The sequence below is a fragment of the Xenopus laevis genome, chromosome 4L (assembly GCF_017654675.1).
Source record: "Xenopus laevis strain J_2021 chromosome 4L, Xenopus_laevis_v10.1, whole genome shotgun sequence".
Taxonomy (NCBI): domain Eukaryota; kingdom Metazoa; phylum Chordata; class Amphibia; order Anura; family Pipidae; genus Xenopus; species Xenopus laevis.
Window position 1 is genome coordinate 82,304,508 of NC_054377.1, and position 144,179 is coordinate 82,448,686.

General features: G+C 37.5%; 3 protein-coding genes and 1 long non-coding RNA gene across 5 annotated transcripts; 2 read left to right on the top strand and 2 right to left on the bottom strand.

Annotated features, from left to right (window-relative positions):
* Positions 1–347: 347 nt before the first annotated feature.
* LOC108714249 (5'-AMP-activated protein kinase catalytic subunit alpha-2) lies at positions 348–22,311 on the bottom strand. The gene is made up of 9 exons (XM_018258287.2): positions 22,111–22,311; positions 18,907–19,048; positions 14,198–14,291; positions 10,268–10,412; positions 9,216–9,303; positions 7,400–7,624; positions 5,734–6,238; positions 1,609–1,735; positions 348–898 (listed from the first exon to the last, which is right to left on the bottom strand). The coding sequence occupies exons 1-9, from the start codon at positions 22,202–22,204 to the stop codon at positions 663–665; spliced, it is 1,656 nt and encodes a 551-aa protein (XP_018113776.1). The 5' UTR covers positions 22,205–22,311; the 3' UTR covers positions 348–662.
* A 29,672-nt stretch (positions 22,312–51,983) lies between these two features.
* Positions 51,984–91,684, top strand: plpp3.L (phospholipid phosphatase 3 L homeolog). 2 transcript variants are annotated; one of them, XM_041589347.1, is made up of 6 exons: positions 51,984–52,684; positions 72,215–72,369; positions 75,980–76,260; positions 77,656–77,713; positions 83,693–83,869; positions 90,086–91,684. In XM_041589347.1, the coding sequence occupies exons 1-6, from the start codon at positions 52,546–52,548 to the stop codon at positions 90,194–90,196; spliced, it is 921 nt and encodes a 306-aa protein (XP_041445281.1). In that variant the 5' UTR covers positions 51,984–52,545; the 3' UTR covers positions 90,197–91,684. The 2 variants fall into 2 exon arrangements, with proteins under 2 accessions (XP_041445281.1, NP_001087391.1); NM_001093922.1 differs by lacking the exon at positions 72,215–72,369 and adding an exon at positions 72,704–72,861 and having other exon boundaries at positions 52,221–52,684; positions 90,086–91,178.
* A 49,022-nt stretch (positions 91,685–140,706) lies between these two features.
* Positions 140,707–141,249, bottom strand: LOC121402851. The gene is made up of 2 exons (XR_005966820.1): positions 141,198–141,249; positions 140,707–141,040 (listed from the first exon to the last, which is right to left on the bottom strand). It is a non-coding gene; the product is annotated as an uncharacterized LOC121402851 (long non-coding RNA).
* A 130-nt stretch (positions 141,250–141,379) lies between these two features.
* Positions 141,380–143,264, top strand: LOC121403153. Its single transcript, XM_041591047.1, has 2 exons — positions 141,380–142,773; positions 142,931–143,264. The coding sequence occupies exon 1, from the start codon at positions 141,380–141,382 to the stop codon at positions 142,622–142,624; it is 1,245 nt and encodes a 414-aa protein (XP_041446981.1). The 3' UTR covers positions 142,625–142,773; positions 142,931–143,264.
* The last annotated feature ends 915 nt before the right edge of the window (positions 143,265–144,179 follow it).

Below are 144,179 nucleotides of genomic sequence, written 5' to 3' on the forward strand. Positions count from 1 at the left end.
CAAATAATCCATATTTTTAAAAATGATTTTTCTCTGTAGTAATAAAACAGTAGCTTGTACTTGATCCCAACTAAGATATAATTAATCCTTATTGGAGGCAAAACCAGCCTACTGGGTTTATTTAATGTTTAGATTAATTTCTAGTAGACTTAAGGTATGAAGACCCAAATTACGGAAAGATCCGTTATCCGGAAAACCCCAGGTCCCGAGCATTCTGGATAACGGGTCCCATACCTGTACAACATTCCTAGCCTACTTCAATTGTTAAGCTTTAGTTCTCATTTAAACCTCTGTTATTTGCATAACAGATACTATTCAGTAAAATTGAAGAGGCAATTTCATCAGTGTAAAATGAGAGTAATATTTATATAAAAATAAAAGCTGCTTTCATAACTCTACTACCATAATATCAAAATAAATACATGTCCTTTTCACTAATAAGTTAGCAAACTGAATAGTAATTAAGTAGTTGTTTAGTATAATTATCCTGGATGTCACTTCCCATTGTGTAGTTTAATTCTAATTATAAGGTACGTTAAACAGCAGCTCTTTTAGGGTTTGTGGGGTCTAGGTGCTAAAAAGCTTGCACTGTACACAATGCATGAGGCAATAAATATCATCAATAAAATATTCTATCCTACTGTGCAAATTCTCAAAGCTTGTTAACGAGCCAGCGTTGTAATCAGACTGGCACACATTTCAAAGAAATCCATGGTATGGCTGCCCAAGCGAGAGTTAACTAAACTAAAACTGCTTGAGAAAGAGCCAAAGAGAGGTCCACTTGGCGCTGAATAGTCTGATGTGGTTGAGTCAATACTCAGGCGTGGTCTGTGCAGGCCAGCTGCAGAGCAAGAACGCTGAGGGGTTGAAGAACCTGACTTTTGTTCCATGACTTCATCTGGAATACAAAGTTGAAAAACCATTAAATCAGTTTACTCTGTATATTACATTGGGAAGTTTTCAGATCAGTTGTTGCGTCCCCAAACTGTGTAATGTGAAGAGATTAGCTCCACTTGCAGCCGAATGAAGTAAATGGCAGGTTTTAATTACAATACACACTGTGTTCCCCATGGTTCTAACTGCTTCTATTTGTTTCTTTTCTCACCTGATACTGTCTTGACTAATGGCCTGTTCCTGCGACTTGGCCACCAGCCCTGACCTTTGACTGTCCTTGACATTTCATTTGTTACCCTTTTGTAGGTATTTAGCTTTTTATCTTCCTCAGTCAGTCCCTGTCTATCTGTCTGTCACCTTGTGCCCCTGTCTGTGGGTTCTTTTTGCCCATGTGTCTCCCTGTGCTTCAGCTCCTGCTCCAGTCTGTATTTAGTCCATGCTCTTGGAGTACATATAATACAATTTATGTTACTGGAATCTCTTTATAAAACACAAATGGTGCATGCTTAATATAGTATTAAAAGGCAAGAGAGCCTTATTAGACCTAGCAGCACCCTTATGTTAGATGGCATCTCTGTTGAGGCATTTACTACTACATTTTCAATGATGTGAAAACAGTAGTACTCTAGTTGCTCTTGAACTACAAATCCCAGGACTACTGAATGCTAAAAAGGTGATCTAGAATCTCTAGACCTACATGAGATTTCTACTTACCATCAATACTTTTAAAGTCCAGAAGGTAACTGCGATTATCGACCTGGTAGAGCTGCAGACTCATTTTCACATAAGTACCAGTCACTGGATTCTTTCTTCTCACACGGAGATGATATGGATTAACTACCTATGGTACCAAAGATTCTGTTAGACTACAACTCTCACAGCTAACAACATTCATTTGCCAAATGATGATACTTCTAATGAATTACCCACAGAAGAGTAGGGAAGAATATTGAAATCTGTAGATAAGTTCTAAAAACAAAAGAAAAAAGCAATAATTTATGCCAATGTGCCTTGAACTGGTAGAAATTCTGGTGTCTTGGTTGTGTCAATAGCAGCAAATGACTTGCAGCAAATGAATTTAATGCATATGCTGTTGTTTATTCTCCCCTGATGGCCCTTAGGGTGGTCAGAGATTAAAATTTGCCACTTGAGAGGGTAGAAGGTGGAAAAGATAAATAAGACATATGTGCAGAATGTTTGTTGTTTTTTGTACATATATGGTAAAGACAGAGGTCTTTCCATTTACACACATCATTGGCCAAAGACTTTAAGGATCTCTATATCTTACGTAGTGCATACATTTAAACCTTAATGGTCGAATAGTCAAGCGATTTTTAGTTCGAATCATTCGATTCGAAGTTGTAGGTCGAAGTAGCCAATTCGATGGTCGAAGTAGCCAAAAAAACCACTTTGAAATTCAAAGTTTTTTTCCTTCTAATCCTTCACTCAAGTAAATGTGCCCCTAAATAAACCCAAAAGGATTGGTTTGCCTCCAAGAAGGATTTGTTATATCTTTGTTGGGAACTAGTACAATATACAACATTATTTTATATATATACTATATTTTAATATTACAGAAAAAATACTTTTTAAAAATGTAAATTACTTGCTTAAAATCTATGGGTGATGGCCTTCCGTTAAGTTGGAGCTTTCTGGATAATGGGTTTCCATGTAACGGATCCCATCACTAGGAAAAAACAACTAAAAAAAGTTAAATTACTTTACATAACTCTGGAGCAGGAATTTTTAGGCAAAAAAAAGTAAACTGCTTTCGTAAATTGCAGGACAAATTCATATTCATTGCTGAATAACTTATTACAGTTTTGCCATAGGTTATATTAGTTTTTGCCAAAAGCAAAGGATATTGAAAATACTTTAGTAATAACAGAACAAAGCTCCAAACTCAACTTTACTGTAAAAAAAAACACATTTGCACTTAAATAATTCCAAAATTCCCAAATAATTCCAAATATAAGTAAATCATTCCTACCGTGTTTGTCTAATGGATATATATTAAAGAGGAACTGTCACTACACAGAAAAAATCCACCAAACTGTAGGGGAGGTTTAATAAATCAATTTCACAACCAACACCGTGAATGATGTGTCTGCAGAGAAACATATTTGGTTGAGACTAACAAACTATTTATTGCTCAGAGACGGTAATAAAAATAATAAAACCTGTTCGGCAAACAGATTTATTGAAAGGCCCTACAGTCTGGGTGCACATTTATAGCTGGGACACTTCACTGTTAAGAGAATATGTGTAATGTCTTTCTTGCTGCAGGACTGTTCTTAGTAACTGCTGGATGGGTTGGGGGGGGGGGGTGTAACGTAAGCACCGGAGACGTGCTCCCAACTGTGATGAAAGACAGAAGACATGGGGAGGGCTGAAAAAAGCAAAAACTGTTTATAGTCTGTACAGGGACAGAAGTTAAGATAAATGCATAATATAAGCCACAGTACTAGACACAACAACAACAAAAAGTATTGTAAATCACTTTTAAATATCAGAAACCAGAAGAAGGTCTTTTGCTGGTAGACTTTTACCTCTGTACTTAGATTACAGTTATAGTATAGTCTTATACCAAATAATTTGCTAAAAATAAACCTACGACTGATAATTTTCAAGAAGAGCGAATTGCAAGGATTTTATAAATGGCTGCTGATGGTGAGGCCAGATTTTAAGTATTTAAACAATGTGAAAACAAGCTAAAGTCATGTCAAGGGTTGCATAAGCCAGGGGGAATTACAAGATGGATCTTTAAGTCAGTAGCCAGGGCCCTGGGGAGAAGAGATGTTAGAGACCTGCTAGTCAGTGGCCAGGGGCTGCAGAGACTGATAATCTAAATGCATACCTTTTAATAGCAGCTGGAACCCTTCCACCCAGATACTGCTGCCAACTGATACATAGGGAGTTATTTACTAAAACTCAAATTTATCTCATCTTTTTGTTTAACTAAGCTTGGGCAAACTTCCATACACGATTCTATCTTATTTATTAATAAAATAACTAAAAAAGTCAGGTCGGGGAAAAGACTCGATAAAATTGAGCACACGATTTTTTCAGGTTATCTCCCGAAAACCCCAAATTTTTCGGATTATCGGACGAAACCCAGTGCAGATCACGATATTCTTAAACTGTAAAAGGGACATCTGACTCCTACCTCAGGTTTGAGATGTCGGATTGTCAGATTCTGATTTTTAGCAGCTTTTGGATATAATAAATCTCGAAAAATGTTAGGTTTTTTTCCTCCAAGTTTTTGCCCTAGAAAAAAATTGAGGTTTATTAAATAACCCCCGTAGTGTTGGTACAGGGTATGGAATGGCTGGCCTGCTTCCATAATGCTCTTAAATATCTACTAGTGATTAACAGGTTCCCATAAGCGAAGGGTTCTAATAGCAAGTTAACATAAAATAAGAGTGCTCATTTCCAAAGCACAACTGCAGTTGCACTTGATCATAGGTGCCCGCAGTCGTCGTGAGAAATAATTAGAAGGCACTTTGTTGCACAGCTTTTCCTTGCACCTCCACATAGATGCACGCAGCACCAGGGGATCTGTTCTGCCTCCTCTTCTAACACATACAATGCTACTACTGACATTGGGGAAACCTGGAGTCACAGTGGTCTGTGTCAATAGGTGCAGGGTATTTGCACCTAAATAATTGGGCACAGATGTAATTTTGCAAAATGAGTTTTGTGAAGGAACTGCTCCTTTAAATACCTAGCAATCCATATTAGTAAAACTCGCACACCAGCATCATAACCGCACACTACTGGAAAAATTCTAATAACCTTTCTGTTTCAAAGATATATTCTATCATAAAATACTCTTTTTAGGACAGAAATACAAATTGGAGCAGTCTCCAGAAATTCAACTGCCAGGCAGAGAAAAGTTAGCAATCAAAAAAACAGGTACGGGACCTGTTATCCTGAATGCTCAGGACCTGGAGTTTTCTAGATAAGGGATCTTTCCATAATTTGGATATCTATACCTTAAGTCTGCTAAGAATCATTAAAACATTAATTAAACCAAATAAGACTGCTTTGCCTCCAAAAAGGATTCATTACATTTTAGTTGGAAACAAGTACAAAGTACTGTTTTATTATTACAGAGAAAAAGGAAATACTTTTTAAAAAAAAGTGAATTATTTAATTAAATGGGAGTTTATAGGAGTACTGGGCACACCTCTCATCACAGAATAAGGGTTTTTATAGTGGAATCAATTTGATTCTGTGATCACTACCAGGATATTACTTCATGAACATATTCATTCAGTTCAGATTAAATGTATTAGTGATCCCGTGTTTATATAAAATAAAATAGCATTCCCAGTATGTGCATCTTTTACAATAAACTTTGCTTAAAGCTCACTGACATTTCTTGTAGAATGTTCATGATATAATTACCAGGAGTATTATAATCTATTTCAGATATGGCATTCACTGTTTTCTTTGAATTATTGAAACAGAAACCCATTAAAAAAAAATAACCTCACTAAACAACACATTGCATTCGTGCTTAACATAATACATTCTATGCTATAAGTGTCTGAGGGATTCTGCATCTGCATAGAAGAGGATTCGTGCTATGTGGATTGCACAGAATTAGGGTGTATTGCCTTTTGAAGAGGCAATAATAATAGTTCCCTTCTTTGTAAATATTACTACTTGAAGTGACATTTCTCACACATGCACAATGCCCACAACCTGTAGAGATATTAACACACAGAAAGAAGAACATAATTGGAGCTACAGTTCTATAGGATGTCAGTAGTTCTAATTTCAGATGGATTACAGTTCTAGATGTGCAATTTCCTATTTAGGAGGACCACTCACCTTCCATTCAAAATCAAGTTGCTTCATAGCTCTGTAAACTTCAGCCATAATATCATACGGTTTACTTTGACTGCGGATCCCCAAGTGCCACTTGGCTTTTTTCACAGCTAGGGGTTTAGGCTTTGTGGTGTTCAAAGCATCTAGAGGACATCTTGGTTTGGGATTATCTGCTATTAGGGGTGGCATTCTTTCTGGGTGTGGCTTCACCCCAGACGGGATGTGCAAAGAGCTTTCATCTATGAATGAGCCAGTTGGCGGACTAGAGGCGAGGTAGAATTCACTGGCCTGGTTCATTATTCTTCGATTGTCTATTATAAGGTGGTAGGCAACAGCAAGCTGGTCTTGCGGGTCACCGCTGTATAAACTGTTCATGACTTCGGATTCCGTACATTCAAATTTCTCACACACTTCCTTCACAGCCTCATCATCAATTACATTGGCATCGTATGATGGGTCTTCTGGAAACAAGTAACTGGGTAAATCCTGTTTAAACCATTCATGTTCTCTGAGGAAAGAAATGCCCTTTTTTAGGAATAGTACTGAAGCATGAAACCAAAACATTACTGCAATAAAACCACCTTCACCTACTAATCCATCATCTCCTCTGTACAACACAAAGTCATCAACATATATATGTAATAACATTGTATTTCCAAATATATCCATAGCTACTTTATGAAGACAATTAGAGAACATAGACTGTAGACAGGGTCTCATATGGTATAGAAGTAAATAATTATAACTCCTGAACTGCACAGATCTAGTTACTGAAAACTACAGCCTTTTTCCTTAAAAAAAACCCACTTAAGATTTGGGTAAAACAAATAAATGGAGGGAAGTGCATAAAATAGTTTTTGACAACAAATCAAGCACAGAATCCTTTGCAAAAGGGAAAAGGTCACTCAACAGATCGCAGCTGAAAGTCTAAAAAGTGAACAAGTGTTCCTTAATGTTACTGGCATCCACTTCAGGATGTGTGAAATTATCCATAATCCACATTTCATGCTCTGATATGCATTACCATGGTTACTGGCTCTGCATAGCATAACAGAGCTCCAAATTACACTCCTCCATTTATCACTCAAAATCAAGACTAAACCACATTTTGCTCATTGACTGGGGTCAGATCAGGGACACATTTAGTCCTGCTAAAACTTTTTAAGCATTCTTTTTAATAAAGGCCAAGAGCCAGAGCAGCAATATGTGTCATCCACCTGCTTTTTAACTGCAACTCCCAGAACCCTCATACAAATGTCAGCAGTCAGTCTGATTCTGGGTGTGGTGGTTTTACATCTCTGAGCTTGAGGTAGTGTGAATTATCTAGAGTGCTTGGAACCTGGGGGTTTCCACATTTCCAGAAAGGAGCTTTCGCTTATTTTGATCACTATACCTTAAAGCTACTAAAACATTAAAAAACACAATAGGATTGTTTGCCACTAATATGGATTCATGCACCTTAGCTAGAGTCAAGTACCTTAAAATGGACTTCATTGAGAAGGCCTTTCCTTAATTCTGAGCTTTTAGGATACTACGCTCTCAGATAAAAGATCACATACCTGTACTAAGGATTGGTCATAATCTTCATTGAGCTTTTTCTGTACTTCATGTCAGCATATATAAAACTATTTTGCATTTACATTGTTTGTTACATAACAGGCACCGTTACCTTATGTCTTTGATGGTGGCACGCTTGAGAGGGTCAACTTGTAGCATATGCATTAACAATGTAGCAGCAGAGCGGTTAAGGTACTCAGGGATGTAAAATACTCCTCCTCTTATCTTCTTAAAAAGTGTTGGCACATGCTCATCATCAAATGGTAGAGTTCCACAGAGCAGAGCATAGAGTATAACTCCACAGCTCCAGATATCCACCTCAGGACCTGCATACAATCTACACAGAAAGGAACAAACTTTAATATTAAAAAATAATAATTTAATTATAATTATAGAATTATTTAGCATTAATATTATTTCTAAAAATCCTGCTCCCCCACTCTATATCATATCAGTACCTAGAAAGGCCCGGATTTGTGGAAAGGCCACCACGGCCCGGGCCTAGGGCGGCAGGATTTTAGGGGGCGGCATACTGCCCATCCCACACTGGTTCAGAAACACTGGGGATGTGCAAGAGATACGATAGTTTTTTAAATTTCTCGTACACAAATCCCCATTGCTCTGGTCGATGAAGGGCAGTGGGCCTAGGGGCGACTGCTATGTAAATCTGTCCCTGTACCTAGAAAAGTGTATTTGTATACCAACTACAACATGGAGCTGGCCACTGCATATAACTATAACAAACAAGGGAAAGCTGTGCTCACCACTGATTGCAATGAGGCTGTGACCACAAAATTTAGTTCAAAGGGTAAGGCATATTTAGTAGCTTGATGCACAAAATGTCTGAATGTCCTCAATATATTGATAATGGGTTAAGTGCAGATGACTTTCTATATAAATGTTGTGGTCACAGCCTCATTGCACCCCGCATACTGGTTTAAAAATCAGTTGTGAGGACAACTTTCCCTTGTTTGTATGAGAAACAGAACAGGAGCCCTCAATAAATTAATCTTGGATTTCCTGCAGCCTTTGTTCCCCTATGAAACCTTTTCATAACAACAAGCAGTGAAATAGCATGTTTTTGCTCATTTTGTCCTACTAAATATAAACTGAAACAATGGTATCAGTAGATGCCCCCCTTCCTCTCTGGAGCTAGGGTAGCAGGCAGCTTTGATGTTTTTAGTGACTTTGCAATGTAGGTGTGGAAGCAAGCAGAATCTTTTAATGGCCCTAAAGGCACAAGTTCTGCTCACTGCTACAGTCACACTGAAATCCACATGAAAGTCAAGCTTCTATTAGTAGGGCCATCACTGCACAAAATTGTAGGTAAAAATGAATGAAAACAAGCAAACAATGAAAATTAAATTATGTGCATTAATTATCTAGTATAGGTAAATCTAAAACAACTGCACTTGCTGAGTAATCAATGAAGACATTTCACTACTCATCCGAGCACGTCAGAAACGTCTTCATTGATTACTCAGCAAGTCCAGTTGCATTTAGATTTACCTATACTAGATATACCATGACCTGGATGAATGAAAATCTTCATAGTCATTATTTACCTTAATTGTTTAGTTTATGCTGGTATGTGCTGCTGACATTTATAAAATGCAGTCAGAATACAGTTAATAGTGAATCATGCATCAGAGATAAATTATAGGATTCTGAGCTCTATTGAGAATGCACAAGAGTGCAAAACGTGTAGAAGTTTTTTCCAGATGAGACCCACCGAACAAAGGAATGTAGAGATGCAGGACACCAAGGAAGGCACAAAGTGGAGTCTCAGTTGACAGGAAAAGGTTGAAGCTCCTAGCACACACTTTTCCCATAGAGAATTATGTACTGTTAGCACGACATGATGACTTGATTAAGCTACTTTAAGAGGCTGTATTTATTATTTATGGCTTTTGTGTATTATACAATACCTTCCTGATATGACTTCCGGTGCTGCATAGTTCGGAGAGCCGCAACTGGTACGCAGAAATTCCCCATCTGACATCATGTTAGATAATCCTATGAATAACAATTTAAAACACAAGATACAGAAGTAAGATCACTTGCCTTACATTATAAAACATTTGCATTTTTTGGAAGTGCAGAAGAGAAAGTGCACTAAACAGAAACATCAATAAGTGAAAATATTACAAACTTTAATAGCAAACTTTGAATACTTGCAATGAACATGTGCTAATATTTATTTGCTATAGGTGTATTTGAAAGTTTTCCCTACAATTTGCCTGTTTATATTTACACACACAGACACCCATAGAGCACTAGCCATAACAATTCTAGTGCAAGGTCATATAAGAGATTCCAGCAAAATAGGCACAACTAGTTATGCTGGCTAACAACAGACACACTTTGATAACTGTGCAGCTTCAGGAATGGTTATCTTTATTAGAGCTCTTACAGACGAGCGTTTTTCCCTGCTCTCCCCTGCGTTCCGTTTTTCTGCGTTCATCCGCAGGGGAGCGCAGGAATAGACGCATTACATTTTTTCCAATGGGGCTGTACTCACACAGGCGCGTGTAGGCTCCGAACGCAGGTTGAGACGCAACATGCTGCATTTTTCCTGCGTTCGGTGCCTACACGCGCCTGTGTGAGTACAGCCCCATTGGAAAAAAATGTAATGCGTCTATTCCTGCGCTCCCCTGCGGCTGAACGCAGAAAAACGGAAAGCAGGGGAGCGCAGGTAAAAACGCTCGTCAGTAAGAGCCCTTACAAGGGGATGTTTAATGCCTAATTGCTTTCCTGTGTTCCTACAGTAAATGTATGCTCTACATGGCTAGACTACAAAACACAATAATAACATATTTTCCCTTTCACAATGGGCAGTTTTTCAAGCTAACAACAACAGAATATTAATTGAAATTGTAGAGTTCTGCATCCCTGCACAACTAATGACTGTATACTGACAACCTTCAACAAATGACCTGTTTGCTGGATACATTCCTAGAATATTTGGGAAGTCACATACCAAAATCAGCTATCTTGGCATTCATGTGTGCATCAAGCAGCACATTCTCTGGTTTCAGATCACGGTGAACCACCATATGTCTGTGACAGTAATCTACAGCAGAAATGATCTGTTGAAAAAGGCGTCGTGCCTCTGCTTCTTCAACCTACGAGATATAAAGCCAATTAATTATGCACTTGATTTCCTAACAAAGTTGTTAGTTATGCTTTATTTGCTTCATGTTTACAGATATGTTGGTTTTAAAATGCTTTTCTGTCATCTTAATCGTTATACCAATGAAAAGTTAATACATAAGCATTATACATCTTATAGCCAGGTATCAGCAGTTTGCCACTGTTATATTATTTCCACCGTGCTTTCTCACTCATCACGACACACACAATTTAGTTGTCTGACATCTGGATTCCTTAGGTTTGGTATTACATTTTCCAAACCACACAAAACTGATACTGTGCTATGACAGTCCTCTGAGAAAAATGCATTTCCAAGGGAAGATAAATGAGAGCATGGCACACAGATCTACTATGTTTTTTTTTTGTTTAACTAGGAAAAATTTGAACACATCAGAATTTTTAATAGCTTGAGAAAACTGGGTGCATTTATCAGAATCTGTCATCGTCTATCCTAATAAAACATACACTTCTAGTATGCGCTTATTTTTGTTCGTAACATTGTAAAGAAGCTTATTTTTTTAAGTGAAGTCTTGGATCTCTTTGAGAAGAAACGCTCGCTTTGATTATGTGTTGGAGTGCAAGATCCAAAAATAGGCTCAGTTCTCCATTTTTAACCACAATACAATATTCTTACCAAAGGATTAAACCCACTAAAATCAGGCAAAAAATTTGCTCTGGATAGAAGAGGTAAAATAATTAAATTGCAAATGGGTTAAACTTTGGAGGTAAGGAGCAGCACAAGATGTGACTTGGGCACAGGTTCTGGCTGGGCCAGTAGGAGACAGGGAAAAAACCTTGTGGGCCCCGCCGACAAAGACCTGCTCCCTGATGAGACCCTGGGTGCTGCTCCATTACTTCCTCCACTGCATCAGCAAAAACAAAAATCAATGTATGCACTGGGTGGGGGCTGGTGGAGGCGGTGTTAGGAAACCGGGGAGGGGGGTTGCAGCTGGGGATGGGGGCCGGGGGGGTTGTCGCTGGTGGCCGGTAGGGGTGCCAGCGCTCCTGATGCGACCCGGACCCCCAGTCCAACACTGTATGGGCATGCACTTCAGTTGCGTCACCATAAGATGCAACAGGCCAGATGCAAGAAACCTGTATTTACTGGTTGGTTAGGCAGATTTTATATTTAAGGCTCCCTTGTGGACACTCCATTTCAACTTGTGTTTTATGTAGCAACAAAGTGGTGCACAGTTCTAGAACAACCAAGCGTAAGTAGGAGCAATCTCTTTGTGTACGCTGTTTTATAAAGTGCAGTTCTGTACCCATTTATATTCCTAACAATGGTAATTGTGCCTTTATAATCTGATTTGTACTTCCTAAATGAAAATATCACGCAAGATACCCACATAAATTATTCATGAACCATTGAGGACAGGTGTAGTGTTGCACAGAAAGCTAAAAAAAGGTACAATAATATATTTTTTAAATATTTCTATTCATCAATATTTCCATATCAGTCATGCTTCTTAGAACTGGATTATTAACAGTTTTGACAGTTTTGATACATTTACAGATTTAAACGGCCATGTAGGCTTTTCCTTTCATTTAAGTTTGTGTGGGTTTCCTCTGGGTTCTTGGTTTCCCACTACAATCCAAAACATAGTGGTAGGGACACTGGTCTCTTATTAAGTTGGTCATGGTATGTGTTTTTGTGTCTGTGGTAAGAAAATTATATTGTAAGATTCACTTGGGCAAGCACTTGTGTAAGTGATTAACCATTCTCTGTAAAGCACTGCCTATATGTTGGTGCCATATAAAGGTTATTTAAAGCAGAAATAATTTGTCTTGCTTAGTAAGGGTTCACATTCTGCATATATACAATGAGTTTTAGGCCCCAGACCACCGTGGTCTTAATCCTGTTCTATAAAGATAGATCCGCTCAGTCATGAAATCATGAAAGAACTGCTGTTTTTTTGAAACACAGCAAGGCCAAGGAGACTTCTGTTTGATTTTGTTTATAAGCAAAGCTTAAAGAAAAAAGAGGAAATTAACGTTTCCTTAAAGTGCATCTATTTTCAGCCTTTGTACTGTGTGTTTTATATATATATATATATATATATATATATATATATATATATATATATATATATATATAGATATATAGATATATAGATATATAGATATATATATATATATATATATATATCCCATACAACTGAACTGGTGCACTCTAATGTCCTCAAATGCCTGGGTGCCGGTCAACACATTAGTATAACAAAAAACAAACAAACCGCACTCCAAGGACTTCGTGTCTCAAAAGCCAAGTGAAGGTTTATTCTTGATCAACGTTTCGGCGCTCCAACTGAGGCCTCTGATCAAGAATAAACCTTCACTTGGCTTTTGAGACACAAAGTCCTTGGAGTGCGGTTTGTTTGTTTTTTTTATATATATATATATATATATATATATATATATAGGATACGAAATGATGGCACTCACAGGATTTTCCTTGACAAAGGTTCCTGTGTGGAACCGGAACGTTGGATAAATAAACCTTTTCTTTTTTTACTCCTTTGTTTGCTTTTTGTCGAAAATCCTGTGAGTGCCATCATTTCGTATCCTGCATTTACACTTCAAGCTTGAGCACCCAGGTAGTGATTTGACTTAGGGTGTGCGGCTCATACCCACCAGTTTCTATATATATATATATATATATATATATATATATATATATATATATATATATATATATATATCCCATACAACTGAACTGGTACACTCTAATGTCCTCAAATGCCTGGGTGCCGGTCAACACATCAGTATAACAAAAAACAAACAAACCGCACTCCAAGGACTTCGTGTCTCAAAAGCCAAGTGAAGGTTTATTCTTGCTCAACTTTTCGGCGCTCCAACTGAGGCCTCAGTTGGAGCACCGAAACGTTGATCAAGAATAAACCTTCACTTGGCTTTTGAGACACGAAGTCCTTGGAGTGCGGTTTGTTTGTTTTTTGTTTTTTTTTTATATATATATAGATATATATATATATATAGGATACGAAATGATGGCACTCACAGGATTTTCCTTGACAAAGGTTCCTGTGTGGAACCGAAACGTTGGATAAATAAACCTTTTCTTTTTTTACTCCTTTGTTTGCTTTTTGTCGAAAATCCTGTGAGTGCCATCATTTCGTATCCTGCATTTACACTTCAAGCTTGAGCACCCAGGTAGTGATTTGACTTAGGGTGTGCGGCTCATACCCACCAGTTTCTATATATATATATATATATATATATATATAGACACACAAGAGCCCTATATATCCTGTATATTATATCCTGCAAATGATATCCTTATAAACGGTACTTAATCATGTCATCAATTATAATCGGTGCTTAGTGATGTATTTTCTTTCATGGCTCACTGAAACTTGTGTATTATATTATATAATGTACCCCTGTTGTAAAAATGATGAGGATACTAGAAGTCACCTCAGAGTTCCATGACCTGTATACCAGTATCTTCCTTTATGGTCATAGAACTCTGTATAATATTATTCACTATAAAACAGTACATAGTGTTGTATTTTACTTCAAGGGATTACACTGGGATTACACTGTTAGCAACTGAATAGTGGAAGACAAGGTACTTACCAAAGACATGCAAAGAAAACTCTGAGCCTTAAGGTGTTAAGGACCTATGGGTTGTTCAAATAGGAAGTTCTACAACAGATCAAGTGTTTATAGTGTGCCTCTGTTATATATAAACTTGTTCTGTGATAAAACTGCCACAAAAGAGGCTATTTGCTCAACTTACCCTTCCATGTTTGCAGATATAGTCAAACAATTCTCCCCCAGAGACATACTCCATGACCATGAAAAAATCCGTTGGAGTGCTAATGACTTGGTATCTTGAAAAGAAAATTGTCTATAGTCAATAGTCTGTATGCATTACATACATACATTTTGTCTTTCACTGGCCCATTATGTTCATAACTCGGCATCAGGGGAAAAATAACTTTTAATTGAGGGGTGTGTGTATGGATGCTGGGTTTTCATTTGGAGGGGTTGAACTTGATGGACTTTGTCTTTTTTCAACCCAATTTAACTATGTAACTATGTAACTATTACATTAAGTCTATGTCATATGACCCTAGCTAGCATGTGTGTGTGTGTTTTATGGGCCTTTAGAAGTAGGAGATAGGTGCGCCACTCTAATGTTTAGAATCAGAAGTATTTAGTTACTGGAAAATATTCTCTTTTTAAACATAGAGGATATAGAGAGAGTATATCTTCAGTTTATTTGGATACATACACAATAAATCAGGTGCACAGCTTATTCTATCCACAAAATATTGAATCCTATCTAGAAAGACATTCTCTTTAGTAGAACAGTAAAATCTTTTTATGGTTTCTTCTACTTGTTTATATATAATTATAATAATTGTGCATCTTAATGACATTTTCCACTTCTGTTTAGGATATGTTTGTTCTCATACCAACAACGGCAACTTGTATATTTTAGTCTACTGTGAATACATAACCTAGGGCTACCTTACTTGGTTGATCTGTAAATAGAATTAAATGTTCTCATAAACAATAAAGATAAATTCATTACTGGAGAGCTGTCCCAAAAAGCATTCTATATTTATAATATTGAACTTTCTTTTTCTCTTTATTTAAGATACTGATGTACTCCCCAGTGAGATGAGCCCCCAGGAGGACAGGACTGACAACATTTCTGAAGCAGCTCAAATAATCATTTACAATGTCAGGTCCAGAAAAACGTCTATTTACACAGAAACAATATTTTTTTACATTGAAAGAGAAGCTCATTATTTTTTAAAAAGTGCCAACACATTCTGGGGTGCTGTACAGTTAATGGGTAAATAAATCAAACATACAACTTACAGACTGATACAAGAGGTATAGAGGGCCCTGCCCACTGGAGATTACAGTGCAGAGCCTGCAGAATGTGAACTTAGGATCAGCTAAATACAAATTTACACCACTGATTGGAAAGTTGTATAGAATTATGTATTCCTCCATTATGCAAAACCTGAGCGTAGATCCCCTTTAAGGTCAGATGAAATACAAATGGACAATATGACAGTAGTCACATGGCTGAAATAGTTAGTTGCACCAGTAGTTTGGGTTTTTACTGCTCTGTTTTGCGTAAAGCAGAAAGCCCTAAACTTCTCTTACATATGACAAATCTGGAGACATGTTTATTCCTGGGAATGAGGATTTCCACCAGCTGCTGCTTCCATACACCAAGTTCTAGACTTTATACAGGATGGGTTCCTACTGATCCTAAAAGCACACATATCCACCACAGGCTCTGGGCCATTACAACAAGCCACAAAATCTTGCCTCAAATGTCAAACGTTATCAGGCCTCCAACCCTTTACATGATAGTGGACTGTTGTCTCCTTAGAGCACATTCTCTGTGTTCCCTCTGAGTGTATATAGAGAGAGGGGAGTCCAGGAGGAAGGTGTTACTTACATGCCACAGGCTCCTAAATTAATTAACGTGTAATAATAATGTGTGTTCCAGAGAATCACTTTTGATCAAGAAAGAGTCTTGCACATACAAGAAAGAGGATAGAACTGGAACACTGTGCATATAACAGAGGCATCAGCGAATGAGAATATGTTGTTACTCTCCACTCAAAACAAACGTGCAAAGATGACTATTAGGAAAGAAGCTGTGACTGAAAAGGTTCAATCACAGACAGGTCTGGACTGGAATTCAAAATAGACCCTGGAGTTTAAAGTACACAGAGGCGCAAACAGCCCCCACCAGCTCAATAAATAGTGACTGTCTATTGCATCTTACAGCAGCACCTCTGGAATTTGCTAGAACCCACAGATTGACTCCTTCTGAAGGGATTAAACCCCAATCTACCAAAGAAGATATGCAGAGCTTCTACTTCATGATTTCAAACCTTGTGTGCCATTATAGAACAATTCTTCCATCTAAGAAAGCATTCAGGCAAAATGTCTTCTAAGCTTTGCAACTTAACCAACTCATTTGTTTGTAAGAAGAAGTAAGGGACTCTACTTGCCTCATTTTTGAGGCACCACCCAGATTTCCATCCATAGCTTTTATAGTTTCAGCTGGCTTTAGCCTTGCCTACCTGGAGGAGTGGAAACGGTCTCCTCATAGGTAACTATTTGTGTCTCCAGTAAGCAAAATCCTTTATTTTGGCTATAAGACAAATTAGAGATGAGATTGCTCACAGACACTCATGTGGGAGATCAACATTATAAAGGATAAGTGAGCTTTGAAAGTGATCACTTCCTCTGAGTATGTGTGGGTGTTCAGTCTGTGAACCCAAATATCTGATCCAACTGGTGATGAGCAAATCTGACCTGTTTCGCTTTGCCGAAAATTAGCAAAAAAACAAAAAAGTCGGCAAGCGCATTGAAGTTAATGGCCGTTTGTTTCATGGTAAATTTTTCAAACTGCACAAAATCTATAGGCGTAATTGTGTGGCAAAATATTTAGCTCGTCCCTAGATCTGATTGGTCAAGTCATGCAGTTGCACACTATTTTGACAGCAAAGAAAATATTTGGTTGCACTATAAATTCCATCTGACTCACTCTGATTCAAGTGTAAAAATGAATGGACTTGAATTAAAAATACTTGAATCAGCGAGTTCTGGGTTAACAACCCAAAAACTCGAATTGATTGAGTGTTCGGCGAAAAAAAACTTGAATCACTCGAGTATTTGTTCAAACCCCACTGAAAAAAATTGAAACATCATGAAGGCTACAAACATCTTCAAATTATTCAAGGGACCCCTGCCATTGACTTCTACATGAGCTCGACAGGTTTTTTCGGATTCAAGCTATTTCCAAGGTCGGTGTATATAAATCTGGAAAAATTTTAGTTTTTTTAACCTGAAAAATTTACTTTTGACTAAAAATTACCCTCGAAAACTTGATCTTTAATAAATCTGCCCCTAAATCTACTAAAAAATCATGAAAACATAAATAAATCTATTGGGATTGTTTTGCCTCCAATGAGGATTCATTTTATATAGTTTGGATCAAGTACAAGCTACTGTTTTAGTACTACAGAGAAAAAGGAAATCATTTTTAAAAATTATAAAATATTTGGATAAAATGGAGTCTATGAGAAATGCCCTTCCTGTAATTCAGAGCTTTACGGATAACGGGTTTCCGGATAATAGATCCCATACCTGTATGGCTAACTCAATTTGCAGCCTATCGGGGGAATGTAATAAAAATCGCTAATGGAAAAACTATTCGCAATGCGAAGAGTTATGCCTTTGCGCGAACAAATTTTGCTTTGTGCGAATTTAATATAGCTTTTGCGAGCCCGGAAACTGTTTAGCGACCACTTCCGACAGTGAAAGACTGTTTGCGAATTTTATAGTTTGCGCCAATGCGCAGTCAATGTAATAAAACTTCTTACTGAAAAAGTCGTTATGTTTGCTCCAAAAGATTACGACACCTTCAAGCACTTCTTATGAGTGCGTAATTAAAATTCGCAATGCGCAATTAAAATTCACAATGCAATAACAGTTTAAGGAACAATATTTACATTGCGAGATGTGGATTTTTAGTCTTATTGGTGCAAATTGTTTTGCTCTTTGCGACTTTTATTACATTCCCCTGTATGAGTTCTAAAGCCACACTATTATGCTAGCAATAAATTGTTTATTGTGGTCTGTCTATCAACAGCCAACTGAAATGTGAGTGCCAGAACACAAGCAGTGGCTTACTTTGCGGATCGCCTTGCACAACAATGCTGCTTAGCCTCAAGCCACACTGTAGACAAGTTTCTCATTGCTCATGTGAAACAAACCTTACATTCCTTTAATCCTGATCAAGAGATTACTATTTTGTAAAGCACAACAGTTCTTTTGCATTTTTTGTATTTTTGCAATATTGCCTTTTCTATAAGAACTTTATGGGGCAGATTTACATAGGGTCGAATATCGAGGGTTAATTAACCCTCGATATTCGACTGTCGAAGTTAAATCCTTCGACTTCGAATATCGAAGTCCAAGGATTTAGCGTTATTCGTTCGAACGAACGATTTGAAGGATTTAATCCATTGATCGAACAAAATTCCTTCGATCAAAAAAAGCTTAGAAAGCCTATGGGGACCTTCCCCATAGGCTAACATTGACTTCGGTAGCTTTTAGGTGGCGAACTAGGGGGTCGAACTTTTTTCTTAAAGAGAATGGTCGAATAGTTGAACGATTTTTAGTTCGAATCGTTCGATTCGAAGTCGAAGGTAGAAGTCGAAGTAGCCCATTCGATGGTCAAAATAGCCAAAAAAACATTAGAAATTCGAAGTTTTTTTTCTCTATTCCTTCACTCGAGCTAAGTAAATGGGCCCCTAATTGTATAAAAATTTTTTACCAATATTACTTAACATTTTCTATGAAATCAAGCATAATAAACTTTGTTAAGAAATCAGTTGCCTTTCCTCTGCATGAGTTTTTAAAATATGAGATAAACCATTGGAATGAAATAGAAATACTTACAATTTAATTATGTGAGGGTGCCGAAAAAGCTTTAGATTTTGTATCTCTCTCTTTATTTTGCCAACAACATCCAGGTTACGAATTTTTTGTCTGTTTAATATTTTCACTGCAACCTTGTGCCCTGTCAGCTGATGTTCACCCACTGAAAGAGAGTCAGATGGTATATAGGTTATCAGACATTTTAGTACATAAGTATATTAGTATATAATTGTCACGACACCTGAGCATATAGGCAAATAACAAAAAAATATATGATTCCCCAGCTTGGGAAACTACAGACATATTTTTCACTCATATTCATCTAAAAACACTTTTAGTAAATATATTCAAATTAGAGGTTTGGGCCTTTAGTGTGCCACAAACAGTATTACATATATAGTTTGCCAATTCACTTGTTTTGAGATAATAAGGCTGTTTTACAAACAACTGTACAAGAGCAGTTGCCAAGAGCAACTATTAAGCTATCCATTATCAAAAGTCCACTACAAGGTAATTGAAATGAAATCAAACTCCTATTAACTCCGGTGCATCATTCATCAGAAAATCCTGCAGCAGCAGATGCAAGGGTATCCACAAAGATAGAAGAAAGGTGTCATCTTAATATGTTCAAAAAAATGTTCAGAACCATTCACTCAAAAGGGGTTTTACCCCTTTACCAAGAGCTTTGAAACAGGTTTGAATCAAGTGCATCAATCCCCATAAGCAGCAGCTGCTCGCCTGTAGCATAATGCTCCGTTAGGGCAACGGAGATAGCACTCACGAATACAGTATGACTGCTAAAGTGGAGTTTTATTGCAGACTAAAATACATGACATGTTGAGAAAGTGCACCAGGAGGCTTGAAACGTGTCTGAGAGCAGAGAGGCCCCCTCCCTCATTAATACGCTGTTTCCTAACGCAAACGCAACAGTACAAAAAAAAAACATGGTTGCTTAAAGATGAACTAAACCCTAAAAATGAATATGAACCATAACTTCAAACTTGTCACAGGGGGTCACCATCTTGGAAAGTGTCTATGACACTCACATGCTCAGTGGGCGATAAGCGAAGCTTAGGGGTTGTCGCATATTATGAAGCAGAAAATTAGGTTTGCCTGTAAGTTTATGCAACAGGGCTGATTGTTAACATTCTGCTAATTGCACTGGTTTCCGAGCTGACATGTTGTAATTATCTAATCAGCCTTATATTGTGACATTTATATTTTATGTGTACTGTATATTTAGAGTTTGTTCCTAAGTTCAGCATCTGAAAGCAGCTCAGAGCATGTGCAGTAGGGTTGCCACCTTTTTGCCGGGTGTAATCCGGGCAAGGGCGGGGCTAAGAAGCAGTGATTGGCGATTGGCTGGTCACCACGTGAATCATAGGAAATCCTGCCCAGTTTTCCTGATTTATAAAATGGGGCAGACAGTTTTGACTTGGGCAGCCCTTCAAAAAAACCTGGCTATCCGGGTCAAAACTGGGCAGGTGGCAACCCTAATGTGCAGTGAATCAGCAGAAAAGAAGATGAGGAGCTACTGGGACATCTTCGGAGGCAAAGATATTCCTTGCTATAGGGCTGTGGTTGGACTTGTACTTGGACTGGTACAAAAAATAATGTACATTTCTAGCCTACTACTTTAGTAAAGCTTTAGTTCTCTTTTAAGCCTAGTTTCTGCAATGCATGATATTCTGAACTTTGTAAATAAGCCCCATTGTACTATTAAACCCTTCCTTATGTTGTTCATTCAGTTTAATGATCTTCTACCTTCCCTTGGGGTAGTGGCACACACGAAGATAAGAAGCCCTTGATAAATCTTCTCTGCTATAGACAGCTAAACTCCTGCAAATGCTAATATCTGACGCTTCGGTATTTCCAAAGTCTCCTAAAGTTTTCTGCAACCTTGTGCAACCTTTTGTGAAAAAACATAATTGCCGGTGGCAACGCATCTGCAGGAGATTAGATACCTGCAATAGCGAAGATTTATCGCAGACGACTAATCTTTTGTGCCAGTACTCATAGGCTTCTAGTATTCATGAGATAACACATGAAATAATTAAACTAAAGGTGGCCAAAAAAACCTGAAAGGTTTTCTTATTTGAAGAAATAAACTGAAGCTGAAAGCCCTACATTTCCGATGCCTTTAAAAAGCAGGTTTCAAATGTGTTGTGGTGGGTGCTCCTGACCTTCTGTTGTAAAGCAACTTGGCACTAAAATGGGGTTTTCTTATAGATTACAGCAGATTTCTCTGATATAGCAGACAGTGTTTTTAAGGACCTGCTTGACTTTAAAGGCAACATTACTATATAGTAGTATAAAAAAGCTACATCTTTGCTATTGAATAGAAATCTACTGCAAATCCACGACTGATTGCCCAGCTAATACATGGCAATAGGTCAATAGGTATAATAGTGCTTTGTATGTGCCCTAATAAAATTACAGATAAATTAGCTGTGAAGAAGTGATTTGTCCGGTTTTCACCCTGTCTATCTATACTTACCATGACAACTAACAATTCCTTCATCCTGAGATCAACAGGAACAAATTCAATTCATTATAAGCTGTAAAACAGTCTCTAATTGAAAATTGAAGAAATCATTTTCTGTCCAGTCCATGAGAATGTAAAAAAAGCTCTAGTTTTTTTTCTCCTCTGGCACATTGCCACCCAGCAGCAGTTATTAAATCCATAGCACCACAGAGCTTGTGGGAGTGTACAGCAGCTCACGCACATACTAAGGCACACGCTGGCAGTCACGCATAGCTGATATGTTACTGGAACCCTATTTACACTGCTTACTGTTTATAATGCTGAATGAAAACAAAGACACTGCCTCTGCCCTTTCCCTGCCCTCAATGTCACCTTAACTCCCACAGCAGCAGGGCTTCAGAGGTTAAAGGAACCCCTTCAGCATCCCTTTAGAAGCACCCAGCTAAAAGCTGAACAAATAACAAACTGCAAAGGATCACTGAACGCACACTGTGACTTTTTTTCCCCTGAAAAACAAGCAAAGATGCTGAGCATGTGAGTAGTGTAATGTGACAGTGCAGCCTGTGTGCTTCCACTCGTATAAAGTGCCGGCATGATCCATTGTGCGCAAGGGAGGTTCCATGCACCTGAATCACTTCACCTCCCCCGCTACTCAAGGAGCATCCCGTTCTGCTCTGCATTAAGGGGTGCCGTTAAAAGTATATGTAATATGCAGCAAAGCTCCGGGGAATATACTCAGCTTTTCACTTTTCCGAAGGTGCCAACTCCTAGCGTGTCCCCCAAGATGTAGTGTCCTATTTTAACCCGTCCATCGTGCTTCTGCTTCTCAGCCATCTTTGCATCCTATTCGACTGTGTACCCACAATGCAGCTGGCACAGGCAATGACAGGTGCGTGCCAAAGGCTGGATCCTAACAGAGTCTGTATCTGGGCGGCCTAAGGGGCGTGTCCACATGCTGTGCACGAGCGGGCGGCCCTGCAAGGTCCTAGATCGCAGGAGCAATGACCAGTTGCTGCCCAGGGTACTGAAATACATCCATTGGTTACGTATTGTTTCCTTCTGCGAGTGTTTTTTTTTAGCTGCTTGTTTATATAGCATTTAATTCTAGTTTACTCTTTCTTTGCAAACTTCATTCATTCACTTCAGTTATTTAATTGGTGCTTGAGGCAGGGGGTCATCATTGTGTCCTTCCAGCCTGTAACGAATCCCAGGCTTTGTCCATTGTATGGAAAGTGTTTGCTTCCATTGCTTTAAAGAGACGGTTCACCTTGAAGTTTAGTATGTTATAGAGCGGCTAGTTCTAAGCATCTTTTCAATCGGTCTTAGTTTTTTTAATTATTTATAGTTTTTGAGTTATTTGCCTCCTTGTGACCCCATCTATAAAACAAATGCTCTGTAAGGCAACACATTTAGGGGCCCATTTACTTAGCTCGAGTGAAGGAATAGAAGAAAAAAAACGTTGAATTTTGAATGTTTTTTTTGGCTACTTCAACCTTCGACTTTGAATCGAAATTTGTTCGACTATTCGAACATTAGATAGCCAAAGTACTGTCTCTTTAAGAAAAAACTTCAACCCCCTAATTCGCCACCTAAAAGCTACCGAAGTCAATGTTAGCCTATGGGGAAGGTCCCCATAGGCTTAGCAATCTTTTTTTGGGCGAGCAAAAATCGTTCGATCGATAGATTAAAATCCTTCTAATCAAACAATTCGAAGGATTTAATCGTTCTTTTTCATTCGATCGAACGAATATCGCTAAATCCTTCGACTTCGATATTCGAAGGATTTAACTTCGACAGTTGAATATCGAGGGTTAATTAACCCTCGATATTCGACCCTATGTAAATCTGCCCCTTATTGTTATTACTACTTTTTAATACTCATCCTTTTATTTCAGACCCTCTCCTATTCATATTATTCAAACCAATGCATGGTTGCTAGGGTAATTTAGATCCTAGCAACCAGATTGCCGCAATCTCCAACTGAAGAGCTGCTGAAGAAAAAGCTAAATAAGTCAGAAAATGCAAATGATTCATGAAGCATATTACAGTCATTGGCCATTTTTTCGTTGTGTTCTTTTCACTCCCAGTGGATTGAAGTCTTTAGGCGCATTGAATTCAGTGGCCATTTTCACAGTGGGTTTTTTTTAACATGAAATGCAACAAGGTTTTTGCTGTTTTACAGAAAAACTGTAACGCGGTTTTGTATAAAAAATTGTGGATGGTGAAACACAGAATTTTGCCACAGTGAATTAGCGTGGTCCTGGCGAATCTACTCCTGGCGAAGTGTTGCGATGTGAGCAAATCGGACGGTAGCGCAAATTCAGCGCTTAGTGAATCTACCTCTAAAGGTTATAATGGGTATGTTTAAATTAACCATGAGAAGTGACAGAAGAATTATTTCTCTTCTGTATATGTAAAGGAGAGGTTCTGTTTATTAAATTTTATATTGGTATTTCTGTGACCGTAGAGGACCCATTCAAGTGAAACATACAATTGCTTTTGGAGTATTCTACCAACTATGGGGTCAATTTATCAAAGAGTGAAGTTCCGCCACTAGAGTGAAATTCTGCAGCTCTCCATTCATTTCTATGGGATTTTGAAAGGCATTTTTATCAATGGGTGAAAGTGAAAGTTCACCCTTTGATAAATACACCTATAAAAATCCCATAGAAATGAATGGAGAGTGGCGGAATTTCACTCTAGTGGCGGAACTTCACTATTAACTTCACTCTTTGATAAATATACCCCTATGCTTCCCTTGTGAACTCTGGGCCATGCTGGATATATATAGTTACAGGGCTTCTGTTTGAATTTATACAGTCTTATCAATTAGTTGAAATGAAATACATAGCAACTGACTCAAGACTGTGCAACTATCTCTGTATATAGTATGCACAATATATAAACACTCCTATGCATACACATAGTTTGCCAGGACTGGCATTTGTCAGCACAACAGCTGAGCTGAGGACTAGATAGCAATACTAAGCGTGGGACACAAATAGAACAAGTGATAGGAACGTAGCAGGTGCTGCAAATCCTTCTGACTTTCAGGACTGATTTTAAAGTCTCCAGCCAAATCCTGAATTGCCTGATTATTGATCATTGATCAATGTATTGTAGAATCAGAACTTCTCGCACATGTTGGACATGACGGAGTTTATTGGAAAACAATGTAGATCACAGAAAAAGAAAAACGTAGGATAAGAAAAATCCTGTGCTCCAGAACTACTGTATCTGTGAATTAGAGCTTTCAAAAACCAATGGACATCCTAAAATCTATGTGACTTAGGCCAATTAGGGGAAGCAACAAATACTGTTCCTGAGTGAGGCTTGTGATTAGCACAAAAAGGCCACTCCCTTCCTACATGTAATAAGCAAATAGGCAGTAATTCTGGCATACTTCCCTGTTCTCTATCCTGTAAACATGCATCATCCTGCATATGCCTTTAATGTGGTCCAACCAACTACACAGATTATTTTGTAGTGAGTGTACAGTGCAGTAGGTGCTTGCATGCCAATGAAATTCACTTTCAAAGTTTGGAAAATAAAGGCTGTTTGCTGTAGATTAAAGGGGACCGTCACCCAAAAAAATATTCAAAATCATATTTTATCACATTAGTCAAGTGAAATGAACTTTAATTACACTATAAAAAATATTTGAATTTATATTGAATTATTTTCTTGTTTCCAGTCAAAATTAATTAATTCAAAATTACAGAAAGCAGGCAGGAGCCATTTAGTGGACACTGTTATTAAGGCAAGCCTTGCATCATCTCAAAATCTTGTTTGTGCAGCAGAATGCGGGACCTGATGTCCATCCCCATGCCCTGGCTACACAATTAAATGGTGAAGAGACAGGGGGAATATATGGAGAGCAGTGACATGTAGCAAGTGCTGAATGGAAAGTGAAAGTAATTGTCTGCCCCTCCTCTATGCCTAAGGTTTGAGCTCAAATAAACACATTCGCTAATTGATTCCATTATATTCTGTCTGGTTGCATTTTATTGCGTTTATTTAGATGCAGCATGTTGCATTTTCTTGCACTTGACGTGCTTAGCTAGCAACAGAACAGAGAGTGTTTGGAAGAGAAAAAAAGTGCACTTCGTTTTGTAAAAAAAAATGTGGTTAAATGCAATATATCTGTTTTTTTGCACTCAGCATGCATTTAAAAAATGCCCGTGTGTAAGAGCCCTTAATCTGAGTTTCCACCTCACAACTTTAATTCTCTTCCTGCCAACAATGTAGAAGTGACACAGTCTGCAATAGTTAACAGACTGCTGACAACATAGAAAAGTTCCTTGAGCCCTCATGAAGGGGAAAGGGTTAACACCACCCATATGAAACCCAAACACTGAATTGCCAATTAGCAGTTAGTTTTTGGGTGCCTGCTGCATGACTGCACTAAAACAAGAGTTTTCGGTATTGACTAAAATTTGCTAATTCATTAGCGTATATATTATATATATTTTATTAAGTTGTTTCATAGAGTAGGTTTACATGGTTATGATGGCAATCTAACAATGATTCTTGCAATACTGTGTTGTAACTAAGATTACCTTCTACATACATTTTCATGTGGAAAAATATGGGACAGAATTGCCAGGGATTATCCCATCAATTGGGCAGAATATTAACTGTATCATGTGGCAAGTATATAAACAGTAAAATTGTATATTCCATGGAATCTTTTGGGGCTGCTTGATTAAAACAGCAATTACAAAATCTAAAGAGTGGCAAAACAGTATAATGTGCCAGGCTATAAAAGCAGGTTGTATTGTTTAAACTGTAAGTTAATGAAACCTCTGTTAGGTACCAGTCAGATGACTTAAAGGGCATTTATTGCTAACAGCGTGCTTGATAATTACACTTTATAAAAAGGCAATGTGAAACATTTATGAAAGTGTTGTTTATGCTTAAAGGGTCAACCCCAACTCTTTCCTATGCCAAGAACACTTTATTAAGTGGCAAGCTTGACTCTCAGGTCAGTTTGCTCCTGATACTTGCTATTTTTAGAACCTTAGGCCCATTAGTGACATTCATCACTGAAGCAGTCAGTAATCCCTGCTATCGCCTGCTGGTACGTAGTGTTTATCAAGCATCTGTAGTTACTTTGCAAAACACCTCTGGATTTCTGTATAATCCGCAAATATCAGAGTATTCAAACCACTGACAACTGATAAAAGCCCAGCAGTTTTTAAGTGTGGTGAGATCAAGCATAAACCTGAATAACAACATAGTTTTTTTTCCAGTGTGTTTTGGAATTGTTATATCTGAATTTTCAACACAATATTTGATATCCCTATATACTAATGCATAAACATAAATCATTTACAGTATGCCAGTGTTAAATGCTCTCAAAGAAACTTCCAGAACTGAGTTGGAACAGGGAAAATAGTGCTGGCAAAATGATAGTAATGGCAAATTTTCTGAAGTGACAAGGACTAAAAGCACAAGGACTATGTAATATACTAGGGGTTATTTACTTTAACCGGGGGCAAAAGATCTAGAAAAATTTGTCACCAGAACTATAGTGCAGCATCAGGAGGCACAGCTAGCCCTAACCTTGGGGGAGTGACAGGCCAAGGTTTGGGGTTTCATAGATTTTAACACAATGATTCCTGCAGTAGTTGTTTGCTACTTTTTACTTAATGACATTTGGCCAGGAGTGCCCACATTTTTATACATACAGTTAAAGAAACAGTTCAGTGTGTAAAAATGAAACTAGCTCAATAGATAGGCTGTGCAAAATAAAAATGTTTTCGGTATAGTTAGCCAAAAAAGTCATCTATAAAGGCTGGAGGGACCGGATGTCTAACACAATAGCCAGAACAAAACACTCTAAGATCTTAGTTAGTAAGTGACTTGAGGGGGGGGGGCACATGGGGAATAACTTTTCAGTTAGTTTGCTTTTTGATCCAGTTTTACAAAACCTACAGTGTATCGTATTACAATATGTCCTACACCAGGCCCTCTCTGAGCATGCTTCTGGAAGTACACAATTTTGTCAGACCGGAAAAGGGTTTATAAATAATACAGAGGCACTGCATTAGTGATATGGAGATAGGCCTGAAACCCACAGAATATTAGGATTGCCCAGGTACAGACGGGCCAGTCACTGCTTTTTCTGGGTCACATCATCAGTATGCACTTCTTACTCCTGTACCGGAAGCCGTTGTTCATATATATACCCTGTGCGTGTCAGGAGGGAGGGTTAGGGTCAGGTCGCACATCTGCACCTCTGACTTAGAATAATTTTGTATATTACTCTCACCGTAAAGTCGATTTCTCAGAAGTCGAAATAAAAATGTTATTCAGTCTCAAGCAAAAAATTATTTCGTTCCATTGATCTATTTTTATTTTATTTATCATTTATTTTGTGCTTTATTGCTGGCCTCACATACTCAGTTGAGGATTCTGAATTTGCTTGCGCATTAAAGGGCATTTTCATACTGGAAATATCCAAGCAATGAATGATAAATACCCGAATATTCGTTTGGTGTTCAAGTGTTAAATATATTTAAGTGCTACTTGCTTTGGTACGAAATCAAAAATCTAGTTCTAAACTGATGAGAAGTTAACACATAAAAAAAAAAATTCTATCTGTATGTGAGCAACCTAAAGCTTTGTTATAAAAATAAGTATGATATACAAATTGGTGCTGTCACAAATGTATACTTTTAAATGCAGTTAAAGAGTTACCCAGCTTCTACATGTTTTTTAACTGGTTTTCCCATCTTCCAGAATCCACAATGTGCCTGCATAGCCATCTCTTAGGAAGTTGTGATGATTTTTCTACAGCTTTTCATCAGAATACAGCAAACTGTTATAAATATACTGGCAGATATCCCTTGTGGTGCACTATGACCTCTAACACCCAAATGTAATAAAAGGCACAATGTTTGCCCAGGAGCAGTAATCCATAGCCACCATTAAGATGTTTGTTTTTAAACAGGTGACCAGTAAATTCTACCTGCTGATTGGTTGCTATGGCTTACTTAGTGGCTTTTATTACATAACACCCAAAGTGTTTTGGCAATGAACACCACACACTTGGAGGTGGGCAGGTACTGGGTATTTTGTAAAAAGAGAGCCCAGCATGGGGCAAACAGGGTCATCTTTGACACTTTTTGTGCCTGCCAATTTCTTTTACATACCGCCATATACATACATTTGAACAGTTTGCAAGTAAAAAGCTCAATTCAGTTAATTTTTTAACAAATTTTTTTTTTGTTTTAATTTTTTTAAATTTCATGAAGGCCCCACACAGATGTAGTGTCATACCAGTTTTTCCAGTCTCTCATAATACAATAGAGTCATAGGTGTATCTGTCTCCAACAGGTAGGTACCATGAGTTATTTACTGTATGTTACACTAAGGGGCCGATTCACTAAGCTCGAGTGAAGGATTCGAATGAAAAATACTTCGAATTTCGAAGTATTTTTTGGGTACTTCGACCATCGAATGGGCTACTTCGACCTTCGACTACGACCTTCGACTTCGACTTCGATTCGAACGAAAAATCGTTCGACTATTCGACCATTCGATAGTCGAAGTACTTTCCCTTTAAAAAAAACTTCGACCCCCTACTTCGGCAGATAAAACCTACCGAAGTCAATGTTAGCCTATGGGGAAGGTCCCCATAGGCTTGCTAAACTTTTTTTGATCGAAGGATTTTCCTTCGATCGTTGGATTAAAATCCTTCGAATCGTTCGATTCGAAGGATTTAATCGTTCGATCGAACGAAAAATCCTTCGATCGATCGAACGAACGTTTAGCGCTAAATCCTTCGACTTCGATATTCGAAGTCGAAGGATTTCAATTCGAGGGTCGAATTTCGAAGTATTTTTTACTTCGAAATTCGACCCTTAGTGAATCTGCCCCTAAATATACCACAGATAATAGATCTGGTGTTTCAGCATTTATTTAAATACATATGTATTTAAAACCACCCAACAAAATAATAAAAACTGTGGTATTCCACACTTTATAGAAACAAATGTTTTGTCCCATGCCCTACCTTTTTGGATTAGAGGGGAAATGCAAATTATTTGTTTGGTTTTTAACAAAAATAAAACTCATTTAATATATATATATATGTTTCCTATAGGTAGAAGAGGGGTGAGATAACCGAAAAATCAAGCCCTCTATTTTGGCTGTGTCCCAGATCTGCTTGAGCATCGACCCTGTCTGTGCAGCTACAACCAAATCAGGAGGATCAGCAGGATTCTGGACTAGTATATAGTATATATATATATATATATATATATATATATATATAGTATATAAGGGCACACGTTGAAATACAGCAAAATTTAAATATGTTGTAATATGTTGTAATATGAATTGCACATTGGCATTTTTTTTAAAAAATATATACAAAAAATATATATTGTACTAACTTTTCTCTTTTTATTCTTTAAATATTTTTAATTGCTTACAAGATTAAAGTTGTAATGTATTGGAGACTTCATAACATTAAAGGGATTCTGTCATGATTTTTATGGTATAGTTTTTATTACTAAATTACACTGTTTGTGCAAATAATTAATTCTACCATTTTACACATACAATTTTATTCTTTAACCAATAAATGTATTTTTTTAGTTGTAATTTTGGTGTGTAGGCAGTCATCTCAGATCATTGTGCCTGATCCTGTGCTTTCAGAAAGAGCAAGCACTACACAATATAGCACACAAAAAGATTCCATCTTCTTTGCACCAACACAAAAATTGTTTTAATAAAAGGCAATTGTTATTAGAAAAAATTAGCTTGCCGAAAAACAAGGTTAGTTAAAACTAATTTAAAATCACGTGGCACTTCCTCCCACTGCTACCAATTATAACCTAACATCCCACAGCACTGAGCAACTAAATAGCACTCATGCTGAATACCAGGTTGTACATGCCAACCATATACAGAGACCCCCTAAAAGGCAAATCACTGCTCTATACACAGTTGTAATAAAAAGACAATTGCCATCATTACAATGCAAGTGAATGGGGGTATACTTATCACACTACAATAACGCAGCACTCATATCGCCTTCTCAAAAGTTGTCAGGAGTAATTTGCATAATCGCACACTGTACCTAAATAGCGAAAAGAAGATGGGTTTGTGTCCAATAATCCAATACGAATGAAGCGAAAGTGTGCGCATGCAATTTCGTCCTCAAATATCCAACAAATGTCCTCAAATATCCAACATTCATTGAATCTTCATTAAAGCCCAATGGGGAGAGGCTATTCAGTTGGAAGACCTATCTTGTAAGATCAATTTTTTTAGCATCACCACCCCTTGGACTCATTGTTATTTTTTCCAATCCCTTAATGTTAGTACCTTCAGGACAACCATTCTGTTCAATAAGAAAATGTGTCACTACCGGGGTTAATGCATGTCCCACTTATCCCTTTCTGCATTGCATATAAGGGAAAAATGTTTTTGTATGCGCATTTTAAGGGGTTATGTGGTCTTGTTCACATGAGAAAATAGACAACTGCTTTAGTTTGGCATTTGATAAACTGCCTCAATTGGAACTCAGTCTTATGTAATGTATCCCAAACACTCTTGGTTCATACCCCTTATTTTACAATCTTAGACATTTTTCATGGGGCCCCTATAGTGGCTCCTCATTAAAAAACATCCCAAATCGTTTTTTGCCTTCTTGGCCACTAATAGGGGTTTAGAGGGGAGCACTGCTTTGAGGACTGTATTGTGTTGCAAAATCTGCCAATGCTTTGCCAACTTCCCGTGTAATAAAGCCCTTTCATCACAAAAAGTCATGGTGAGAACAAAATTGCGTGTATGTTGGTGTAAGGGGCACAAAGGCTCAGACAGGAGTAGCGGACCTAGGAGGAAGCACCAGTCCAACAGTTCGAGGTACAGGCAAGGATTTAGAATGAGATTGGTCAAGTTCAGGCAATATGGTCGGTTCAGGCAGCAAGGGTTCAGTAAACAGGAACAGGAAAGGATCAATACACAGAATCAAGATTATAACACTAGAAGCGCACCCAGGAACTCACAAGGAAGAACCTATTGTAGGGCAAGGTGAGCAGTGTCTCAGCGTCTTTCATAGGCCTCATTTGGAGCCAAAATTAGACGCAGTGATGTCATGACGCTGGCGTCCTCACGCATGCGTTTTCGACTTTGACGTCCATTCTGACACTGACGATTCGGCGCCGGCGGCCAATCCAGATCTGCGACCAGGAGGAACCAAATGGAAGACACTGCCATCTTGGGACACGCCATCTTGGGACGCCAAGTAAGATTTCCTTACAGTTGGCACTACACAATGGAACTGCTTTCAGATGAACTATTGTTTCACCTGCTTATTTGTGGTGTCACTACATGGCTTGTCTCCTTTTTCTCCTGCTTGTGTGCTATGCTCATATATAGCACACTGTGGGGCATGAGAGCATTTTTAGAAAATTAAATAAATCAAAATGAGTTCATTTTGATTTATACAATGTTTAATCCTTCTCCAATCTTTCACAGTATTTGGGGCTAAAGTTCCCATTTCCTCTCATTGTATTTAATGTATTTAAGGGTGTTACTTCCCTCTGCCTCTCACTATATAATGTATTTAGGTTCTTCAGTCATTGTTCTCTGTAGTCACTGTAACATTATTTACAAGTGCTTTTAATTTTGCATTTTGTTAGAATGATCTACACTCTGCAGCTTCATAGAGAAGCATATAGGAGTGGATCCACTTCTCTCTGCCTACCTACAAAATGCAGGCTGAGAGAAGTGGGCTGTACACCCAGTGTGCACTTACCCATAAGGAGCAAGTCATAGGTATTTGTAGGTACTCTGTTACCGGTAGGGAGCAAGATATCTCAGGGGTGACAATCTGCCATTGTATTTAAGGGTTAGTGCACACTGGGAGATTTGTCACTCTTGGGAAATATGTGCTACTTTTACTTTGAAGCAGCAGAAGACAATATTTGGCGGATTATGTAATTCATGTTTTAGTACTGGAGATTCCTACCGACACCAATGCAAAAGTATTTTCAGGACGTTTGTTGCCTGCGGTAAAGCAGATTTCCATGGGCATCTAATCCCTATGTGCCAAAATCCTAAAGAGAAATTACACTTTTTTTACAGGAGGGTTTCTCAATCAGCAGTGCTATTAGCTCAAAGCAGAGCATGAGCAGCAACATAGAAACATGGAGGTGCTTTCAGTTCAGACAACTGAATCTATCAGCAGAGGTATCACGGAGCTGTTATCTTGTTACCTGCACATTGTTCTGTTAATAGGATGGGGAGGGTGTCCCCAAACTTTTATACATGTGAGCCACATTCAAATGCAATAAGAATTCGTGAACAGTGTAAGCATGAAAATTCTTCCTGGGGGTGCCAAATAAGGGATGTGATTGGCTATTTGGTAGCCCCAGTGTGGACTGATAGCCAAAACTTGTTCGGTTTGACAGTACACCTGGATTTTATGCAACCAAAACTTGCCATCTATGAGGCCACTGGGAGCAACATCCAATTGATTGGTGAGCAACATATTGCTCAGAAGCCACTGCTTTGGGATCACTGGGCTAAGGTGAACGGGGGATTTGACATCACTCCAACTTGCAGTGCAGCAATAAAGAGAGGCTGAAGTTTATCAGAGCACAAGTCACATGGTTGAGGACACTTTGGAAAGTAAGAAAATGTCTAGCCTCACATATCATTTCAAAATTAAACAAAAAAAAATCTGTATGCTCTTATGAAAATGGGATTTCAGTACAGGACCTTGATAGTGGAGTGCTATTAGCTAATATTTGGAAAAAAAACACACTTGAAAAAAACATGTTTTCCAATGACATAATCCCTGTAAAGAAAAAATGCATGCAGGTCCCTTTGAATATTCAAACAAGTAAATACAAAGAAGAAGATGGAAATAAAATGTACACTTACAGCTGAAATTCTGTATACAACCTAAAAGTGAGCACATTTCATAACCTACTTTATCATAGCAGGAAACATTTCTAAATTTTTGGCAATCAGGCGGAATATTTCCTTAGTGCTCCTATTGCAGGGAATGATTTAAGTCTAATACACGTGCAGAGTGTAAGAACTTAATGTACCATTCCTATTTGTAGGTCTGTCAATGAAGGCACGGCAATAAATATATCAAGTTTTTGCATGGGGGTAGAATAATTTATGATAAACACAAGCACCACCTCATAAAGTCTTTTTATGTCATTGAACAAGTTTCACATGGATTTGCACTAAATGGAAAGCAAGACCGCACACAAACATTCATCAAAATGGAAAAAGAAGTAACCTAAGTGGTGGAGGTGCTGGACTATAAAAGTACAGGCTGATTTAAATACTAGGAGTCGTTCACAGGGAAAATTAAAGCAAAACACCCAGAGGAAATGTAAGCTACATGGCAAGACCTACTATGCTCAAGCAAAAGAGAAATGCACTGGAAATATTGATGGAGATTCAACAATTTCCATGTAAAATAAAACTAGTTTTTATGGTTTAGGGTTTAACTTAAACGTTTTTCACACATGAACATTTGCCGTTGTCAAACTTTTCTCAGAATGAATTTGATGACAAAATTGACCCATTACAAGCAGAAGCATCTGTAGGCTAGGTGCAAAAAAGAGCTGCAATTGGACATTTTGTTGCACTTTGCCCATTGCAGGGGGCATTGTTCAAATAATTGTAGGCTTCTGTGCTCTGTTTTGGAGTGTAAATGGGTTGAGGCATGTTGGCGTCCTCCCCTCTTGTCTCCTACCTACCCGTGCATCATTCTGAGATGTAAGGTAGGAGAGACAGGATGGAGCTCAATGTAGAGCACAACATGCAGGGGCCTTTCTGAATGAGGGGGTTTACACTTGTTCTTTTATGTGTAAAGCAGAATGATTTTTATGCGGGCCCTATTATTTACTAAATGGGAAACTTAAGAATAGGCTTAACATGAATTTGCATGAACATGGTTACTTAATATTGCAGGAGATAATCTAGTTAAGTGTATTATTCATTTATTATTTGCTTTCCTAATGGTTTCTCTCTGCCGTTATATAAAATATTAAAGTTTAATGCTTCTGATATGAGGATGCAATGTTGGCGGTTTCAACCAAGTCACAAGAAGCTGGCCTGAAATATTAGATGACAGTCTGTTAATTCAGTCACAGACAGCATGTCTCCTCTTCTCCTCCTCTGTGTATTGCTTACAATGCTGTCATCTTGCTAGTTCTGATTTCTGCTCATTTTACCATGCCACTGAGCAGGCATATTTATTTCCATAATCATTATTAAGTATTATTTGTCATCTGGAATAAAAAATATATAAAACAGTTGTATTCACAATGCATTGTGCTTGATGGAGCAGCAATATCACTAGCATTGAGAGAGTTTGGGTATTATTTACTAAAACCCTAATTTATCTCATATATCTCAGAAAAATTCATGCAAAAACCTGAATAGCTCACATTTTTTCTGGCATTTTCCTGAATTGTTCTAATTTTTCTAGCTTTTTCTCTCAAATTGCTAAATTTTTCGAGTTTTTTCCCAAAAACCCTAAAAAGTCGGATTTTTGGGCTAAACCCAGTGTAGACCACATAAAGTTCAAATTGAGAAGGTGCCTCTCCCTCTCAGGCTTTTTACAGCATCGGGTATAATAATTCTCAAAAACGTTGAGGTTTTTTTCTTACATAAAAGTTCTGCTAGTGAATTTTTTAAGATTTTAAAGGGGTTGTTCATTTTTGGGTTAACTTTTAGTATGATGTATAATGAGTAATATTCTGAGACAATTTGCTCTCATTTTTTATTATTTGTGGTTTTAGAGTTATTTAGCTTTTTATTCAGCTGCTCTCCAGTTTGCAATTTCAGCACTCTGTTTGCTAGGGTCAAAATTACCCTAGCAACTAGTGATGTGCTGGCAGACCCGATACCCGCGGGAGCCGTGGGTTTACCTGCGGGTCGGGCGGGTTCGGGTCGACCTCGCAGTGCTATTCATGTTTGACGGGCACCTCCAAATGCTGGCATCTGACTTCCGTGTTCTGGTTTTATAGTGTCGCTTCTGCTCATCCCGCCCCTTTTGTGATGTCATTGTGATATCATCGGTGGGGCGGGTCTATAAAAGGACCCCCGGAAGCGGGTGCGGATGGGCGCGGGTATTAGCAGGGCGGGTTAGAGTCACATCACTACTAGCAACCATGCACTGATTTGAATAAGAGATTGGAATATGAATAGGAGAGGGGCTGAATAGAAAGATGAGTAATAACAAGTAGCAATAACAATACACCTGTAGCCTTACAGAGCATTTGCATTTGTTTTTAGATGGGGTCAGTGACCCCCTTTTGAAAGTTGGAAAGAGTCAGAAGGAAAAGGCAAATAATTGAAAAACTATAAAAAATAATGAAGACCAATTGAAAAGTTGCTTAGAATTGGTCATTCTATAACACACTAAATGTTAATTCAAAGGTGAATCATCCCTTTAACATTCAGATTTTAACAAATAACGAATAAAGCAAGTTTCCAGATTTAATCCCTATGCGTTTTTAGAACAAGGTTTAATCAAACAGAACGGCATTTTCCACATTTAAGCACTATTCATTTTTAAAGCAAAGTTGATGGTATTGGGAAGTTTAAAGAGATTATAACCCCCAAAATAAAAATGTTGCCTTTGAAAGAAAGCCAAAACCACCTCCATCCAAGGCTCCAATTACCACAAATGCTTCTGGTGTTATGTTTTGTTAATAGTCAAAAACCAGCAGTGCATAGAGTAGCAAGAGACAGACAGACACTGATTTTCAATAGCAAATATATTTACAAATAACCTACACAATACATGTATATTAGAACCTTGCTTAGAATTCTATTTCATTTAACTGGGTTTACATTCTCTTCATCAAATAAATATACAGTATATAATGATAAGGCATGTCTACAGATAATGGCAGGAAATGACCACAATGAAAAGCATGCAGTCACTTTGGTGACTAGGGATGTAGCGAACTGCCGATTTGGTGTTCGCGAACGCCGTTCGCGAACACCGGCAAAAAATGCGAACGTTCGCGGACAGTTCGCGAACTTCGAACACCCGATAAAATCGTTCGTTTCGAACGATCGAAGGATTTTAATCATTCGATCGAAGGATTTTCATTCGAATCGAACGATCGAAGCCATTCGATCGAATGCTTTTCATTCGATCGAATGCTTACAATCGTTCGAACGAATGGAAATCGTTCGATTTTTAGCAGTCGAAGGAATTCGAATGGTCGAATGGTCGAATGACTTGTATTCGCAAAATGCGAACGCTCCCAAACGTTCGCGAACATTCGGCGGACGCGAACGGTCGAAGTTCGCGCGAACTAGTTCGCAGCAGAACAGTTCGCTACATCCCTATTGGTGACCACTTTGATGGCAGGGTAGAAGCCTACAGTCATATCATCAATACAGCTATAGAGGAGCAGTATGATTTAGCAAGAACAAATCTACAAGGGTCAGATGCGAGAACCCTCAAATTATATTTGCTGATTTCTTGGAATGTATCCTCATTAAAATCATCTGGAAATCAATTGTTTTATAATCTAAAAAGGAAGCGCAAACAACAGCTAATAGTGCAACACTGTAGTGCTACAAGGGCCACTGCCCAAATAACATCAAAGTGCTTATGCAACTACCACTCACTTTTGCCATGATGATCAGTGAGAGGTGCAAGCATGGTCATTTTAAAGTCACTTGCACTTTTCAATCAGTGGTTATCCTTGCTTATAAATATTCTAGGTGGCATCATGTGTGATGTGGATTGATATATAGAGAAAAAATGTAGTAGAGTGTAATCCCATTTTATTAATACAACTGTATTAAAATAAGGCAAGCCCACAAGTGGATACAATTTTGTCTGTTGGATACAGCATATAAATAAGCTCTTATTCCCAAGAACAATCCAACCTCCTCAGTGGTACCCATATAATAATCCATAAAACTGTTAAAAAATATTAAACTTTAAATAGTGATAATAAAGGAGCTAACAAAATGACCTCTTAACCTTATGTGTTTTGTGGGCTTTTGAACCAGCTACCTCAAGAGGCATCACCTCTCTTCACAAAGCCCTCAAAATGCACGTGTCCATATTAAATGTCACTAAAAGCTATAAAATCAGAACACAACATGCTCTCTACAGAAATAACATGGTGGACCTAGAAATAGCAGTGTGGCTAATGGAAAGATATGAACCATTGGAAATGCTTAAGTATAAGGGAAGAGCAGCCTGAAATAATTACTAAAGTTAAAGGCATTCTGTCATGATTTTTTATTCCTAAATTACACTGCAAATAATTCACTCTACCATGTAAAATTTCATTCCTAATCCTAGTCTTTTTTTAAATTGTAATATTGGTGTGTAGGACAGGCTATTGTTTCTCCTACTCAATGTAACTGAATGGGGTTGCAGTGGGACATGGGTTTTTACTAATGAGTTCTGTTCTTATATGCACAAGGTAGCTGTTATATGGTTACCTTCCCATTGTTCTGCTGATGGGATGCTGCGGGGGGTGATATCACTCCAACTTGCAGTGCAGCAGTAAAGAGTGACTGAAGTTTATCAGAGCAAAAGTCACATGACTGGGGGCACCTGGAAAACTGACAATATGTCTAGCCCCATGTCAGCTTTCAAAATTAAATAGATACAAATCTTTTGAAAAATGGATTTCAGTGCAGAAGTCTGCTGAAGAAGCACTATTAACTGCCCCACGACAGTATCCCTTTAAAGAAATGTCAACCAAAAAAGAATAATTACCCCAAATTTTCAATTAGAAGAAATGTGTGAGCTAATCATATGGAAAGGCCCTAGAAGAAGGAAGGCAGTGCTAAAAATTATAGCAAACTTTTCTCTGATAGGCAAAGTACTAAAGTAGTTACTAGGCTGCTTATTAAGTCTTTCTTAAGGTATTGTATATGTGTAACTGCTTCATCTTTGATTCTTAAAAGCATTTTGTGATTAATTTTAGTAAAAATACTAGCATCACAGAACAGAGGAAACACAGGGACATCAGAATGCAAAGGAATTATAGGAGCATGTGATGACAGAGGGCTAGAGAGGCAGGAGAGAATTGCTCACATTAGAAGACATGCATCCATAAAATATGAGGGTAGAGAATGCCCCTGTTTCTGCATGCCTAGGCATAATTGTGGACAAAATATGGAAAGGCAAGCAGCTGTTCCAATCAGAAAGTAGGTTGCATATTTTGGAAAATTTGAGAAGTAAATTTTTTTTGCATTTGTGTGCACTGCATAAAAAGGTTTAAGGGAAAAATATTTCTGCTATGGAGATGCTGTATTCTGGCATATGAGATATCCTGATCATGATATTGTGGTAAGGCAGGCATAGCAAATCTGTGAACCACATATTACAATGGTAAATTTACTGTTTGTTAAAGATTAGGAGATATAATTAATTAAATAACCATGGGCAGATTTTATTTGAACATATTTTTCATTAATATCTAATCCTAATAAAAGGGTTATCAGAAATTTCCTTTACAATGGTCGGTACTGCATTATGGGTTGTTACCCACAATTAAAATTAAAGTTATAATATCACATGTGGAGGCAATTTCCTTCTAAAGCAATAATAACACAAAAAAGTTGAGTGAACAGGCCTATCTCAGAGAATACCTCACAATTCTACACACTAAACAAGTGGTGATTGATATTGCTATTTAGTAAATGTTGGGCTTTGTAATGCATTGACACATAAAGAATACTTATTACTGTATGTATTACTCCACCTAGTATTGTTCCCTAGGTAAATGCTGGCATGAATTGTTGAGTATCCCCCCCCCACCCCAAGCCAATGGAGAAAAAGCACCCCTATGGTAATATGTTGCTGTCCTGCAGCTAATGAAACCCTTAAGTGCTGATTTGGCAATTGGACTATAAGTAATTACTGCAACTTTGACACATGAACTATTACATGGTATATGGTGTACTGTAACACACTGCAATATATTATTTATCACTTTGAAATATGAACCTCCATTTGATATTCACTGTGTCATCTAGAAATGATTACTGCTCTAAAGTATTAGAAGCTATATACACACTGCAACTGGTTTATTTAAGTTATAATGGAATAACTATACATTACTTAAAGGGATTCTATCATCATTTTTATGGTGTAGTATTTATTTCCAATTTACACAGTTTACACTGCAAATAATTCACTATATCATATAAAATGTTATTCTGGAACCAACAAGTGTATCTTTTTTTTAGTAATATTGGTGTGTAGGCAGCCATTTTAGGTTATTCTGCCTGGTCAGGTGCTTTCAGAAAGAGCCAGCACTTCACAATGAAACTGCTTTCAGATAAGCTAGTATTTCTCCTACTCAATGTAACTGGAGGAGTCGTAGTGGTACTTGGATTTTTACTATTGAGTGCTGTTCTTATATCTGCACCTAGCTTCTGACAGCAACATGTTTGTCAGCTATTTTTCTATTTGTTTACTTTATATATAATTTCATTCATGCACAATGGGTTTTTATGTTTTATGTCATGTAGGTGGGTATCTCTGGTGTATTGTCATCACTGTGGGACAGGTTTTTTTCTTGATACTGTGCTATTTAGTATTGTTTTTGATATATAGAGGGAGAAAAGCGGGAACATCAGTTTTTCTACATTGAAGCAATTCTTTGAGCTATAGAACATGCAAATACACTTTTACTTATGTAGAGTATCACAGAACTGTAGTAGGTATTGCAACAATTATAGCAGGGACATTCCTTCAATTCTTCAGTGCCCCTTGTAGTATTGGTGCGCTAATGTGTCTTAGTAACACAAAGAAAATTGTAAGTCAATGTGTTGGTCTAAATGACATGTATTTAGACTAAATAAGCTTTGAAAAAGGTCCCTGTGTGAACTGAAACAATGACTTCACTTTTTTCACTGCACTTTTTTTTATTACTAAGACACATGAAAGAGACCCATGAATGCACTGGGTGTTAGGGAACAAATAACTATCAATAAGAAAGTACAACAAAAATTAAGATGGAACAATCCAATAAATAAATAAGAGTGCAGTGCTTTTGTGATAAGCATAAGATCCTGTTGTCTCTAGCCTTTTTGGCAAGACATTTTTTGACACACAAACACCCGTTACCCTCCTTGTGGGCTATCTTGATTGATCATATTCCCCCCTATCTAGGGGTGGGGATAGAGCTAAAATTCTGCTACAAAGGGAGGCCAAATGGATCCGAACTCTTGATACAATATCTCCAAAGGGACTTAATGAGATGTATTCTTTAGCATGTTTTTTTATGATTCCCTTTTGACCCTGTGTGACCAGAGGATTTTAATGTGCAATAAACGGCTTTACTTTGACCTTGTGATTAGGGAACTAGATGTTCTATTACCCGCTTTTGTCTATAATTAGGAATTGGCGAGGGGTTAATCGTAGGTGGTGAAGTGATTTAAATTGCCATTGGGATTGTAAGGAAAGTTATATTGTATGATATGTCATGTGGGCTAATCCTTTTGATTAGGGGTTAAGCATATGTTTTTAAAGCATGATGAATATTTATTGCTCTATTTATTGCCCACAAAATATTGGGATTAATATAGAGAATATGATATATTATACACTGATGAGTTTTTAAATTATGATGAATTTTTGATATTAACTGGGTTTATAGATCAAATTGAAAGGAGTCAATTTGATTGACTCTTGTTATATTTAATGTTATATACAGTATGTGCAGTTTAATAGTAATAAGTATGTCATTAGTATTTGCACCATATGTGCAATAAATGAATTACTGCACTGATTGGTAGCTAGGGGTACAAAAGGTGTGTGTCACTTCCTGTTTACTATCTGGATGACGGTCCCGTGTGCGTAGATTTGGAGATGGAATAAACGATGTTCACTTTTTTATCAGAATCGTGTGCCGTGAGTACTTTCTGTAATTGGGCTATATGATTTTTGGTGAGCACCCGGCCTCTGCTGTGAGGAGTGGTGAGTGCCGATATGAGGTGAATATATATATATATATATATATATATATATATATATATATATATATATATATATATATATATACCATGTATATATTTTTTTATGCAAATGACCCATACTCCTTTTCAGGGATGCACCGAATCCACTATTTTGGATTCGGCCGAATACCGAACGAAATCCTAATTTGCATATGGAAATTAGGGGTGGGTAAGGGAAAACATTTTTTACTTCCATGTTTTGTGACAAAAAGTCGTGCGATTTCCCTCTCCGCCCCTAATTTGCATATGCAAATTAGGATTTAGATTCGGTTTGGCCAGAGAGAAGGATTCAGCCAAATCCGAATCCTCCTGAAAAAGGCCGAATCCTGCCCGAATCTCGAACCGAATCCTGCACCCAGAGTGTTTTTCCCCTTAGATTCAATAACATTTGGAAATAAACAAATTCAGGATGTTTTGCATATATAATACATACTGAAATTAGATAAAAGGAAAATAAAGATGTTTAAAATTCGATCTGATCATATTTGATCTCATCATATTGAAAGTTATCCTTGGGAATTGGATCTGTAAGTGCTGTATGCTTCAGTGCCCATCAATTAAGGGAATTATAGGGAGATAATGATTACTCAGACAGTGCCTCAATAACCTATTAGAGCATACCAAATGCTGTTTGGGTAGAAGGTAAAATGCATGGCATGTTGTATTATTCAGTGACTGTGAAACCCCACATTCAGTCTTTCTCCTCCTAGTATCTGCCCTGTGTTAGTATGAATGGTTCATTGTGCTACACCGAAACTTGCATTCTAATTAAGTGCCCCCACTGTCAGTGAAAGTGTTTTCAATATATTTTTTTTTTTACTTCAGCAGGTTGATTGATCCAAACTGAAAGCCTAAACTGCTAAAGCTATTGCTTACAATAACACTTGATTTTAACATAGTGAATGTATGGTGCAGCAGTACAGTAATGGGACATGATTAATATCATAAAACATGCATGTCCTTCGTTCCTTGTAGAGACAGCAGATTATACTCTGCAGAGGCAGAATACATTATTTGTTAATAAGAAGCCAATGTAAGGTAAAACTATGGAATGGAAGTGGCATATACCAATACATACATACAGTATTTACATAAACATAAAAAAATCAACATCAACAAACAACTGTATATAGCAAAAACACTTTGTTGTGTACAGACCATCTAGTCACTGCATCTATCACACGGGGGGGAACAAAGTTGTTAATCTTCCTTACTTCAATTATACGTAAAAAGAACATTATGAACAAATGTAATGTACAGTAAAATTATTATAAGTCATATTATTGAAGAATTTCATATTGATAATGTTGTGAATTTGGAATTTTTGTGCATTTTGGCAATTGTACCTTCGCACACTACCTTTGAATTTCGAAGGCCTTTTGCAAATCACACCAAATTGTTAGAATAGTTTATGAATAATTAGAATTGGTATACCTTTTCTTTTATAATAAACTTCTTTTTCTTACTTTAATAAGGTCAAATTATATTTGAAATTTGAATGAAACACTACTTCAGTCCTTACGATGCACACACCATTTTGATGAAGTTTGCATTAAAAAATAAAAAATGCCATTAAAACATTTAGTTTGTCATTCCATGATTTCTTATTTTACTTTAATCAAAATTTCAGACACATACCACTTTTGTGATTCTTCTACCATTTTCCTTCCCTTTTACAAAAAGCAACTTTATTTCCTAGCACACTATAAACACTAGGTGGCAGTATTATACTTCTTTTAAAGCAACTGGACATGGTTACACCATTGCAAGAATTAAATTCAGGCTGCCAATATCAGATATGAGGCGTCAGCATTTCAAAGAGATTCTGGCATTGTAATCTACCAAACAACCACATATGATTAATAAACCTGTTTCTCAAACAAAAAGGCTGATAACAGAAGCAATTGGTTGTTATAGGTAGAAGTGAGGGTGGGGAGCATGTGGGTGATTTGGTGGAATATCCAATGTCCAAACAGGATGAATGTTTTTTTGCAGCACAAAAATATAGAACTGAGCTAGTACTCTAACTCAAAGGAAAATTATACAAAAAGTGAAATAAACAACCACAGCTGTTTTATTGCAGTAAGAGATCCCCTTTATTGTTTGCAGTTTCTAATTGATTTTAGACTGTAGCTAGATGAATTATAAATCAATATTAATTTATCATTGGGCCACCCAATTTAGAGCTTTTCCTGTATGTACTGTACTGCCAGACTGTCCTTTGCAGTTGCAAGGCATAGTATTCCCAGCTGGGCCTCATTATTTGTAAGCAAATCTACAGCTCTCTAGCTCTTATTGAATTGCAAGAGAGCCTTTGGCTATCAGAGACAGCATGTTGGAGAGCCCTGATATATCAGTCACTGCTATGGGTGAGAAAGAGTGCATGCAGGAACATGCTTATGTTACATATCCACATAATGTGGAGTTTGTCCACATTTCACTTTCTTCATGTGATCCTCCCTATGCAATTATCTGTTGACCTTAGGGTTAGAAAGCAGTTTAGTTTTCTTGACCAGACAGCATTTGCAACGTGGTTGTAATTAGAGTACTAATCACTGCAAGGATTCATTTTCCCTACCAGAAACATAAAAATTGATGGTAGATAGGAATCAGCTGACCTGTGTAATCTGCCCATTAGGAGCCAACTGGTGCATTAACCCACTCACTGCCACAAGTCTCTAAGGGCTCTTACTGACGAGCGGTTGAAGCTCCGTTCAGCCGCAGGGGAGCGCAGGAATAGATGCATTAAGTTTTTTCAATGAGGCTGTACTCACACAGGCTTGTGTAGGTGCCAAACGCAGGAAAAATGCAGCATGTTGCCTCTCAACCTGCGTTCGGCGCCTACACACTCCTGTGTGAGTACAGCCCCATTGAAAAGAACTTAATGCGTCTATTCCTGCGCTCCCCTGCGGCAGAACGCAGAAAAACGGAACGCAGAGGAGCTCAGCTTCAACCGCTCATCAGTAAGAGCCGTAAATCTGATTGTGACAGCTTTAAATATAACCCAAGAAAGTCTATGGGCAAACATTATTTCACTCTATGGCAAGGCTCTTTCTAGCATGGAATACAAAAAGCTGTTATTTACTCTGAATGCAGCAATGTATACATAGAAGAGTGGCATGTGGGGCGACCCTAACAAATTAGGGAACACCAGGGGCCAGGGCCACCATCAGGGGGGGACAGGGGGGAGAGTTGTAGGGGGCCTGAGGGTAAGGGGGGCCCGGCCACACCACACTTACTTGATTAGCAGGGCCCCCCATCTTTCTGAGAGCTGCTGACTTCGGGAAGGCATGGAAGTTTAAGGGGCCCTGGCCACCAATTTTCTTATAATGTGGGGGGGGGGCCTGGCCACCGATTTTTTTTTTCGCATGTGGGGTCCTAGCCACCAATATTTTATAATGGGGGGGGCCTGACCACCAATATCTTTTTATTTTTTAGTAACATGTGGGAACCCTAGCCACCAATATTTTTTTTGTTTTTTTACTCTGTGGTGGGGGGCGGACCTGTGGGGTGGGGAGGGCGGACCTGTAGGTGGGGCTTGAGGTGGGCGCAGCCCAGGGGGCCCAGGAAATTTTGTTGTATGGGGCCCTGCGATTTCTGATGGTGGTCCTGCCAGGGGCCATAAGGCACAGGGAAGCACTAGAGCAGTGATCCCCAACTAGTAGCTCGTGAGCAACATGTTGCTCTCCAACCCCTTGGATATTGCTCCTAGTGGCCTCAAACAAGATGCTTATATTTGAATTCCAGGTTTGGAGGCAAGTTGTGGTTGTATAAAAACAATGTGTTCTGCCAAACAGAGTCTCCTGTAGGCTGCCAGTCCATATAGAGGCTACCAAACAGCCAATAAAATCCCTTATTTGACATCCTCATGGACTTTTTCATGCTTGCTCTCCAAGTCTTTTTACATTTAAATGTAGCTCACGAGTAAAAAAGGTTGGGGACCACTGCACTAGAGAATACACTGTGTACAGGACTCCTGACCACTTTCTGCACCTTGCACTGAATCTTTAAGCTAGAGCAAGGTGTAGAACACAGCTTGTATCAACAATCCAAGGAGCAAAAGTGCTCTGTGAATGGGCCCTAAGGGGTGCACATTTTGTGTCCCTTGGCCCTTTATTATTTGCACTTATAGGGCCGCCCTACATTATTAAGGCATGATGCATGTTGGATAAACTGAAATCTGATGATAAAATACTAAGAGCACATGAGTTGGGCACCACAAAAGGCAACCTGTCATTATAATATTATATATGACCTTGAGCATAAGCCATGCAGTGGAAATGTGGAAATGCTGTATGAAGGGTATCTCTTGCTCAGAAATATTATAATAGATTGATATATCCCTTTAAGAAAAACATATACTTATGTTTTGACATAAGAAAATAAAAAGAAACAGATCTGCTTCATTATCCACTGAATGATATGATAAACTCGGAATGTCCAATCTGCGGCCATCCAGCTGTTGCTAAACTGGCATGCAGCTGTCAGAGTTCCTGGGAGTTGTAGTCAGACAACAGCTGGAGAGTGAATCGTTTAACATTCATGTAGGAGGCTGTGGTTCTCCTTTATCTCCAATAATTTAGGGCTCTTAGGGCTCTTACAGATGAGCATTTTTACCTGCGCTCCCCTACGTTCCGTTTTTCTGCGTTCAGCCGCAGGGGAGCGCAGGGATAGACGCATTACATTTTTTCCAATGGGGCTGTACTCACACAGGCGCGTGTAGGCGCCGAACGCAGGTTGAGACACAACATGCTGCATTTTTCCTGTGTTCGGCGCCTACACACGCCTGTGTGAGTACAGCCCCATTGGAAAAAATGTAATGCGTCTATCCCTGCGCTCCCCTGCGCTCCCCTGCGGCTGAATGCAGAAAAACGGAACGCAGGGGAGGGCAGGTAAAAACGCTTGTCTGTAAGAGCCCTAACACACGGGCGGTTTTTCCTGCTCTCCTCTGGGTTGTCTTTCTTCCGTTCAGCCGCAGGGGAGCGCAGGAGTAGATGCACTTAATTATTGTGAAGGGGGCTGTACTCACACAGACGCATGTATGCACCAAACGTAGGTGAAATGCAACATGCTATGTCCCACCTGCGTTTGTCGCTTACATGCGTCTGTGTGAGTACAGCCCCCTTCACAATAAATGAGTGCGTCTACTCCTGCGCTCCTGCAGGAAAAAACACCCATGTCTAAAAGCCCTTAGCCTCCTTCCATTTAGAGAAATGTCAGTTAGTGGTTGTATGTGGCTCAAAAAAAAGCAATGTGCTGTGCTGCACAGAAAACCATTTGGCTCTATACTTCTAATCCTCATTGCCCACGTCTGGCACATTCTTCTGCCTGTGGCCTTCTGTCTTTATATGGTCACAGAACTCTAGACTTCTAATACCCTTTGTCTTTAAAGTAGGAGGTTAATTATCCTACATACTGTATTCTTTCTTATTAAAGAAACTATTAAGTAAGATTAAATACTCTTTGCACCATATGTAAATAAAGGCACAAAGTTTGCTCAGGTGCAGTGACTCAAAGCAACCAATAAGATGTTTGCTTGTAAACTCATGATTGGTAAATACTACCTGCTGATTGGTTTCTATAAGTGACTAGATGTGTAGTAAATGTTAAAGCTTTTATTACATAACCCATTTATCCATATACACAGAAAGCCATTTTAATTACTCTCTCTATTCCGCACAGGGAAATATAGCACAGAGAACCCCCATTAGGAAGTGGTGAGGTGGCACAACCACAGCAATTTCTTACAATTTATTTTTTTTACCAGATTTCCTTATTTTCTTTTCCCTTGCAAGTAGCTTTTAATTGCTTTATTGTTGTTGATAGCAGTTTGACATTGTGTAAAATGGGTTTGGCTGCTTGGAATTCTGTGAACTTCAGGGATATGTTTCTACAGGCTGACTTTCACTCTCAGACAGCTCAAAACCAGAAATTATGATCTCGCAATCTGTTTTCTTTTTAACATTCCTCCTGCTGTAAATAAGTAGGCTGCTGATAATTCCCCCTCAGGGTCAACAGAAACAAAAGAGGAGCAGCACTGTAAGAAGTACTTTGTTATTCACATCGGCTAAAGGTATCATGAGACATGAACTAGATGATGTTCAACATTATTAGTATGATCTAGACAGTAGTGTTTTAACATGTGTAAGAAGTCTTTAATAATTATCTGTTTGATACATTTTTGCTAGTTTTTGTATTCCAATTTTCTTATGCCACCCCTTGAATATGTATTTTAGGTGCAATCTGGTTATTCAGCAGCTGGAGTATAGCAAGTTGAATATTCCAGGTTTACATAGTTTTAGCCTTTGTTCACTGCTCACAATACACAAAATGTCTTGCTCCAGTTCTATCTTGCACAGATGTATTGCCTGTGTGAGCCAGTTAACTAATAAGCATAAAGCCTTGCCATAAAAGTATAACTGAGCTGATATTTTGTGATGATCATGGGAAATTCATATGAAATTGTCATATGAAAATGTGGAATAGTCAACTCTAGGGAAGAAAAAAAGGGGCAGAAAACCAAAGGCTGCTGTTTAGATGAGACTTTATATTTTGGGTGGAGTGAGCTTATATTACTGGTACTGGGAAAGCTCATGTAATAGCAGGCCAAGAACCTTTTGACTTGAGGGTGAAAGAATGTAATTGGCTTAATAAACAGGCCAATAGTTGCTCTTCCCCCTCCGCTTTATACAGAGAGACAGTTCCCTTCCATTATCCCATGTCTGCCCATTAAACTGTAAGCCCATCTGACAAGCCAAGTTGTTAATCAGTGTTCTGTGATGTCAATATTCATTCTCATATAATTATGGGATTTTCAAAGATGATCCTTCAAAGACAAACACGAACAGGGAGAATTTATGACGTTGGCTCAAATCCCCGAATGTGCATTAATAGTATACTAAGCTTCACCTCAAAGCTATATGAACAAGTTCAAGAATAATTCCTTGTTTTAGTTTTACGTTTTGTATTAATTTGACATATGGCAACTATAGGCAGCACTAAACAAAGATTCAAGGCACTCTACACTTTGACAGAGGTAAAGTTCCATTTGCTTCATTTATTATGTTTTAATTCCATATGTAAATTTCAGGCAGTATCCTATACAGACTTCTTTAGCCATACTGGGTTATTCTCCATCAGAGTACTGAACCAGCCAAGACATTGCTTCTAGTAGTCAACTACAGTTATATTAATAAATAGAGAAATTAATTTAGTTGTTATGTAGAGCTATAACAAGGAGTTACTGTGACACCTTTAAATATTCTTAGGGTTCCCTTAAGTTTTTGCATATATTCATTTGAATTCCATTGAGCTATACCCCTCACAAGACCAACCACCTCTTGACCACTTCCTCATTTGTTATGCCCCTGTTTTCATGGTTGAATGGGTGGGACAAACATTGCCTTTATTATCTCATACTCCTCCCCTTTAGGGCTATGGTCACTTTTAACAGTGTGGTGCTCAGGTAGAACCATGCAGGACTGCCATCAGAAATCACAGGGCCCCATACGACAACATTTCCTGGGCCCCCTGGGCTGCGCCCTCCCCACCCCACAGGTCCGCCCCCCACCACACAGTAAAAAAACAAAAAAAGATATTGGTGGTCAGGTCCCCCCATAAAAAAATATTGGTGGCTAGGACCCCACATGAGAAAAAAAAAATGGTGGCCAGCCCCTCCCCCCACATTATAAGAAAATTGGTGGTCAGGGCCCCTTAAACGTCAATGCCTTCCCGAAGTCAGCAGCTCTCAGAAAGATGGGGGGCCCTGCTTATCAAGTAAGTATGGCGTGGCTGGGGCCCCCTTACCCTCGGGCCCCCTACAACTCTCCCCCCTGTCCCCCCCGATGGCTGCCCTGGAACCATGGCCCCTGAAATGCCCTTCCATATCTGTTATTAAAAGAAAGAAAAATCTTGTGTCAATGGCATACCTTGCTGGTTAAACATGGCGACTACATGTGAAAGGGAGTTACCACCACCAAGGTGTTCCATTGCCAATCAGGCACAGGCTTTTCAGAGTCTAGTTTTTTACTAATTAAGTTATTCCTCCTCCTCTGTGTTGAACAGGAGTAGAAGACACAATCATTTTTGTAATCTTCAGTATGTGCCTCCGTCAGATCCCACATCTTAGATATGCCTACTTTAGCATGGAAATTCAAACTCCCCCTTGCATATATATTTGAACTCCAGACCCAGCATTCAGGAGCAGCCTACTGATGCTGGAAATTTCATTCAGTAATAGTTTGGAAGACTGGTGGTTGAGCACTCTAGATTTCTAGTGTAGCAGTTGGATTGTAAGATAACATAGGGATTTTCATTCTCTCTACAATTCCCTATGCTCTATGATAGCATGTTGTACCATGCATCTGATTTACTGCTAGTTTCAGATTACAGTTCTGTCATCTGGGTGCCTCTATGCAACAGTCCAGAAAGTTGCTGTTGATCTTTATCAGGCAGCTCTTAAGCCAGTATGGTGGGCAGCTCTTTAAGTCTAGACAGGTCTGCAGTAAGTGTCTTCTGACTTGTCTCTAATGTGTACCTAAAACATTTTATTCTAAGCATTTAACATCATATGCAAGGATTTAATAAGGTCTAGTGCACCCAGACTTGATATTTTCCTTGATGTTATTCAAGGCAAACTATAATTGAGAATATGGTATGGAATCAGTAAAATTCCATGAATTTCTAGGACTACCTCCGCTTTTAACTCTGTATTTCATAGAATCATATAAAACAACAATATTCATCATGGCACTGCAAGCAAATGCTACAATGATTATGTTTTTGGTTTTTTTTGTTGCAATTTTTTTAATTGTATTGCAATCTCTAAATGTAAGCTTTTTTTTTATTATTTTTTAAAAATCATGTTTTCAGTGAGCAATGGAATCTGGAAATGTGGGTTTTTCAGCCAGTGCAACTGTCAATTAAACCAGTTGTCAAAATGATAATAAGCAAATTGTTTCCACAATAATGTCTAGTGTAATAAGATGCGTTAAATGGAAAAAGTTGAGGCAAAACATGTGTTAGCTTTTTTCACTATATGCTTACACCAGAAAGGATGTGCAAAATGCCTTATTTACCCCATTGACTTTTATGGGTTATTCCAGGCCTAGAATCATTTTTAGTGGAAAATATTTCCCACAGCTTTATCAATATGGCCTTTAGAAAATTGTGTATATTGTGCAAAGTATGAATGGGAATAATTCCTTTGCACTCATGGGAAACAGAGATTTATGAACAAGTCAACTACAAGTTTTTGCAAGCAGGGTCCTCTAAGCTAGTTTCTTGTATTGTTGCATAGCTTGAACCCCCCCCCCATCCCCCATACACAGAAAATGTTGGCACTTTATGCCTGTTTTGTGTAAAAAATGTAGATGTATTGCAGTTGACTAACTTCCTTGTGTGCCATTGCCCTAACCTAAGATATACATCCGTAAGGATGAATGAGGTTGGCTACCATAGAGGTTGGCATGTGTATGGCCACCTTTTGAGTGGAGGGTTGTGCACCCTGGAGAGACAGACAATACCTAGAGGAAGTTTTTGTAATGTGTTTTTTTTTCCTTTTGTATGTTTTATTTTTCCATTTTTTTTCAGGATATAAATAAAATATGATTATAGGCCAGGAGGAGGAAGAGGTGGTGAGGCCCACGCAGTGCACAGTGGCACAAATTAGACCATGCCCATTTTAAGGCCAAGTTCTTTAAACTCCCGCCTCCGAAAAGTGTGTTTAATGAAAAACATAGCTGATTATATACTAGGGATGCACTGAATCCAGGATTCGGTTTGGGATTCAACCTTTTTTAGCAGGTTTTGGAATCAAAAGTCAAAAAATTTTGAACTGTGCGCAACATGTGCTTCTCTTTCCCCCTAATTTACATATGCAAATGAGGGTTCGGTTTTGGCTTGGTATTTGGCCGAATCTTTCACAAAGGATTCCGGATTCGGCCAAATCCTAAAATAGTGTATTCTGTGCATCCCTAGCAGTAGGTACTGACACCCCAACTACATTATATAGTAAAAATCATTGGGCACTGCCACTCCAATCACATAGAAAAATATGAATAATGGCACCACATGTAGTAAGTTTCTTTGGGTACTGGCACTATATCCACATTCTATAGTGTAAGGCTGTAGGAACTGGCATCCAGTGCAGATTGTATACAAGAGGCTGTGGGAACCTACAAGGACTCACACCCTAAGCACATTAAATACTGTGAGAGTCTTTTTTTTTTAACCTTTTCCTTTCGATCATCATCTCTTCCTTGTTTTACAGTATTATGTGATGCAGCCATTTTTACACCTGATTTGTTTTATATTTCAGGCTTCCACATTTTGTTGCCCTTTGCAATTCTTATTGTCAGGTGCTAATGGTGCTATTCTCACTCCTTTTCTACAGTCTATTGCCATTTCTCACAACCCAAACTCTGTTCCTATTCATGTGCCATTCTCTCTCACAATGTGTTCTTCTCCCTCTTCCCCTCTGTGCCATGCTCACTATCTTCTCTATATTTCTCCCACACCCTAATTACCTGTTATGCAAGTTATCCTCTTTTTTTCTCTCTACTCCCCCCACGGGGCGTGGCCAGAAGCCCTAAAGTCCCTGCAGCCACAAGTTTCTCTGAGCAACTCTTTTCCTATCTCTGCGAACACTAGGGGCTCTCGCATTCTGTCCGGCTCAGCTCTTTTTCGGGATTTTTTTGCTGGAAACAAATGTGCAGTTAATTATCATATGTATAAGTCAGTTTCAGGAAGGGGGCTGTACATGGAAATCCCATGTGAGCCAAGAGCAGGCAGTTATTTTAGGGGGTGGAAATAAAAGTGCAGAAAGGCAGCGGGCGAGCAGCACAGGCAGAGAGAAGCCTGAACTGACTGAGCCTTTGTGCAACAGGCTGCCAGCGCTTTGTATCAGCACTCACTCCCCCCTTTCATTGACAACTTGCAACCCGACACACAGGACTGCGGCACAACTTCGAATCATCTTCCCACGGTAACGAATCGCAGCGAGCTGGAAACTTTCCTGCGACTCGGACTGACTTGTGAAAAGTTGGGAGGCTGAAGGACTTTGCTCCGCAGAGAGGGATTGGTGGTTACAACAACATCTAGGGACAAAAGTCACTGAGCTGTGCGCAACCCTGGGCAGCCTGGATCTAAAGAAAATCGTCTCTAGCTGCTCGTCTAGCATGCAGAACTACAAGTATGACAAAGCCATGGGCCCCGACAGCAGGAACGGGGGCACCGCAGCACTAAACAACAACAATGGCACCAGCAACTGCAGGAAAGTCCTGCTCATATTCCTGGATGTCTTCTGTCTCGTAGTGGGTAAGTACCTTCTGCTCCTGCCCCACTGCTACTTGCATTTTATAGTCTTAACTCATCACTTTTTCCTGCACCAGTTCCTTGGCTGCCCATGGGCACTCAACCAAAGGATGGCTTGCCCAACATGTGGCACACCAACTGATGCCATCTGACAAATTCCAGCAGAACTGCCTTTACCAAGGGCAATATAGCCTCTATCTGTTTTTATGCATGCTATACAGCTCATCATAGCTGGTGATCTGCAGGTTGTACTTAAAGTTATGGAGCCCCAACATTTTGCCCAGCCTAGAGTACTAGAATACCTAGATTAGCTCTTGGCATTATTATTAGGCATGGTGGTTGAACAGCTGGAGAGCCACAGGTTGGACAACCCACACCATACATTACTCCTCTGGCAATGAACTGGGGTTAACTAGGAACTTGCTAGAAGTTTAGAATTCTCTCATTTAAACACTCCACCTTGCCCACAGTATTTAGTAACCTAAATATTCCTTGCTAATCAAAGCCAGATCTACTCTGATACCACACTGCAAAACAACCAAATAGAATTTTAATAAAAAGACGGTCTCAAAGTATGCGGGACTGAAATCATCAAGCCTTGCACTACTCATAACCTGCTTCCTATTAAAGATTTGTCTTGTTGAGAAGTTTGCCTGGAGTTCTGCATGAAAGTTGTATAGTTGCCAGTATATGAGAGCAGAACACATATCTACACCATAACTCTGATTGATTTAGTCTTATATTCCTACCCCGTGATATCATCATATTATCTCCTAAACTTTGACACTTGGGGGCAGATTCACTAACTTCGAGTGAAGGATTCGAATGAAAAAAATTCGAATTAGTGAATCTGCCCCTTTGTGTCCTTATGCTACTCTCCCCCACTGTCATGTAACGGGAACAGCCATTTGTGTCACATTTTATCAATATTGAAAAAAAAATTGTATTTCTTCTACTTGTGGAAAGTACCTAATAAAAAGTAATGTTCTGGACCAGTTTATCATGTTGCACTTAAGCCCTTGTGTATATAACTTTGATATGTAAATTGCTGTCTGGCTGATTTGCTTTTATACTATCTAAACATCCTATTTCATTATCAATAGCTGTACACCATAAACACAAAAACTTGGCCAGAGGGTAAAAGAGCACAACCACTGAAATTTACACAAAGTTACACCCCTACACAGTACCCATATATTCTCAACAAGTGTATGCAGCATATAGGTTTAATGCAATCTATAAATAACACGGAAACTATTTGCATGCTGATCGGTTTTTAATGCCTATCACAGTGCTGACATTCCTACTGCCATACCACAACCAAATTGTGAGTACTCCCTAAAGCCTAGCAGCAACCACTTGCAGTTCTGTGGTCTGACAAAAGCAGAAAGCTCCTTCTTCAGACACCCTGGTAACACAGTCATGGGGTACAGCAATCTTATTTAGAGGTATTGTATTCCACAAAGAGCCAAGCATCCCCCCCCCCTGCCTTGAGTTGTTTTGGTCCTTTTCTGCACTTGGCAGTGTGTGCTGCTAGATGAACCTTTATGTACAGAGCTGCAAGCAAAGTGCAGATTAGGGAACTTTACTCATAAAACCGTGGAATAACCAATTAACCTTGTTTGTGGTTTGTGTGCATGGTTCCAGATATATTTTTAGGCAATTCATACAGCTAGAAAGGTTCTTCATAGAAAGAAATGTTATATTTTTTGGCAAGTCTTCAATGAAAAATATTAACATTGTTGCAATATTGTGTTCTGTAACAACTGGTAATAAAGACCAAGCTTTCATGTAGCTCATCACAATACTGACTGACGACATATGGTTGTTACTATCATAAGTGGTAATCAAGTATCTTAAGCTCTTAGCTCCAGCAGTTTTTGCATGGCCTACAATACCCAGCAACCTTAACGGCAATGTTGTAGCTCACAGAAGGCCAGAAGTTTGACTTTCTTAAGACTTTGCTCTGCTCTCTGTTGGTATTAGAAAGCTGCTAGTTATTAATGACTGTAACTTGATGAGCAGAGAGAAAGGCGCCAGATCCATCTTCCCTACCTTAAATACAAATATACTGTCACTGAGATTTACTTTAAAGTACTTTCATTTATAGTGGTTTAGTCAGTTTACATTTTTACTGACACTACCTTTGCCAGTTAAAACCACTACTTGTTCTGTCATGCTCTTGGCTTGTGTTGTTCCCTCTCTTGCCATTAGCCAGGTCTTCATGAAGCCTTTACTAAGGTCATGACCTGTAGAGGGTACTGTTTGTACAAGGCTGTGTGTGTGAGTGAGTGTGTGTCTGTGTGGTTACACATGTACACAATTTTTTTCTGAGTTCACATTTTATGTCACCAGTAGGTTATCCTTCGGTTCTCTTTACTGAAGTTGTTACTGAACTGATCTCAGTTTAAGATATCAAAAGCAAAATGTATTTTGCAGACCATTGCTCAAGGGCATCTGGTTTGTATTGTGCCATGGAACTCGGAATGGAGGAGCTAGGAGTTTCAAACTCAATTAAGTTCGGCTACCTTCTGCCAAGTGTGGAAAGATTGTAACCTTTCCCATCAGTCATTACCGATAAATATACTTTAAGGAAGTGTCATACAAGATTAGGCATGTGTTCCAATGAAGAGTAAGGGTATTATGAGATGGAAGATTGCTTGAAAAAAAAAAAGATGAAGGGGTCAAGTTTCCATTTTTATAATGACTACTGTATTGAACTGATATTGTCTTAGGATTTTTCATTGACTGTTTTTTCCTTTTTTTTTTGCCCTATGTAGTAAACGTGTTACACCATGGAACTTACAATATGCTACATTGTGTTAAACATTTCTTCCACTTTTTATTGTCCCAGGATTGCCATGATGTGACAGTCACAGGAGGGGTTATGACTTTACCTAAAGGGCAATAGAAGTCCAGAATTAAGACCCCAGATAACAGTACAATGTTCTAAAAGGGATACTGTCATGGGAATTTTTTTTTTCAGCAGACTTCTGCACTGAAATCCATTTCTCAAAAGAGCAAACAGATTATATTATATTTAATTTTGAAATCTGACATGGGGCTATACATATTGTCAGTTTCCCAGCTGCCCTCAGACATGTGACTTGTGCTGTGATAAACTTTACTTCTGTACTGCAAGTTGGAGTGATATCACTTCTCCCTCTGCAGCCTATCAACAGAACAATGGGAAGGTAACCAGATAGCAGCTCTCTAACACAAGATAACAGCTCACTAGTAGATTTAAGAACAACACTCAATAGTAAAATCCAGGTAGATAAAACTTGTCAGGGCAACTGTCCCCACTAAATCTTTCTTAATATAGGGTTCTGGGATAAGTATCAGTTATGCTAGATATGCAGGCACTATTCACCTTTTATTTAAAGGCTGCTAAGGGCAAAACAGTATTTTTAGTGAATTAAAGTTAGCTCTCTTGTCCAAGAGAATGATCCTATAATAGTATGTGTATGTGGATTTGTATAAGTGTATGCTTGACAACTTATAGGTCCTTGGTTATGACTATGAAATATAAAGCCTGTATTGAATCTGTGCCATTATGAAACAGAAATGGAATATCACACAGAGCTTATAAGGTTTCCTGACATGCAGAAGTCTGAAGAAGGAATAATGATCTCCAGATTTGATTTCACTGAACAGTATCTTAACTTCAGAAAGACTTATTTATAGCTACAGATTGAAATCATAATATGGATGATCAGTATGTAGCTAATCTCCTTATAATTTGCTTTCCATGTTAGGATAGCTCATGAGCCTTTACGTGTGGAGTATTAAGGCTGTAAATAAACAATAGATAGGATCCCAGATGTTGAGTAACACTAGGGTTCTGCTACAGGAAAAAGCTGGTCCAAGCTGTGGATGTCTTTTCATGGACAAACATAATGTTTATTTTTAAGGAGAATGCTGAGTGCTTTAAATGCATCAATTTTACATTTTTTTCATTAGGCAGCTGGTGATACATTCTGGACACACACACACTAGTAAGCATTTCTTAAAGGCAAATGAAAGCTTAAAGGAACAGTAACACCAAAAAATAAAATAATTAATTAATTAATATTATTGTTAAAAGTTATGTATTTGCTTTAGAAAGACTAATACATGTTATGTAAATAGGCTATTATATAGCCATGGGGGCAAGATCAAAAAGGAGAAAAGGCACAGGCTACTTAGCAGATAACTCCATTCTTAGGATACAATGCCATTCTATAGAGTACACCTTGTATCTGCTGTGTAAACTGAGTTTTGAATGGCTGCCCCCCACGGCCACACGGCAGCTAGTTTATATAAACTATAGTGGTGTTGCTAAAGCACACCCTCCAGTTGTACCAGTGCAAGGGACTAGAACATTATGTTTGAATTTCTTTAAAACACTTTCATTTTTTGGTGTTACTGGTAATTTAACTAAACTTTTGGGCTTTTGTACCAGCCAAGGCAAACACAACCCTTTAGCAATGAAGTTCTGCACATCCAAAGATGCCCCAGTTGCTTCCCACCTTCACATGTTCACAGTACACATAGAGTATAAATGTCATAATATAAGGCTGATTAGAAATTAATACAGATACTTACTACATGGCAGCACAGAAACCAGTACAACTAGCACCAGTCTTGTAGCATCAACTTATATTACAAGCCAACCTCATTTTCTTCTTGATAGACCCCTAAACTTAACTTCTCAACAGCTGCTTAAAGCCCACCCCTTTGTGACAAGTTTGAAGTCCTGGATTATTGCTGCTATTGAGAAGCTGAAACGTAAGTCTAGTGCAACAAGTTCAGTAAATAAAATAGGGTATTTTTAGCCATATTAATTTTTAGGGTTTAGCTCTCCTTTAAGGAATACAGATCTATGATATCATACTTCTTTTTAAGTGCTGAAATAAATGATAAGATGTAGTCATCCATAAGAAAATATTATAGCCAGTTTAAAGGGAAAAACACCCCTTGCTGACCTAAGATTATTTTATTGTTTTGGGGGAGTATACACTATCTATATTTACATAGCCATACATGATACCTTGGATTAAGAAGAAACCATGATGGTCTTTGCCTGACTTGCAGGGACCATTTCTACACACCCCTTTAGGCAGGCAGAGACATTCAACCCCTCCCTCACCTTGTTCCATGTTAAAGTGATGGAGTCTTGGACATAAAGTTCCAAGTGGATGAGCCTAGATAAAAAGGAGGGGTATTTTTTGCCATTCTCTGGTCTGAAGAATGCATTGGCATTTAAAGCACCCCTACGTCACCCCTCCCCTTTTGAAGGTTTACATTTATCTAGTGACTAAACTATTGTGTCCTTATGTCAACAAACTGGACAATAATGAAATGAAACAGGACTGACAAGAGAAAACTTTGGAAACACCAAGACTACTGTATGTTCATTCAGATGTGACTGTTAAAAAAATACTAAATTAGTGGAAGGCACCTCTGCTGTCAGTCAGAGAATGTTTACTTAGGGTGTGGTGAGCATTTAATTAGCAAATTCAGATCTTCATTATTGCTGAATTCCTGAGACTGAAACAGAAGGTGTCCCTTCTCTCTAAACTGTCTTTCCTGCAAACCCTCTTGCCCCGACAGGAGCCAAGAAGTGCATGCCACTGCAGCAGGGTGCAGAATGAATGAGTAGAAAAAATGTTTAGCAGCGCAAGGGCCCACTGACACCTGGGTCCACCGACACCTTGGCCCACCGGGAGTTTTCCTGGTATCCCGGTGGGCCAGTCCGACACTGAATTTACATTTAGTAGCATGACAGTTTATTTGAAATTGGCTCCAGTTAGTCTAATCTTGAAAATGTATTTTGCAATGTCTTGCACAGCAACAGATTAGTAATTATTGAGAAACATGCATTCCAACAAAAACTCCTTACCATTATTTGATGTTTCTGTTGTAGAGAATATATATATATATATATATATATATATATATATATATATATATATATATATATATATATAAATAGCAAATTTGAGTACAGTGCACACGGATAACCGAAAAAAGCAATGCCTGTGTGCTGGTTACATGTGTTAATAGTCATAGGCAAGAGAGAAAAACTGCACCAACAGGACTTTATACAAAAATAGAAAACCTTTTATTCAACGTTTCGGCTCGACCGCTGGAGCCGTCTTCAGGAACAAAAAAATTGTGCATACCACCAAACAAACTTAAATACCCCAATTGCACGCCAAAAGGGAAGTGACAAGGAGTGGGAGTGTGTACTCTGTACTGGGCACTGATTGGTTACAGAGTACACACTCCCACTCCTTGTCACTTCCCTTTTGGCGTGCAATTGGGGTATTTAAGTTTGTTTGGTGGTATGCACAATTTTTTTGTTCCTGAAGACGGCTCCAGCGGTCGAGCCGAAACGTTGAATAAAAGGTTTTCTATTTTTGTATAAAGACCTGTTGGTGCGGTTTTTCTCTCTTGCCTCTGTATCTACACACATATATATCTACACGGTGTAAAATAGTTGCAATTGGCTTGGAATTGGTTGACACAGCTATTGCGGTAGACTCCATTTTTTTTCTTGTAAGTGTATCCCATCCACTAAGGTACATTAACTATTTAAAAAAAAAACCCTCTACAAACACATTAGGGATAGGAATCAATAGTCACTTTTCTAATGTTACTTAATCACCCTCTGAGATCCATCTGCCCCCTTGCTGGGAACACTGTGGTGCCAGATGGTACTAACAGCATCAAGAACTGCCATACAGCAAGGAACCTCCACATACAGAGGGGAAGTTTGTAATGTCTCTGCGCTTTACTTTGTTTTAACCTATTGTATGAGGGGAAAGCAATAAATTGAGCCTTATTGAAGTGACAGCTCAGCTCACGAATTTACACACACTTTGAACTCTTTATTGATGATGTGCACCATCTTAAAGGGGTACTGGCATAGGAAAACATGTTTTTTTTTCAAAACGCATAAGTTAATAGTGTTGCTCCAGCAGAATTCTGCACTGAAATGTGTTTCTCAAATGAGCAAACAGATTTCTTTATATTTAATTTTAAAATTTGACATAGGGCTAGACATATTGTCAGTTTCCCAGCTGCCCCCAGTCATGTGCTCTGATAAACTTCAGTCACCCTTTACTACTGTACTGCAAATTGGAGTGATATCACCCCCTCACTCCCCCCCCTGCAGCCCATCAGCAGAACAATGGGAAGGTAACCAGATCCAGCTTCCTAACGCAGGAAGCAGTTCCATCCTAAAGTGCTGGCTCTTTCTGAAAGCACATGACCAGGTAAAATGACCTAAGATGGCTGCCTACACACCAATATTGCAACTAATAAAAAACACACTTGCTGGTTCAGGGATGAAATTTTATATTGTAGAGTGAATTATTTGCAGTATAAACAGTGTAATTTAGAAATAAAATCTACAACATAAAAATCATGGCAGAATCCCTTTAAATCTGTTAGGGTAGAAAGTCCTTTGGAGGTGCTGGTTATTGCAAGTAGGTTAAAAAGTAGGTAAACATACTGAATGTCGCAACCTCCCTCTCCTTCCAATAAAGTTTAATGAATCTTCTCCACTCCTTTTCTAGCATATCTGCCCCCTTACTCCCCCTAGAATGTTTATACTTTTTTCATCAACAGGTCATTTACTGTCAGTAATTAACTGAGAATCCTTATTCATTGTGACTAAAAGAAACATTTATTGACGAATTACACCAAACCAACTCACTATACACTATAGCCTACAGCCATTCTACAATACCTATTATTTTTACTATCCTTTATAAAGTGCCAACATAGTCTGCAGTGCTTTAGGGCTAGTCCACACGGGGAGATAGCCCTGCGTTTGCGGTCGCGGCGACAAAGCGCCGCGCCAGTCACTGCGACCGGCGCAGGCGACAGTTTTGTATGGGCGCCTATGTAAAAACGCCTGTGCTAACCACACGAGGCGATGCGCTTTTCAACAGTCGCCTGAAAAAGCCTGGCGAGGCATTTTCAGGCGACTGTTGAAAAGCGCATCGCCTCGTGTGGTTAGCACAGGCGTTTTTACATAGGCGCCCATACAAAACTGTCGCCTGCGCCGGTCGCGGCGACTGGCGCGGCGCTTTGTCGCCGCGACCGCAAACGCAAGGCTATCTCCCCGTGTGGAATAGCCCTTAAAGGGATAATACAACATTTACATCAGTCCCTGCCCCAATGGAGCTCATGATCCGAGGTATGTCACACAGGGCAATATCATCAACGCCACTAAGTAGCACCACTGAGATATTGTAACTCGGTGCTTATGGTCAATCTAGACCACCTTCCTCTGGTTCCCAATTTTAAATAGTGGCAGTGAAAATGCTTCAAGTGACATGTTTTTTTTCTAGTGTGTAGGGATTAGTTTGGTTCATATTTAAGGAATAGGTAGTGGTGCTAGACTAAAAGGAAGACAGATTGAATATAATGGGATTATATATATCCTTTCTGCACCATATACAAGGAGAGCAAACATCATAATAATATTTATATTTTTTGTATATACTTTTCAGACTGTATTTGACAGGTGCAAATTCTGTACTATGCAGCCCTTCTTATATAACGTAATTGTTTATAAGGGTTTGTTTCACGCCCCCTTGAAAAAATAATTACTGATTTCCTTATTTTTAAATATGATATTTAGGCTGTTAACGAAAATCTCAAGAATGTCATCAATGCTAGGCGGCAGATTGGACTAATTTCGCCCACCCTGTTAATAATATTTACAGAACTGTTTCTTTTTCCTTCTTTAGCGCAGTGGAAGAGTTTTGAGAACCATCTGGAATAATTTTAACATAGACATACAAAGGAGTGGAAATGTTAACCCCTCCTGCGCTACATGATCCACGAACATGTTACATTTCACATAGAAAGTCTTTGTTGGCCTAGCTAGCATTTTAAGGATTGCTTGTTGCCTAGATCAAAAATGGAGTTGGTATAGCTCAAATGGGAAAACTGAACTTTACAGGCAACCCCAATGAAACAGCAGGTAATCTGTGATCTTTTTTTGTGGTTAGAATTTCCAAGAGAAATTCAGTCACTTGTTAGCTGTTTTTCTTCATAATTACTTTTTATTCATGGCAATTAGATCCTCCCAGTCGATCTTTAAAAAGGAAAAAGCTTTAAACCATTGCAGTGGCATGCCTGACACGTTTTGGAAAGATTTGATTATGAAAGTTTTCACTCATCTGGCAGTCACACGCTGCTTTCTTTCTTACGGTTCCACCAGTTGCCAATACGCACATTGCTACTTGAAACAGTGGAAAATAAAAATGTTAATGGACAAAAGTTTTTCAGCTGACTGTAAAGTTTGGTCAGATTTGTGAAATATGAGACTTATCTGGTCCTACTTGGAGTGAAACCTGATTAATGGAAGCAACTTCCATTGCACTATATGACTCCTTATAAGTGTGTATAATAACATTGAGGGTCATGTATTTAATGAGGGTTAAATTAGTTAGTTATATGATCTATATTTATATCCACAGTTTGAACCTGTTACAGCAGAATTCTCCATATAGTAATAACAAATCAATAACAACCTAAATTGACCTAGTGCTTTGGAAAGCTAGTCAAACATCTCCAAAAATTTCCTGCATTTTTTTGCTCAAAATGATTAATTATACTGACAAGTTATACATTCTAAAAATGTAATATTTATAACTGTATTGCTCCCATGTGTATGAGGTTGAGGGTTAGATTGTAATCTTTGGGGGAATAGTAAGCATCTTTCACCACAAATTGGCCACCAGAGGCTACTATTTCATAAGAGTCTATTCATGAGATTTATCTGGTTGCTCTGACTGGTAAATGTGTGGCAGGTCCTACCCATATGAACAGGCAAAATGGTTTTGAGTCCAGATACATTAATAAGAAGTTCAGTAATTCAAAACCAAGAGTGAAACAAAAATACAAAGTCCTGAGCTGCCTATGTGAAAAATTATACAAAGCACATTTGCCAATCCTGAGCCAACCCAGTTGGTTCTAAGTTGGTCATACACTGAAAGATCCCTTACCTTAAGCAAGCCAAGTTTAGTCACATGGATGGTGGGCCATATTGGGCTGATATGATCATCTGACCCTGGGGCAACAATTAGCTCATAACAGGGGCCTGTGCAGACTAATCAGAAAAGGAATGCCTTGGTGATGAATATGCTGTCACTTTTTATTGAACACACAAATACATCTGTGGTTATTGTATTTACTTTTTATATTTAAAACAGTTTTGTTTCCTGCCTGTATTACATACAGGGCTATTTTCTCTACTTATCGAAAGGCTACATTGGCAAAGCTCCAAGAGCTTTTAGGATGTGTTGTATTGACTGAATTTGTTAGAACAGCTGACAGGAAAAGACTGGAGTATTTTATTTAAGGCATAACTATTCTATATTCCATTTTTAGTCTCAAAGTGTACACAATAGCGTGCACAGGCCATTCTGTGAGAAGGCCATGATGTGTAACTGTAAAATGCCCACATGTGATCAGAACAATCACTGATATAACTGCTTCTATGCACACATTGGTAAGTAGGGTGTTCAAATGCATCAACACTATCTGGTTTCACTGCATAAATAGGCAATTCACATATATACGATGGGTGAATTAAAGACAGGTGGCTGTAGGTCTACTTTATTGATAGCACACAACACAACAATTGTTGGTCAGCGGCTGAGACAACTTGATCAGTCTCTGTTTGTCCCACCACCTGGGTGGTCAAATTGGAGTTCCTCTAGAGATCCCTTTGTTCCTTACCTGTTCTAAACACACCATTTAAAGTGACAAGCAACTAGAGTGCATCCAAAAATCCATGTGATCCTTATGTGCTCATTAGTTCAATCATTATATTGATAGAGTTCCAACAAATCAATGTGTTTATTACCTGCCATGCTGTGCTGCCAATTAACTGGAAAGTAGGTAAAGTGCAGAAACCTCTGGGCCTTTCCTCGCTTGTAAAGCCCCATCTGGTTTCACAAGCAATACATTGTACTCATGCCAAACATTCTGCTTCTGGGTTGTCATTTTGGAACACATAAGGTAATAGTTTTAAATGTATCATCACCAGCACATTTACTATGTTCGATTTCTTTTCTTTTTTGTGAAATGTTATAGGAAACTGCTACCTTTCAAGCATTGTGGCATTTAGCCATTTGTTTGGGAACTAAACAGGAACAGAGAAGTAACCCTGCCATAAAACTGGGACAATACTCCTTTCAACTGCCTGATCTAATTTAGCATCTTTGAAAAGTGAATACAACATTGTACTATGCATTTTAACTGGCCATTGAAATCCCTCTGTGAACGCCAATTCATGCTGTACATAAGTACAAGAGGAACCAACGCCAGTTATTTTTTCCCACCAAAGCTTTTCAAAAGTGCCTACAATGGTTATTGTTTGAGTGCAGTGTCCATAGCAACAAGCTAAAAACCCATAGTATTTATTTTGCAGAGGATAATTGAGCGCTGCTGCTGTTTTGCATCTTGTAAATAAGACATATTTTCTATTGATATGTAAATGACAAAATATTTCAAGAAACAGATCTTTTTTGCCCCTATATAAAGACGACTATTATAGCAACAGTCAGCGTAGGATCAGTGGCTAAAGTGACAAATGTAACATCTCATGCTATGAAGGGAGTAAACCAAGCATATATGCAAAATCCCTTTAAATTTATGTATATCGATAATGTGTGTAAATCACATCAACCAATAATTTGTTAATGTGTTATTGTTTTATCATTGAAATTCATCTTTGCCTGTTGTCTTTCTCATAGCACTAAAGTCTATGATGACACAATAAATTGTGACTATTAGAGGACTATTTGTAATTATTTATAGTTGCTATAGTAATGTATATGCTGAGTAAAGTTATGTGTTTAAACAAGGAAAAGTGAGAACTTTTCATCTCCCAATTAAAGAGCAGTGTTTTATAAACTTTCACTAAAGATATCCTTGGAAAAAAAGCACTTTCATTTCATTTTCAGAATGAAAGAGCTTTGTAAAACAGGTTCAGTTCGCCTCTGGCTCATTGTCAGTTTCTATTCAGATGGAAGCTAAACTGAATAGCAGTGCGATTAGTATGGGAGGCCGTGTCTGGAGCATTTGTGTGCATGAAATTCAAGGGCTAAAGAAATTCTACTTTATTTTGTGCCTATTGGTCTGACATTGACAACTCCATACCCAGCGAAATAACCCTTCGGGAAATGATTAATTCAATTTGATAGGAATATTTAAATGATATGAAAGGCACTGATTGTTTTGCATGGACCTTTTTGCTGAGAGAAAAGAGTACTCCCTTATCTGTGGAATGCTTTATTCAGATGCTGTTTCTCAGTAAACTCAAACAAGTATTTCATTATCTTTTACTCTTCTGTGCATCTGAGAACTGTTTGTAGGAGTTGTTTTGTGAGATATAAACTCACCACAGACTAGGCAATATGTAAGGGCCTACCTATGATAAGAAATGCAAATTCTCTGTCCAGAATAATAACTCTTTAAGGAACTTCTTTACACAATATTATACCCAAACATGGCCTTTTCATTTTTTCCCGTTGCTATAGCATAGAAAACCCATATCCATGGATACATACTTACAATCCTGGTACTATCAACATTTACATGGTTCACACGGAGAACTATGAAGCAACAATAAATTAAATGAAGTGACAACACATTAACAAATTAATTTGAAAATAAACACACAGGCACGTTTTGTTACCGGGCTAGTAATAAAATTGTTAATAAGTTATGAAGTAACTAGGGCTGGGATCTTCTCAGGAAAGCCAGCCAGCTGATGATAAACTGAAACTTCAGCCTGTTGAGAGCAAATCAGCACATAATGTTCCTAAGTAAAGGTCCCATTTATTCATGACTTTTTAAAAAATTGCATATTTTGCCTATGCCAGCAGCAGAGCAGTATTATGACAGTGTGCTGTATATGTTCCCAGTTTCCCACTAGAGTTTTGACAGGAGAGGTTGGTGTTGTAATCAGAACACTGTTATCTGAAGTCCTCAGTCATATATGAGATATCACCTCTCTCTGTTGATGTTCTAGTGCATTAGTGATAAGATGGTGCCAGCTAAAGATGTAGCGGCATCATTCATATGGCAAAAGAAGAAATGCCCTTATCAGAAAATGCATATTATCTTTTAAATAGAAAGTACATTAAATTACAGTTTCTTCGCACGGGTACATTTTCCTATTACCTGTTATCCAGAATGCTCAGGACCTGGGGTTTTCCAGATAACAGATCTTTCCATAATTCATTCCTTAACTCTACTAGAAAATCATGTAAACATTAAATAAACAGATTAGGCTGATGCTTCCAATAAGGATTAATTCTATCTTAGTTGGGACCAAGCATTACAGAGAAAAGGGAAATCATTTTTCAACATTTGGACAAAATAGCGTCTGTGGGAGACCGGCTTTTCATAATTCAGAGCTTTCTGGATAAGGGGTTTCCAGATATAGGTCCCATACCTGTACCTCAGGTAAATGATGTTTGCTGTACTCATGCTGTTTCTGGAGGGCTACTGGAAATAATTACAAGCATAGCACTGACTGAGATCTGACTCAGCATGATCGTGATATCAGTGCAAGAAAAAATGCAGCATTCACCAGTTTTCTCCATCTGATACAGGTATCCTGCTGTGCCTGCACAATTCACCATTGTGTTTTATAATTATCTTTATATTGTCTTGTTGTGTTACTGGTCAAATTAAGAAGGCATCCTTTTAAAAACTAGTCCCTGAACTGTTGATGATTCAGTGTAATAGGAAATCTTTTCTATCTATTAGTGGGAATGAGCAAAATTACCAGAAAAAAAACTTTTTTTCTGCCTTTAGTCAGGGTTTGGCCTTAGATTTACAGATAATTACAAATTGCACAACCCCAGAAACCAATCACTGCTGCCAAAACCGTGTTTTCTTCTTCTCCAGGCTTTTGAAGCATTCTTGTTTTGCAGGATCTATTATAGTCAACCCATTGAAAAGCTGCAAAGCTTCTACTTAGTAAAGTGCTCACTGCCTGATTAATTACAACATTCAGCATTTCCACAGAACATGTAGAAATCCTATTTGATTATTCAGGACAAATTCTTCACTTTGTTTTCATTTTTTTTATACCAAATCAATAACACTGCCCTACCTATGTCCACTTGCATTTATTGTCTTTCAATACCAAGAAAATATCATTAGCCTTGTGTGGAGAGGAATAGTGTTTGCCTCCATTTGGCACAGAAAATGAAAGGAATTGAACAGAGAATTCTTTGTTGATGCTTCACCACAGTGAAGCCAAAAGAAGCCGTTTTCCCCTTGAGCTTGTTGAAGTTCATTTTCTGAACATTTTATTCACATACTGCAAGGCAGCAGGACAGAACATTGTTAGTAGAGGTCTGAAAAGGACATTTTGAGTTATTCATCTTTATTTTTGTGTATGGGAACACTGTAGACATTGTCCTTGGGTATGATGTGAGTGACAGCTTTGCTAGCCAAGGTTCAGATTAACCTGTTCAGTCCTGCACGTCTGCTTATCATCACAGGGAATTAGAATTTCGAGTTTCACACAATGCCGTCTTCACAGTAATGTCTTTGTCCTCCTGGGAGTTACAATACTTTGAATGGAGGTCAACTGCAGAGCCACCAAAGTAGTGAAATCTCTCCTGTGAGAATTAAAAAGTTTCCCTTGTGATCACATGATCCATACAAACCTTCATGCCACAGCACAAAAGCAAGGGGATTTAGCATAGCAAAACTCTCATTGAAGCCAGGTGATCAAGCAAATGCAAGAATAATTAGTATGAACTTAAATACCATTTTGGTTGGAATGTACTTTGGAAGCATCAATGGAGTTTTTCAATCAAAGGCAACGCACTTGAAATACTGTGTTGTTTTGCTTGTGTTTAATCTGTAGTATTCCTTATAGGACGTTGCCAAGCTCAATTTTAGTATACACTTATTGTAAATCTGGAACACATATACATATAATACAGGTTTTTAGACAGTTTCTAGAAGGATACAAATCTCTGACTGTGTACCTTTAAACTCCTAAGCTTTCAGTGCTTGGATTTTGTTACACAGCTATATCCTCATGTTATTTGCGCAGGTGGCAGCTGTTGGTTCTGAAGAAGGTTTCCACGTTTACAATAGAAACATTGACAGAGTTGGCTACAAAAACACTACTTAAAGCCATACGATATATAAATCTGGTGCTTTACTATCCCATCCTGGGATCAGTTTAATTGGATATTTCATTAGCCAGTCATTCATGAAACAACTTTCATTGCGGGCCTGCATAAAATCTGTGTTTACCATTAGGGGTTTTTATGAGACTCAGAGATGTCATATGTTACAGTCGTGGAAACAGGACATTAAGGTAGTTTTTGTACAAAACAATTCTGTCCTCCATATAGCTTCCAGTAATTAGGAACTTTTGAAAGGACGGCTTTACTATACTGTGTATATCGCAGTTATGGCCAGAAGAAAAGATGTTGAATACATTATCCTTTGCAGTGATGAATGCATAATAATGTTATGTTAATAGGCAGCACCTGTACATTATTCAGTATTCACTGAGTTTACACTGAGTATCTGTATCCACCATTAGACTGGCAAGCCCTGTAATTATAAGTCTGGACATGATGCCTTCTATACAGGTATGGGACCTGTTATCCAGAATGGTCAGGACCTGGGGTTTTCCCGATAATGGATCTTTTTATAATTTGGATCCTCGTACCTTAAATCTACTAGAACAGTAGATAAGTAAGTGTCATTAAGTAAGTGAAGTTGTTTAATCAAAATGTATAACCACCGTATAACATTTTTTTATTTATTGCTTGTGCTTAGAAATATATAATAGTATTTGGAGTGTATGAGATATCATAGTGCAATGAATATTCTGCTAAACCAGGGGTGCCCAAAAGGTAGATCGGGATCTATCAGTAGACCTTTAGTTGGTGATCAGTAGATCTCAAGACACTGTCAACAAACAGCTTGTCTAAATCGCCCTCCTATTTTATGTATTACATTAAGGTTACATAAATTGTTGTTTATTTAATATAGCAATATACATTTGCCCATAAATCAATATTTAAGTAATATTTTCCACGGGACAGAATGCTAACAATTCTTATATGGATGTAGATCATAATGGGGCAACATGAATAAAAGTAGACATCGCTTTAGTTAAGTATGGGCACTCCTGTGCTAAACAAAGTGCTTCACCCTAAACTCCTAGCAACTACAGAAAGAAAACAGTATATAATAGTTACTTTCACTAGTTGTGTCAAAATGAGTATTTTCCGGCTGCAGATGTTAGATTATATAGCAAAATGCTGTCCCCAACTTCCTTCACATTGTAACAACTTTTATTGAACAAACAGATGGTATTCAGGTTATTTCATGTGTGACTGAGGCTGTACAGACACACATATGTGAATCTATATTTAGATCAGATATAATTATTACAGAGGTTGTGCAAAACAGTATGGCCATTCTGAACTAGACACAGACAACCTATTAGAGGCAGTAACATGAACCTGTCATACTTTGTGCCTTGCAATAGTCACTTTGTATATGTTTAGTGTAACTAGCAAAGCTCGTGACCATACAAATTACGTAGGTAACTTGCTCTATAGTTTTGCATGGAGACCACAATGGCTATAGGTTGCATATTGTGTCATTGCTTTATTTCTGGAACAGCACATTTAAGAACAGTGTCAAATATAAGCCACTTTATTACTTTCTGGGAACTCACTGTTCTCAAGGGAATTCATTTTTTTTAATTAAAATAGTTTATTGTATATTAAATTTGTTAATCTCAGGTAAGTTTTCTCTGAGAATCAGGAGGGACAAACTCTCATTGTGGTTTTGGTTGCAGCAACACTGAACATACTTATTTAGAGGCCATTATAACATTATTAACATGAACAATATCTGGAAAAAATATAGAAGAAGATGGACTTAAAAGACAAAAGCATTTACAAAGCATTGTAAATGATTTTTTTTTTTTTAAAAGAGTATCTGTATCCAGAGTATATGAGTATCCATTGCTATTCTCTGCATTAGTGAGTCTTGGCTGGTGGGGAGATCACTTCAAGTATAATAACCGGCGTTGCAGAAGTGGACAAATATGTTTCAATGCCATTAACCTAAAAACCAATGCAATTTGTATTAAATATTTGCTTAGAATATATAAGTGTACAATGGACCATTATAAACCTCCTTAAATCTAACAGACTTTTTCCCATTAACTTTTGGGATATTATCCCTAGTCTCTCCAAAAGGGACTTTATAGGTATAATTGATTAATGAGTTTGAGCCTTGTCAGTACTTTAAAGTATCAGATAGTTAGCCTCATTAAATAGATTATACCACCTTATTGCATTTTTTTAGAATCAAGTTTGCATCACTACATAGCTATGTTGGTGGGGGTTGAAAAAAGACGGGATTTGCAATAGGTTATATTCATAGCTAGCAGGGGACTGTCTGTAGGCAGGAGCTGAAGTCGGCATATTTCCAATGAAAAATAATAGATTAAGCAACTGAAAGGCATGCATTTTATGTTGACCAGACAAATATATGCATCATAATATAAATAAATGAGCACATTCATTTTATCAGCAAATACATTTTGTATGCGTGCTGTCATTTAATACCACTGCCTGGGTGGTTGTAGAACATAAATGGTCCTAAAAAACATGAACATACATAGGTGTATTCAGAGACATAATTTGTTCATAAATGGTGCAGCTTCAAAGAAATTAATGCAGGAAAAAAACACATTCAGTAACAGCAACTTTGGCTTTGCTCCAATTTAAATAATCTAAGCATATATTATAAAATAAATGAGGTTTACACGTACCCCAAGACCGGTAGCCCATAACTGCTTAAAATAGCACCCCTGTCACATGCATGAAATCATAATATTTACAGTGTGAGCTCTGAGGCAGGTACAGTATGCCAGGCTACCCTACGAAAGGATTCTGGCATCTCACTCTCCTTTAGTCCCTGGGCCAGTTCCCAAAATGAGCTGCTACCAAATATCAAAACGAAATTTCCAGGTATCAGTTTCAGCCTGCCTGCTCGACTTTATGGCGTGGATGTGAACATTAACCTGTTCGTTTGCCTGAAGTAAATTACTGCCTCCTCATTTGGATTTATACAGAGCAAACAGAAGAGGTAGATACTGTAAATGCCAATCAGCTCTTGACATATTAATTAGCTATTTAAGCTGTTTGGCATCTTTTCTTTTGCAGCTCAGATTTTTTCAGGGTAGGTGGGTTAAGAGATTGCCTAAATATTTAAAATGGAACTCAATAATGGCTACTGTCCTGTCTGGTTAGTGGGCACTATCAAGTTTTGTAATAATGCAAACCATAAATTTTTATTTAGGTCTGAATCTAAGCTGGGTCTAAGGCGTATGAACCATAGACTTTTTCTTTTTATGGGAAAGTAAAAAGAAAATCTGAGAGAACCAGATTTCTGTGTGCAAGATATTATTTCCAACTGAGGTTCTTATTGTGGGATATGTTGTAATAGTCTTCAGTTGGTAGTCCATGGCTTATACTGTGTAGACCCTTCTTAATCTACAAAACTCAGTAAAAGTTTATAAGTAACTTGATCATATTTTGCTCTAGCCTAGGGGTTCTAAACATGCATTCATTTCTCATTTGTCCAGTATTCAGCCTGATGGCCAAGCATTCCATAGTGGACTGATCCGTTTAGAATACCTGCCAACTTTTTGGGGTAACATCTAAAAGTATTTAACCTCTTCAGTAAAAGGAATGGGCTGTCAAGCAATAAAAGGATTAATCATGTATTTTGCTAAAAAAAACCAGGACATGTGCCAGCCTTGTGACAGAACTGTCTCTTTTAGAGAGTAAGTGGTTAACATTCCAAAGAGCTTTATTATCTGTAGTAACATGTGTTTTACAGATCTGTCAAATGAAAACCATTTGTAGAAGAGTCTGAATCCTAACAAAGAGCCACGTAACTATCCAGCCTCTGACCTCAGTTCATCTATTCTCATCTGTAACTGCATTGCTTCAATCACCACAAACACTGATGTATTTGTGCTGCAGGTTCTCACTGCTAAACATTTTCTTTAATAACAATAGAGCATCCCTTTTATTAACGCACAACTGACTTATAAGAATCTTCCTATTGTGCCGTTGGATAGGCATCCACATAAGGATTTCCTAACCCCACATGTCTGCAAAAGTTGCAGTGGGTTTCTGGGAATTGCATTTCTGCAACAGTGACTGGTTTAGAGGAATGATGCCTTTGACCTGTATATACTGATTTATGTGAAACAGATCATAAGTACGTAAGCAAAGTTTGTGCATTGCCATGTTGCCAGGAGGAGTAATGCAATTTGTAACTATTAATATAATGTTCATTATATTTCCAGTGTAATAAAAATGGTGTTTAAATAATATTAAAGAAAATATCAATGAACTGTTGAATGTTATTATGCAAGAGAAGAGTTTAAAAGGAAATGCACTGCCCTTTGTGATTTTGATGTTTCACCATTTGTCCTCACAGCATGCCTGCCAGCAGTGGTGCTGAATAAATGTGCTGTCATGCCCTACCAGCGGGGCTTTTTCTGCAGTGATGAAAGCATCAGATATGAAATAAAGAAAAACACTGTATCTGTTCCGCTGCTTCTTACAGTGGGGGTGTTGGTGGCATTAGTCACTGTAAGTGAAGTTTGCGCAACGCACAAGTCTCATCCAAGATAATGCAAACTCCCACAATCAGTTCATCAATAAGAAGGGGGTAGAAATGAACGATGGGGCCAAGTGCTTTATGCCTTAATAGACATATTTTAAGCCACTGAGCCTAATAAACAAAAATGCAACATTGTGTGACACTGTCTACAATCAAGTATTATAGAACACTGGGAGAACACTATGTCATTTTTTAAAGTTTGCATTGTCTCAGAAGGCCTGTGCTGTTGCATTGTGTTTAATTGATGTTTATCATGTATTTACTTTTTTTTTTGTTCTTGTGTCTCTCTTGCTCTTTCGCTAGCTGGGCTACCTTTCCTGATAATTGAAACTAGCACTATCCAACCATACCATCGAGGGTTTTACTGTGGTGATGAAAGTATCAAGTATCCTGCCAATTCAGGAGAAACCATTAGTGATGCTGTGCTCTCTGCTGTTGGCATTTTTATTGCCATCCTTGCTGTAAGTGCACAATCTTTCAATCAAAAAAAAAAACAGCTTTCTTTCTCTCTTTTCTTCTATATGTCTTAAATTGACCTCACATGAACCAATAGAGTTGAAAATATTGGCTGTTTTGACCATACTGACCCAACATAGCTTCATGTGGGAGCACAACATGAAATTAAATGAACAAAACTCTACCACCGATTTTATTAAATAACTCTAGTTATATATAAATGGCGAGAACCTTGACCATCCAAAAGCTGTTGGTCTTCAAGTCCCAATACTTTGACACCTAGCTTCAGTTAGGCAGATAAAGATAATAAATACAATCCAACATTCTAGTGATTTATTTCTTCCAATTTTATTTCTCTCCATAGATCTGATGGTGCTTCTACATCCTTAGTTCAATCTATTTTCTACCTCTGTAGCTCATTACTCAAATTCTCTCTACGATTTACAAACACAGAGTTTTAAATAATACTCTTAAATTAATGACCAACTATAAATGCACGTTTTTTTTAAATCTGCTTTTGCAATGGTGGTGGGAAGATCTTTGTCTTTATTTGTGTCTTGTTATGTAGCAAACAAAATGGTAGATATGTTGGGTGCTTGTTAGGTCCCTGTACAAGTGACATCATAGTGCTAATGAAGATGACTCAATACATCATGGATCTCTGTTCTGTAATGGACAAGAATGCATTTAAAGAAACCTATTTACAACAGTTAAAGGTCACATGGGTATGTAACATTAAGAGGCATTTATAAAGCAGAAACATTTGTTTATTTCAACGTTTTTACTGCCAATGTAATGTGTTAAAAACAGCATATTTATAAAGCTGAGAATTGTCTGTGATGCAGCATAAGAAGGCACATGACTGTCGTAAACTTGCGAATAGAAATCAGCATTGTTAGTAAATGTGCTCAAGAAATGCAATTTTCTTATTCAGTTTTTACTTACAAAGCTGTTTTCTATGTAACTACTATAGATAACTCAAGTTTATAAATATTCCCTGTAGTGCGTGGGTGGTTTTGCTTATGAAATAGTATAATGACTTGACCTTTTTAGGCTTAGATTTTATGAATAGTCACAAAAACCACATGAATAGGTCATAGTGCAAAGTTAAAGTGGAACAGTCTTATGCGTTACCCTTAATGAAGTGTTAAGTCCCTCTAGATATTTTAATGCCTTTTGGTATCTTCTTCTCACACAGCTTATCTTATTGTTAAGGATCACATCTTAGATCAAATGACAGATAGGATACTGAACATGTACCAAACAGTAATGGTGTATTTATAGACTAGGCCCAACAATAGTTCAGATAAAATAGCAACAATGTGCTATTTCATGAGTGCAGCAGCTTAAAATAGTTTTTTTTTCCCAACTCATTTTTAATTACCCCAGAATGCTTTCAACATCTGTAAAAAATCAGAAACTTTTTCTTGCCATGCTGCTAAAAAAAAGTGTGCAAATTCATTTGCAGTTCTGTTTTTCTATGAAAATAGAAGCAGTGCTCTGTTAGTATTAGGAGAGGGATTTAATTCCCCAATTTACAGCTTTCTACATCTGTGTCATTATAAGGACCACCAAGGAGCGTCACAGCAGAGTGAGAAGGATGAGGAATCACAAACAAAATAAATAAAGAGCCACACGACACACACGTCCACACTTTATCTCCCTTCCACAAAGTTCAAATGGCAGGCTACTAGTTCATGGAGATCTGAATCTGAAGGGATATTACCCAAAGTATGATTAGTCGCCATATGATAAGGCATATAAAGTAAAGTAGTTACTCATTACCCCAGTCACCAGTGTTACCTTTTTAATAAGATAATGTTTATTATAAAGTATTGTAAAGCCCTGCATAATTTGCAGGTAGCAATTGACATAAAACCAGGCTGCAAGGCCTTATAATCTAAAATATATTATATTTATAAAATATATGGCTGCTTAAGATATATCTTCCAACAGCCAACCATAGGAGCCTTTTAGAAGTGTAAGATTATTGCACTGTTATTTTAATTGTAGTTGTATGTACTTGCATGATAGATTGAAAGATCTCATCTTTATTTTGCATTGCTAAAATAGCTCAATGCAGTATACTGACCCTCTCTCTTTCAGAATCTGTGTTTTTAAATGCTCAAGGCCAGGGGAGATAAAATAACTCCCCTGAGGTCAAAAGGGACTGACAGAATAAAAAATCAACTTCATACTGCAGAATTGGAGGCTACTATACTATGCAACTCCCAGCACATTTATTTAATATATATGCATAGAACTTTCTGTTGACAGAACCTGCCTCTCCAGTGTGGCAAGGATTTCCAACATTAAAAATATAATATTTGCAATAACATTACAATTAATATCAGCACAAAGTAGGGGATAACATTATACACATGCCATCAAACAAAATTAGCTATGTGGGAAAGCAAGCGATGACTGGTATACCGAGATTTACTTCATTCATGTGTAAATAGGACGTAATGGATGAAAAAATGTGAAAAGGGCTGAGCCTGCGTCCACTCTATTATTTTCACAGCAAATACATTTGTGCTGTCTGCTCCATACACTGATATCTTAGTTGAAAGGGTGGGGAAGGTTTAATGTATTATCCTCCTCAATAGAGAGAAACAAGCAATTTCTATTCACGGGTGACAGAGTATTTTGAATAAACATTCATTTGTAACAAGTTGCATTAGCACAGAGAACTGGTATCTTACCAATAATCTCCGCACATTGAATTTAGCGCATTGTAAGTCATTGCGGCTACAAGAAGGGATAATATTCAGTGTGTTCTTCCAGAGTATACCATGAATGGAGGGCTTTGCACTAGTGGGCAGCAAAAAAACAAGTGGTTTGTTTTCTGGTTGAGGAAAACAGGGTTTAAATGGAGGAGGCTTAAGAATGAAAGAACAGGAAAGACCTTAAGTAGCCAGTTATGTTGTTAGAATGAATACTTAGGTAATACTTATGGCATTGCTTTGTATCTGCTTTATAAATGTTTTGCAGCCCAGTGAGTAATTTTGTTATTTGTCTGCATAAGTTATTATCTTTGTAAGATTGGTATGTGCATACATCAGGGTTTAAATGTTATGCTGTGTAACTATCTAACTCTTTGTGTTTTGTTTGCTTCTGCAGATAATAGTGGGAGAATTCTTCCGAATCCACTACTTAAAAGAAAGACCTCGCTCCTTCATCCAGAATCCTTATGTGGCTGCCCTGTACAAGCAAGTCGGATGCTTTGCCTTTGGCTGTTCTGTTAGTCAGTCCTTCACGGACATTGCCAAAGTGGCTATTGGGCGGTTGCGCCCACATTTCCTGAATGTCTGTGATCCAGACTTCAGTACAATCAACTGCAGCTTGGGTTACATTGAAAATTATGTATGCAGAGGGCCTCCAAACAAAGTCATGGAAGCCAGGTACCTGCAGATGTTTCAGTTATATGAATGCTTTGATGAATTTTACAGAAAATGTCTGGCTTCCTGATTGTTACATCCAAATATCAATTATTTCTTTCATTTGCTTTCAAGTACACATATGTTTGTTAATGTGAATATTTTGCACTGCTGACATAATTTGTCCTTTTTGGACATTTAGGGGCCGATTCACTAAGGGTCGAATTTCGAAGTTAAAAATACTTCGAAATTCGACCCTCGGATTGAAATCCTTCGACTTCGAATATCGAAGTCGAAGGATTTAGCGCTAATCCTGCGATCGATCGATCGAAGGATTTTCCGTTCGATCGAACGATTAAATCCTTCGAATCGAACGATTCGAAGGATTTTAATCCAACGATCGAAGGAAAATCCTTCGATCAAAAAATCGCAGGCAAGCCTATGTGGACCTTCCCCATAGGCTAACATTGACTTCGGTAGCTTTTAGCTGCCGAAGTAGGGGGTCGAAGTTTTTTTTAAAGGGGAAGTACTTCGACTATCGAATGGTCGAATAGTCGAACGATTTTTCGTTCGATTCGTTCGATTTCGTTCGAATTCGAACGAATTTAACCAATTCGATGGTCGAAGTACCCAAAAAATACTTCGAAATTCGAAGTATTTTTCATTCGAATCCTTCACTCGAGCTTAGTGAATCAGCCCCTAACAGACAGAGTTTATGACAAATATAGTTTTTTCTTTGAACACTTAGCATGCATGTTGTACTCTTTTTTTCCTTCAGGTATATTAAGTATTAAAGGGCAATTATATCCCTCAGCTAACATAATATGTATACAAGGTACTGATACCAGAGAACTGCTATAGAAGCCTTAAGGTGCAAAATCCCTATGAAAATATCTTAAGGTGGCCTTAGAAAAAACAATTACGATCGTTTTGGAAAAGATCTTTCTAAGAAAGATCCTTCATTTCAATACATACATGTAGAGCTGAATCGTCAGATATACAGGTAGAAACAATAGAATTCTACCTGTATCTGACGATTCAGCAATAACAATGGCCGATGTTTGGGTGCCTTCAAAGGCACCCGATCATAATTTTCCGTCCAACACGATCGACCACCTGACCGATATACAAGTCTTCTGCCAATATCGGTTGGCTCTTTTCCACCATACATGCACCGATTTTCGTACAAAAACTTGTTTTTTACGATATTATCTGTGTGTCTATGGCCACCTTTACTAGCTATCCACTATGTGCTGTCTATATATATATATATATATATATATATATATATATATATATATATATATATATATATATATATATATATATATATATATTGTAACTTATGTACTATATTGTCAAACTTTGCATAATGCATTATTATTATATTGTCTTATAAAAACTCTTTTTCTTTTTCAGAAAATCATTTTTCTCCGGCCATGCTTCATTTTCTATGTACACCATGCTGTACTTGGTGGTAAGTTTCCAAATTTCATTTTTTGGTTCAGGGAGCAATAAACTATTACTTGTTCAGGAAGTAATAAATAAACACTATTAGAGGCATGGGGAGAGTACAGAGTGCATACCCAACATTTGCAGTTTAAAGGAACAGTAACGTCAAAAAATAAGTGTTTTAAAGTAATGAAAATTTAATGCAGTGTTGCCCTGCACTGGTAAAACTGATGTGTTTGCTTAAGAAACACTACTATTGTTTATATAAATAAGCTGCTGTGTAGTAATGGGGGCAGCCATTCAAAGGAGAAAAGGCTCAGGTTACACATCAGATAGCAGATAAGCTCTGTCTGTCTAATGGTATTATCTGTTATCCATTAGTTAACCTGTGCCATATAGCTGTTTTTCAATTTCCGCCATTGCTCCACAGCAGCTTGTTTATATGAACTATAGTAGTGTTTGTGAAGCAAACAGATCTTTTTTATCAGTGCAGGGCAACACTACATGATATTTTCATTACTTTAAAACACTTACATTTTTTGGTGTTACTGTTCCTTTAAGAGGTTGATTTTGACCATGTTCCCCAGCCTGACTATGCCTTGCCCACTCCACATACAGTACAACCCCTTTAGGCAGGCCTTTTACCTTTTGTTTGGATGAAAACAAGTGTGATCAAACAACTTTCATGACAATTTTAAATAAGAAATTGATGAGGGAATTCGATGACAGACAGGTAGATGCTTGTATAGATTCTATCTAAATTATCAGCTCCAAAACAATGACATTTGGGACCCATAATGCCTAACATAGCCTTACACATTCACTTGTGTGTTGGTAATCATAGCATCCGATTTAAATACTGCTTAATTTACTATGCTCAGTGCCTGTGAAATGACATGTGAACAGAGGCATTTAACCGTTATGGACTTTTCAGCTGAAATGGAATCACTATTGCTATGAAATATTACCTGCTGCAGGTGTTGGCTGAAATATGGTACTGTGTTTCCTCGTGCCTCCAATGCACAATTCCCATCAACATTTCTGCAAACATATATAGTATATCCCTTTTCCAAAGCTGAGAAAACTTTTAGCCAGCTAAGCTGCTATAAAGAGGACCAACCATTGTTTTACGTATTCAAGCTAACCATTTTTAACAGTCTCTGCCCCCACTTTAGGTTATAAAAGAGAAGTTAAGCTACTTTTGCTTCTCAATTAAAGTTTTGTATTGAACATTAACACAAACCATTGCTTCCACTTTTCTGTAATATAGAGGTGGTTCTATAAATAGTAACTGCTGTGGCTTTTCCTTATGCAAAATGACCTGTGCCCATGGCAAGATGTCTGTTCGTACAATTCCTTTAAAGTTTTTTTTAATGTATGTCGCCAAGAATACTTATATAAAAGCAGGTTAGAAATATCAGTTACACTAGAACTTTAGATTTTGCATGTAGCTCACATAACTGCTATACAATGCAGCCTTTTGTTCTTATTCAAGAAAGCCATTTGTAGCAATAGGCTGTGTGGACACAATGGTATTTTGAATGCACTTGACGATTATTTTATCTAAACCTTGGAATGTGCTTACATTTCCTTTTGGATTGTTATCAGCTTTTAAAGGGATACTTTTTTCATGCAATTGTCCCCTTTAATTATACTGGGTAATTATTAACCATGCTTTAATTCGCTGTCACAACAAAGGATCATATTTCATATTTCTACATAGTTTTAAAATCATTTGATTTCAGCCTATTGATAGAGAGTACACTGATTTTAAATATGTATGGCATCTTGTTGATTAAACATTGTACCCTTTAAAAAAAAACTAACCCACAATTTATTTAATTTTGTCACACAATAAATTATAGCAATTATGTCTGGGGCATGATTTTGAAAACTGCCAGATCTTCACCAGCATCTGTTGGAGAAGTGGGAGTTATAGTTCTGGCATAGCTGGGGAACTATAATATACAGGGAGATTTAAAGCTTTGAGACAGTGCAGTGTTAAGCAGGCTGAAAATGAGTGCCCAAACCAGCCTCCCCTAGACTTTAATGTAAATGCTTGTGGTTTGATAATCACCTAAAAACAACTGTGCAAACTTACAGGCTACTATCACATGACAAGTGTGCTTTTTTGGCCATTTACAATGTAAATCTATATAGAGGCTGTTTTAGGCACTTTGGAGCGTGTTTTCCCTCTACCAAAAAAGTGCCTCAGGCAGTCGTGTGTCATAACCTTCATAGGTCAGTGCCCTGTGAGCCTCTAGGTAAAATGTAATATTTAAGCTTTGTGTTATCTGAAATCTTTAAACGTTTTTATGTCAGTTGTGTTAAATTAATTATTAACTTTGGTACGTGCTCAATATAAAAACTTTCAGAAACATCAGCAGGCTCTTCCCACTAAGAACACTGCACCCACCTTGTTTCAGTAACAATAATAATCTAAATGTTATGTATGTTACTTTAAAAAAAAAATGAGCTGGTCCTTTGCTACTTAGAGTTAGGCTATGATTAAATGTGACAATACACCATGAATGAGAAGACAAGACACCAAGATAAATTGTACCACAATGCTAGATAAATCTGGCACCGCACATCTTAGTCAATCAGCTTTGTCCAATTGAATGCAGATGAAGTGCAGCATTCAGCAGACAGAGCAGGTAGGGTAGGAGTGAATGATTCAGTATAGTATTAGCCACAGTAGCCACTGTCAGGCTTTTTGCATAGCATTTAATTGTCCCGTCTGGGCCTAGACTTAAAGGTGTCTTAGAGGGTAATGTAATTAAAGGATCACTGTTTGTATCAGTCCAGTAACCCGTTGCAACTATACTGTTTGCCTGTTGTAAAACAAACATCTGATTGCTATAGGTTACTGCACGGTGCAAACTTAGTTTTAACTTTAATTATATTGCACTCCAGAAAGCATCATGCCCCTACTTCCTTTTCTGCATGGTTTCTGCAGGCACCCCAGTGTGATATTTCTTTATGCCCCAGCATCCAGTCAATCTTTGCATACAGGCTAAAATCAGAAAATGAAGCAACTAGAAGAAACGATGGGTTAATAATTTATCACCATCGTTTGGAGAACTATTTTCTTTACAGGCTCCCATATTACTGTCACAGATCAACCACTGACTAGCAATATTGTTCTGCTACAGCTCAGGTGTTTCATTTCCCTAACTCAGCCCACTCCCTTCCAGTGTATTGTGACCGTGTCGCTGGTAGACTGCGCTTAATTTCAAAGGGCCTGTTTAAGACGTTAAGACCAAACACTAATGAAAACCAAAAATTCAATTCGCCTTTCTTTAGCAACGGGATTTGTAGAAACGCATGCACAGTGATTGCTAGTGATTCAATTTCCGAGACTTTCTTTTAAATAAAGTGGCATTGGGCTGACCGGTTATTACAGAGGCACTAACCCTACACCTTTACCTCTAAAGGGAATTTTTTTTCTCCAGCATTATCATTCACTCCTTTATATATTCATATGCTCATGGAATGTTTATTCAATGTCTGATCCTTCAGCACCTAGTAGAAGAGCTAGCTATTTTGAGGGTACAACTGCAAATCAATTAATGTATAATCAGCTATTCTTTGGAGAAGTAATCCTAGTAAATCGCTAAATGATTCTCTTGATACACATTCTACTTATGGCATTTAGCTCCCTCCACCCACTTTCAGTCTCCCTGTGTGATAAGGAGACTCTAAAAGCAAACTTCCAGTCTCCAAACAGATCACATTACCACTAGCCGTACGCAGATTGATTCCTATCTGTGTACATTGTTCCGAGGATGCAGTGATAGGCCAGTTCATTGATAAAATGAAGTTGTGCTAGGAGCTATAGACATGTCACGAAAGCAAACATGTCAAAGGAAAGACTTTGTCTTGTCAGAGTAAGGTGTTTGAAGAGGTCAACAGATCCAAACAGATGATAATGCAATTCCTGCTGGCTAGGCCAGCTCCTTGATCAGTTGTTTTAACTAACCGAATTGTTTTAAGGAAGGTGGGGCTTCTTTGTCAGAAACATCAGAGATAGCTGACTGAAGATGCTTACCCATGGAAACAAATATGACCAAACAATAATAGACAATAAACAATAATAGACATTATTTAATTGATACATTTTGTACCCATATTTCTACAGTATTTATTGAGTGTATCTGTGCATGACAAAGAATTGTATTAGGCCTGCAAAAAAGGGCAATTGTTATTTAATTAAACTTGGGTAAGCTATTAAGGTTTAATTTTCCAGAACAATGAAGTCAGGATAGTTGCCATGCAAGTTTATTTTAAGAATTGGACCTATTGAATTAGCCTGTGTTTAATCTCATTTAGATGTAGGCTGTTTGGCCGTAGATGCAGTTCTTGGCTGCATGGTCTCTTTTAATATTTGTTATGCTGATTCCCTCTCAGATGACTCAGGCTTTTATGTTTGAGCCCTTATTGCACATTCTCTTCCCCCAGATATGATATTTGGTCTGCCATATGATCTATAAATAAATAGCTAAACATTATTTGAGCTGGGATATTTTTCATGGTTTGTTCCTGTATATTGCACACACACATCCGGACATGTATGTAACAACTTGAAAATATATGTCAAAACCTCTCACATTCAACAGCCAGCCCAATCCCTTTAACTTCCTTCCCACATTTCAGGAAGGGAGCGATCTGTCGGTGGATGCTGTCAATTCCTTTGCAACACTCATCTCTGCCTGGTTGTCCACAGTCATGTTTGATTTGTGGGACAAAAGTATTCAGCTTTCCTGTGCCTCATCTCTTTGTTTCCATCAGTTCCCACAGGAACCTGGGAAGTGGGTTAGGCCCAAAGTTCAACGGAAACAGCAGCAAGATAACATAGAGCAGACAATGACAGTATAATGTTATTTTATGTTCTCCCGTCAGTACTGATATCTATAGTGCTTTATAGCCATGGCATTTAAATTGTATAGTGAAAAAGGTGGATTTATCTGGTATGCGTACTGCTGTTGTCAGGTTAAAAAAAAAACGTATCTTTGCTTCTGCCAGACAAGTACCTTAGTATGTGTCCTTGTAGATAAACATTCATTTCTCATTTTATTTTTCCATTTTTCTGGACAATCATTGTTTTAAAGGAATGTGTTTTTGTTTCATCCAGAACAGCAATATGTAATTTGTCCTTCAATTGCAACTTTTGCAATTATAATGTAGGGCATTATAATGTAGGACATTGCGGAGACATTTCATTCATTGTCAACTAATTAACGTATGTGGATTTTGAAAACAATACATGATGTATGGGCATTTCTTTTGTTGAGAAAACCAAAGAGTTAATTTGCATACATGCTCACTAGCGTTCTCGTGCACTACTACATGTAGTAGTTGGTTCACTTCATCCCTTTTGATCCCTACCTACAGGGATGGCGATTAATGTAGAAAAAACATGTATCGATTTGTGTTTATTGATTGGCTGTGGTATGTGAGTGGTATGTGAGTGGTATATGTGTGTGTTCACACAAACACAGGCCAAACAGCCTACATCTAAATGAGATTAAACACAGGCTAAATGAGATTAAACACAGGCTAATTCAATAGGTCTAGAGACTATTCCAGAACCAACTCCATGTAATGTCATTTTTTGGACGGATGCTCATGGGTAATGTGCCTAATCAAAAAGAACCCGAATACTCTCATCACACTTGTAGTCATCACTGGTAGTCTAAGACAAATTTATATTTGAATGAAGTACTACCAAGGAAAAATATGGGGTCATAAAAATCCAATTTTACATAAAGAGATCATAGTTTTAAGTATTCACCCCTAGACATATGCTTACTGTGGGGAATATGTAATGCAGCATTCTCTTAGTTTTGGAAAGCTGTGTTTCACACTTGCAAAGCAAGTTAAGGTGCATTTAAATAAACACATTTCGGTTAGGAAACCATCAATAATAACAGTGCTTTAATATGCCTATGTACAGTCAATTTTCATTGGTTAATAATTAAAACCTATCTATTGTTCTTTTCAGTTCTATCTACAATCACGGTTTACTTGGAAAGGAGCTCGTCTGTTGCGCCCCCTCCTGCAGTTCACCCTGCTCATGATGGCATTCTACACAGGACTGTCCCGCGTTTCTGACCACAAGCATCACCCCTCTGATGTGCTAGCAGGTTTTGTGCAAGGAGCCCTGGTTGCTTACTGCATAGTAAGTATAATTATTTTCAGTGGTGGGGAAACTCCATACAGGAAATTAAAAAGGCAACCTATGTGCCCATAAATACAATGGTTTGTGCAAAATCTGCTCTCAGCTGAGCAATAATAATGAAGGTTACATTATTTACTAGGCCAGTCCATTTGATATGGCTTGTGGAATTTTAGTGAATAATAACCTGCATTATATATACAGGTATGAAATCTATTATCCGGAGTGCTTGGAAGCTATTAGGAAACCACTAGAGCTGGGGTTTTATGAAAAAGGGGGTTTTCTGTAATTTGCATATTATATGTATTATAAGCGTGGATACACGTTATGTAGAAATCAGTTAACATTAGGTAGTGCATCTTTTGGCTGTACTTCTGTACTTGATCACACTATACTGTATTGCCTACTCCCACGCAACAACTGCTTCATTGCCCATTGCACATCCCACTGCAACTTTTTCATGAATGGACAACTATAGAAAAGGGTTTAGTTTTGGAACTTCACTCCCCCTACACTTTTACAAAACAGACAGCAAGTAAAACACACATGGTTATAGGTTAGATCAAGTTGCAGCTGGATGCCATATGGGTTAGGGAAGTACTGCATTAGATAGGCAAGCTAGGGGATCTTCAGTACTGCATTTGTTTAGCCTTCCACTGGACCCCACCCATCCTCACATTTCTGTAAACAGCTACATTTGCTTGTGCATGAGAAACTTACTTGAATCAGAGAGAAAGATAATGAAGAATTAGTACAAGTATGAACAAAGGAGGACTTAGCAGTTTTTAAAATATAGTATGATGTTAAACTTGGCTAACTTTTCCTTTCTTCTTAAACTAGGGCTTTTTGTGTTGATGGAAATATTTTACCCACATTCTTTAACTGCATAGTGTGTTTGAGGCAGATAATATATTTTAGCCTGTTTCTGCTTTACGTTACAATTTTAGCTATTTTTCAATAAAAAAAAAGAATCCTATGTTGACTTGCACAAAACAGAAAGACATTAATGGTGTTGGGAGATCAGATACAAACCCATTTGTCAATAGAAGGGTATGCCTGTGTCTGGTCAAGTGTAGAAAGATGTCTATTCATACTGACAAGCTTGAGGTATATGGCAGGGACACATGGGGTTTGCAACTGGATGACGTTCCTCTGATGCAGTGCAGTTTAAAAGGAAACAGCTGGCTGACAAAGCCATAAACTTCCAGTTTGAATTATTTTCACACCAAAGGAACCCTATACTATGGATGTGTGTGCAAATTTATCTTAACAAGCACAAAACATTCCCTTTCTGCATAGCTACTTAATATATAGAAATGAGGATATCTAGGCCAATGCCTCTTTAGACTCAAATTGAATAGTAGTCCTAAAGTTTACAGGAACACAATGCAGTATATACACACTCTTTATATGTATGTTTGGGGGTGTTACACAATAAACTACATATTTATCCTTTACTGTGTGTTTAAAGGAGAAGGAAAGTCGTCTTGCACTTGGGGGTGCCAAATGTTAGATTTACTAACCTGAAACCAGTGTTCCTTTCAGCAGAAAACTGCACTGGCCCGGGGTTATTCCAGTGAGAACCATGGAGCGATACTCTTCCAGCTTCTTCTTTCTTCAAATTTCCCGGGGCAGATAAATGCACAGTAGAACGAAATTGCCGACTTTTTAGTTAAAGTTCGGCTTTTCGCTCTACTGCACATGCACAGCCATGTGAAGAAGGAGGAAGACAGGAGAAGATTGCTCTGTGGTGCTCACTGGAATAACCCTGGGCTGGTGCAGTTTTCTGCTGATTGGAGCACTGGCCCAGGGTTTCAGGTAAGTAAATACAATCACTTGGGGGTGCCTAACATTTGGCACCCCTAAGTGCAAGATGACTTTCCTTCTCCTTTAATCTAGAAATAACAGAAGAGAAATTCAGTATATTCTGCAAAATTCTGCATATTTACAAAACAGTAATATTAATTTACATTTTATTTTAAATAAGTGGCACATACTATTGGGAGCAGTAAATGACAATATAATTTCCTAATAATAATTTACAACACTGAAGCAAATATCAAGTGTACAACCATAAAGTTATAAAAGGCATGCAAGTTGATTTTTTCAATTGTAATTTTAGTACTACTAAAAATTACACATTTAATCAAGTATTCAGGTAGATGTGTGGAATCATATGGAAGACTATAAAAGTACTTTTGTTGGGAACCCAGACAGTCACAATAGCTAGCTTCATGTTTAGTAACAAAAGATTCTCAGTTAACAATATTCTGAAACGGTTCTGTCTAGCATTGTTTGGAATTTTATGTAATGCATCAAACTTGACCTTTGTTAGATGGAACACTGCCCAATTCATGTTTTAATGAATCTGGTTTGAAAAAACCACAGTGACTAAGAGTGGTTTAAGAGCCTCTTTGCTTTTCTCAATCTGCCATTAATGCAGTCTATGCAAATGCTCAAAATAAAGATGAATGATCTAATTGTTCTGAAGCATTTGCACTTTACTGATAATGTACAATCTTGGCAGTCAAATGCAGTAATAATATTTCAGTGCTTCAGTTATTATATAATTATGGAAGAACCCCCCTACCTCTCTTACCTGTGACATATTAAGACCACTCCAAGAAATGAACCACTTCTGAAAATTCTGCCCTTAAGCTAAGGCATCTGCCAAAAATATAGAACTAACAAACCACATGTTCCACCATTATCCGCATCTTCTGTAATTATTTAGAAGGCTTCCTTTCCATGCATGCATGGGAATTTCATCTTGGGAAGTGAACATAATGGCCACATCCCCCCAATAAAGGACTGTATACCTTATAAAACACAGTTTATACATCATAATTGTTATGTTAACTGCATTTCACCTACTTCCCTGCTTAGTTTTCAATTCAGTTTTTGCTAGTATGCTGCAGTAAATAGTCATTTTAAAACCCCACCTCTCAGTATTCCAACACTTTACTTTATATGGAAACATAGATCATATGCAGCTGGTTCCCATTTACATACTTCTCATTGCCTGTAATTTAAGTAAGGATGAACAGCATTTACTCCCTGTGAATTTTAGCATAGCATAACTTGAACTGAACTTATTCATGTCTTTCACCTTTTTGCTGATAGAGATTAATAGACCTGTCTATGCAGTATTTAACACAAAATTAGCAGATCCCCTGAAACATGAAAATGTACTGAATTTCCACATTTGTATTTGCTGAAGACATCAAGTAATGGAAACAGTTGCTCCTGTGGTGCAATACACACAAATAGAAAAAAAGCTTTACTGTGTGGCCCTTTTGTTTGGTACAAACAGAATTTAGCATACATCCTCTAGTACAATTTGTACTTTTGACAGAAGATATAATACCTAATCATTCCTAATAATACCCAAAGGTTGGCACACACAAACATATATAGTCAGCAATTTGGGCACATCTTGGTCAAACTGAGCAACATTTCCTTGTACTTATAGGTCTAAAATAATGATCCAGGGTCAGGCTGACCCTGTAGTCAGAGTCTGCTCTGAATCATATACGTTCCTATCAGCCATGTTGGTAAATCCATTATTTCCATGTATGCACTGATGGCGCAAATAGTTGGATTGATAACCCATTGGATCCCATCATTTTGACAACTACTGAATGATCAGATGACAGCTAGCCCTGGTCAAGTTTGCTGCCAATATATGTAGCTGGTTGAATGATCAGATCAACCCATATCTACCCAGATATACCCTCAAAATTATTTGCCTGTATGCCACTTGCATTGCAGTTCCCATTACCCATTGGCATTTATATATGTAGCTTCTGTAAAGCATTTCCTAAATTTCTTAAATTAAATATAGTTGCACCATTTCCAGGAGTGAAACACTTACCAGAAGCAGACCTTGAAATACCCTGGGGAGTTCTGGATACAGAGAGCTCAGTTAGGCCCCCTGACTGTTGAGCATGTTCTATGTTTGTTTGCGAAAACTTATGGTTTTGAGGGCCCTAAAACAATGTTGCTATGGGACCCTGTAACTGCAAGTTGTGCCCGTGGAAATTACACTATTACAGACTGGTTTTTTACCTGCTTGGTGTTATACAAGTAATATGCACTCAGAACATATGCAGTTTATGAGCAGAGAACATTTCTAATGCGTTTGAACAATGGCCCACATTGTTTCTTGTTTTCACATTCAAGCAATTTAAAGACACTCTGGGATGCCATGTATGTATCTATCCAGGCATAGCCTCTTTGCTTCAGAATAAGGAAAAGATGGAAAGTGTTGAAGCGTCTAATTACAATAATAAAAAAAGTCAAACTGGAATGCATTGCACATTCCTTACCTAGATCCGCTAAGTTTATTTTTTGGGTGGAGAACCATTTCTGCAGGAAATGAAACAAACCCAAGTAAGGAACTTTCCCCCAATTTACTGCCCTTTATTGTATGGCATAGTTCAAGCACTAGGAATATTTAATACACTGTCATAGCCTAGAGAGGTTATGTTTCACGATTCCTGCCAGTGTTTGTATAACCTCAAGCCATTTCAAAAAGACATACAGCTGCAGAGCAGAGGCAAAGGCCAGCATATTAGTAACTTAACAATTTCAAGGCTGTCAGCCTGATATACCACGTGAACATTTACATTGGAATTTTAAAGTCACTGCTGGTTTTTTTTTCATCTTTTCACCAAAGAAAAACAACACTTAAAACGGGCTGTTATGTCTGGATTTTACTATACTATATTTGTTGTGAGAACAGAAATCGAAGCTGTAAAAGCAAGCAACACCTGGTTACCAAATCATTCTAATATCTAGAATGATTTTTAAACAATTGCACTTTCTCTGTATCTTTTTCCATTTAATCCTACTGCATCAATAGGTGTTCTGAGAGGTCTTGCCTCTTGTTTGCTTTTGAAACTTATGGGAGGCTGAGGGAATGGAAACATGTGGATCTTAGCCGATTTTTTGGCGCGGTTTGCACCGCGGTTTTTAAAAAAGCTGACCACCGCATATATGCTAGCGTTATTGTGCGATTGCCTAAGCATAAACCGCTAGGTGGCGTTCGGCTTTTTATAAAACCCGTGGCACGAACTATGACAAAAACTTGGCTGAGATCCGCATGTGTGTCCATGCCCTGAAGGTTTTTGTTTTTCAAGTATTCTGCCATTTGTCCATTGTACAAAAAGTATCCAGGACAAAACATCAGCAGTTAAATTTAAGAACTGAGTATGGAAGTTGGCAAGGTAAATGCCTGTATTAGAGGGGAATTGTGGAAGCACTCAAGGCTAAATCAAAATATATGTGTAAATGCCTGTGTTTATCATAAACATTGCAAGTCCAATATACCTTTCTCAGAGACAATTCCTGATGTTTTATGTATAAAGACATTCAGATAGACGTTGTTTAAAATGTAAAAAATCCTGGTCCCACACTTTGTTAGTTTAATGCATGTTACAAAGGTCACCAAAGCAGATGTAGGAATGATTTTCTGTTCAGCTGGCAGATTCTACAAAGCAACACTGGATTATTGGCAATGTCACAATGATATTTAAATAATTACAAGTTTTTTTTCCATCAAGAATCCAGACTGGTGTCCCCACATGACACTGTGTATTTAAATAGATGATTCAGAGGTCTCAGACTAAGGAAGTTAGGTGGAGGTAGTAAAAGGTTATCCTTCACAAAACCTCTGTTCCGTTGAAACTATATTTCTACCCTGAAATGCTGAATATCGACTGTTTCACATCCTGCAGACAGCTTCCGTAATTGGGCATTCAGGAAATGGCGGCTAAATATCTTTTCCTTCCATTGGCATTAGCCTACAAGTCATCGTGACTGGAGCTGAACAATAAAAGCATTTTTAGCAGTTCTAGTCTAATGACTAATTACAAGCACGATACTGTACACGGCATAGCTGTGCTTGTGGTGGAATTCTTCCAATAAGTTTAGTGCAAAACATTATTATATTCTGATACATCAGATTGCAAGTTTTAGTAGAGTATGGAATCATTTTTCTGTAAGTTTTCTTTATGGAAACAATTATTTATATAACCCTTTGTTTTTACTCTGTTTTCAAAACATTATAAAATGTAATTTCTTTCTTTAGAACAGGACTTTATATAAATTATCTAATTTAAATGTTGTTTTAAATCATGAAGAACAATAAATGTTTATATTTTCCATAAGGACAATGATTTTAAGCAGAATATTTACCCAGTATTCTTGTTTTTGCAGGTGTTTTATGTATCGGATCTCTTCAAAACACCAAAGAAGAGCTGCACTCCTACTACAATCAAGAAGGAAATCCTCTCACCTGTGGATATCATTGAGAGAAATATTGTATAAAAACCACAACCCAGTTGCAAATTGACTTCTGACAGTGAATACAACTACCTGCTGCTCTCAAATCTCATCAGACAGTAGAATGTAGGGAAAGACTTTTTTTTTACCCAACCAGAAGAGCAAAATGCCCACTATGAGGCCTTTAGATTGCAACTTTGCATGAGACACGTGATGGTCAACTAAATCTAGATGCAAAGCAATGGGAAACATGGGTTGCAATTCAGGATGTGCAATTGGTTTTTACATGTTCATGTTATAATGAACAGGGTTTAGTTCATATGTTTATGAACGCCACACATTTTAATGTAAAGGGAGTCATCTTGGAATCTTCATTTCTTGGCTTATAGGAAAGCTCAAAACAAACCACAGCACTATATATTTAGAAAAAGTAGCACTGATTAGGATCAGGATGTCTTCCTATGGAGTCGCCTTATCCTTCATGTCATTGACCTTTCCATGCTGATTATTTTGCCAGTGTTATGTAGGGGTGGTTGGCAATATCAGAGGGTTCTCGCTGTGCATTTTGTGCAAAGAAAATAAATATGAAACATCTACATTTTGTAATAATCTATAATGAAAGATACAGCCAAGCCAGATATTCCCCTGAGGATGTTTAAAATGAACGTCTGTCCTGTGAATTTTATTTGACACTGAACCCAGCAGGAAGGAACAAGACCTTCCAAAAGGATTACGCAACCTCGGGTTTTTAGAGTTCCTTCAAAGCAGGAATAACGATAATGGTCTGTCTTGCTTGAGATTTTAGCACTATGAACTTTGGGGTTGATACCCAGTGAATATTAATACAAAGGATTTGATATGGTCTGCTGGTCAGAACATCCAAATTCCAAAATCTGTTGTAGTCTGTGCAGTCTCTTCTTTCAATTAAGGGTTCTTTAAAGAAGCCATAGCATTTCATGAAATAAGCATCCATTTTTCATACCGTTCATTTTCCACTCACCAAGATACCAGTTTTTAATTAAATAAACAAATTTTAAAGGGCTATATTGAAAAGGGATTACGAAAACAGTATAAACTGACCATTTGCACATCCTTTTACTAGAGAATCCGTCCAATCATTTCAAGTATAGCAAGCTATGATTTTTTTTATATATAAATATTATATAAATATTGTACAAAGCATTAAAATTTAACTATGTAAAATATTATTTCTGAAAACAATTTTAGATATATCCACTATGATCATAAACTGTGTCTTGACCTGTGTTACGTTGCTGCTTAAAGCACCAGTTTAATTTTTGTATAGTCAACTAAAATATTGTAGATCTGTGGTAGTAATTTCACTATTAAAAACTACAACTAGAGACAATTGTATAAATGCTATAAATTGTCAGTATTTTTGTAATGTTTAATTTTGTAAAAAAGAATATTATTCAAATACTTTTGTAGAATGCAAAATTAATTTTTTTTTGCAGAAATCGCTGTACAAGGATGCTTTTTTAAAATAAAAGCTCATATTGTTTAATAGTTCTACATATTTGTTTCTGTTTTTCCTGTGCAAACACTGTAACCATGATACCTGTTTTCAGGGCTTTTCTGCTAAAATTGGGCTTCTGAGATAGGACACAAAAACATATTGTACCAATGTCTTATTTGCCCTTTGTTAAGCTCTAACAATGACACTGTCTTGATAGGAAACCCTCCTTGCATCAGTTCACACAAGTAGATGCTTTAGCTTACTATTGTTTTTTAGGTTGCCACAGTTGGAGAAAATAAGCTACAATGTGTGTTGTCCTTACCGATAAATCAGAAGAGTTCCATGGGGTTTCTTCTGTCAATGATGTTGATTTAAAATGGAACCAACAACTCAATAAAAGTGTACATGTAAAAGTGTGAAGCCAGCTGCCAGAAAACCCCTTATAACCTTCCCCAGTCTAGGAAAAATTATTTGTGGACAAAGTCATTTGGGTTTTTGTAGTTCCTTTGGTAATCTGATTATATGATTGATTGTGGAGACATCTTGGGTGCACCAGAAATGGCTTCCCCTACAGCTACACAAGTAGTAGCTCTATATTTATCTGGGCCAAAACTATGTACAAATAAAAGTGTTACACCTCTGGGTCTATTTATTAAAGGTCGAGTTTTGTTTTCTCTAACAATCCAAGTTTTTTTCACAAAAAAAATGTATTATGCACCAAAGCAGCAAAACATCTGAATCCAAAAATACTCCAGCTAAAACCTGTCGAATTCATGTAAAGGTCAATGGCAGAGGTCCCTTTAATCATTTGAAGATTAATATTAACATGTATTTTTAGAGCGCCAACATATTGGCCAGATATTTTTGCATTCATGGTTTTCAGGTGTTTTGGTGTGTTTGATTCTGGTTTTCACTCAAAAACTCTTTAAAATTGAAAAATTTGAGGTTTTCACAAAACCTCAAATTTTTCGGGTTTTTTATCAAATTTTTTCAAGTTTAATTATTAGTAAATAAGCCAAATCCAGAGATGGGAGTTGGGTTGAGTTTGTTTCTGGTAAAATATGAGAAAAAAATTAGGCTAATAAATAACCCCCCTAGAGTTGTGATTAATTCATCATTTTTGAATTTGAATGAATACTGTCACAAAAATTTGTCTGCATAATGAACCAAATACAAACCCTTATTTGCATGTTCAAATCTACGAAAATACAATCAGTTGTTCTGTTGTTCAGAGGTCTTCTTATTAAAGGTCGAGTTTTATTTTTTCTAAAAATGCTGGTTTTTATCACTAAAAAAAACATTCAAATTTTTAGGGAAAAAACCCTCAAATTTTTAGAGATTATTATGCCCCAAAGCAGCAAAAAAATTTGAATCCAAAAATAAGCAAGCTAAAACCTGTCAAATTCATGTAAAAGTCAATGGCAGCGGTCCCTTTAACCATTTGAAGATGTTTTTTGCCTTCACGATTTTTGGGTGTTTTGGGGTGTTTGATACTGGTTTTCGCTCAAAAACGCCATCAATTTGAGTCTTTAATCAAATAAATTTGAGGTATCCATAAAAACTCTATATTTTCTATTTTTTTTATTGATTTTTTATTTATTGATTTTGTCAAGTTTAATTATTAGTAAATTAGCCACATTCATGGATGGGAGTTAGGTTGAGTTTGTTTTTGGTAAAATATGAGAGAATTTTTTTTTTTTAGTACATAACCCCCTTTATATTTGGATGAATCCTGAAAAATAGTGCTGATCCGGTTCCTGAACCAAATCCTTGATTCGGTGCATAATCATTATATAGCTATAATTATAGCTATATAATGATTAAGCTATATGAATTATCCTTTTGCCATATGTATTCAGTGTTATTTTGCCTTGGGAATTTCAGATTATAGTCCCAAATGTTCTTTTAAAAGAATCTCATGTTCATTTGTTAAACAAACCCATGCAGACAATACAAATATGCTTTTTAACCACTGCAGACGGCAAAGTATTTCTCTCTTGGATCATTCTTTGTTTGGGTGGGGTGTAAAACATTGGATTCCATGAATGCTTTAGTTGACCTTTTGTTTATATAAAGTTTATTACACTGTGTATATATTACACAGTGTAATGCAAATAGAGTTCTGCAATTATCTTGCACAGTCAATTTCCCTTTCTCTGAATCATCAGAAAAATAAGCATTGCCATAGAATGACAATTCAGTTTATATCAGCTCTAAAATGCATAAACCAGTCCCTTTATTTGTAGAAAGTTGTGTGCTCTGTTAATATCAGTATCAGTTTGAAGACAACTAATGATAATATTAGTTAATTATTAATCATTATTATTAATAATAATCAGACTCGTGTTTTGGGGCCATGATTAAGTCATGGGTAGGTGTATCCTACTCTCTACTGCTACAGAGGATATGCACATATCAGATTCTATGCCCGGCAGACAGAATATAGGATGTAGTATTGTACATTCTGCACTATTTGGATACATTTTATCACTTGTAGTAGTACTGTTTATTTTAATCAACTGGTTTCAATTCTGGAATAATTGAGGGGAGGATTTACTTATGTTAAACTGGTTTACAATGTGTTCATTAGTTATCGGCGAATTTGTCATGTTTCGCCGCAAAATTCCTGCGATTTTGACGCCGGTGACAATTCGGCCGGCATCAAAATGGGCGTTTATCGTCGCCGGCGTCTAAATTGGCTCTGGCGTCGGAACCGTCGGAGGCGTCGGAAAAACTTTGACTCGGAATCGTAATGCGGGCGAATTTTCGTCAGTGAATAATTCACATATTTATCCGCCGGCAGCGAAATGGCCAAATTCGCTGCGAATTTGCGCCTGGCGAATAAATTTGCCCATCACTAGCATTCATCGAAATCTACAGTATAAGACAGTTGTAAAATGTATTATGTATGAACTGCACAGTCCTGTTCAATTATTGTTTTCCTCAACCAGTTTAAAATGAGGTGGTATTAAATGTAAGATCACTGTCAGTAAAGTATACACTAATCATACTGCATTGCCTCCAATGTCTTGCCAAACTGATCCAACATGACTCACAACATCAACCCTCCCACTGCTAAGCTCACCAAAGTACACAACTTCACTTTACATTTGGGTGGGATCTGCACAAACATAACACTCAAACACACTTTACATTTACTTGATATGGTTATGATCTCTCTCAGCCTTTAAAGGGGACCCGTCACCCAAAAAAATTATTCAAAATCCTATTTTATCACATTAGTCATGCAAAATGAACTTTAATTACACTATATAAATTATTTGAATCTTGTTTCCTTCAGTCTGGGAATTCAAAATGATAGCAAGCAGGCAGGAGCCATTTTGTGGACACTGTTTTTAAGGAAAGCCTTGTATCATCTCAGAATCTTGTTTGTCCACCAGAATAGGGGACCTGATGTCCATTTCCATGCACTGGCTAAACAATTAAATGTTAAAGAGAACGGGGATATGTGGGGAGAGCAGTGACATCTAGGAAGTGCTGAATTGAAAGTGAAAGTAATTGTCTGCCCTGCCTCTATGCCACGGGCATAGAGGAGGGGCAGACAATATTTGATTGACAGCTGAGATGTTTAAATGAGCTTACAGCAGCTATGAATGCTTTAATAAAAAATAGAAATTGGATTTCATGTTTAATTTGAAAAGGACTTTTATTATACAGATTTTTGTGTCTGGGTGACGGGTCCACTTTAAACCAGGCATGTCTGTTTTTAGGCCCCTCTGTTCTACTTTGTAGACCTCTGCCTGATTTACTTTATTTTTTAACACAGTCTTTGGTTTAAAGAGAAAAAAACGAATACTTGTTTTCCCTGTCAAAAAAGTTAGTTATAAAGCTTTATAAATCCCAAATGCAGAGCACACAGAGAATTATCCCACTAGGATGCAATAGTGCCCAAATCTTCTTGAAAAGTATACCTAGAAAGCTACATGCATACACAATTTATCAGCTGCAGATCAAGCATAGCAAATGCACATTTTTTTTATATTGGGGAAAGGAGATCAGGCTGGACAGTTAATGCAAATGCTATGTGGAGGGTAGACCGCTGAATGAGCATGTTTAGAAATATGTGCACTTTCACTGTTGGAAGCTTGGCTTCAGAATATTTGGCTGAAGCTTAATGTTTCTTGTTGAAAAAATGTCTCTGATGTAAGTCTTATTTACTCTGGCTCTCCATTCATACCTTCCTTATATACTTCTTAGTTCCTAAACCTATAAACAACTTATTACACCGAGGACACTGCTAAAATTTAACTAGTTATACATTACCTTACTCTTCTCCAATGAGCATGTTTGTCTATAATATACATTAGCAAGTTTCATAATTTCCCTTTCAAACAACTAATTATATTAAGGCTCACTATTCCTTAAAATTGTATGCTGCATTAGGAACACTTGTCTTGGGCCACTAGGTCACATGAGCTGTAAATATCTTGTACTGGGATTTAAAGGGCACCTATCTCAAAAATTGTTTCCCCCACCATAGAAATAGGCAAATAGAACTCACATTCTGGTTGTGGGGGAACAACAGTATTTCATAAAAACCCCTCTCACAAGCACTATGCTAAAAAGGAGCTCACAGTGGGGGCCGACATGTTTTAGGCAGATCCATGCAAATAATAAGTGAGTGCCACGGCTTACTCATCATACACATGCAGGATTAGAGAACCATATAATGTGCAAGCTGGGGCACTGGCTCATTATGCGTATGTATGCACCCAGGTATAACATATTTTTATATGGTAACTGCCATTTAATATTGGAGGGCTATAGGCAGTTCTGTATTTTGGCCAAGTGCCCTTCTCAGCACCTGACCTTGGAGCGCCCCAATAGCAAATGCGTAGAATGTATGTGGAGTAATATGCATGTGTGGAAGTGATGCGATACACACTCACATTAAGTCACTTCCAGCTGCGTGTGGAACCACAGCTACCCCACTTCCTCCCCACCAGATTTAGTGAAGAAGAATGTGGTATTGTTGTATTTACCATCTAGGCACATAAGGGCTACCCTTTCAAAACTGCTGCCCTAGGTACAGGCCCTTGAGTGCCTATATGGTAAATGTGGCCCTGGCTATGGTGATGAGAATGGAGGTTGTAAACAGATAGCTAGACAATGGATGTTTAATTCTGCAAATTCAGTTAGGAGGGACTGAACTTCAACAATGCAATTGACACAAGAATGAACACCAATATCAGTTATTTCATAAATATGCTAGAACAATCAAGGGAAAAAATCAACATATCACAATATATCATCAGACTTAATAGAGGATACTTTTCCAGGATAGAATTTATAAATATGCCTTATCGACCCAGAGCATAGACCCACACTCAGAGATACTGTGGTCAGGGTTTTTAGGCTAAACAACATAAAAAAATGAATACATGGGATAAGTATGCCAGACTAACTCAAATTGAACACACAATGAAACTCACAGACACTATTCGAAGTTGGAGGAAAAGGCCACAGCTTTTATTCATGTTGAACTCAATAAAACAATAAAAGCATGCTATAGCTTTACCAAAAATTGTGTTCTCATACATATACCCCTCCTTAAGCTGCCAGGAGTACAATTTTGGCAATAATCAAATGATGACATAAAACCAAACTCTCTTTATTCCTCCTAAAACTGTGACAATTTTTTTTCTTTTTTTTTCTTTAGGATGGGAGGGAGGGACTGAAAGCTCTCTTCCTGCACTGACTCACCACGCTGAGCCATTCTGCACCTAGATTGTCTCAAGGACCATTCCAGATTAGGTAAGTTCTCACCTGTATAATAAAACTTGGATGAGGGTCTCCAAAAAGTAAAGTTGTTACTCGCCACATTAAGGAAGTGGCCCAGGTACACATGCCCTAAGCCCTCAGCATGGGGAGCGGACAAACCGAAAAATATTGCAGAGCAGGCCCTCAAATGAAGGCAATCTGCCACCAAATAGTTGAAGCAAAATAAAAAGATATATTATGTCCTGCAGGATGTGGACACAATATATCTTTTTACTTTGCTTCAACTATTTGGTGGAAGATTGCCTTCATTTGAGGGCCTGCTCTACAACAAGTTCTCACCTGTGACAGGTATTTAAGCCATCTGTCCACATCACCTGACATCCACCAGCAAAAATTCATCCAGGTATCTGCAATATTGTGTAATACTGTTCACCAAATAGGAACAATGCTTTTAATTCCCTTTACCAGTACATTAACTAATTAACTGCTGGCAACCTTCCCATGTGCACCTAACAGCCAAAGTTATGGCATCAGGTGTCAAGCATACAACCATCACCATCATGCTACAGCTTTTCTAGCCTTAGTCATGTCCTGTTTTATGTAGAAGACATGCCCAACAGTATAGTATCCTTAGAAATGATCAAATGTTGGCAATTGTCCTGCAATATCTAAAAGAAAAGGACACTTTACCATCAAATTCCTATATAATAGCACTTGCTCAATCTTGCATGAGGCAGCAGCTGCTTTCCCTTTTCAATGGCAATGGTCCAGTCAAAAAGGACAGTCCTGAGACTACAATGGTAAGGCACTTATGGAGTGGGTGCTTAAGCGATGCAGGACACACTTTGTGTACACACACACTCTGACACACTTAGGTAAATGATTTGTTAAGGAAAATTACCAGTGTAATTTGGATTTTGCAAGCATTAATGAGCAATTCTCATATGGGTCTTAATCCATAGTGAGGTCAGCTTTCCATTACAATTAATTGCCTACTGGAATTCACTCCTCAGGATAACGTAAGCACATATATGCACACACAGTTATACAGTAAAAATAGTCACTACTTGGGGAAGGGTCAATGTTACATATTTGGTGGCAATGCAGAGAGACTGTAAGATTTTGGTCTAGGATATTTACATTAATAGACACAATCATGGGGATTAGACTTCGGAAAGATCCCTCTCAAGTACTACTCAATGAAACAATTCCAGTACCGAATAAATCTCAACGAAAATGTATACAATTTATCTTTATAGCCGCAAAACAAACTATAGCTACTGTACCTCCTGGAAGAAACGTTCAATTCCTACAATTACGTTTAGTTTTAAAATGAATTATATAATGGTAAATAAAATATTACTAGGGGGCACATTTACTAATGGCCGAACATCGAGGGTTAATTAACCCTCGATATTCGACCGTCAAAGTAAAATACCGAAAATACTTTGATCGAACGATTCGAAGGATTTTAATCCATCGATCGAACGATTTTCTTTTGATCAGAAAATTGTTAGAAAGCCTATGGGGACCTTCCCCATAGGCTAACATTGATGTTCAGTAGGTTTTAGTTGGCGAAGTAGGGGGTCAAAGTTTTTTTTAAAGAGACAGTACTTCGACTATTGAATGGTCGAATAATCGAATGATTTTTTATTCGAATCGTTCGATTCAAAAGTCAAAGTCAAAGTCGTAGTCGAAAGTCGAAGTAGCCAATTCGATGGTCGAAGTAGCCAAAAAAAAGTTCAAAATTCGAAGTTTTCTTCTATACCTTCACTCGAGCTAAGTAAAGGTGCCCCCAAGTATTCCACAGATATGTAGAATACCTATACCAAAATCTGGGCACCTTGGGTAACATATACTAGACTGTAACAAAAATATTTTATAAGTAACATTTAACATGCTTATATAAACAGAAATATAAGGTAAATCTAATTTCTAGAAATGCTATAGAGGGTTGAAATCCTAAAATGAAGCTTATAATGGAACCCTAAGAAATTAAAGCCACTATTTAAGCATAAAATAATAAACAAAGATAAAAGAAAACATGGAGATAGACAGTAAAGTTCAATTGACAATTTTTATTGGTATATGTCATATTGTTGAATTATTATCATGTATGAAAGTATGATAAAGCACTGTAAAATTTCTTTATACAGTTTACTTGTATGTGTTGAAAGCGCTCCCCTCTGCATAGGAGAGTATATGAAACCTGAAATTAAAAGAAAAACATTAAGTTTTAATTAAAACAAATACTGTATGTATAAACAATAAAAAGTTTTGAAAAAAATAAATAAATAATCATTACTATTCATTTTATTCTAGCAGAAGTTTTGTTTAGGGACACCTCAAAATAGAGCATGCTCACTGGGTCCTTACATTAAGCCTATTCAGGCAGTTGCTCATGGTTCCCAGGGGACCCATTGCCATGGAGCAGGGTTGGAGCTGTGTTATGATGGGGTGTAGTTGGGGAAAACAGGGGTGCTGTTGAGAGCAGGCACAGCCCTGGCCCAAAGTATGAATTAATTCACCCCTGGTCTTGATTTATTAATTAGTGAGAATTATTACTAAACAAAATACGTAGCCACAGATAATATATTGCTTTTAAAAAGTTTAAAAAATTACCTTGGCAGCCCACCAATATGGAGCAAGTTAGTGCCTATGGGACCCTGGAGGTCCTGGCTTCTGGTAAAACCAGAAATCCCTTGCATCCAGGCACTCAATTCAGCAGAGCAAACTGGGCTCATTGGTGCTCACTGGAGCAATGACGCGTTCATGCATGAACCCTGATTGATAATGGTAAGTGGCTGCCTTGAGAGAAGATTATTTTAATCACCACCGCCCAAGACGATTAAGAGACCAATGTACTATTACTATAATATTTCTTTAAGTGTAAAAGGAAAATCTAAAATGAAGTGGCCCTTTAAAACACTTCTATATACAAATTAGGAAAGACAGGAAGAGCAATGTTCAGACTCATTATTTATGGTGTAAACTGGTTCTGTTCAGATATTTGTGGACTGAAATGTGTGTAACTTCAAGCCACACTGGATTTCAGTAAGTCCATGAAAACTGGGCCCTTATTTGTTTTGGTTGGTTTGGCTGGAACAAGCTGTATACATATCACATACATGCTCCTAATGAGTGTTTGCTTTGCAGTATCGCCTGTGTCAGGACCTGAAATTAAACCACAGTACTGCTTGAAAATGTTCTTTTCCATGAAGAAACAAATACAAATTCCTGAATATAGACATACTGTGATAGCAGTATGTAGCATTATTGGGAATACATTTTAATCTGCACTAGTTTTGCCTACTCTGTCAAGGGATCTCACAACAACATAGTGTACAGGTATGGGATACATTATTCAGAAACTTGTTATCTATAATGCTCCAAATTACAGAAAGGTCGTCTCTCATAGACTCCATAATCCAAAGTTTTAAAAATGATTTCCTTTTTCTCTGTAATAATAACAGTACCTTGTACTTGATCCAAACTAAGATACAATTAAGTCTTATTGGAAACAAAACCAGCTTATTGGGTTTATTTAATGTTTACATGATTTTCTAGTAGACTTAGGCTATGAAGATCCAAATAAAGAAAGATCCCTGGATAACAGGTCTCATATCTGTATTCTTTTTAGCATATATATAATATGTCTTCTTTATAGCAAACCTGCATTGCTGAAGGTTTAATGTTCATGTAGGTCTAGTGAAAATAAAAGTACAGATAAAATACACCTACTGTAAAAGAAGGATTTGTTACATTACACATAGCTATGGTATATTAGAATTCACTCTTTCTAAGGTGGCAGCAGTATTAAAAAGAAGCTTTATATTTTTTCAAATACCGATATAAGTTAAATCACGGTTTAGTGCTGTGTGTGAGCGCTATATAAACAAAGTATAATAATAATCGAAAAGTTTAACAAAGAACTGCACTTCTCAGGATTTAACATCAATGCTTGCAACAAAAGAAAAGAAAATCCAAAGTTTTGTTCACATTTTTTTTCTTTTATGTTAGATATTAAATCCTGAGGAGTACAGTGCTGTGTTGATATACAGTATTTATGCTGTATATAATTTATCTAGTACTAGTGCAGTTGTGATTTTTGGTGTGTGTATAATATTTGGTGATGTAGAAAAACATTGTAAAGCAAAACTTATATGCTTAAAGTCCAATTGTGTTGTGAAAAGTGATTTATACCATATCATGAATCACAAAAGAGCCACAGCAGGATCAGTGTTCCTCCCTCTAAAAGACAAGAGGTATAGAGAGCAATTTGTCACATTCTGGTTGACTTGTTTTGGCTTTTAATGGCTGTGGGAAAATCACTAGTATCGTTCAGGCCTTTTTGTTGGTATTATGCGAAAGGGTGGAAAGCATTAGAAAGGTTAACTAAAGCAGAGAGAGGCATTATTCCCTGCCACAGTGGAGCTTGCAATCTAAGGTCCCTATCATGTTCACCAGGGTCAGTTTTATCAGGAGCCAATTCATCTTCCTGTATGTTTGTGATGTGTGGGAAGAAACTGGAGTACCTGGGGGAAACCCACACATGCACAGGGAGAACTCTTGGATGATATTGAATGTAGAACCCCAGCACCGAAAGGCAGCAACGCTAACCATTGCAACAGTGTGCTGCCAAGTTACATAAACGTTTGTGAAATATTTATATTTTCCTGAGTGTTTACAACTTTTTATTGCATTGATATTGTGTTTAATAGTTTCTGCAGTGATTAAAACAAGACCTATGTAATTCAAGAATAATGGATTACAAAAGGGTACTTCCATCAATAAATATCTATGGCTAGACATGTCCTACAGCTTTTTTTTTCATTTTTTCCCTCATGGATGTGCTTTTTTTTTTAATAGTCCTTCCTTGTGTGACTGACTATACTGAACTTTGTGTCCCAAGTTATTCTTATGTAAAAAGGTCATCTGTATTTTTTCAAAATTTTAGTCCCAAAACACTTCTTCCTTAAGTGTCAAGGTAAGAGATTTGAAGGATGTTTTTAACACATATCTTTAACACATTTAAATATTTCTGTGCACAACTGGGGCAACCTATAGAGTAGCTGCAGTGAACCTATAGATTAGCTCCAATTAATGTTAGTTAAATAAAGCTGATCTTCTATTTCTGCACAGGATTTCATGCTACTGTATCTCCTTGATTTAGATCTATATTTATACATTTTCTCCCCAACGTACTTCTTATATGTACTATTGGCTGTTTTTTTTATCAGTGTTATAGGGACAGTATATAGCTAACAACGATATTTCCTCAGGTATGTTTGCAGAAAAGTCTGAAGCCTATACTGTTGGCTTCACGGCAAAATATACAGTAGAAAAAGAATATAGACACTAGAAAAACAATTTAAAAACCCTGCTAAGGTTTCTGCTCTAGGCCTGGGCTATATGGACTTCAATAATATTAACCAACTGCAACCACTTAAATAATTGTTTCTGCTGAATTAGACAAAACTGTGTTGTTACCATGGGCTCAATATTGTGCAAAATGCAAAAGGTCAAATGCACAATATTGAGACAATTTTAATTAACAAATCCTTATATATATATATATATATATATATATATATATATATATATATATATATATATATATATATATATATATTAAAGATTTGGGTCAGAAGACACCAATTTCTGGTTTCTTTATATTTCTAGAAATATTTTCAACAAAGATATGTTAATATTATTCCATGAATATATAAATGTATGTTATGTGCATGTCTAGTGTAGGGTCTGTTACTCTTCACTCACCTATATGCACTCTTTATTGGTGTTTTATTGGTGTTTCACTGGTGTTTCATATACCCATATTGGTAGTACCAGATTCCATTTGCTACTTAGGCACAGAGAGGAGTTATTATTGTAGACTGATGCATTTTCTGTACATTTATTAAGGTTTTGGGTGGCAGATCCATAAAAGAACTGAGAGAACGGAAGAATAAATAGGAGGAACTGTAAACGTAACACTGCTTTTAGAATGGTGCAATGGAAAAGGTTAGGAACTATTTATCCACACACCATCTTACCATTTACCATTATAACATAAACCCAGCAGTTTAACTTTAACAGTTTTGTACAGGAACGTTTACCATCTGCAATACAGTTTTACTAGGTCTCTATTAGAAAATTACAGATGTGCAAGACTGCAGGGCAAAATGTTTTTCATTCCGGCTGTGAAATGTCGGGTCTTACACACAACAAGACAGGTACACTTAGGATGTACAGTATTCTGTCTTTTCAGACAGTACAAAAAGACCATTGTTTAAAATATAACACATTCAAAATGATGGCATCATATATTTTTTGGTGGACGCTGGACAAAATGATGGTTTTGTGCTGACCAACACCATTACCAAGCAGCATGTTTCTTGGAAAACATATTCCACTTACTCTTTGTGTTTTAGTTTATAGTGAATCTAGCCATTGAACTGTAACAAGAAGCATGTACATTTATAGGACCTGTTAACCAGAATGCTTGGGAGCTGGGGTCTTCCAGATAATGGATGATTCCATAATTTTGATCTTCATACCTTTAATCTATTAGAAAATCTTATAAGCATTAAATAAACTCAATAGGCTAGTTTTGCTTCCAATAACGATTAATTATATATTAGTTTGGATTAAGTACAAGGCACTGTTTTATTATTACAGAGAAAAAGGAAATATTTTTTTATAAAATTTGGATTATTTGGATAAAATGGAGTCTACCATTCTGTAATTTGGAGCTTTCTGGGTAAAGGGTTTCTGGATAACGGATCCCTTGCATGTGTGTGCATATATACAGTATACATATGCAAAGAAACAAAATTGATGGATGTCTAGCCGAAAACCTCTATTTCTCCATTTTATCTAATATTAATATATTGGTGGACTTTGAAGACATTTCATTTAAGTTGATTGAGCAGTTTACTGTACTTCTCTTCTTCATTGACCATCTAATGACTGTTAAGTAACTAATACTGTGGGTCTAGATCATCAACTGACTTTACAATGACTCCCTGTGCAAGGTCCAGTTTCCAACCTTAATGGTTTATGGATCCTTTCGGAATACATATGTAGAAGACCTTGCTCATTGATTTTAAACCTTTTAGGATTTAGAACATTTCATTTTATCCCATAAAGGGCTGAAGGGTTATAAAATAAAAATAAAAACGTTATGCAAGTTATTCTATTTCATAAAACAACAACAGATTCCACTTTTGTGGTTAGTGAAATTAGACAATGATAATTTTTTTTTATTATAATTTTTATTATCATGATTTCTTTTAGATAAAGGACCAGACATTTTCCTACATGATTTCTGCTATTTCAGTCACATTATAATAGGGATGTACCGAATGCAGGATCCGGTTTGGGATTCGGCCAATATCTGGCTTTTTTCAGGAGGATTTGGCTGAATCCAAGTGCCTGGCTGAAACCAATCCAAAAAAAAATCACATAAATTTTCATCACTCATGGAAGTAAAAAAATGTATAACAGTACATTGCACAGGTGTTAACTTTTCCCCAATTTACATATGCAAATTAGGGTTTAGATTTGGTTCGTTATTCGGCCAAATCCTTCACAAAGGATTCAGGATTCCGTTGAATCCTAAAATAGTGGATTTTGTACATCCCTACATTATAAAGATGAGAATGAAAACTGGATTAAAACTCTGATAACTAAAGCTTGCATTTATATAATAATTCCAGGGTTAAACCCCCTTTTTTGGGTGCTTTTACAATCTTCCAGGCAGCCATCTCTGTCTTGTGAAGTTATTTTTGCTTAGAAGAGCACAAATTCTGGATTTCCAATCAAATGTATTTAGAATATACTATAGACAAGAAAATGAGAAAGGAATTAACATAAACTACATAAACAGAAAGGAATTAGAATGTTAGTGATTTAAATGTGGAATATTTCTTTGTACAGTGAGAATAAAATCTGTGAATTTTGGCAGCATATACTAGCAACTTCTCACACACCCTGCTAGTGTCGACCTGATGAAAGCAGAGTTCCTGGTGCGTTGCTTAATGGATTTTTTATTGACATTATCTTAACAGGGTTTCATTGAAAGTTCTTTGCATTTTTTATTGAAACAATTGAAGTGCTTTATGGAAAGAATTAGTCATAATATTGGCTGATATTGCATCAATTACGGGATGAAAGTGAAAAGAACGACACTGAAATAATTTCTGGATTGCCTATTTTATTTTAGCACTTCCTCTTCATCACCAGACTGTGTTTTGGATAGGTTCGCATGAATAAACATGAAGAAACAAAAAGGTCTTCTCTTGTAATTAATATAGTACTCAACATTTTGTCACCCCACATATAAGAATCATAAAAACAAGATTTGCATCAGATGCAATGGTAAAACCTTGTTAATGATATTGATATTGCAGCAGGTTAGTCCAATGCCGTTACACATTTCTAAGGAATTTTATCAAGACAATTAAATTATCTTGTTGTTTTGTAGAGAATGATCACATAATTCCTTGCATATATTTTTAAGCAATTTTTTTGAACAAGTTAAGCAAGTTTTTTTAACAATATTTATCATTAATCCCGTTATCCAGGAATTTCCAAATTACAGAAAGGCCATCTCCCATAGACTCCATTTAATCCAAATAATCCAATTTTTTCCCTTTTTTTTAATTTTTCTCTGTAGTAATAAAATAGTACTTTGTACTTAATCCAAACAAATGTATAATTAATTTATTAATTATTTTATTTAATGTTAACATGTTTTTCCTGGTAACCTTACTGTGAAGTATAAAGATCCAAATTACAAACCTCAGGTCCTGAGCATTCTGGATAACAGGTTCTATACGCGTATAGCCAAATAACCTGGTGCTGTTTCCCATGGTTTGGGCCAGGGTCCATGATTCCATAGTAAGCAAACAATGGCATTCTTTTTTAATGTAAAGATTATTAATTTTTCAGAGCATAGGTTTACAGGGAATGAAAAAACAAGGTAAGTATAACAAATTAATTTGTCCAAATGCAAATAACACGCAACACAAACAATGACATTTTTCACAATTAATTGCTTCCTATTTTACAGGACTGCACAGAGTCCTGACCTCAACCTATCTGATCAGGTTTGGGATGAATGGGAATGTCCACTGTGAGCAAGGCCTGATCCCTGACCTTAATGCCCAACCTCACTAATGCTCTTGAAGCTGACTGGAATCCCACCAACAATGTTCCAGAAATATAAAGGGGTTACAGCAGCAAACGGAGTTCCAATTTCATATTAGTAGCCTTGGTTTAGGAATAAGATGTTGGACAGACAGGTGTAATAAAACATTTACTTATGTTTGATTCCAGTCATGACACATCTGCATGGAGTCTGTATGCTGTTGCCATTATTGTATGGCTCATTTTGGTTACTCCCTGTTCATCCAAAACACAAAATACAGGAAGGTTCTGATAAAAATGACCATAATATTTGTGTGTAATGAAACAGGAACTTAGATCATGATGCGAATGATGTTTAATCTCTGTAAAGCTCTGCAGAATATGTTGGCACTGTATATATAGTGAATAAAGTACCCCCTCTTGTAAAATATAAGGATATTATAAGTTACCGAGGAGTTTCATGACCATATAAAAACACGAGGCCATACAGGTCATGGAACTCCGAGGTAACTTCTAATATCCTCATATTTTACAACTGGGGGGTACTTTATTTATTATAATACACAAATTTTAGTGAGTCATGTGACAGAAATGACATCACTACTCACCGTTTATAACTGAGGACATCACTACTCACCGTTTATAAGGATATAATTTACAGGATATTCATGGCTTTTGTGTATTATATAAGGATAATAATAATTATATGATGTCAACATCCTGCAGATGGCCACAGCACCTCGTTTCATGTTATACAATGACCTGCCCATGGTGCTACAAAACACTGGGGCAAAAAATGACCTCAAAGCCCATTACAACAAGGAAATCTTGAAAAATAAGCTATTATTTATAAGTTATAAAGAGTACATTATAATACACAACCCCAAGGTAGACAGCGGTCTAGGTGTTATTCCCTGTTTAATATGTGTTTTAATAACAGTACCTTAAAAATGAAACATACTTCTGTTAGTTTTGTAGCTTTGGAAATGCTCTTTAATGAATGTAGTTGAGTAACATAAAATGTATTTTATCCATGCTAAGTACATTATGTCACAAGATTCAATCAACAGCAGGGAAATGATTAATACTTAATACAAGCAAATTTATATTATTCGGTATGTTGAACTTGCCAGTTTTTATGTTCAACTACAGTATAAAGAGGGAATGCTCTATCCATACAAGTAAATGGTACTGTTGTACTGGTAGGTGATTGATATGGGTCTGCACTTGGGACATAATCAAGTGCATGTGCACACTTAGAAAGCAGCATTTCAGAGAGGAAAAACTATTTTATTAGGCAATTTTGGTGGCATACAATTAATAAGTTCAAATCAGATCAGTTTAAAAATTCCCAGGGGAAATTCCAAATGCCAATGCCATGTCGCACAGGGCAATGTTGGGAAATAAATCAAAATAAGGTGTTATTAAATCAGTGATTCTTTAGCTAGTGAAGTTTTTTGGCTGATATTGTGCATTTAATAACATACTAGGCAAGTTCTTTAGAACATAAGGTGTTCAGGATTATACTTAAGGTAATTAAATGGCGATTGATGCAGGGAGAAATCTAATTCTTTAGTTGGGATTAAAAAAGGACATATTTTTACTGCCCTGAGGATAAACTCGCATATAATTCACTTTCTATGTAAAATTAAATTGCACCGTGATGTACACCTATTTTATCATGTCAGGACTGCTTTGCAATTTCTGCAGTAGCTCATTAAAGTAAGATACTGGGCTCCAGTGTATCCCCAAAACCTGTGTTCTTGGTGAGGACATTTTTTTTTTTTTTTTTGAAAAGCTATGTAACTTGTGTTTCATTTTTAAAGCAACAGAACACACATCACCTCTGAGACACATGAGACGCTTCAGCCTGGCACTCTTTTTTGAATGTGTAGTGTGTTTTAGGGGGTTATTTTAAAATCCAAATTTATCAAATTTTTTTATTAAACAGAGCTTGACCAAATTCCCATTCACAGTTTTGCCTTATTTATCATTAAAATAACTCGAATAAATCGGATTGGGGTAAAACTCAAGACCCGAATTGTATTTTTTTTGGACTTTTCTTTCGAATCACATGATCTTTTCAGGTTGTTGCTCGAAAACCGCAAGTTTTTTGGATTATCGGGCTAAACCCAGCATGAACCACAATATCTTCAAAATCCGATAGGGATATCTGCCCTCCACTTATACATGACCTTGACATGTTTGAGATGGTGGATTTTCGGATTCAGGCTTTTTGCAGCATTGGGGTATAATAAATCTTGAAAAATGCCCCAAGAATGAAAAAATCCAACTTTAGTAAATAACCCCCTTAATTTCCAGAGGTACCCTGTCAGGGCTCTAGGACAGAGGGATATATAGACAACAGGATTCCATCAGCATCAGTATTACCTTAATGTGGGATCTGTCAGCCCTAGAGCTGAAACAATACATTGGTAATGTTAAAAAAAAAAATAGTAACCACTTACATCTCTGTAAGTTGTGCCCATGATCATTTTGTTCCTCTCCATTCGCAGTGAAACAGAAGCATGAAATCTGCAGCTATTCAAAGTAGCTTACATTTGTTTACAACAGGGGTGTCAGACATGTGGCCTTCAGCTGTTGGGGGATGCTGGGATATTAAATTCTCAAAAACCAGAGGCCTGTAAGTTCCCTCATTTATAAGGTAGACAAGAAAACAAAAGCGGTCACATTTGCAGCCTTTTATATTTTATTTGATTGCTTTTAAATATGTCTGTAGTTTTCACCTATATAAAAATCCTGAACAATTTAATGTGACAGGTCTGCGTAATTTATGAAGCTGGCACAATATACTCAATTAAAGGTTTCTTGTGTTCTTGTTCATAAAACAGAGTGTGATATCTGAATCCCTATTGTTCAGTTGAATCCATCCTCCTTAAATGTTTTCCCCCATGAAATTTGTCTGAGTGCTGTCTTGTGAATTCCTTTTGTTTTGATTGTAATAAAGACACAGGGTTTGTGCTATTTGGTTTTATGGTGGTCCAGACCCTATGGAGCCCTTATTTTGTATATCAGAAAGAAAACCAATCCATCAAGAACTGAGCCAGAAAAAAAAATACACGTGACAAGGCTGGTAAACAACTATTTATATCATTCTCAATATTCTTCCTTTTTTTCCGGAAAATGGAAATTCTGGAAAGAAAGTTTCTCATAACAAATACAATTTATTTCCCCACACTTAAACTATGTTTACTTCCTCATTAAAAAAAAAAAAAGGCTACACATGGTTATTCAGACGTGGCTTGGCAATGAAGCGCTGCAATAATTGCGATCAGGGCCCACAGAAAATGTGTTATTATATAACTAAACACTTTTATTTCAAACCACTTTGTTTTTAATCAGATTTCCATTTCATTCCAAGAACCAATTCCAGGAAAAACATCTCTATTTTTGACAAAAAAAAAGCATTTCACGAAATCTTTATTGCTTTAAAGGACACATTTAAAAAAAGAAAGAAAGAAAGAACAATCCCTTTATTACAGAGAGGACAGTTCATTTTATGATGTGTGAAATCTTTTGAAGGCAGTTTGCTAGACAGATGGGTATTAGTTACAATTGATTTGACTCCACGTTAGTGCCCAGTGTGCCAACACGCAAGGAGGGAGCGGCCAGGACAGGGTCATCCAGAGATCAGTGCACAGTGTTAGCTCTGAATTTCACTGAAAAGTCCCATGTGTGCTAAGTTAACACCGCAGAGCAGTATCAAAGTCACCATGTGAACTGGAGCCATGTGTGTTGCAATGGGCAGTTTTTAAATGGCCCTGATTGATTCTCTGTCACTTTTTCAATAAAGTCACACATTCTCCCTGGAGTAAAAATGATATGGTTTCAAAATATCCTCCATATGCTTTAGTGCTTATCCAACATCCTTCAAAACAGCTGTGCATTTACTTTTTCCAGGCTTCTGAATCAGCTTTGCCTTAAGGATTGCCAAATTCATTTTCCTTCTTTCCCCCTTTTTTCTTTCTCTCTTTTAAATTTGGGATACTTTTATTCAGCGAATATTTGTAGGTTTTCATTTACTTGTTAATGTGCCAACATGGATATAACACACAGTTGATCTACCACAACTGCATATGCCTCAAACTCATAGTAACACATATTAACTTGAACACAATGCACTAATGTTCTTTCACTATAATCTAACACATATAAGGGGCCATTAATTTCCTGCTAGTGCAATTTTGGACACAATGACAATTTTACCCAAAATGCAGCATTTTCCCCCATTATTCCAGAGTGTCAAGAGTGATGGTAGCACCACAAGTCCTTTTTCTGTAAAACTCCAAAAATTTTAGATTTATTAAGTGTAAAAACTGTAATACAAAAATTTGCCAGGTAAAAGTTGTTGAGGTCCTTTAGAAGTCAACAGATGCTTCTCTGATCCCATTGGACCATTTTTAATCAGTTCAGGCTTTGGGGCAAATTCACTAAAGCGCAAAGCGCCTAACGTTAGCGCAAATATGCCAGCGTGACGTAATTTCGTTACTTCACCGATTTACTAACGGGCGCTGGCATAAATTCACTAGCGAAGTGGACCTACTCTATCGCTACTTCGCACCCTTACGCCAGGCGAAGTTGCACTATGGCGAAGGGTCAACGTAACTATGCCAATTCACTAACTTGTGCATTTTACTGAACGTTACCTCTTGGGCCAGACTTGCTTTCACCACCTCAGACCAGGCGAAGTGCAATAGAGTAGATAGGCCTTGCTTCAAAAACAAGTTGAAATTTTTTCTAAGTCCCAAAAAACGCTGGCGTCTTTTACTTTTTTAAGGGTGATAGGCTGAAAAAGATTGTGAAGTCCATTCAACTTTAACTTGGCGCCGTATGCAAATTAGGCATCGCTAGCGTAACTTCGCTTTGCTTGACTAATTAACTCTAGAGCAAATTCGCTACAGTTCGCCTCCCTGAGCGCAACTTCAGATTTTAGTGAATTAGTGGTGCCCTGGCGACACTTCGCCTGGCAAAATGCGGCGAATTGCGACAAAGGCGTCGCTAGCGCATTTTCGCTGCTTAGTGAATTTGCCCCTTTAAGAGGTATTTTCATTTTTTTTGTTGGAAATTGTCCGCAAAACTATCATTTTTAGAGGTTTTAGAGGTATTCGTATTTTTTAGTGCATCGTTCAGCACTTTTTTTTTCATTTGTGCTTTTTAGATTTGGATCTTTCAAAAAATTTCAGGACATTTGTGGTTTTAGAGAAAGTGAGTTTAGTAATGGTTTGAAAAACCACTAAAATGAGCCTGTTGACAAATAGGTCCCCGTGTCTACTAAAAAACCACTTAAATATTAATTAAATCCAATAGGCTTGTTTTGCCTCTAGTAATGGTTAATTATATTGTAGCAGGAATCAAGTAAAGGTTCTATTTTATTATTACAGAGAAAAACCATGTTTAAAAATGTTAATTATTTGATTATAGAGTCAACGACGGCATCGCTCACATCACCACACTTCGCCAGGCGAAAATTCGCCAGGACAACGCTAATTCACTAAAATGCGAAGTTGTGTCCAGGGCGCCGAACGATGGCAAAGTTTCGCTAGCGTTAATTCGGGAAGCAAAGCAAAGTTGCGCTAGCGTTGGCTAATTTGCATATGGCGGGAAGTTAAAATACAATGGATGTATATGTTGCAGCAAATACATTACACTACACAAGCCCAGGGAACCTTAATAAAATAATAAAGTTGTTATATTGGCCTACATATGAGTCCAGTGTATAGTTTATGTGCCATATGTAAGGCAATGTAGGGGGGAAGCCTGGTACCCTAAAAAAAAATTACGATCTTTTGCAGACTATCACCCTGAAAAATGAAAAGTCGCCATCGTTTTTTGGACTTTCTTTTGGGATCGTTGTGGAAAAATTTTAAATTTTTTTTTTGAGGAAGTCCTATCTACGCACTTCGTCTGGTCTAAGGTGGTGAAGGCAAAGGTAGTGTTCATTAAAATCCGCATCTTAGTGAATTTGCATAGTTATGTCCATTCAACAGAGCGAAAATTCACCTGGCCTTAGAATGCAAAGTAGCAATACAGTCTATCTCCTTTGCTAGCAAATTTACGCCAGCACCCGTTAGTAAATTGGTGAAGTCCTGAAATGACGTCATGCTGGCGAATTTTCGCCAGTGTTAGTCACTTCACCCTTTAGTAAATTTGCCCCTATGGGTGATGGCCTTCCAGTAATTCTGAGCTTTCTGGATAATGGGCTTATGGATAATGGATCCTATACCTATTATTAAAGTGGACCTGTCACCCAGACATAAAAAGCTGTATAATAAATGTCCTTTTCAAATTAAACATAAAATACAAATTCTTTTTTTTATTAAATTGTTCATAGCTGTTGTAAACTCATTTAAAAATCTCAGCTGTCAATCAAATCTTGGCTGCCCCTCTTAGGCAGGCCAATCAATTACTTTCACTTTTCATTCAGCACTTCCTACATGTCACTGCTCTCCCCACACTCCCCCAGTTCTCTTTACCATTTAATTGTGTAGCCAGGGCATGGGGATGGACATCAGGTCCCCCATTCTGGTGCACAAACAAGATTCTGAGATGATACAAGGCTTGCCTTAATAACAGTGTCCACAAAATGGCTCCTGCCTACTTGCTATAATTAGGTGTTCCCAAACCGAAGGAAACTAAGATTCAAATAATTTATACAGTGTAGTTAAAGTAAATTTTGCTTGACTAACGTGATAAAATAGGTCCCCTTTAAAGAACAGCTTTTGACACAAGTATGTTTAATGAATGCCATTTCTTCCACTATGACTGTGGCCATTTTGCACAAACACAACTGCACTTGCTATAGACAGAATTAATAAGCCAAGCTCAAGTAGATATAAATCATTGGATACTGAGTACAGTCATGCTCGGTTTGGGATGTAATCTGAAATGTTATAGGAGTAATATGCTTCTAGTTACTATTCTATGGGCAGGTTAAGGCACAGGAGAGCTGTAAATTAATCTAAACAAAATAGCCATTTGTTCTTTGCAAAATCTCCTCTAGGGGTTTGAAGTGGCTTAAATTCCCCTTATTTTCAGTACTAACAGTATGTAACTACATCATTCAGTGTTGATGTTGCTTCTGTGCACACAGGCCAGAACTAAATCAATTAATTTTTTAAATCAAATGACTGGGACTGCAGGGTTTGAGAACATTTAAGTGTGTCGAGTGAGTGTGCCCTTGGATCAAAGTGCTTCCAGTTTGCTCAGCATTATTTACTATATGATCTCTCGAGTTTTCCATCCATTTGTAATGCAATATGGAACAGGCTTGGCACTTGATAAACAAAAGATTATTATAATATGAGGTGGTGAAATACACAGGAAACATGCTGTTGAAGGGCAAAGAATAGCACTCACTTTGTGACTAGGTAAAAGTGTTACCTGATATGTTACATCTTTTTATTTTCAAAAATAATCTCTCAGTCGGCTGTACTGAGAGATTATTTGCATTTCTGGGCTCAGTATTTGTTGTTACCTGAACCATTCCAAAGGTCACCATGATATTTTACAGTGAAAGAAACATGAATATTCATATAACATTGAACTCCTTGGTTAACTTATTGAGTTTTTTCTCCTAATGTAACCCTTTACTGGCAGCAACAGTAAATAATGGATTCCTAATTAAAGACAACTTCTGCTGGGAGGAAACAAATGCTTCCGGCAGATATTTAGGGGTTTATACAAATACATGCACTAATTGAAAGGCACCCTGCCTTTAAAACAGTGTGGGGCAAATTCACTAAGATTCGTAGTTGCGCCAGGCGTAACTTCGCCGCACTTCGCCACACTTCGCCAGGCGTAGTTTCGCCAGCGCTCCGCAAATTCACTAGAATCCGAAGTTGCGCACAGGGGTAGCATAAGGTTGCGAAGTTGCGCTAGCGTTAATTCTCTAAGTGAAGCGAAGTTACGCTAGCGATGGTTCATTTGCATACGGCGCCAAATTCAAATTTCAATGGAGGAATACGTAGAATCACTACAAATGCCTGGGAAACCTTCAAAACATCAAATAAAATTTTTATTTTGCCCTACACATGTGCCCACTGTATAGGTTAGTTGCCATGAGTCAGGAAATGTAGGGGGCAAGGAGGGGAGCCCCAAAAAAATTTTCAATCTTTTTCAGCCTATCACCCATAATGTAGAAAACACGCCAGCGTTTTTTGGGACTTAGAAAAAATTTTGACTTTTTTTTGAAGCAATCCCTGTCTACTCTATTGCGCTTCGCCTGGTCTGAGGTGGCGAATGAAGTCTAGCGTAAAAGGTAGCGTTCAGTACACTGCACGCGTTAGTGAATTTGCGTAGTTACGTCCGTAGCGATAATTCGCCAGGCGTAAGGGTGCGAAGTAACACTAGCGAATCTACGCCAGCGTTCGTTAGTGAATTTGCGCAGTAACGAAAATGCCAAACGCTAGCGAAGTAACGCTAGCTTTCGGCGCTTCGGCGCTTAGTGAATTTGCCCCGTGTGTCTGACATTGGAATGTGGGAAAGCAGCTAATTCTGGCTGGGCATATTAGTGTGCCTGTTTGAGCAATACCTGCAAATCCAACTTGGTTAAGGCCGTTTGCAGTCATAGCTACATACTGTGCAAATGGCTTCTACTTGTGGCCTGGGACAGAACTTTTAACTCTTATCATCCCCTACTACATCAGAAATAACTGGATGGCACTATGTAGTATATTACATGACAAATTATTTAGTGGAAAAGAGAAGAATCACACAACTGTATGAATGTGTCTCAAGGACCATCACTAATCACTTATTTGCATAAGTGTATATGTTTAATTATATAAGCTATTTGTATATGCAGTGCTGTACATTCAAACAATACATAAATTGAACTGGTAAGGGAAAATATATTAATAGAATATCAATAAGCATTACTTATAATAATAAATATTATTTGTGCTTTTCCCACAAGATAGGCTTTGGTTAAGTTGTTAGTTGGTACACATTTTGAATAGTTTCCCTATAATTCACACATTTCCTTCCATGTGTACCTTACAGTTTTATTCACAGTGCTTTAATGTTTATGTATTAAATGTTTTATTCTTCCTTTCTTATCATAGTTTCCCCCATGTGTAATTAAATTGTGGAAAATATCATGTTATAAATTCATGGTAGAGAAAGTAGATCATTGGCACATTCTGCACTTTATAGCTAGTGTATGTATGCAGGTTTAGAACATAAAGGAGGAAATATACTATTCAAAAAACAAAGAAAGATGCGGTTCGCATCGGAGCTCACCCGGATTTGCTGTGTCTGTCTGGTCGCAGCCTGTGCGAGACGCCAGTTACTTTGCGCCAGCATCCATTGCAGAATTAAATGCAGGCTCTCAACGCTGGCGAATTTTTGCTAGTGTTACTTTGGCAATCAAAGCAAAGAAGTGCAAGCATTCAATTATGCCTTGCGAAAATACGTTAGAGGACTAAGCTCAGGCTAATTTGCATATGGCAGGAAATTTAAAGTTAAATGGAAGTATATGTTGCCGCAAACACATTACATTACACAAGTCCAGGGAACCTTAATAAAGAAAATAGAGTTGTTATAATGCCCTACACAGGAGCCCACTGTATAGTTCATGTTCCATATGTTAGGAAATGTATGAGGGAACCCGGTTACCAAAAAAAAAATTTAAGGACTTTTGCAGGCTATCCCTCTGAAAAAAGGAAAAGACGCCAGTGTTTTTTGGGACTTTACCACTAAAAATTTGACGTAAGTAACAGAAGAATTAGGAAGATCTATGCACTCCATTGCACTTCGCCTGGTCTGAGCTGGTGAAGGCAAGTCTGGTGTAAGAGGTAACATTCAGTAAAATCTGCATCTTAATGAATTTGTGGAGTCACGTCAATTTGCCAGAGCGAATGCAAATGAGCGCTAGCGTCTGTCTCTTTTGCTAGCGAAGTTAAGCCAGCGCCCGCAAGTACATCGGACCGTCACCAGCGTTAGTCACTTCGCCCTTTAGTAAATCTGCCCCAAAGTATTACACCAGCCTTACACATATGTATAGACATTTCTGTGTGCAGGAATGTTCTGTTTTCCCCAAACACTAGAATTTCTTAAAAGCAATTATATCAATGTTTAAACACTGATGTAAGTGTGAATCACAGAATTTGTCGATTCAGAGCCCCGGACAACAAAAATTTGTGAAACACATTGAAGTTAATAGGAAATAAAACATTTTTTTTTACGTCTGACAATTTTTAACGTGCGTGACAATTTTTCTTGCTCCAAATTCATCAAAGTCAATTGGCCATTTTTTGTTGTGGCGACTTTTTTGTCTTGTCTGGGCATTTTACCCAAATGCATTAAAGTCAATGGGCATTTTTTGGTATGCCAAATTTTTTGTCTCTGTGTCATTTTTGTCTTGGCGACTTTTTTGTCTTCGTCAATTTTTCCACTGCAAATTTTTGCCACAGTTTTAAAAACACATTTGAAGATGGCGAAATGTGGAATTTCGCTGCAAATTCATTCTTGCAAGATATGTGGCAAAGATTTTCAGCCTTTTGGGTTTAAAAACAATACTTAATGAGACAACATTTTCAACTCTTTGCTTAGTAGTTCCCAAAGTGATAGGAAAAGGATAGTTTAAAACATCAGTTAAGGTGGCCATAGACGCACAGATAATATCGTACGAAACGAATTTTCGTCCGATATTCGTTGCGTGTATGGTGGAAAAAGAGCCGACCGATATCGGCAGAAGACTTGGATATCGGTCGGCTCGTCGATCGGGCTGGACGGAAAATTTTGATCGGGTGCCTTTGAAGGGACCCAAACATCGGCCATTGTTAGTGCTGAATCGTCAGATACAGGTAGAATTCCATTGTTTCTTCCCGTATATCTACCTGTATATCTGACGATTCAGCTCTACACGTGTGTATTGAAACGAACGATCTTTCTTGGAAAGATCTTTTCCAAGAAAGATCGTAATTGTTATGTCTATGGCCACCTTTAGGCTAGCATTTGAAATTCTTTAATTTCTTTTAATTATTTTGGATAATACAAGAGCTAAAGAGTGAGAGTGCTACAATGTTTCTCTGCATCTTTTTTGAACAAATGCTTGGTCCCAAAGACTTCTTGATCTCAAAATGTGTGAAAATATCCTCCTGTGCCAATAAAAATAGATTATATTTTTTAAAATGTATTAATACAGATCCAGCAAGTTAAACAAAGCTTTTTAACAAACAGGAGTCTTACAATGGGAAGGTAGAAATTACAAAAATAAAGTTAAAACGTAACCTGGAAGAGAAATTTTCAAGTATGCCAAATATATACCTCCCAAGAAGTAAAAAGAGGGACAAATTTATTTTTCGCACGTAGCGCAGTGCCATTTTGACCCCACCCCTTTCTGTGGCCACACCCCCTAATTACCATGTTCATTTTACAAAGTTTGGCAGGTTATGAAAGAGTGGGTGATCAAACGTGTCAAAGGCTGCAGAGAGGTATTAAAGTAAAAGTCAGGAGTTGTGAGTGAGTTTCTGGACCAGTTGTTGTAAACCAGACTTTCCAGCATGTTGGAAGCCAATGTATGTTGCAAACTAGATGGTAGTTGGTAAATATAAATACTGGTGTAGAGGTCATCCTAATATACTGTTCAGAGAGTGTCTAGACTGACATTAAAACTGACTACAACAAATACCACACATCCTCTGATTTTTGAGAAAACTGACATTTAAAGGGATATTTTAATCAATATAAAAACATTAGGTAGTTTTCATCATGACATACAGAACCAGAATTTGATGAGAAAAACTTCACATCTTACATGAAATCAGGAATAAAATTAGCAGATAAGCTTTACTCATCCCATTGAATGCGACCAATAATGTGAATAATCAGTTGAAGTCTAAGAAGAAATATGGAATTGAATTAGGTCAGATTGAATCTGGCCCATTGTTAGGTGCACTAACTGGCATGTGTGATGGTTCTTAATGCTCTTCTATGCCCAACCTGACACCTGCTCTGATAACATTTATTACTGTATAAAACTGCCTGCATGGTTTGATAATTATCCTACAAAAATGCGGATGAAGGCATTTTTGCATGATTATGCCTGCTTTTGCATGTGGTGATTCTAATGCATGCAGTGAATAAGGTATTTTGGGTGCTTTGTCCTTTTCCTGTGAGTGACACAATTCTTCATCTGCCATCATCCTTACACTTGCCACCTGTTCTGACCTTTTGCCTGGCTTTTGGAATACAACTATTGCTGCTTGGCCTGACCTTTTGCCTGCATTTTGGGTGATAACATTTGCTGCCCTCTCCGACCCTTTAGCCTGGCTGATTCCTCCATGAACCCTGTTTACTCAAGATTTGTATCATTTATCACTATGTAATTGATACATTGAAATGTGTCCTAATAGTGGTTTGTGTCAATATTTATGTGGATTGTAATTGAATTGCAACCCAAATTTGGGGTATTTGATTGGCATTTCTGACTAAGGGGCATATTTATTATTCTATGTAAAACAAAATTGACAGAAAAAAATGGTGAAAAAAGCTATCATGTGGTGTGGCCATGTGAACACCAGACTTGCCACCGTTATTTTACATTGCTTCCGGCGGAAGTCACTGTAAGAAAAAATGCATATAAATTTTATGCCGTTTTTATGCGCCGAAGTCTGGCAATGTGTGGTGTATTATCCCACGTTTCACCCGCGTCAAAACCGCCGCACGTCAACATTATTCGGATGCCCATTGTGTTTAACTCTGGCGTCAAAATTGACAAGAATGCCACAATTCGCGTTTCACAAATTTTTCACAGTTTTGTTAATTTCACTGGAAATTTGTGAAATATGCGGTGAAGCAAAATGGGACAAATTCGCCCATCACTACTGTATCCCCCTAAGAAATGTTGAATGTTATTTTTAAACAGTGCATATGCCCAGCATATACCTTTAGCATAATAATCTTCTGCCAAAATATAATGACTGCGCAGATGCCTTTATAATTTCATACGGTTGTGCAACTGAATATAATTCCAGACTGATTTATTTGTCTCACAGACCATTGTTGGGGGTGTTGGGCAGTGTCAGCAAAAGCTGGGCCCATGCCTGATTATGTGATCTGTAAAAAATGCTATAAGCTTTATAACATATGTACACGTGCAGATCAGAACTTCCATGTATCCTTTGTGTTATTGTCATTTATTGTAATAGTAGATTGTCAGAGATTATGGGGACAGTGGATCTCACATTACCCTTTGATATTTGTAGCCGAAGGCAGCACTGAGACTCCATCTCAACAATGTTACCTTAGAATAATAATATTATTCCATATTCTCATAAAAATGCATATTTGTTAGCATTATACAACTAATAGATGACAGAGTATCAGTATACTCTTAGAATGTGTGAGGATACAAAAATGAGTATAATCAGTATGACTGAAGTTTTACCAATACATCCCAAAAATACTTGGGTAGTGTAGTGAATACATTATACTCAGATAACCTACACGTTAAACCTAATACATAGTAACATAGTAAGTAAGGTTGAAAAAAGACACACGTCCATCAAGTTCAACCTTTTAGTTTTTTTTTTAGTTTTTTATCTGCCTAACTGTCAGTTGATCCAGAGGAAGGCAAAAAACCCATCTGAAGCCTCTCCAATTTGCCTCAGATGGGGAAAAATTCCTTCCTGATGGCACTAGTTGACTAGTCCCTGGATCAACTTGTACTATGAGCTATCTTCCATAACCCTGTATTCCCTCACTTGCTAAAAAGCAATCCAACCCCTTCTTAAAGCTATCTAATGTATCAGCTTGTACAACTGATTCAGGGAGAGAATTCCAAATCTTCACAGCTCTCACTGTAAAAAACCCCTTCCGAATATTTAGGTGGAACCTCTTTTCTTCTAATCGGAATGGGTGACCTTGTGTCAGCTGGAAAGACCTACTGGTAAATAAAGCATTAGAGAGATTATTATCCTGGCCTACAGGGATACCAGGAAAACTCTCGGTGGGCCCAGGCGTCAGTGGGCCCTCATGCTGCTAATTATTTGGCATATTTTATTGCCAATCCCTATTTCTATGAGAACAAAGAGGCTAAATAGATGGAATAATAGATTATATTAATATTAATGAATAATATTGGGAGTGGGCCCCTGGTCTATGGTTTTTTGGTGGGCCCCTGGTATAAGGTTTTTGGGTGGGTCCCTGGTGTCCCAGTCCGACACTGATACGATCCCCTTATATACTTATACATAGTTATCATATCACCCCTTAAAGGAAAACTATACCCCCCAAACAATGTAGGTCTTTATAAAAAGATATTGCATAAAACAGCTCCCTGCTTCATGTAAATAAACCATTTTCATAATAATATACTTTTCTAGTAGTGTGTGCCATTAGGTAATCATAAATAGAAAATTGCCATTTTAAAAAATAAGGGCCGCCCCCTGGGATCGTAGGATTCACTGTGCACACAAACATACCAACAAACCATTCATGTTAGGTCACATGAGCCAATTAACAGACAAAGTTGTGTCTTTTGCTTCCACACTTCTTCCTGTTACAGTTAGAGTTGAAGTATTTCTGGTCAGGTGATCTCTGAGACAGCACAGAGACCATCACGAAATGGTGGCTCAAGGCAAGAGATGTAAAAGGGCAAGATTTACTTAAATATATATTCCAGTTTGAGATTCTTTAATATGCCACTTAATATGATATGAACCATCTGTTGCTTAAGTGTTCATTTTGGGGGTATAGTTTTCCTTTAAGTGCCTCTTCTCCCGCGTGAACATCCCCAATTTGGCCAGTCTTTCCTCATAGCTAAGATTCTCAATACCTTTCACCAGTTTAGTTGCCCTTCTCTGTACCCTCTCTAATACAATAATGTCCTGTTTGAGTGATGGAGACCAAAACTGTACGGCATATTCTAGATGGGGCCTTACAAGTGCTCTATACAGTGGAAGAATGACCCCCTCCTCCCGTGACTCTATACCCCTTTTAAAGGAAAAGTAACACCAAAAAATGTAAGTGTTTTAAAGTAATGAAAATATCATGTAGTGTTGCCCTGCACTGGTAAAACTGATGTGTTAGTTCAGAAACACTACTATAGTTCATGTAAACTAGCTGCTGTGGAGCAATGGCGAAAATTGAAAAATGGCTATATGGCACAGGTTAACTAAAGGATAACAGATAACACCATTAGACAGACAGAGCTTATCTGCTATCTGCTGTGTAACCTGATTCTTTTCTCCTTTGGATGGCTGCCCCCATTGCTACACAGCAGCTTATTTATATAAACAATAGCAATAGCAAACACAGCAGTTTTACCAGTGCAGGGCAACACTGCATTATATTTTTATTATTTTAAAACACTTTTATTTTTTGCAGTTGCTGTTCCTTTAATACAGCTCAAGACCTTATTTGCCCTTGATTCTGCTGACTGGCATTGCTTGCTACAGCCAAGTTTATCATCTACAAGGACTCCAAGGTCCTTTTCCATAATGGATTTGCCTAGTGCAGTCCCATTAAGAGTATAAGTGGCTTGGATATTTTTACATCCCAGGTGCATGACTTTACATTTATCAACATTGAATCTCATTTGCCACCTAGCTGCCCAGGTGTTGATTGTGGAAAGATGAAACTGTAACTTACCACTTATATGAACACAGTTTAATAGTGTATTAATGCAAAGAAAAATGAGATTTATTTTTAGGTAATGATGAGATGCTTAATTTCTTTTGTGTTTAGGAAACTTTCCACACGTACATAACATTTAGCACCAGTGGCACAGCACGTTTAATTTCACATTTCATGTACTACTATCTGTTAGTACAAATGTACAGTTTCTTAAAATAGACCCTTTGTCGATGACTTACTTGAGATTTGCAACAATTGTAGTTGTTTGTGATTGGATAGGATGTTTTTTTAACCTTGATCAATATATGCAGCATAATTGTGGATACCTGTCATGGCAATGTTGTAAATTTTGCCTTGACCTTTAAAAATATAAACGCCCCTACAAAAAAAAGGAGGTTACTCATCGCTGCACACAATGTGTAGGCTTGTCTGTTATTTAAATGACTTACTACTCATTGGCCCGCTATTTCAAACCAAGTTAGTCATGATTCCAATTGGCAGGCATCAGCAGAAGGGGGTTGGCTGCATGAATTTAAGGATGTATGGCCATACTGACAGCAGTGATGGCCGTTATGGATACTTTGGGTGTATTCCTACTTCATTAGGCATAATCCTTTGTATAATAGTGACATTACACTAAAGCAACTTAGATTAACAAACCCTAACATATAATGCATATGTTTTTTCAGGGATCCAAATTTAGGGAACCTGCTTCATTACCCAAAAACTGGTTCTGAAACTGTTTTGGAACTAATTGTGATTACTATTTTCTATTGTAGGATATCTCATTATTAAAGGGGATCTTGGAGACCCAACTTCAACAGCCTTTTTTGGTCCTTACCAATAGGCTGAGTCCTTGGTTTGAAGTTTCCTCCTACAAACACTGCAGTTGTTTTAGTAGTGTAACAGCGCCTGGGCCAGCACAGCACTAGTGTCTACAAAAACTACTAACGGGCTTTAGACATAATCACAGTGTCTTTTGATATTGCTAAGGCTGCTGCTTGTTGGCTCTTCTGTCTTAGTCTGTGTCATGCTACTTGCACCTGGTCTCAGTCACATACTCCCCACATTCTTCAATCAGACTCTTGGCAAACACTCAGTTTGCTTTCAAGTAGAACCAACGGCAGGAGTTCAACCATAAGCAATTGTTCTGATAATCAATGAATTCTGAGGACGTCATCACAAAAATATGCTTGTGCACTCATGTACATGCAACAACAGCCTTAAATTAAATATAAAATGCTACATTTTTTACCTTTTCCCAATGCAATAGCAGTATTTTACTGGCTGAAAAACTCTACTTCTCTTTGGGCCTCAGCTGGATAACTGCTCTAAATACAAGATGTATTCTCCCTCACAATCAAAATAAGTGAAGCATCCCCTTCCTTAGCCCACCACCAACACACAATACCAGACACCAGGGATGAGTAAAAAAGGTTGCAGTGTTTATTAACATGAGTTTATCATAAAACAACATATGCAGATATATATATATATATATTTTACTCTCAATTGTTCTCCTTCAGGCTGTTTGACACCGTTGGCTGTGGGGATCATCCGGCGCTAGGTAGGTTGCGGGCCTCTTGCAGAAGTTCGGCTGGTGTGTGGCAGGATCTGTTGAGAAAGATTAACATGCTTTACCTGAAGTTTTGATCAAGTGCGCTAAGACAATAACGGATGCCACCCCCCATATCCAGTAATATACCAGGGTCAGATTTTCCCAAGTGGACATCGCATGGCCGCACAATAAATGGAATATTGCCGAATAACCAGCTAACTGGTCTCCCCCTATGGTGTGAGGCTTGCCAAGTGGTTCGGGCATTGAACGACCCAGTGAGGGTTAACATGGGAGAATTGAGCGGCCTGCCCAATGGGAAGCGGACAAGACCGATGCGGTCCAATGGGGTGACGGTATTCCGTGTGCGGCTGGTGCCGCAAGCACTGAAGACTTTGGCTTGCGACAGGTTGGAAGGCACGGACAGGGATCAACAGCACTGCCCATTCTCTACACCTTCCGTATCTGCATAGAGAGGCGACACGGATTAAGGTAAGCGCCTATAGGATGACTGACAGCCTGGTGCACGATGATTGCCCCACTTCCCTAGTTAGGGTAAGCTGGGGGCATACGATGCTTTTAGTTCATTTTATTTTTATTTTTCTGCTATATGGGAGCACGATTAATTATCACTTGGAGAGCGCGGGTATTTCCCCGATCACTCCGGCTCACATACTCTGCCCTGTATAGAGCTAACTACGGTTGATAATAGATTATTGTCTAAGGGGTAAAAAAAGCACCTAATACGTCACCATGGGGGTTGCCACGAACACACACGTCACTCTCACGTTTTGGCGGGCTCAGGGGGATTTAAATATGCTTGTTTGTACACAACTCTTTGTTTCCTGAAGACGGCTCAAGCTATGGAGCCGAAACGTTGATAATAAATTTTGATATCTGATTTTTCATACTAAGTCCTGGTTGATGCGGTTTTTTTGCTAGTAAACTATGTGATTGTTTTGAACCAGCACACGGGCATTGGATCTTTCGCCGTGTGCACCAGCTACAAAGTATATATTATATATATATATATATATATAAAATATATATATATATACACGTGAATGCACTCTTACCAGATTGAGAGTATTTCTGGGTGCAAGGGTACAATACAATATTTCAGAAGGACCTGCACCCGAATAAATCGTGCTTTATTAATGCATGGATATGCATTAATAAAGCACTATTTATTCACAAGAAAATGGAGTGTGGGTCCTTCTGAAATATTATATATATAATAACGTATACGATCCTCCAATGAAGAAGCCACACTCACAGGTCTTATCCAAAAGTATAAACGATTTATTTAAGAAACTAACGTTTCAGCTTCATCGCAGCCTTGTCAAACTTTGACAAAGGCTGAGATGCAGCCGAAACGTTAGTTTCTTAAATGAATCGTTTATACTTTTGGATAAGACCTGTGAGTGCGGCTTCTTCATTGGAGGATTTATATATATATATATATATATATATATATATATATATATATATATATATATATATATATATATATATATATATATATATATATATACACACTAAAAGGTAATAAACAACTCCAAGCAGGCAACAGCAAAAATGGACAATGTATATTTAAAAAACAGATGAACCCTTATTATAAACAGAATACTTGTTCCCTTCAAAATTGTGCCACTTCATTACAAGTCATAAGATAAATATAACTCTTTAAAAGAAACCCTGCTCGGAAATGATGCTGGTATTAAAAATCATTTAAAACCTTAATCAGATTCTGTGACCTTTCACCAAGTACAGCAGACTAGGTAGAGGTCCCAAGGGCAGTGCACAGACATTCCAGACTGGCCCAAGTAAAACTTTGTGTTAATGCCTACAAAACTCTGTAATGTGTTATCAGGGCAGAGCGCCGAACTCTATTTAAAATAAAGTACATTTACAAGGCAAGGAAGTAATATTTATACAGCCAAAGGAAAACACTGTTTCCTTTCTAAGCAGGAAGCAGCAGTTATTCTCAGAGCACCGCTGATGTCTACAGAAATTAAATAAAACATTGGCAATCGTGAGCTTTTCCTTTTCATGAAAGGTTTTATTTAGACAATAGATAATGCAGAATTACTATCTGTGGGGAACAATAAAAACAAACTATTACTAAAGCAACAGTAAAGAAATCAATGCTGTTCTTTTTTCAAGCCCAGCATAAAAGTTTTTCTTGAACTCGTTCATTTATTGACACTATTAATATTTTATCTGTGTGTTGAATAAACTCTATTCTTTAATTTCAAGAGCATTGCAAAATGAATTGTTCAGTAAAAACAACCTTTTCCCCTGCAGGCTGTTTTTTGTTTTTTTTTGATGTGGTAGACCTTTATTATTCTTGAAACGTATACTTTGCGTTGACAGATTTGTGTTTATTCTTGGAGACCATAGAAGACAGAAAATGTGGGCTAAGGTTTAGAAAAAGACCACATGGAAAATAAAGGTTGGCCTCCTATTGCAAATAATTCTTCTGCCTGTAATGTTTCCCTTTGGGCTGCTTGATAAAAAGGACGTTGCATGTATATACCTGTTTGCTGCAGATGCTAACAGGAAATAATCTGAGTTTATACTGGAGTTTATAAGAACAAATACAATGGACATGAAATGGCTTTCAGTCACTTTAAGGATGTTACTATCCTTTTGCCCATTCACAAAATGATTTCAATTATTTCACATTCATATTGCATATGTATATTTGACTGTCAGTTAATAATGCTAGACTGATAAAAGCCTATACATTCATATACCTGCATTGGGTGCCAAAAGTTGATGTTCCTCAATAGAACTCTCAATATCACACCAGCAGCTAAAGAGAGTTGTGTGGTGGCTGAGGATGATGGTTTCACAATCTTTGTTAATTATCAGCACTCACCAAACTTCTATCTTGTGGTACAATACATGCCACGCGGTGGCCATATCCACCAATACTTTTCTAAAATATTCAATAATAGCACTGTAAATTCAATTTTCTACAAAAGCTTTTATTGGAACAACGTGCGCAACAACAACTTTTCAGACCTATAGGGGCAGATTTACTAAAGAGCGAAGTGCCTGACGCTAGCGACTTTTCGCTAGCGGTGCCACCTGCAGGGACATCGCCAATTCACTAACAGGCGCAGGCGCCAATTTGCTAGGGAATGGGACCATCACTAGCGTTTATTCGTACTCTATCGCCAGATGACTTTTTGCTTTGGAAACGATTGTTCCTCACTACTTTTGACAGAGTTGACTTCGCCACCTCAGACCAGGTGAAGTGCTAAAAAGAAGCTAGATCTTCCTCACTGTCACTTACATCATATCCTGTGTATCGAAAATGCATTTAAGTTCCAATAACACTGGCGACCTTTTCTGAAGCGGAATTGCCTGCAAAAATCCTTACAAACTTTTTTTGGGTAACTGGTTTTCTCAGACATTTCATAACATATGGAACATTAATTTAACAGTGGGCTCAAGTGTAGAGCATTATATTTAATCTCTTGTCTTTATTAAGGATCCCTGGACATTTGTAAGAAAAAGTGGTAACTTCAAGCATTTGCACCAACATTTATAATAAAGACCTCCATACAACTTACCCAACATATGCAAATTGACCTAAAAGCAAGAACAATAGCGAAATTTCGCTAGGCACAAATGAACACTAGTGCATCTTCGCTATGAAATGCTTGCAGTGCCGAAGTAACTCTAGCGAAAAGTTGCCAGCATTCGGATAATAGTGAATTAGCGTAGGGGTAGCGAATTTGTGCCTGGCAAAGTGGTGCGATGTGTATGAGTCGCTGATGACAATTCATCCTTTAGTAAATCTGCCCCTTAAGTATATCAGTGATAATGGTTTCACTGCACCATAAGATCAGATTCAATTAGCAGCACTTATAGAATTGTAACAAAAGTCATGTTATTTTCATTCAACATTGATATAGTAAATGCAGGGCCATTGGGTTTGCAGTTTTAGGGTTATTTAGTCTTCTCCAAACAGTTTCAGGGAAGGTAATTCTGATACTGCAGCCCTTGGGGTTCTACCTTCTCCTATTAAGTGGTATGCTTATTGGACTAGTGTAGTTTACTATCTCCACCCTGCTATCAATTTTCCATTTCTAAATTAAGGTTTTTGTTTATACCTATATTAAATTATCTGGATAATATTGCACTTTTCAGCACTTTCATTGGCACTATTGACTTTATTCAGAAGTATGAATACATTTTAAACCCTTGCATTTTACATTAATTGTACATAGAGAGCACTTGCACTTTAATTGTGTTTCAATATATTGGGGTTGCTACATGAGGGCCTAACTTTTCAATACTGTATTTATAATTAAACAAAATAATTTTTTAAAAAAAGCTACAGCAAATTTTTTTTATTTTAGTTATCCAAAGAGCTTGTTCCATGGAGATCCTGAGAACAGGGCTAAGTGTGGCTTCCCAGGTATTTTATTACATTGCACTGAGCAAATAAGCAGACTTATTGTTTCATTTAGCATGTGTTTGGCACCATATCAGCTTTGGATCTGGATAACATTGAGCTGGAGATAATTGGAGAACGTCCATTTTGTTGGCAGCTGAATATCAAAATGTTTAATATAATTGCATTTCTGACTCTATAAGGAAGTTGGAACAGTACATCAATGTGAAATGAATTTTTTGTTATAATGTAGTGTCATTATCTGCCTAGACAAACATCTTTTTGATAAACATGATACAAGGAAATTTTGATTAGCATTAAGTATTACACCATTTTTATACCAAATTCTCTTATATCTCACTGCCATGCACAGACTATGAGGTTAGCAGCAAAATTAAAAAACAACACTGGCTGTTAACAGAGGTTTGGTTACTCAGTGTTGTGCAACATTAGCATATGTAGCTAAAGAAAATTTCCCATGGGATGAGTGAAGAGGAGCCTCATCATTTTATATGGACAGTTGGCCTAAATAAATATAACCAGGGCTGTTTTTTTATACCATGTTTTTATTTATGTTTGTCACATAACAAGTTTTAATAAATGGGCAAAAAAAAAGCATTTGCCCAGGGCCGACCAGAATAATTTTGACATTTGACAGCAGCATCCCATAGAGATGTCAGACCCCTCCCAGTATCAATCAATCTGAAGAGCTCTACAGCATGGTTATTTTAATTGTTTTTTTGTCATGTGCCATCCCTGTTAGAGGTCTTTGCTCAGGTTAATTTGCATACGGCGGGAAATTATAAAGTGGAATGGACGTATATGTTGCAGGAAATACATTACATTACACAAGTCCAGTGAACCTTAATAAATAAAATAGAGTTGTTATAATGCCCTACACAGGAGCCCGCTGTATAGTATAGTTTATGTTCCATATGTTAGAAAATGTATGGGGGAACCCGGTTACCCAAAAACATTTTAAGGACTTTTGCAGGCTATCACTCTGAAAAAAGGAAAAGACGCCAGCGTTTTTTGGGACTTAGAAACTTTTTCCACTAAAAATATGATGCAAGTAACAGAGGATTGAGGAAGATCAATGCACTCCATTGCACTTCACTTGATCTGAGCTGGCGAAGGCAAGTCTGGCGAAAGAGGTAACGTTCAGTAAAATCCGCATCTTAGTGAATTTGCGGAGTAACGTCCATTCGCCAGAGCGAAAATTCACCTGAAGTTAGAGTGTGAATCACCTCTAGCGTCTATCATCTTCACTAGCGAAGTGATGCCTGCGCCCGTTAGTAAATTGGCGAAGTGACTGAAAGCGTTAGTCACTTCGCCCTTTAGTAAATATGCTCCTATGAGGGATGCTCTGGAAGACTGGAACTTCTTTGTACAATCCTTTATTTGAAAACAGTATATCTTGGAAACCCATTCCAAGATGCAAGGAACACTAGTACCTTTAGGGCAAGGACACATGAGCCATTTTGTCACCAGCAAACAAAACAACCGAAATGCTGTGCCGTTGCCAGCAGACTACATCACTATCCTTACAGATACAAGCTGCTACATGACTATAAAATACAAAGGATAGGTCCATCCCATCTGTCATCTAACTCACTATAGATCACTGTTTATCTTATAAACTTGCAAATATTTGTTTTTATCTGTGTCATCAAACTGTAAATTGCTCCTGACATATGGCTGTCAAATTCCTGCATTAATAAAGGATGTCTAAGAGAATGCATCACTGCAGTGCTGTTGTAGAACAAGTATTAACACTGTCTAAAGCAGAGATATATAACCTGGCCCTAAAGTATACAACTATAGTTAAGATTTACCATATTGGCTATGGGTTATCTTAATGCCACGGAACTTCTAATGTCTTGAAAAAAAAAAAATATTTTACCTATTTGCATTAGTGAAACACTATAAAAAACATTTGATAAAAATATGTAGTAAGAAATGACAGAAGAAAAAAAATCAATACAATTCTCGGATTTTTGTAATTATAAGCCCTAGACTTTCAATTAAAAACAAAACTGCAATAGGTTGACGAATCCTACCACAATATGAAGCAACTATAGCGCTAGATTCCTGGAAATAAACATTATTGTTACCATAATGCACGGTTACAGTTCTTGCAGTAGACATTACAAACTTGTATCCCACAAAACGTTAATGAGTATTTGCAACTGACTCATTATCGGATAGACAACATTGTTTATACTTTAATTTGTGTAATGTCAAAGAGCTAAATTGTACTGGTTTTCTGATTGCTAACAGCAGTATTAAAGCAGAACATGACTTCATGTTTCATTTATTTAGTTACTCATAAGGCTGAGTGCATTGATTGGGGTAATGCCTTAGCATTGTTAGAAGATTAAATGCTTTGTGTTAAATAGTTTGGTTTTTCGGTCAGCTTCTACTGCATAGATCTAAATGGGTCCAAAAGATCCCATCCAAGGGGCAGATTTACTAAAGGGCGAAGTGACTAACGCTGGTGACAATTCGACAGAGTTACCTCTTTCAGGCACTTCAGCAATTTACTAACGGGCACAGGCGTCACTTCGCTAGTGAAAGAGACAAATGCAAGTGCTCATTCGCACTTTATCAGCAGGCGAATTACAGAAGAATTCGAGAAATGGCAAAATTCACGAAACGCATTGAAGTAAATAGGAGTCAAAATAATTTTGACTCGCGACTATTTTGTCTGAATAATTCTGGGACACGTCAATTTTATACGTGCGACTATTCTGATGTGCGACAATTTGTTTAGTTGCGGCTGAATTTTCACCAGCAAATTTTCGCAGCTGAATTTATTCGCTGGCGACAAAAGGCGGAAACTCGCTGCAAATTAATTCGCCCATCACTAGTTGGCACTTCTGCCTTCAGAGCTGGGCTTCTTCTGAGTTTTATTCTGTCCTGGAAACTCATCTGCAATGAGTTTGTTTTTTCTGTGCCTGCATGAGTTTCTCCAGGTATTTAATAAACTAGAATATGATTGGGCATTCAGTAGTTATTACATATTTGCCAAATATTTAACAGACTGAGGTAACATTTATAGAACGTGTTTTGGCTGAATTTACTCATTGCCTTAGTCATTCCAAATGTACAAGTAGAGAAATATCCCACAACGCAGATGAAAAATATGTGGATTACTGACCCAACCAAGCCTTTCTGGAAGAGATATATAGTGCAGATAGATGGCAAGATATTGTTCTGGAAAGAGATACATAAATTCTGGAAAACATGCACATTAGGTAATAAAGGAAAATGATTTCAGCTGTTCAACTTAAGGGCAATGGAAATAAACCATATTGCAGCCAAATATTGTATGCACTAGTATTATCTCTAAAGAACATCCCTGTAATATGGCTTTTTGCTTTTTTGTGTGTGTTCCTACCTGTATATGTGTGTATGGGTGGAGCATAGAAATGATATTTGACATTGTACCTTGTAATAGGCTTGCACACTCACTTGACAGATTTGCAGTATGTTAGGAGCAAAATTAAAAAACACAAAGGTTTTGTAAAGTAGGTTTACTGAGCCTTAGGCTTCTCCTTAGAAGGCTTATGGGGTTATGTAATAAAAGGCACTAAGTTTGCACAGGAGAAGTAACTTATAGCAACCAATCAGCAGGTAGCATTTAAAAGCAAACACCTTATTGGTTGTGTTGGGTTACTGTACCTGGGTAAATTTAGGGACATGTTTACTAACATTGGAGATACATATCTTCTGAGATCTCCTGAGATGTTGCCCATAGCAACCAATCACATCTTTGCTTTTGTTTTCTAACTTGTAGTTGATTAAATTGCTGATTGGTTGCCAAGCAATTCTGTCTCCAATGTTAGTAAACATGCCCCTTAGTGCCTTTATTACATATGGAGGTTGGCCTCTTTCACCTGGTACATAGCAATATAAACTGGGCTCAAAACTTAGGCTTATTAACCAGTTTTCGTACTATAAATGGCTACAAACACAAAGTTTCTATGGACATATAGCCCATTCACGTGTATAAAGTGCACTGTTGGTTCACTGTGAAATGGTGCCCACTGATAGTAAATAATGTAAAATGCTTGATTAAGAGTGATCGGTGAATTTATTCGCCTGGTGCGAATTCAGAGCAAATTCCCGCCATTCGGCGCCGGCAAATAAATTTGCGAAACCGGCACGAAAATTAGCCGGCAAAAATTAGCCGGCATGAAGAAAATGGACGCCGGTGTCCGTTTTTTTTGAACGCCGGCGCAATTTCACCAATAACGGACGCCGACGTCCAAAAAAACGGAAGCCGGCATCAAAAACGAGACGATGGTGCCATTTCGCAAATTTTTCACCGTAATGTACCATGCTTGATTAATAGTGATGGGAAAATCGAAAGTGAAACGCCCCAAATTCACTCATCATTATTGATTAATTTTTAAAAATCCAGGGCATCTATCAAAAACAAGGCCAATGTCACACATGGCATTTTACATTTAATTGTATTATTCGTCTCTTTAAAGCAAATGAGCAGAGGAGAGACAAATCGTTATAAACGTGGAGCAAATAAAAGTATAATGCTTTTAAAATATATGCTTTTATGATACCAGTATTAACATCTCTTATGTAGCGAATAACAGGCAACATTGGAGTGAAAAATTAGTGACGTTTAAATAGATGGTTTGATGACGCTTTCTTTACAAATGCTTGATAAGTGACTGACAGAAGAGCAATGTTGATATTGGTTTAAGCTTCCAAATCTGGTTTTATTGCTTTTTTTTGTATTCATGTTGTATAAATCCACTTCTTAATAAAAACAGTAATGACTTTACTTTAGCAAAGCAGTCAATACATGAATCATATTATTATGATTGTACATGAAGTTTTTTCTTTACTTTGCAACTTCAGGCGTGTTTATAGATGTCTTCACTCGTGTGATTCAATAGATTTTTCGCTGAGTTTTTGTAGCATTCTTAAAATAATGCAAATAGGTAAACTAAACATTGGGAGGGTTATAAGGGAAGGAAAGGGTAACTGAGATAGGGGAGGAATAGGGTGTCTATGACCAGCTGTCCAGCCCCGATTCACTCTGTTAACATATGCTAGGAATTATTTCATATACAGATGTAAAATACAAACACATTCCAAACAAGATTAGAACACAAGCATCCCGTTGCATCAGCACATGCAGCCATAGCAGTTTGATATACTTTCTTGCAGTTGAAGTTTGGGCATGACTGTTAAACCAACCCCCAACTGATTCACATTCTGTAACATGACCTTTAAAACACAAACTGGTTATAACCTGCCCAAAATGCTCTCTAAAGATCTTTTGTCGTTTTTCGTACTGCAGGATGTAAAATGTCAAGGTGAAGTGAACAAAAGTCTGTAATACTTAGAAATGATTCCATGTAAAGACACTTATTAAAGAATTGGTTATAGCATATACAGTTATCACTTCTACCAACATATTATCTAATTCATGTAAAAATGCGGCATAGTTTGGAGGGAAATATAGGCTAAAGATGATTCAAGTTAAGCGTATTAGAAAATCTTTTAATGTATGTTAACATTTTATTACTGATAGAATGGCTGCCAAATAAACGTTGCTAACAATAACATTTTGCTTTTTTGTAGTCTATGTTTTCAGGAAAGACAATGTTTATAGTTCCAGTTTCTGGCTCTTCATGTGTGCTTCCATATGAAAGCACAGTTATTGCAAAATGCCTTCTTGTTATCTCTCTATATAAAGAAATCATGAGCAGTGATTCATATTACAATTATTCAGTTCATTATTCTGAATTATCCAGTCCACCAATAAATGTATGACACAATGCAAAACATTTTTTGTATTATCAGATTGTCTACATTTTTGAACTTCAAAGTCTTCAGTGCGAGTGTGCTTTCATTTCTCAGCTGGAAATAAACAAGCATGTACATGACTTAATGGAGTCTCATATTGTCTGCAGATATTGAGGTTATAATTCAGTGTACTAGTTTGCTTCACCTACTTCCCTGACCTTCTTATACTGGTTAATGACTCCCCCCTCCCCACCCAGTACATAAGCTCCATGTTTTTAAAATGTAGCTCACAACTTAAATCATTGGGGCAGATTTACTAAAGGACAAAGTGGCCATCGCTAGCAAAAAATCATCTGAAATACCATCTGCAGGGACATTGCCAATTTACTAACAGGCACAGAGGACAATTCGCTAGCTAAAGAGACTGTTGCTAGCGCAATTTTGTGCCCAATCATAGGCAAATTTTCACTCAGGCAAACGATCGTAACAGCCTAACTGGGAATCCAAAATGCTACACAAACATTCTTTGGACACTGCTAAACAAAAATAAGAATATCAGGTGACTTAGCCCATGTTTATATTCTACCCAATCCCACCAAATGGCAAATTCCTGCAAAAGCCCCAAATGTTTTCTTCTTCTTTTACACTTTCATTCCGCTACATTGTTATCAAACACAATTCCTGTTTACAAAAGTTAGAACATTTTTATAAATGTAGATGTTATGAAAGTAGTGGATTTGTTTAATCTGCTTCTGGTATCATTTACAACTCATTTTACTAATACCTCATCAAGTAGCTGTGGAATGAAAAGGGTTTCCTTTTGGCCAGTAACAAATACATTTGGTGCCAATATTATTAATAGGGAAGAAAGATAACAGAGATAGGCAAGCAAATACTTTTAAAACAATGAAAATCATAAATATTTCGTAGAGATTCTTAATGCTCTGTTGAATTTCATAGAGAAATCTATTGTAGAATTTCTGCCAAAAAATATATGTTTAGTAAAAACAAGTGTAATCAATGTGGATTACATCCCATTACAGCCTCTATAAACGTCAACAAATGGCAGAATACAGCAGTAAATTGCTTCCAATTACACAAAACCTGTGGTTGATAATTATAATAATAATAATAATAATTAATATTATCAACAAGAACAATAATATGAATAATACTAATAAAAATAACAATAACAATAACAAGAAGAAGAAGAAGAAGAAGAAGAAGAAGAAGAAGAAGAAGAAGAAGAAGAAGAATAAACTAAAAACAAGTATAAATGCACTACACAGCATACAAAGATGTACACATTGAACATATAAATTACATATAACTACTGGTCACTGGAGGTAAAGAAGGCACTGCCCAGAAATCCTTCCTGAGAAGTCATAAGGCTCAAAAAACAGAAATACCAATGTCCAAAATCGTTTCCCTGAAGAGTCAAAATGCATGTTCTACTAGACGAAAGATTAATATTGTCTAGGGAAACTGTCAGGATCAGGGCACTTACCTTGGCTAAACGGGCTCTTATGTAAGCAATATGTTTAGTGATGTTGGAAGGGTAGTCTAACTAAGCTGCACTGTCCTTGGGCTGCAGAATGGTTTTTCATGCTTTGAAAAATTCAAAACATTTCTTTGAGAAGGTTGTTGAATATCTGTGCACCATACAAAAGAGGAATGATTTATAAAAACATTTTATTATAGATACATAATTAGATTTTCCAGATGTTGTGAAGTTACAGTTTGTAGAGAAATGTTGGGAGTTGTGCATGTGGATGACCGAAGAACCTCTGTCACAGAGTTTGCCCACATTTCCTTGTGTGTTCCTCTTATATTATGTTTCCTTACTATATACTTTGTCAAATTGAAAAAGAAATCTGAAGGTGAATCACTTATTTTAAGCCCCTAACAGCTGCTATAAGGTACCAGTGCTTAAAACACAATTTCCAACTTCCTTGTGAAATTATCCAACATTTTCACTTTTCAATGTAGAAGTATTAAACAGGAAGTTTTGGTGGCAAAATCTTTTGGGGGGAGGTACTGAAAATTCTGTCTAGGAAATGCTAATGTTATTTCATGCTGGGTCCTGTGGACTATAAAGAGAATTTTCTGTATTTGCAGGCTGTGGGCTTCAAAATGTACAGTAGTATCAGGGCCCCTGTCAAACATTACATGATGCCTTAAGTTGATTCAGTGTAAATGCATTCATTTAAACGTGCTACCATCATCTGAAAGTTCAGCTTGTACATTGTTTGGGTTATTTCTGAAAACTGTGAAATCAGAATTTTGTGAGCAATACATTATAAAATCTGTCAACTGCGATTAACTTCAACTAAAAGACATTTATTTACATTTTATTCCAGAATGTCAGAAAAATCAACCTATCGTGCTTTTTGCCAGGTTTACACTTCATTTTCTGTTCAGCTAAGATGATGTGGATAATACTAGGGAACAAAATGAATGCAGTCCAGTATTTGAAGAAAACTGTTTCTTGTAAACATTATGAAGCATAGCGGGGCTTGTAAAGTGGGACTGACCTCATGATTGCAGAATTTAGGCTTTTTTTATTTTAGAGTATATATTGGGTTTTCATTACTTTTTTTTTTTTTTAAAGCCACACACGGCGGTTATTGACACTTATACATTACAGTTCTAAATAACCCACCTGTATATTGGATTCTTCTTTTTTTATTTGAGCACAGCCTACACTATTATTTTTAAAGGTATCCACTTCTCCCCTGCTTAGCATATATACATGCCCATTTTGCTCATTATGCTTATCTTGTTATGTCTTTGCTTCACTGTGAAGTAGGCCAGACATTAGCATGAGGCATAATTAACAACTTTGTGGTGCCCCTCAACCAACAGTTGTCATGAACACAACAAGGTTTATTCATCATGAACATGGCAAGGTGCAAAAATTCACAAAACAAAGTTCTGTCATTTTTGTCCAAATGTGTATGACACAAAAATGAGTGAAGCATACATAGGGGAATATACAATATCAGCTGCATTCCTTATAGTTATACTAAACTGGCAGTGATCATTTTTCCTAATATAAAGGTTGAAACAAAATATATAATTGCTTAATAAAGTTTGCATAAAGAAGTTACTTTTAATAAGGATTTTATTGTAGAGGTACCTGTATTGCTTAAAGATGATCCTAACTTTCTGGGCAAACACATGAGGGTTTGTTTACTCTATATGCAGGATAATAAGTGACTTGTCGAACATCATCATCAACTAAGATTCCTTCTGCTGTAGAACAGTTTTTGATTGTACTCTCTCCATTAAGTAGGATTGGGTTGTTAGTAAGTAGAACTAATTACAGAAGTCAAAAGGGGCAAATGCCACTTTCTTCATCAAGGCAAACGTTTTCAGCAAGTAACCTCCCATCAGAGTCCCCATCATAATTTAGAAGTCAATATTATTATGTACAATCTTTTTTTTAAATGTATTTAGCAGAGGCATGTACTGAATCCTATTTTTTCATATTCAACAAAATACTGAATCTTTTGTAACAGATTCAAATACCAAATCAAACCCGAATTTACAAAATAACATAATTGGATACAAATTAGCTACAATCTGGGGGAAATAAACTTGTGCACACAGAACGCTAAAAAAAGCTACCGTATATACTCGAGTATAAGCTGAGTTTTTCAGCATCCAAAATGTGCTGAAAAAGTCTACCTCGGCTTATACTCGGGTCAGCGCGGGCTGTAGCTAAGATTGCAGTCACTTTTAATCATTCCTATACCAACAGTTCGCTTGGGGAGAGACTGCAATATCACACAGCGCCCTCTGTTGGTTATATGAAAGAATAACAGTGCGCACTCTGTTGGTTATATGAAAGAATAACAGTGACTGCACTATAATACAGCGCCATCTGTTGGTTATATGAAAGAATAACAGTGCGCCCTCTGTTGGTTATATGAAAGAATAACAGTGACTGCAATATCACACAGCACCCTCTGTTGGTTATACGAAAGATTAACAGTGATGGCAATATCACACAGCACCCTCTGCACATGGTAGTGGGACAGCGGGACAATGCACACAGTAATCCATTTGGCAATTCTCTGTCACCATCAACTTTGCAAAGAAGTCCGGTTGATCGCTGGGGGGTCGCTTTGGTGGAATGTACGCTGCTGGGAGACATGGCTGTAGTTGTGTCTAGGCTTATACTAGAGTCAATACGTTTTCCCAGTTTTCGTAGGTAAAATTAGATACCTCGGCTTATGCTTGGGTCGGCTTATACTCAAGTATATACGGTACTTGCCATTGTCACTTGCGGGCAGATTCACTAAGCGCCAAATTTGCGCTAGTGTCCGATTTGCTCACATCACAACACTTCGCCAGGCGTAGATTCGTCAGGACAACGTTAATTCAATAAAATACAAAGTTGCGTCCAGTTGCACTAGCGTTACTGCGGCATATATGTTGCAGCCAATATTATATTGTCCTACACATGATCCCAGTGTATAATTTATGTGCCATGTGTTAGGAAATGTAGGGGGGGAACCGGATACTCCAGAAATAATGTACAATCTCTTGCAGCCTATCACTCTGAAAAATTAAAAGTCGCCAGTGTTTTTTGAGAATTAGAAAAATGCTCAACCATTTTTTGAGGAACTCCTATCTACTGTATTGCAGTTCGCCTGCTCTGAGCTGGCAAAGTTAAATCTGGCGCAAGAGGTAACGTTCAGATCCGCATCTTAGTGAATTTGCGTAGTTATGTCCCTTCGCCAGAGCGCAACTTCTCCAGGCATAAGTGAGTGAATTACCGCTACAGTCTATCTCATTCACTAGCAAAGTTATGACTGGGCCCATTAGTAAATCAGCGCAGTAACAAAATGACTAGTGATGGGCGAATTTGCGCCATTTCGCTTCGGCGAAAAAAATCGTGAATTTCGCGAAACGGCGAAAAATTCGCGAAACGGCGCCGGCGTCTCGTTTTTGACGCCGGCGCCCATTTTTGACGCCGGCGCCCATTTTTGACGCCGGCGCCCGTTTTTTCGAAAAAAAAATTTTGACGCCGGCGAATTTTTTCGGCGAATTTTCGCGGGCATTTCGCGAATTCACCGCGAATTTGCGCCTGGCGAATAAATTCGCCCATCACTAAAAATTACGTCACGCTGGCGAATTTTTGCTAATGTTAGTCACTTTTCCCTTTAGTAAATCTGCCCCTTGGTCTTGAATCACATGATTTTAAGGGTTTGGGTTTTGTTCGGCCAGGCAATAGTATTTGGCCATATCCATACCCATAGAAAAAAATGTAAAAAGGGAAGAAGATAGAACAAAAAAGAAACGTACATGCCCCCTCTGTATGACCAATGTCCCCATATCTATTCACTTTAAATCAGTGTGTGCTTTATAGAAGAAAAGGCAATAATTTGATATGCATTTCTAAAATCCTTAGGAAAACTTCTTTTTTTCTTCAGTGACATCATTTTCCACAAACTACAGAATTTGTAACATTGTTTATCATAGTTACACAGGAGGTTAAGAAAGAAAGATGAACTCATGTCATGTTAACATATTCTTTCAGTATAGTATATTCTGTACATTACCCAGAAATTCATAACCTCTTAGCACATGACAGGTAAAAAACTCAGAGGATTTGATAAGTATTGCTCTATGGAATGTATAACCTAAATAACAAATTATTTTTAGGTAGTAATGTAATGTGGAAAATTCTCAGGGACTCCTGTTTCTTGTAGGTATTCGGTTCTACTGTGCTACTGTTGGCCCATCAGTATTGATCACATATTTCCAGAAAAGACTCCGTTGTTAGGAATCCTATTAAAAATAGCAGGCTTCAATGTGTTTGTGATTCATTTTATACCACTACAATGGCTATGTTCAGTGATAATCAAGCCAAACAACCGCATTGAATAGATCATGCATGTCCTTGTTATGAGCCAGCCACAAAGCAGACAGTTTGACGGCCATGATCTGGAAAATGATGCTGTCTAAACAGTCTGGACATTTTATATGGGTTTGAGTAATACATGATAAGGTAACTGTGTCCCATAACAAATGCTTATGCGTGGTGGGAGTGCCATCTAAAGAATCGAAGAAGAATCAAGTTTACTATATTTGGACACACGTTGATATTATTATTATACTTTTGAACATTAGAGAGTTAGTGGTTGGGGAGCACCACCCATCAAACACAGGGGATGGTGTGCAGGGTCAAATAGTAATTATAATTGCAAAAAGAAAAAAGAACTGCCCCACATTACTGCACCTACCCATCCATAAATCCAAAACTACTGTGAAGCAAATTGATAAAACGTAACTTTTAATAATTCGTTAAAATAAAGTCTAGAGAGCAACATTAAAAGGGAGGTTAGGTATAGGAGGCTGATTGACACGGCAACACCAGGTTAAGGGGGAAATGTGCTAATTACTAGGGATGTCGCGGACTGTTCTGCGGCGAACTTGTTCGCGCGAACATCGGCTGTTCGCGTCCGCCGCAAGTTCGCGAACGTCGCGCGACGTTCGCCAATAGGCGTTCGCGTCAAAATCGTTCGACCATTCGACCATTCGGTCGCTAAAATCGAACGATTTTCGTTCGATTCGAACGAAAATCGTTCGATCGAACGATTAAAATCCTTCGATCGTTCGAATCGAACGATTTTCGGATGTTCGAAGTTCGCGAACTGTTCGCGAACTGTTCGTATTTTTTGCCGGTGTTCGCGAACGGCGTTCGCGAACACATTATCGGCGGTTCGCTACATCCCTACTAATTACACTTAAGTTGCTTCAAGGTTGTGGTTGGAACACAAATGTTAATAGCCACAATTAAATATAAGGTAAGAAAAAGGTCATACGCAGAATTACTGCAAAAATTCCAGGTGCTCTTTTATTCCACTACATGTTTCGAGCTGGCGCTCTTTGTCAAGTGTTACAAAATCTACACAGTTGTGAACATTTAAACCATTAGCCCCTCCCCTTCCATTCATGGTGCAGGTGGCAACTGCTAAGGGATCCAATTTTGTTTGCCTAGCCACCAAATAGATTCTGTCCATATTAAAACAGATCAAGTGAACAAACATTTCCAGTGAAAAAGATATAAAATATAAAAAGTGTATAAAAAGTCCCGTTTCGTGCGTCTCTCCATCCTCCTCGTTTCCAGTGTAAAAGTTCATAATTAAAAGTCCACATTTGTACCTAAAAAATGGGAAAGAGGATAAACGGTACAAAATACACTTGCGTCCCTGGCACTGCCTCGTGAAAGCCTGCCTAGAGTAACCTTGCCCTTAATTATACAAAAAATTGCAACCACATCGCTGTAACATCAGCAAATATAAGGGAAAAATTCGCTTACCCTTATGCCTTGTTGCAAAAACCATTATTCAGAATATTATTTTTCTGTTATCTAGAAGAAAGGAAGAAACAGACTATTCACATAAATTGGTCTACTTTCTCATTGATTGCCTGACATTGGTGCTAAAAAGAAATTATTTTCGTTTCCAGGGTAACTACTACTGGCAATGTCAGGGAACGTCAATGGGGGCTGCAGTAGCGCCCTCATTTGCTAACTTATTTGTGCACAGATTGGAAAAGGTGTTTTTTCTTTCAGATGAATATAAGGACAACATTGTGCTATATCAGCGGTATGTGGATGACATTTTGATCATTTGGAAAGGGCAAGTGTCTTTGTTTCAGGAGATGGTTAATAAGGCGAATTTAATGCACTCTACAATTAAATTCACATCAGAGGTTTCTAACTTATCCATTAATTTCTTGGATGTAAAAATAACCAAAACTGGCGAGGGACTCTCGACAGAACTATTTCGAAAGCCCACTGACAGGAATAGTCTGCTACATTCTTCGAGTTTTCACAACCCGAAGTGTATTGCAGCTATACCTAAGGGACAGTTTTTACGGGCTAGAAGAATAGCGTCAGATGATTTTAAGTATTGGGATGCAGCTAACTCCCTCTCCAAAAGGTTTAAGGAAAAGGGCTATAATCCACGGAAACTCAATGAAATTGCAAGAGATGTGAGTTTCATCCCAAGAGATCAACTTCTTTCAACAAAAATTACTCAAAAATTAGACAATAAGAAAAATGAAAGGATTCCTTTTGTGAGTAAATATAGTAATCAGAGTGATCAAATTGAAAAGGTAATTAAAAGATTCTGGCCTATCTTACAACAGGATAAGATCCTGAAACATCACTGTAGCAACCCTCCCCTCTTTAGCTATAAGAGAGGACAGACATTGAGAGACAAATTATGTCCCTCTGAATTACGAAAAGATCCAAATCCTACATCTTGGTTATTAAGGAGTTGGAAGAAAGGTACCTTTCCCTGTATGGGATGTGTCTGTTGTTCGTCTGTGACCAAAGGAGACACAGTGTACCATCCCATCACTGGAAAGAAATACAAGTTGTATTCCTATGCCACTTGTGATACGGCGGGGGTGGTATATCTTTTAAAGTGTCCCTGCGGAATGGTGTACGTAGGTCAAACGTCCAGGCAAGTGAAAGAGCGAATTAAAGAACATAAGGCTGACATTCGTAACTTTAAACCTAACACACAAACAGACACGTCAGTATCTCACCACTTTCATGACAAAGTACACAATCAGGCCCAACTAAAATGGCAGGTATTGGAAGTGGTACGTAGACCCGAAAGAGGGGGGAGTTTAACCAAGGTACTACTCCAACAAGAAGCCAGGTGGATTAAAAAACTGAATAGCTTGAAACCAGAAGGTCTAAACGACTATTGGAGTGTGAGTAGTTTTCTTTAAACAATGTTGCTAGGATTGAATATATTGCAACATTTTACTTGAAACTTAATAGTTGCGACTATACATGATGTATTTAACACACTCTTCCTTTCTTCTAGATAACAGAAAAATAATATTCTGAATAATGGTTTTTGCAACAAGGCATAAGGGTAAGAGAATTTTTCCCTTATATTTGCTGATGTTACAGCGATGTGGTTGCAATTTTTTGTATAATTAAGGGCAAGGTTACTCTAGGCAGGCTTTCACGAGGCAGTGCCAGGGACGCAAGTGTATTTTGTACCGTTTATCCTCTTTCCCATTTTTTAGGTACAAATGTGGACTTTTAATTATGAACTTTTACACTGGAAACGAGGAGGATGGAGAGACGCACGAAACGGGACTTTTTATACACTTTTTATATTTTATATCTTTTTCACTGGAAATGTTTGTTCACTTGATCTGTTTTAATATGGACAGAATCTATTTGGTGGCTAGGCAAACAAAATTGGATCCCTTAGCAGTTGCCACCTGCACCATGAATGGAAGGGGAGGGGCTAATGGTTTAAATGTTCACAACTGTGTAGATTTTGTAACACTTGACAAAGAGCGCCAGCTCGAAACATGTAGTGGAATAAAAGAGCACCTGGAATTTTTGCAGTAATTCTGCGTATGACCTTTTTCTTACCTTATATTTAATTGTGGATACAAGGCTTCAAAGGACGGAAGCAGTAAGAAGTGGTCTAATTTGGAGGTGAATCAATGTTTAAACAGATGTGATTTGACAAATGTTAATAGCTTGGCACATGGGCCAAATTATGCTTCTATCTGATACAGCCAAGGATTGCCCCGCACCAAACCAACCCCTTCACCCACTTGAGGATCCCTCCCTTGTGGTATTTTGTTAGAGGAGTGAGAGCCAAGGTGGCAGCGGCACTAAGGCACTTAAATTCATAAAAGGCTCCAATGTATCAGATAGTATCCGACCCACGGATCACTGGTTTCCCCACACCAAGCCAACCCCTTCACCCACTTGAGGAACACTCCCTTGTGGTAATAGGTTAGAGGAGTCAGAACCAAGGTAGCAGCAGCACTAAGGCGCTTAAATACTTCAGAAGCTAGATTGTATCAGATAGTTTCAGACCCACGGATCATTCCATAGTCCAACCCCTTCACCCACGGAAGTCTCCTCCCAATCCGTTCACCCAGTTTAGCCGATTCTATGTCCCTATCAGACGCCTGCCTAACCAGAAACTAAAAATGCGCCTGACGCTCATTTCACCCGCCAAGTTGCGGGCTTTGTCAAAGTTACGTTTTATCAATTTGCTTCACAGTAGTTTTGGATTTATGGATGGGTAGGTGCAGTTATATGGGTCAGTTCTTTTTTCTTTTTGCAATTATACTTTTGAACATCTGACTTACAAACAGCAAATTTTGAAAAATGTGAAAATATAAAATTCTAGACCTTGTCTGGTCAATTGCAAGTTCAAATTGATCATTTAGATGTGTTTTTGGTTTTAAAACATCTTTAAAACAAGAAGCTGCATTGAATACGGCCTGAAATGTGGATATAAATCGA

Excerpts from the sequence above, each read along its gene's own strand:
- LOC108714249 (XM_018258287.2), bottom strand. The coding sequence starts at position 22,204 with ATGGCTGAGAAGCAGAAGCACGATGGACGGGTTAAAATAGGACACTAC. Across the intron at positions 14,292-18,906 it reads CACCCTCACATAATTAAATT|ATACCAAGTCATTAGCACTC; the intron begins GTAAGTATTTCT and ends TTTCTTTTCAAG. Across the intron at positions 6,239-7,399 it reads GCCACCATCAAAGACATAAG|AGAACATGAATGGTTTAAAC; the intron begins GTAACGGTGCCT and ends TTCTTTCCTCAG.
- plpp3.L (NM_001093922.1), top strand. The coding sequence starts at position 52,546 with ATGCAGAACTACAAGTATGACAAAGCCATGGGCCCCGACAGCAGGAAC. Across the intron at positions 76,261-77,655 it reads AACAAAGTCATGGAAGCCAG|AAAATCATTTTTCTCCGGCC; the intron begins GTACCTGCAGAT and ends TTTCTTTTTCAG. Across the intron at positions 77,714-83,692 it reads ACACCATGCTGTACTTGGTG|TTCTATCTACAATCACGGTT; the intron begins GTAAGTTTCCAA and ends TGTTCTTTTCAG.
- LOC121403153 (XM_041591047.1), top strand. The coding sequence starts at position 141,380 with ATGGGGGCTGCAGTAGCGCCCTCATTTGCTAACTTATTTGTGCACAGA.